This window comes from Canis lupus, chromosome 23, assembly GCF_048164855.1.
Source record: "Canis lupus baileyi chromosome 23, mCanLup2.hap1, whole genome shotgun sequence".
In the NCBI taxonomy this organism is placed as follows: domain Eukaryota; kingdom Metazoa; phylum Chordata; class Mammalia; order Carnivora; family Canidae; genus Canis; species Canis lupus.
The window spans coordinates 21174006-21284185 of NC_132860.1; the positions used below are offsets into that span (position 1 = coordinate 21174006).

Below are 110180 nucleotides of genomic sequence, written 5' to 3' on the forward strand. Positions count from 1 at the left end.
AATGTATTTTTATCTTAAGAATGGGAAGCTACTGTGAGGTTTTAAGCATCAGTTTTCTGACCTATGTTTGGAGAATAGATTGGAGAGACACAGAAGTGGATGTGAGGTAAAGTAGCAATTGCAGTGACCCTGTTGGAAGATTACAAAAATGGGGAGAAGCAGACCGAATTAAGGGGGATATTTAGAAATGTAAAATGTAAACAGATGGAATTTGGCAACTGAGTGAGGTTTCTACCTTCTGCAACTGGAAAAGTACTAGGTATTGGAGGAAAGCTGATGAGGAAAACCTTTGAGTTGGGGATGTTTTTGAGATATCTAAGTGGGAATGTCAATCAAGTTGCTCAGAGGAGAGATCTGGGAGGCATGAATAACTGAAGCTGAGTGGGGAGGACACTGTCCTAGAAAAATGTCTAACAGGCCCTAGAGAAACCTTTAGATGTAAAGGCTGGAAGCAGGTGATCCTCAAAGGAGGCTATGAAGCTGTGGTGAAAGTAGTAGAACCATGAGTGGAATCAGACACCAGTGAAAGACTGACAATGGAACTAGTCCATTTTACCAGATGCTACTGAGAAATGAAGTAAGTGAGGACTGGGAAATCATCACTGAATTCAGGGATATGAAAGTCATTTGGTGGGCCAGGGTGACCTCATCAAGAACAATTTCAATAGAATAAAGATTGATGTCAAAATAGACTGGGTGGAGGAACGGGAATGGGAAGAGCCACAGTATCCAACTGTTTTAAGAAGTTAAGCTGTAAGGTGGAAAATAATAGTACCTAGAAAGGAATAAAGGAAGTGGTTTGTTTGTTGTAACAGGGGAGTTTCTAGCATGTTTGAACGATGGTGAGAATAGAGTGAAATAGGAAAAAGTCAGAGATTCCCAAAGAAGGACTAGAATTCAGAGCAGGAATAGGCATTGGCATGTTTGCCCTGCTTAGATGGAGGGAATGAGAGAAAGATGCAGATACAGGTGGGTGACCAAGTTTTGTTGTGAGATTTTGTGGTAGCTCCCAACTGTCAGCTTTTTTTTTTTTTTTTTTTTTTACCTATGAATTAAAAAATAAAGTTACCTGCACAAAATTGAAGAGAATAGTTAGGGTAATAACAGGCTTAAGAATATTGATTCAAAAAAGTCATTGCAGGGAGCATCGGAGACTGGAAAAATCTAGTGGGATTATAGGGGTTGAGACTCCATTTGATGCTGGTAACCACAAATTCAGTGATATAAATCTGCTCTGTAGTGATTTCCTTCAGCTTTTAGCTGTCCAAATGCAGGCAGACAAATACCTCATTTTATCTGAGTCCAACAAAGAGATGACAAAAAACAGGAGTACCCTGTTCCAAGAGAATGACTGGAATTTAAGCTGGATAGGAATCTAAAGACAGAGGTGTTAATGGAATGAAGGTAGAATCAATGGTTTGAATGCTCCAGCAAAACCAAAGAATAATAGTAAAGGAATAAATCAATAAACAAAGTGGAAGGAATAGTCAGTAAATAGTGTATTAAAGATGGAGCAGTTTGGGGGAAATGACAATGGCTAGGACATAGCTAAGGGAGTGGGTGGATAAGACAGAGTGGAAATTATTGAAGAATGAGAAAAGGGACTGAGAAACCAAAATACTGAATGGACTATCCAGTAACATTAAAGTACCAAGGGGTTGATAGGAAAACCAAGGGCTAGCCATTTCGAGGAAAGTAGGAGAGCAGTGGTTCCTAAGGACCAGTAATGAGGAAGGGTAGTATAGTTCAATAGGCCCAAAGGAATCTGATTTTGCAAAGGAATAGGCAGTTAAGTTCTGAAGTCACAATGGCAAGAACATCAACTCTGTCTCCAAAATGATGTGATAAGGGATAAAGCTTTGTTAACATTCTTGTGTCGTGGGCAACCCAGGTGGCTCAGCAGTTTAGCGCTGCCTTCAGCCCAGGGCCTGATCCTGGAGACCCGAGATCAAGTCCCATGTCGGGCTCCCTGCATGGAGTCTGTTTCTCCCTCTGCCTGTGTCTCTGCCTCTCCCTCTCTGTGTCTCTCATAATAAATAAATAAAATCTAAAAAAAAAAAAAAATTCGTGTCGTGCTTGAAACATCACACTGCTTTCATTACGCCAATGGACGTCACTTTATGATGAGACCTGAGGAAGATGTCAGTGACTACAGGAGATAGGTAGCAACAGTAGAGTTCTTCTACGTACTGAACGTATTTATAAACAGAGAGGGAAGAAGAGGTTAAAAACTTAAGGGATTAATTGATGGATACTTGTTTTTTCATCCCTAGGGACAGGCTGGGTGCACATGAGCAAACAAATATAAATTCTGGAAATTCAAAGAACATAGCCTCTAGAGTCAAGACAGATCTTTCTCAGCCCTTCTCCAGCAAGTAGTAATTATGTGACATGGAAACAGATGATTCGCAATGGAAATTTACTGCAAGGATACACGCAAATGTCCACGGAAGAGTCCTCCCACCAGCAGCACAGTATTCAAGGTCTCCATTCCTGTCTTGGAACTGGTTAAGTTCACAAGCTGCTTTAGCTGAAGTTTTACGTTCCAAGGAGAAAATTTTAATGAGTAGACACAAACCCATTCAGTAGGGAATTTCCTGGTCAGCAGCTTGTACATTCCTAGCAACCATCTGTTGAAGATATAGGAACTAAAGAGATGAAAAGCTATTTGGAGCAACTTTTCTCAAGAGGTAACTACGTAAACATGGGGCTCTGATACATTCTGGATTCTTGCTTCCTCATCCATTAAGTGGGGAATAATATCTCTTACTTGTAGTTTTGCTATAGATTAAAATAGGGATGCCTGGGTGACTCAGTGGTTGAGCATTTGCCTTCAGCTCAGGGTGTGACCCCAGGGTCCTGGGATCGAGTCCTGCAGCAGCCTAGGGAGCCTGCTTCTCTTCTGTCTCTACATCTCTCATGAATAAATAAAATCTAAAAAAAAAAAAAAAAAAAAAGGCTGAGATAAAGCAGGACATATACCAGCACTGGAACCCATACAAATCAGATGGCTCAATGGATATTTTGAGAGGCAGCCTGGTGTAATAAAAAGTACATGGATTTTATTTTTTAAAAAAAGATTATTTATTTATTTATTTATTTATTCATGAGAGACAAAGAGAGAGAGAGGCAGAGACACAGGCAGAGGGAGAAGCAGGCTCCACGCAGGGAGCCTGACGCAGGACTCGATCCTCAGTCTCCAGGATCACGCCCTGGACTGAAGGTGGCACTAAACCACTGAGCCCCTGGGGCTGCCCAAAAGTGCATGGATTTTAAAGCCAGATCTGTATCTGTATCTTAATAAGATATTAATATCTTAATATTAAGATACAGATTAATATCTTAATCTGTATCTTAATAAAGTCTGCTACTAGAGAATTTCAACTTCCTGATCCACATAGGGGAAAAAATGTCTGCTTTGTGGGTAGTTGTAAGGAGTTTTATGGGAGCCAATGTCTAAGAGCTTCCATTTCCTCCGTAAAAAATGAAACATGGTCCCCTGATGGAGGATAGCTGAACGTGAAATGGGGGATAAGAGCAGTGAAGGTGTAAACTAACTGCCTTGGTGATTAGGAGACAAAAATATACCAGGAAGCCACAAAGGGTTGCTTGTTGGTTGACGCTGGAGACCTTGAATGGTTAGTGCCACTCATTACACAGCTGTGTTTTTGTCTAGCAGTCTGAACAGAAGAACAGTAAAGGTAAAACAGCTGGAATGATACAAAAAGGACACAAGGGAGGCAAGAAAATGCGGTGATGGGGTGATAGGCCATTTAGAATGGTGGCACAAGTAAATTTTATGAGGGCAATAAATGAGAGAAAGATAGAGAGGCTCAGCATGGAAATAACAAAACCGGGACAATGAAAACAATGATGGGTAGAGGACAGAAGAGCTGGAATTAGATTATAGACTTGGAGGTAACGATAAAGAGGTCCCAAGGATTTGTTTTATCTTTTTCCCCATAACCATCATCATCTATTTCTCCCCTGAGCTTTTGTTCCTTGGGTCTGGCTATATTGTAGAATATGGTCCTCCAAGTTCCCCCTTTCTGACTGCTCCTGAAGACAAGCACACAGACCTTCTTTGTGTAAAAGCTTTACTGCTCATCCTGGGGAAGACAGAAAATAATAAGAAAATAACAACTTGGGAAAATGGCTGAAGTTCCAGAACACCCCGAAATCTTACAGGTTTCATTTCAGTTACGGGGCTACTGACTTTCCAGAAGGCACTGCATACAAAAACCCTGTGATTTCTTGATCTGTTATTCTTAGGTATCTCCTCCTTCCCCTAAATTTAGGAGAATTCTTTAGAGCCCATGAAAAGAGTTATAAATGAATGCACACCCAGCTCACAAATAAACCATTAAGTCAGATTTAAGTGAAGGACAACAAGAAGAGCTCTTATTTTCTCTGCCATCTGGGCAGGAACCAACTTCCTATTGCTATTACTAACATTAAAATCGTACCACAGGGGTGCCTGGGTGCAGTTGGTTAAGTGTCTGTCTTTGGCTCAAGTCATAATCCCAGGGCCCTGGGATCAAGCCCCGCATCTGGCTCCCTGCTAGGCCCGGAGTCTGCTTCTCTCTCTGCCCCTCCCCCTGCTCATTCTCTCTCTCTCTCTCTCACATAAATAAATAAACAAAATCTTTAAAAAAAAGAAAGAATTAAGTAAGATGCACCTGGGTGGCTCAGCCATTGAGCGTCTGCTTTTGGCTCAGGGTAGGATCCTGGGGTTCTGGGATCAAGTCCGGCATCGGGCTCCCCACAGGGAGCCTCTGCTTCTCCCTCTGCCTATGTCTCTGCCGCTCTCTGTGTGTCTCGTGAATAAATAAACTCTTTACAAAAGAAAAAATTGTACCCACAGGCCTTGTTTTAACCAGGTGCCAGGAAATGTTGAGGTTTTCCTTCTACACATAGAAGCCAATTTCTCCACTGCCAGGGCTGAAGCCAACAGATATGCGCTGACAGGATAAAGGATGGGGCCAATAAAGCGGGCAAAGCTTCCCTGCCCAGAACATAAATCAAACAGTGCAAAAGTGGGTTTATTGGCTCCAAGAAAAGGAGCAATACTACCCAGCTGTCAGACAACCCCTCACTCTATATATGGGCTGCATCCAGCCCAAGGTCCACTGGCTCCTTCAGTCTGAGGGTCCATCCAGCGCCTCCCTTCCTAGCTGCCTGATGGTGAGGTTCCGGGCTGTTCTGCAGCAACACCTGGCCCAGCTGAGGCAGCCTCGTAGTCTGCGATGCGGCGCTGTACCAGAGCCGGCATGAGCTGCACGTAAGCGGCCATGAGGCGGTGGTTGGAATGGATCAGCTTCCCAGCACAGCTGTGCAGACAGGCCTCCTGGAAGGAAGACAGGGTGAAGCATTGGTGTCCACTGGTGTCCGTCCCATCCCTGGCCCAGGGGCAAGGGTCATGGAAAGGCCCGGGCCAGAGGTAGGGGCGGTGGAGGTTGGGGACAGTCTACGGCGAACCCCACCTAACCTCTTCAGCGTCCAGAGCTCGGTGGTGCAAGCTGGGCACGCAGCGCTGGAAGCAGAGTTCCGTCATCCGATTGTAGACCAACAGGAAGTCCCGCAACTAGGAGAGAAGGGGACAAAGAGCCCAGCGATAAGGGGGCACCTCGAGGCCGCGCCCTCGAGGTTTCCCAGGACGGCGCGCCAGAGCGCGACGTTCCCAACCCTCCGCCCTCCAGCCAAACGGACGAAGATGCCAGCTGAACTGATGGCCCCGTCGCGACTTAGCACCCACTCACGTTCCTCAGCTGCTGCTGCTGCTGCTGCGGCTCCATCGCGCCACCGGCGCACGCACGTCACTTCCGCACAGCCTCTTGGTAACGCCCCGGAAGTGACCTCTCCTGGCTCCCCGGGGACTGAGGGGTTGCCTCAAGGATCGCCCCGCCCCTGGCTTTAACGTCATCTCCGCCCTTATAGTCTGCGACGTGGCCGGCTTCTTCTGCCCGGGAGGGGACGTCACTTCCGCCGAGTCCCTGACCTGCTGCTAGGATCGCGACGGGAACTGGAGCCCGAGGTCCCCGCGCGGCCCGGGCCTGGCGCCCTGAGGGGAAGAGCGGCCCGGCCCGAGGTGAGAAGGACATACTTGGGCAAGGGGAAGTTGAATGCACGAGCCTGCCCCGAGGGAAAGATGCTACAGAGCCCTGGGGAAGGATGAGGACACACCTGATGCCCAGGTGTGGGGTGGGGGGGGGCGGGGACTAACACACCTGGGGGACATAACTGACTTTGGAAGGGATCACTATGTGCTGGGAAAATGTGGCTTTTCCCAGAGGCCAAGAACGGACACCAACTGATTCAACTAGGGCCTGCAGGGGGAGGGCTGCAGGAGGAGGGGGTGCATGGGATGGAGGAGGGAGAGACCACCTGAAGGAAAGGGGAAGCAACCCTAAGGGAGTGTGAGAGGCCAAGCAATGGAGAACATACCAGAGCGGGAGGAGTAGGCTCCTGAGCCCTGGAAATGGGTTAATCTGATGGGAGGAAACAGCTGCATGGGGGTAAGTTCCAAAACAGCACAGACTTTCTCTCCCTTGGCCACTGCTGTGACCTCAAATAATAGTCTGTTGAATGGTTGAACGCATGAGTGATCACCTGAGTCCTGGTGGGGTTGGGGGTCCGTGAGAAGATACTGGGGACCTGGGTGTGCATGTGGAAAGATACACACCCTGGAGGGGAGAAATACATATCTACGAGAAGAAAGGAGTGGTGGCCGAACCCCAGGATACTCAAGTCTTGGGACAACCTCTAAAATCTCTGAAATGGTGGGGGAGACTTTTCTTTCGGGAGTACTGGCTAGTTTCCAGAACTGTCTGTGTTGGGCTTTGCAGGGCGCTGGGGTGGAGACTTTGACTCCAATCCCTTCCCTAGCCATGACGGACGGGATCCTAGGGAAGGCAGCCACAATGGAGATCCCCATCCACGGGAACGGTGAAGCCGGGCAGCTTCCTGAGGATGATGGGCTGGAGCAGGTGCTTCTGTTTGATTCTTCTCCATATTGTTTCAATTTAGGAGTCCAAAATCATAAGCCCTGGGCTCTCACCCCATTCCAGGAGTTTTCCCCTAACTTATCTAACTCCCTCCAATCTTTACATATCTTCATTCTGATTCTATGCAGACTTCCCTTGTGTGCTCTCTCTGTGATGCTTCAATCCAAGCTTGTTCTCACCCCCCAAATGCTTCAGCTGCCCCAATGTTCCTGAAGCCCCCCTCTTCTCTGGCCTATAGGACCTCCAGCAGGTGATGGTGTCAGGACCCAACCTCAATGAAACCAGCATTGTGTCTGGTGGCTATGGGGGCTCTGGTGATGGACTCATCCCCACAGGTATGAATGATCAGAACAGGACAGGAAGCTTGAATGGACAGAGGGAGTGGAATGGTTCTGGGGAGTATAGGATATGCCTAAGATAGCTTGAACTATGTCTGGAGATTTTGGGAACTCTTGCTAGTACAAGCCCAATGGACTCTACTCAGCCCAAGGCTAGAGCCTAGGGCTGTCCAACTGCTCCCGCTTGCCATTTAGCCCTGAGATGTGTCCATTTGTCCTTTCTTTGCTGCCACCACCTGAATCACATTACGAACTGTTTTGCAGAAGTTCTCCTGCTTTGGAGCTTGAGACTTATTTGGAACTCTGAAGCTTCTCAAAGTTTTGCTTCAGATTCTCAAGTTTAGAGAAGCAAATAGCCCTGAATTTCACACTGACTAGGATTCCACATGAGAACGTCAATGAGATTTCCTATTGTCAGGAACCCACCATCCTTGACCTGCCACCCAATACTCAGCATATTTTCTTCTGTTTTCTCTGCCCCTGTACATCAGCAACTCCCTCCCTCCCCCCACTCCAGCCCCCATCACCATCTCAGGAGGAGGCCAGATATATATTGGGATTTGGGTTTCAGGGCACAAGGTATGAGTTCTTCCTAGTGAGTAGGAGAATTTCTAGTTTCTGCTACTTCAGAGAAGTCATTTTCATGGTGGGAAGTCGGTGGAAAGTCATTTCATGGTGGGGTCGGTGGGAAGTATGGGTGGAGCCACAGAGATGTCTGGTTATATCAGAGAGGCTGGTGTCAAAGAACTTGGTTCTTTAGGGTCTGGCCGCCATCCATCTCACAGTACCACTCCTGCTGGCCCGGGAGATGAGGTGGCTCGGGGCATCGCTGGAGAAAAGTTTGACATCGTCAAGAAATGGGGCATCAACACATATAAGGTGGGATTTAAGCACCTTTCCCTTTCCCCTTCCCCAGACTTCCCCTGGGTACCTTTTCCCCATCTTCCAGATTCCACTCTCCCATCCTTGTCTGAGACGAGGAGCCTTGGGATGCTAGGGTAGATACCTGTTGGGGGGGCAGGGTGCTAGGGTCTCTGACCTATTCCCCCACTTCCCAATCAGTGCACAAAGCAGCTGTTATCAGAGCGATTTGGCCGAGGCTCCCGGACTGTGGACCTGGAGCTAGAGCTGCAGATTGAGTTGCTGCGTGAGACGAAGCGCAAGTATGAGAGTGTCCTGCAGCTGGGCCGGGCACTGACAGCCCACCTCTACAGCCTGCTGCAGACCCAGCATGCACTAGGTGACGCCTTTGCTGACCTCAGCCAGAAGTCCCCAGAGCTTCAGGTGCCTTGGTCAGGCCAAAGAGGGTGGGGGGACTGGGCCCGGGCCCTCCCAGGCAGTCAGCCCTCAGCCTCCCTCCCTCCCTCCTGCAGCCCAGAGGGAGAACCCCTCCAGGGTAGGCCCAGCCCTACCCCCAGCAGCACTCACCTGTGGAGGCAGCCTAAGGGTTTGTACAGAGGTTCAGAAGTTGGAGGGGTGGGGGAGGCGGCACACTAGATGCCTCACAAGTAACCCTTCTCTGCATCGGTGCTCGGCCTAATCAGAGCCCCCCTCCCCGCCCCTTGCCTGCTGCACTAGCTTTCCCTGTTCTCGTCCTGTGAACTTATCTGAGAACCCACTCCCATACTCCTACCCCAGCCATCCCTGGGGTGGCCCCAATAACTTTCTGGCTAAGAGAGCCTTGCTGGAGCAGTCCTTGGTTGTTCCAGTTTTGATGGCTCTTTCCTTCTGGGGGAGGAGGGGAATGAGGGCCCTATAGCTTTAGTTAGGTAGGAATTGTTGCTCAAGGCCTATCCTCCCCTTCTGCCCTCAGGAGGAATTTGGCTACAATGCAGAGACACAGAAGCTGCTGTGCAAGAATGGAGAGACACTGCTAGGGGCTGTGAACTTCTTTGTCTCTAGCATCAACACTTTGGTCACCAAGACCATGGAAGACACTCTCATGACTGTCAAACAGTATGAGGCTGCCAGGTGTGGGCACCAGCAGGGCCCAGGGTTTTGGGAGTTGGCTGGCATGGGTGGAAGTTTGAGGTCATAAAAATTGTGGAAGGAAAGGAGAGTATGTGTGGAGGACACAGGGGTGGAGACCAGCCTGTATCACCCCTTCCCCAGGCTGGAATATGATGCCTACCGAACAGACTTAGAGGAGCTGAGCCTAGGCCCCCGGGATGCAGGGACGCGTGGTCGACTCGAGAGTGCCCAGGCCACTTTCCAGGCCCATCGGGACAAATATGAGAAGCTGCGGGGAGATGTGGCCATCAAGCTCAAGTTCCTGGAAGAAAACAAGGTGCCAACCCCACCCCTTTGACCCTAGCCCGCCTTCCCATTTGTAACACTGACCTACCCCTAAGACCCTCCCCATCACTGGATGGGGAAATGCAGCCTGGCTTACGGGTGGGATCTTCCCCCAACCCCTTTAATTCCTGGACCTTTCTAGTTACCCACCCTCTAGTCCCTGGCCCTTTTCTGTTGGAGGATTTGACTGCTGGTCCCAGGAACATAACTGGGGAAAAATCGTCCCTTGAGCTGAGGTACCAGAACCCCAGGCCTGGGCAAATCAAATCAGGTTTCTCCCATCAGATTTACCCTTATCCTTTGACTCCCTTAGTGGAGGTCAGCCCCCACCCTTAAAGCACCATCAGAGCAGAGTCCATTTACCCCTGGTCTGGGCTCAGGCTCAAGAAGGGCATCTGAGTTCAGTCTCAGCTGACCCTGCTGGACCCCCAGATCAAGGTGATGCACAAGCAGCTGCTGCTCTTCCACAATGCCGTGTCAGCCTACTTTGCTGGGAATCAGAAACAACTGGAGCAGACCCTGCAGCAGTTCAACATCAAGCTGCGGCCTCCAGGAGCTGAGAAGCCCTCCTGGCTAGAGGAGCAGTGAGCTGCTTCTAACCAACCCTGGCTATCAAGAAGGACATTGGGAGAGGCAGTCCCAGGGTGGGGGAGATTGGACATGGGACCTCCCTTGCCACCTGCCCTCTGGCTTGGGTTCCGTTTCCCTGGCTGGGGCCTGACACCCAGTTTTGCCCACACTGCTGTGGGTAGGGAGGGGGCTTGCAGGGCCAGCAGCTGTTGCCCTGTCCTTTATCTTCCTGGCCTCTGGGCTTCATTCCCAGATCTTTTCCTTCCACTCCACAGCCAAAGGCTATGACAAAACCACTCCTTGGCCAATGGCATCACTCCTCAGGCCTGTCCCCAGCTCCTGGGGTGTGCCCCCTGACCAATGGCAGAGCCTCAAAGGCCCTGTCAGCCAATGGCAGCTCTTCTCGGGCTCCCCTGGGCCAATGACGTTGCCTCCAGTACCCTTTGTCCCTCCTCTATGCGTCCCCATTGCAGAGAAGGGGGGACTGGGACCAAAGGGGTGGGGAGAATGGGGAGCCCCATTTCTGGCCCTGCATCTGAATGGGCTTCCCCTCTCCTACCCACCCAGTTTAATTGTGCTTAGAGCCCTGGAAGATTGGGACCTAGCACTAGGAATAAACCTTTCATAAAAGCAGGCCCAGTGAGGTCAATTTGTGGGGGGCTCTAGGAGGGTGGGCTGGGTGGAGAAATGCTCAGTCTAATCATACACCCAAATCCTATCAAGCCAGAAAAGCAGAGGCCAGATAACCAAAGTTACAGGTTTCAGGAGCAGTCTGAGAGCCTGCTCCTCCCCCAGCCCCAGCTGGAGCCAAAGCTTATTTGCTCTTTAGGCCAGCACCGAGATAGCTATGATCTTAAGAGCCCAGGACCTGGAGGGGGTTGGGCCCCCTGACCTTCATCATCCATTCATTCATACAGCAAATATTTACTGAGTGCTTTTATTTGCCAGGCACTGCTCTAGACCCTGGGGATACATCCGTGAATAAAACACAGTCCCTTCCCACATTGCTTATGGCCTAGTGGGGGATAGAGACAAGTAACCAGGCAACTACAATGCAGTGATGAGTACTAGGATACAGAAGTTCAGGGAGCTATGGGAATCCAGAGGAGGGGCATCTAGCCCAGACTGGAGTGGAGATGGGCTATCACCCTGAAAACCAAGACAGGAATGGCAAGTAGACACAGGCAGGCAAAGAATAGGGAGAAGAGCTAGCTAGGCAGAGAGGCCAGCATTTGTGAAAGCCCTGAGAGGACTTGTGAGGAATTCAGTTTGGAATGAAAAGTGGAAGGGGAGTGGCTTAGAGAAGGACTACAGAGCTGAGGCAGCCCTGGGTCACACTGGGCTGTTCAGGCTTATGATGAAGGACTTCTGCCCTTAGGAGAAAGGGAGCTGTAAAGCTTTTTCAAGCATGAGTTTGGTAGCGTGGGAGAAATCTGAAGTTGAGGAAAGTCATCCTCAGGCTTGAAATAGTGTTACACAGACCTGAGCTCCCTCACATTGGCCAGTAGTCTGATAAGTAACCCTGGCCCCAAACCCCAAAGCGAGCTTATTCACAAGCATTGGAGCACCTGTACTGGGTCCCAGAGCTCCTCAGGTGCATGAGAGCTTGAGGGTACACCTAGATGTTGAGCCCATATCAACCTTGTTTGAGGCAAGAAAGCTCCCTAACAGCACTTTGGTTCAGTCCACGCCCAGGTACCGTCACTTCTGTGCTCCCTGGCAGAGGAGAGTTCCAGAATTTTTCAAAATTCTCTGCTACCTCTCTGGAGGACTGGAGTAAGAGGACAACCCAGCCAGCAGGTTCTCCTAGCACTGAGATCCCTGCAGCCTGATTTTGCTCTTTGTCACAGATACTGCAGCTCCCAGGCAGGCTTTCTGGGTTTCGGTCAGCCTGCAGCCGTCTGACTGGAGCTTGATTATTAGATTGGGTGGTTCACATACAGATAGATTCCCCCCACCCAGGGGACTTTCAACCAGAAAGGTACTGAATCTCCAGGTGACTGGAGGCAGGCTCTGAAGCAGAGCTCAAACCCTGGTTACACCACTTCCTAGCCGAGTTAGCTGATCAGGGCTCATGTCTGGGAAGCCAGGGGCCCTCAGTGCTTCCCCTGTAAAACAGCTAATAAAAGAAGATACCTATTAAGATCATGAGTATTAAAGGAGACAATATATGTAAAGTGATTCGTTATGTTTCTGGCACATAATAAGCACTCAGTCCCCGTTAACTGTTATTATAATTTTCCACTGGGGCTGCTTTTCCACAATGTGATGATCCTGAATTGCTCTGGTTTTGGAAGTGTGGAAGGGAATTGCTGGAGGGTCCGAGCCATAATCTCCTCGCGAGGGGGCTCCTGAGGGAGAGTCGGGCGCACAGAGCCCAATCAAGTCCTCCCCCCTTCGCCCCGCCCGCCCCCTCTAGCGCTCGGGTACTGCCCTTCCACCTGGGGGGCCGCTGGCCGCGAGGGCCCGTGCCCCCGCCGCCCCGCGCAGCTGGGAGCACACTGCAGATTCCGAAGGAGCCCCCCGGGAAGGCCGGGAAGTGCGCCCCCGGGAGGGCCCGCACCGGCTCCCCGAGTCCCAATCTCTGCCGCCGAGCCTCAGCCCAGCCCCGAGACCTACTACGCCGCCCTGGCCCGGAGCGGCCGGGAACGAGGAGCCGCTGGCCGGGGATCCGGGGCCGGGGATCCGGGATCCGGCTCTCGCGCTCCCCAGCCGGCCGGCCGCGGCAGCTCCCGCAGGCGCCCCGGGGCGGGGGGGGGGACGGGGGGGCCGGGGCGGGCGGGGCCTCGGCGGCGGCGGGCGGGGCGTGGGTGGGGCCTCGGCGCGCGAGCCGCCCCCTCCCCCGGCGGGTCCGCAGCCCCGCCCCGGCCCCTCCCTCCGGCCTGTGCGGCGGGTCCGGCGGCGGCGCCGGCGCGGGGACAGGCGGAGGCGCGGGGCGTGGGGCGGCGCCGCGGGCAGGGCCGGGCGGTCGGGCGCTGGCAGCGGGGGCAGCGCCGCGGGCCGCTCCGAGTGGCCGCAGCCTGGGCCTCGGTCCTCCCTTCCTGCTCCGCCGCGGTGAGTGCGACGGGCGGCCCCCGGGGGTGCATTTGTGTCCCTGTCTGCCCGGCCCCGGGTCCGAGCCCGAGCGGCGGTGTGTCTGTCCGAGCGTCTGCGGGTGGGGGCACAGATGCTTTTCAAAAGCTGTGTCTGTCTCGGTCCACGTGAGGCGTGTCCGTGTCCGTGCGAGCAGTGGGGGGATTCCTCGGGCTGTGGCTGCTCACGTGAGGTCCGTGCTAGGGGGGAGGCGCGGGTGGATGGGTGATGGTTGCTTGGGGCGCGGGGTCTGGGAGCTTGTGTGTGCTGGCGGAGGTGTCGGAGGCTGCGGCCGAGGGTGGCGGCGGGGTGGCGGGTGGGGTTGCTGAATGGGACTCTGGAATCTTGTGGCCCAGCTCGTCGGAAGGGTTCCTTTCTCCCTGGTGCAGACACCTCCGCCCCTGGCTCCCCGCTCCATCCTCCTCGGCACCAAGAAGCCCACCAGCCGGGGTGGAGGACCCTCTTCCTCCTCTAGCACTGGTCCCTGGACGGGAAGCCTCATCCGGAGGCTGCTTGTTGTAGGAAAGGACCCCTCTGGTTCCCCTTCAGCCTGGGCCCCGCTTGGAGGACCCCAGGCCCCTCCCTGGTCCTAGCCTCCTCCCTTCTGGACTTGGCTTCAGATCTTGGGCTGCAAACCTGCAGGGACAGATGGTTGCAGGTTGGAGGGGCAGGCTACACCCCAGGGAGGTCGGTCTGACTGCGGGCAGGTCCTGGGCTTGTTCCTGGTGTGGGGGTCTCTGATGTGGACAGCATAAACCCAGGACTAGCACCAGCAGGAAGGTGAGATCTGGGAGGCTGGAGTGGGTGCAGAGGTCTTTTTCACAGGTCTTTCCCTGCTTGTCTGTCCAGCTCGCCACGGCCCATTCATCCCCTAAGTAGGGCTCTGGTTTGCTGCAGAATTGGAGTCAGAGCTGCAGGCCTGACAGGTGCCCTGCCTCTCTTGGCTTGCATGCCTCCAGTGACAGAGCACTTAACTACCTTCTGCTGTGGAAGAGCTTTTTTATGTTAAGTAGAGGTCTTTTTCCCTGGAACTTTGTTTACTTGTCTTGTTATTGCCTGTGCTTTTGCCTCTCTGTCTGGTGAGAGGGAACTGCAGTGATTTAAACATGGCTCTCCTGTCACCAACATATACTGAGCACCCTCTGTGTGCCAGGTGCTGCCTCAGCCACTTAGGGGACAATGACATTCTTGCTGAGAGAAGAGCTTGAGTAAAGGCCCATAGTTGTGAACACAGCCTGGGTTCAGAAAAACAGAGCAAAACCATATGGCTAGGGTATAGGGTGCCCAGGGGGAGTGTTATGGGTGCCCTCAACTTAGCAAACATTTGTTTTGGAAGGGAGGTGGGGGCAACTGCAATCACCCTCCAACACAGCTAACCGTACTGTAGGAATCAGCAATCAAATCCTGAAGATGGGATTTAATCATGGCACATATTATAGTCTGTAGGGACCTTTGGCTAGAAAGAGAACCTTGGGAATCGCAAATTTGGGAAACAAAAAGACATCGCCCCCCCCCCCATCCCAATTTACAAGTAAGGAGATGGAATAGAAACTTGCCCAGAGTCTAACCTTGCATTAGTGACATTAGTAACAGAGTCAAGACTAGCTCCTAAATCTCCTGACCTTTTAACTGAGATACATTTTAGAGGCAGAATCAAGGATATAGTCATAGCTGGTATCTGAAAGGTAAAAGAATGGGGAGAATGGAGAAGATTCCCATCTATGTAGAGATGTCCAAGCTATCTATGGTTGATACATGGGCCTGGTGTTCAAGACAGTTTTCTCCACAGGAGATAAAGTTTTGGGAGTCAAGAGGATAGTAGCTGAAACCATGGGAGGTGATATTTCCCAGGCAGAGTATGAAACTAAGAGAAGAGGTCCTGGATCAAAGCCCTGAGGAGTTAGACATTTAAGGAATGGGCAGTGAAGGCACAGCCGGAGAGGCAGTTGGAGAACCTGTATCAAGTGGATCATGAAAACATCTAGTATAACCTCTGCCCTTTTGAGTCTTGCTATCTTGCCCCAACTGGTCCATGTTTCTTAATTTTTCATGTTTCTGTACCTTTACTCACTGTTTTCCCAGTGTACCTATCAAGCTGCTACAAGAGTCTGTTCATATATCCCTTCCTCTGGAAGCCTTTTTTATTCTCCTTCACCACTTTCAGAGTTAGATACTTCCTCCTTTTTCTGGCCATAACAGTTTGAATATGTCAGTATCATGACACCACATTATAGTCATGTATTTCCGTGTCTCTTTCCCACACCAGTCTGAGACTTGTGAGGGACAAGGAGTGCATCTGTTTCAGTTTTGTGTCTCCAGTTTCCTGTTTAGGAGCCTGGTCCAGAGTATGCCCAGGGCAGTCTGATTCTTTGATAGGTTGATCAGCTGATTGGACCGTTCACCCACCTGCTGAGTCTGGCAGTTGCGGGGGTGATGGCACTGTGGATTTCATCACTTTCCATCCCTGCCAATCTTACTGAAAGGATTCCTTGGTTTTCAGGACTTTACTTCCTCCAGAGCTTTATCTGTTCCTGAGAAACCCCCAAAACTGTAACCTGCAGTCATTGTCATTTTGTTGAGGTCTCAAATGATCAAATACACTTGGGGGCTAGTGAACAGGAGTGAGTCATTTTAAGAACAAAGTGAGCCTCGCTGACCTCTTGCATCATTTTTTTTTTTAACAATGCCTTGGTCACCTACCTCTAGCCACAGCTGTGTAAATCATGTGTACCGGGACTCTCGTGAGGTTGTAGGAGAAAGTCATCGGGAAAATGGGATGCTGTTTGAGAATTTGGAGAAACTGAAAAGCCTTGAAACGTATCCTTTGCAGATGCCGAGGATCTGATGGAGTCAGCAATGGCTTTCTTCATTTACTCACAGTTAACTTCCTTCTCAGCCCTCTGGATCTGGCTTCCTCTCCTCCAGCCTCTGGAAACCATACTCCTTAAAGCTAATGACAGTTTCTTTTTGGCTTTAGATCCTAGGGCCTCTCTGCAGCATTTCACTGTTGCCTTATCCATGAAGCTTCTTCTCCTTTGATCTTCATGATATCTCTCCTTCCTGTTTCTCCTAGTTTCTCTGGCCACACCTTTTCAGTTTCTTTACAAACAAGCTTTGTTTTCTGGGCCTATCCCTTAAATGTTGAGGTTCCTCGGGGCACGGTCCCAGGCTCTCCTTTCTCTCCTTATACTCTGAGTGATGTCAGCCAATTCCATGGCTTTAGGCACCATCTCTACACCAATGACTCCAGAATCTCTATCCCCGGGCCGATCTCTTTCCTAGGCTTTCCCACCTCCAACTGGACTTCTCCATTCAAATGTCCCATAGGCACCTCAGATTTGTCTTAGGGAAACACTGAACTTATCATCCTTTCATTCAGCGGCTCCTCTTCCAGATTTTCCAAGCCAGAAAACAAGGAATCATCTCTAATTCTTTCTTGTCCGTCTACTCTTCACATGACACCAATCAGTCATCAAGTTCTGTTGATTCTTCCCTATGAAATCAACTTCTCTGCATCTCCCCTTGGCTACTCCCCTAGTCAAGGCCACCATCAGCTCTCCTGTGGAATATCATGCAGTCTCACCTTTGTCCTGGTGACGCCCCTAAACTAATTTTCACACAGAAGTAAAAAAAAGTGACTCTTGTGCCTCTATCACTTTATATGTAAACCCTCTCTACCCATCTTTCCCAACCCACGTAACCCAACGTTTCCTTTGCTCTTTGGATAAAACCTTAATTCCCAAGCAGGGAAGAATAAAGTCTAAACTCCTTAGTAAGGCCAACCAAGCATTGTGTGATCTAGCCCCTGCCTACCACTCCACCTCATTTCTTTTTTTTTTTTTTTTAAGATTTCATTTATTAATTTGAGAGAGAGGGAGAGCACAAGCAGGGGGAACAGCAGGCAGAGGAAGAGGGAGAAGTAGGCTCTACACCAAAGAGGGAGCCTAATGTGGGACTCGATCCCAGGACCCCAGGATCATGACCTGAGCTGAAGGTAGATGCTTAACTGACTGACCCACCCAGGTGCCCTCTACCTCATTTGTTAGCCCTCCTCTGTTACAGTATGTGACTCAGTCTCCTGATGTAGAAGGCACCATCCTCTGTAAGTTACTCATCCTGGAGCTCTCAGTGTGAGTGTCACTTTCTTTAGGAGAACTCTCTTGACCCCCAACCTCCAGAAACCCCCTTCCCCTGCCCCAGCTCTAGATTAGGTGAGTTCTGTGCTCCTGTAGCAAACTGCTTTCCCACATAGTCTTCTATGTTGCATTGCAGTAATCTATTTATTAGATTGCAGAATCCATGAAGGCTGCACTGTGACTATTTATCTTTGTATTCCCAGTCCTAGCAGAGTTGTTGAGTGAATGCTGAATGAGGAAATGAGGTGCCTTTAGAACTGAGCCATAAAAGATGGGTGGGGTAAGGGATGCAGGGATGGCAGTGGGCAGCCCGAGGAAGGAGTGTGAACCCTCAGCTCTGAGTTCAAGATCTTCCAACTTTCCACTGTGGAAAACAGTCCACCTAAACCATTACATGAAGGACCTTGGGGGCAGATCTCTAAGACATGGTGGGATGGGAGAGGTGGGAGTGGGAACCCAAGACAAGAAGGGAATCTTAGTGATTCAGGCTGGGGTATGGCCTTAGCGGTTGCATGCCCAGCAAGTCTGGGTGGGGAACTGAAGCAGGAAGGGGAAGGGAGGGAGGAGCTGCCTGTCCTTGGATGTAGCCCAGTCCCCGCCCCTGTGTGACAGGCTGAGAGAGCCCTTTGGGATTGGAGAGAGGTGGAGCCTGATGTCCAGCTGCCCCAGCAGTACCCAGTAGGCTACTCCTACTCTTCCTCCCAGCCACTCCTACTTTTTCTCCTAGCCCTCCCCTTCACCAGACAGAAGCTTCAGCTTGGCTCCCACCTCCTAACCTTCCACCAACCCTCAGCCTGTCCTCCTCCTGCTCTGTTGTCCTGGTGTTAGGTCTCTCTGGAGAGAGAACCTCAGAATCCCAGTGAGCATCAGGAGAGGATGCTCTCAGAGATGCCCTTCCTATCCCAATCCTACTCATGCCCACCCTTATACAAATATAAGACATATGCAGTTCAGCCCTTCTTCTGCTCCTCCCCAAACCTGAAGAGGGTTCTGGACTGGCCCCCACAGCAGACAGACATGCATTCATTCATTCATTCATTCACTCACTCACTTGTCCTTACAGAAGCCCATGATGCATCTAGCTGGGCACAGATAGTTGTTACGATCGTAGCCACTGCGTGTTTTGAAGTAGTCCAGTTCTGCCTCCCTTCATGGCCACATTTCTCTCGAGAATTGTCTACAGCCACTATTGTTCAAGTCTTCATCTTTACTCATCACTCAGCTACTCTAATGCCATTGCTTCCCCTACTGTGCCACGTAGCCAAACTGGTGGGCATCCCAGTCTTCATCTGCCTTCATCATCCCTTCATTCTTGAATCACTCTCTTCCTTGGATTTATTTGGTTCCACAGTCTCTTGGTTTTCTTCCACCCCTTTGGGTTCTTCACTCTCCACTCTACTCTCTGTCCCTAGGTGGCCTCATCCATTCTCATCGTTTTAAGTGTCATTAATATGCCAATCCTTCTCAAATGGTAACCAGCCAGATTCTATTCTACTCAGCTTATATTCTATTCCTTTCTTGACATCTCTACCTGGACATCATATAGAAAGTCAAACTTCACATGCTGAAAGGAGAGTGCTCCACAGCAGTTCCTCAGCTTTCACTGTCTCTGAGCATGGCCTATCATTTGCTCAAGGGAGTCATTATTGGCATTCTCTTTTCCCTCTCACACCCAATCCATTGTGATGTCTTTTTTAAAAAATATTTTATTTATTTATTCATGAGAGAGAGAGAGGCAGAGACATAGGCAGAGGGAGAAGCAGGCTCCTGGTGGGGAGCCCAATGCAGGACTCTATCCCAGTACCCTGGGGTCATGCCCTGAGCCAAAGGCAGATACTCAACAACTGAGCCGCCCAGGCGCCCCTTCATGATGTCTTTTTGATTCAGCCTCATGAGTATTTCTCAAATTAGTCTACCTTTTTGCCTATATCTCTGCTAATACCAAACATCATCTGACAGGAAGAACTGAGGTAGCTTCCTCACTAGTCTCCCTGCTTCCACTCTGGCTCCTCCTCAATCCTCTTAGCTACCAGAGGAGCTTTTAAATTTATTTTTATTTTTTTTTGTAAATTACAACATCCCCCTTCCTCCCCTAGGGTAAAGTCCAAAATTTTAAAGTCAAGGTTCTTGGTGCACTCATTTTATCCTACCTTCCCTAATTCACCTCTTGCCTTTTATTCACTTTGCACTGACCACATAGTCCTTTTGGGTTCCCAGTGAACCTTCTACCTAAGAACTTTCATTCCTGCCATTCCTTCAGCCCAGAATGATTCCCCTCCATCAATCTTTGATGCCCCATCCTCATCCCTACCATTTTCCTTCCATTCTTCAGAGCTCAGCTTAAAAGTTACCTTGCTGGGAGAGGCCCTCTCTGATCACCCAAACAAAAAAAATATTCTTCCTCATAGGATCCTTTCTTCTTTATAGCACTCTCCTCCCCTACAATTTGTAAATATGTAGTTTTAAATTTTACTTTTAAAATATATGTCAGGGCATCTATGTGTTGCATTCAGTTAAACATCCAACAGTTGGTTTCAGCTCAGATTGTGGTCTCATAGTGGTGAGATCAAGCCCCATGTTGGGCTTCTTGCTCAGCATGGAGTCTGCTTGGGATTTTCTCTTTCCCTCTCCCTCTGTCTCTCCTGCTAGTGCATGCTGTCGCTCTCTCTCTAAGATAAATAAACGTTTAACAAATAAATAAACAATAAAATAAATGTCACCACCTCCCCACCGCAAGGACAGTGACCATATCTATTTTGTTTATCACTCTTTCCCCAGCGCCTGCACAAAGTAGGCACTTAACAAATATTTGTTGAATTATGGAATTAATTCAGTAAATATTGATCAATCCTTATGTTGGGCTCTGTACTAAGTGTTAAGAATAAAATAATAAGATATACTGTCTGCCTTCAAGAACTCTGCATGTAGTGGAGGAAACAGAGAAGTAACAAGGAAATTGCAGTAGAGCATATCCAGGCTAGAATGGAGGAGTACAGGGTGCGGAGGGACCTAAAGGTAGGATAGCTAACCCAGACTTCAGGAAATCAGGGAGGGCCTTCTGGAGGAAGTGACATTTATGTGGAGACCTGAAAGGTAAGTGGGAGCCAGCTAGGCAAAGGGGAGCTTGGAAGAGGATCTCAGGCAAAGAGAACAGAAGGTGTGACTGCCCAGAAGCAAAAGAGAACAAGGAGTTTTCCGGGAACTGAAGAGACACCAGTGTGACTGATTATAGAATCATGAGACATGAGGTAGTAGAGGGAGGTATGGGCCAGACACAGCTAAGCCTTGTTGGCCGCTCCAACGAGTTTGGACATTGTCCCCTGGACAATAGAAAGAACCATTGAAGGATCTTAATAGGGAGGAGGTGACAAGGTGGAACCTGTGTCTTAGGAGCCTCAGTTTAGTTGCGAGGGAGATGGATATTAGATGGATAAGAGGCACAAGTGAAGAAACAAGGGTACCAGTTAGAAGGCTGTCACTATATCACAGGACAGATTTGGTGGCAACCTGAACTGAGGGCAGTAGATGTGTGGTTGGAAAAAAGGGCATAAGATATTCGGGAGGCAGAGTCCACAAGACCTGATACTGACTGGATGTGGATACTGATATTGAATGTGATCCCAGGCAGTCGTGCTGAGGGCTGGGTCAGAGCTTAGGAAGAAGAGCTGCGGGAGAGACCCTCCATGAAGAAAGCCCCCTGGAGGAAGATTTGGGGAAGGCAGAGGAAGTGAAGGGTGGGTGTCCTTGAAAGTGGGCATCCCTGTACTGTGCAGTCAGCGTGCACTATTGCAAATTCTCAAAACATCCGTTTGAGGTATGCACTATTCCCACAATTGCAAATTAGGAAACTGAGGCTCAGAGAGGTTATATGAATTGTCTGAGGTTACATACCTGGTAAGAGGCTTTGAAACCCAATCTAACCCTAAGTCTGGTTTTAACCAGAGCGCCATGCTCGGAGGTCACTGGGCCCACCTACTTCACCCTGTTCCCTCCTGATCTCTGCCTGTCCTGCCTCTGGCAGGGAAGAAACGGGGTTAGTTCTCTGCAGGGGAATTTGAGTGGTGGGGATTGGGTGGGGAGAGGGAGCGTGGGCTTCCCTGGGGCTGACCGTTTCTCTGTACGCAGGCTGGTGTGAGTGGCAGGAACCCTCCGTGGGCACCATGGCGAAGAGGGAGGACAGCCCTGGCCCAGAGGTCCAGCCGATGGACAAGCAGTTCCTGGTGTGCAGCATCTGTCTGGATCGGTACCGGTGCCCCAAGGTTCTGCCTTGCCTGCATACCTTTTGTGAGAGGTGAGGGGGTGTGTGTACCAGGGAGGGATGAGGACCTTGCAGGCCCCCCTAAGAGGGGTGGCATGTGTAAACCTATAGGAGATAAGGGAAGTGCATACACATGGAGGGGAGCAGATGGACCCTAACCTGCAAGAGATGAGGTTTTGGTGCAAGAACGTGTGAGAGGCCAGAAGCTGCTGACCCTGGGTCATAGTACCTGCCCTTTGCCAGACCTCAAGGCAGCTTTCAACACTGCCAGAGAAATCAGACAGAGCGGAGACTCTCCACGAGCTGCAGCACCCGTGGGAGGACAGATGAGGGTCTTTCCTTCCCCGCTTGTCTTCATGGTTGTTCTGAGGCCCTGAATGAAAGGCATCACTCCCCACCTTTAGGCTTTTATCCGTTATTTATTCATTCTACAGCTATTTATTTATTGAGCATCTACTATGTCCCAGACTGTCCCAGGCATTGGGTATGTTAAGCAAACTGATGTAATACTTGCTCTTAGACAGCTTACAGTGTAGTTAAGGAGAAAGAGAGTCATCAAACTGTCCTACAGCCAGACTGCAGATAAATATTGCCCCTTCATAAGGCTGCAAATAAAGTGGTAAGCTACGAGAGTTTATGGTTTAGAGAATGAGGGAAGGCTTCCCTGTGCGACCTGGAGGATGCACTAAGTGATGTTAGCAAGTTAACAAGTGGTACAAGCATTTGAGGCAGAAATGGGAAAAGGCATGTGGAATGAGGGAGTGTGTCAGGTAAGAGGGCCTGGAGGAAGTCTGCTGAGGCTGGAGCAGAGCTATGTGATTGAGGTGGTAGGGGTGAAGCTAGAGAGGCAGGTGGGACTCTCACCACAGGAGGCTTGGTAGACATGTTAGAGAATTTTGCCTTTACCCTGAGGTCCCCATGAAGCCTTTGGCCCCTGGGTCTTCTTGCCATTGCCTCCACCCAAGCCTTCCCACTGCCTCCTGCCTTCACTGAAAGCTGCCTCTGTCACAGGGACACGCTTTTCTTCCAACCTCACCGCTCTTTAAGATTTCAGCTCTACTCTCTCACCCCATCATCAACTGGAAACAGTCTCAGCCTTCTGGTCTATTCCAAGCTCTTCCATCAACCTGATGACTTCACTACTCACTTGGGCCTCTTGGTTCTCAACTGTTTCTCCAGGGACATCCTCCAGACCACCTCAGTCTACTCTCTCCCAACTGTGTCTGGAACTTGCCATTACCCAGAATAATATCACCTCTGTGGTCATAAACTCTGGTATCCCCTTCCTGCTCCCATTACCCCATTCCCACTCTAGCAGCTTTGACTGGGTATAGACGCCCAGCCCCCTCAACTGCTCCCTCTCCCAGCCACCAGCTCCATCCTTTCTTACCCATGCCAGGCCCTGTGGCTGACCACCTGACTGGCTGCCATAATTTCCTCAGGTCTTTGTTCTTTTCTGAACCCACGCAGCCGCAGCCGATGCTCAACCCTGGATCAGAACTGTAATTGGACATCTCTGTACCTCCTCCTAGGCCCAGTTCACTGAGCTCTCATGGAGAAAATAAGTGCCTGAGAAATTATCACAGTAACTACAATATATCAATTGCTTAGTATCTGCCAGGGACTGGCTAAGTGAAATACATGTATTGAACTGCTTAATCCTCACAATAGATACTTTGTTATCCTCATTTTAGAGGGGAATAAACTAGGGTTAAGAGTCACTGAGTAATTAAGAAATGTTTCTGAGGTTCCACAGTAAGTAAATAGCTGAGGTCTGAATGTCTGAATCCAGGTTTGACTTCAGGGCCTTCACTCTTAACTACTACTCATTCATTTATCCCTCAGTCCCTGCTGTCAAAGAGCTTTACTCTAGTGGGTGGTGACTGACAGTAAGCAAGCAAATAATCAAACAGGAGAGGTGCAGCAAAGTTCTTTGCAGGAAATAAAGAGGGATTGAGTGGGGATGGTTGGGCCAGGGGCTACTCTACATAGAATCATCAGGGAAGGCTTCCCTGAGGAGGTGACATTTGACCTGAGGCCTGAGGATGAGGAGATTCACTTGCAGATTGGCCCATGTAGTGGGAAAAGCCAGTGCCAAGGCCTTTGGGAAGGGGTAGAGATCTGGGCTATACTCAAAAGAAGTGAGTATAGCTAAATGAGGAGGATGAAGTGAGGTCCAAAAGCATCAGGATAGTTTGTGGAGGAACTTGGTGGTTTTAGGAGAGTGTTTAGATTTTATTCTAAACACAACGGGAAACCATTGGAGGAGGGTTTTTGTTTTTGTTTTTTGTTTAGGCAAGGAAATAACGTGACATAAATTAGATTTTAAAGCTCCCTCTGGCTGCTGTGTGGAGAATGGATTACAGAGGTGCAAGAATGGAAAGAGGAAACCGGTTAGGAAGGTAGTATAAGCCAGGTATGCTCAACACATAGGAAGGAGATCTCGATGAGTTTGCAAATATTTTGCTGAGGAAACCCCAGATTCAGTGAGCTGGGCAGAGAGCTGCAGGGAAACAGATTTTAATGGCTGAAATTCAGATAGTAGGGTTGATGCAGAGATTGGCAATGAGAAACGGGAGGTAGGGGTAGCATGGGAGAGGACAACTGAGGTGAAGTGGAAGAAAAGATCACTGGTTGTGCGAAGGTCAAAGAATTGAGATTCTGATGGTGGAGGGGTCACCTTGCGGATGTCAGAGCCCTTGAGAGTGACGACAGGAGTTTGTGTGTATGTGTGTGTGTGTGCACGTGGGCGCACGCATAGGGGGTGGGGTGGGGTGGGGTAGTGCTGGTGGGGGCAGTCTTGGGGGTGGCAGTAACAGAAGAAGAGAGTGAGCCAGAAGAGTCATTGGGCAAGCCACCATGAGGCCACTGGAGATAATAACAGGAGGGTGGTATAGACAGAACACATGAGCTTCCAAGGAGCTGTAGAAGAACAGAAATGTTCCAGCTGCGAGCAAGGAGAGTTCAACCCCACCTTCTGGCCCTAAGGAATGTGGAGTGTGAGACAAAACCACTCTCTACTTGACACGACTGCTGGCAAAACTAGGTCACAAATTAGTTAATATTTGTGAAGCACTTAGAATCGTGCCTGGCACACAGTGTTTATTGAATAAATAAAAATTAATTAATGCAGATCCAGAGGTGTAGAGAACATTAAGAGAAGAAATTGAGGATATGGGAAAGTATACACCATGCAGATAGATCTCCCCTCTATAGATTCATGGTCTTCAAACACAGCCAGGGGCTGTGTTTCTAGAAAGCTTCATCTCCTCCTCCCTTCAGTGACTAATCCCAGCCTTTACCAGTCTCCGGAACCCCTCCTTTGCTCTTGGCAGCCCATCTTGCCTGAGGGAAGCGAGGCATCCTCTCTAACTTTACCCCTGCGCTCAGGTACATCCATCTCTCTTTCCCCCTTCCCCCACGCAGAGAATGGGGTCCACTCCTCCTCCTCAGGCCACCTGGAGCCATTACCCCCTCCCAGAGTCCTGTCCGTGTTTCTTCTTGTCTCTGCTGGCTCCTCAATTTATAAACATGTTCAGGCTCCCATTACAAACAGATAGGAACTCTCCTGTGTCCCTTCATCTCCTGCAAGCTGCCATGCAGTCCCTCATGCCAAGCCCCTTCTTCCTCAAACCCCCAACCTCCATTCACTCTTAACCAGCAGCAGTCAAGCTTTCTTTCCTCTGGCACCGCCCCCCCCCCCCCCACAATTTTCTTTACAGACAAAACTACTCTCACACTGGGCAAGTTCAGGGGGCCTTTCCCCAGTCCTTACCTCCCCTGACTCCTCAGGCACTTTCACACTGATCAGGATCCTTCACCTCCTTCTGGAAATGCACTACTTACTTTGATGCCTTATCAGTGCCTCTCCTCCTACTTCTCTGCTGGTTCCTCTTTGCTCTCCTCATTCAGTATTTGTTCTGCCCTGCTCTTGTCACTGACTATGCCTTTTGGGTTGATCTCATCCTCCCCTGTGGCTACAGAGGCTACCTCAATGTTGATGGTACCCCATCTCTCTCTGCCTTTTCCCCACCTGTCCTACTACCCAGATGTCCTGCTGTTCCAGTAAACTCAGCCAGGTCAAAGCTGAACTCCTTTATAAACCACTCCTCTGTCTGTGTTTCTCATCTTAGTGACTGTCACCACCATCCAGTCCATCTTCTAAGCTAGGAATCTGGGAGTCAACCAAGACTCATCTCTCACTCCCCATATCTACTCAGACCTAACACCTCCCACTGCTGTACTTCTTAAATGCTTCTCAAATTTGTTTTCCAGCTCCTAGTCTACATTGCTACTGCCTAATTCCAGGTTCTTCTCATCCACTGCAAGATCTCTTACAAGACTATTGTGAGAGCATCTTGGCTAAGCACATGTTTTGCCTTGGATTTGAGTCCAGGCTCCAGTGCTCACTAGCCTGTTACCTTGGATGACTTACCCTTTCTGAGTCCATTAACATAAACATAAGGCACAGAGCAAGGCACCTGGCACATAGTACTTAATAAACAGTAGCTGGATGCTGCTGCTGCTGCTATCTGCTGTCTCATCACATTCAAATTCATGTTCCACACAGAGGCAATGAAGAGGATAAAATGTAAAAGTGGCTATACCATGCTCCCGGTGTTCCCTGTTGCTATCGGGATAATTTCTTTCTTTTTCTTTCTTTCTCTTTCTTTCTTTCTTCTTTTCTTTCTTTCTTTCTTTCTTTCTTTCTTTCTTTCTTTCTTTCTTTCTTTTTTCTTTCTTTTTTCTTTCTTTCTTTCTTTCTTTCTTTCTTTCTTTCTTTCTTTCTTTCTTTCTTTCTTCATTCTTTCTCTTTCTTCTTTCTTTCTTTTTTAGATTTTCATTAATTTATTTGGGAAAGAAAGAGCAAGTAAGAGAAAGAGCAAGCAGAAGTGGGGGAGGGGCAGAGGTAGAAGGAGAAGCAGACTTCCTGCTGAGCAGGGAGCCTGAAGCAGGGGCCAATCCTAGGGCCCTGAGACCATGACCTGAGCTCAAGGTAGACGCTTAACCAACTGAGCCACCCAGGCACCCCTGGGATCATTTCAAAGCTCCTAGTATGGGCTATGTTACCTTGCATAACTGGCGCCTGTCTCTCTCTTAGACTTCTCTTACCATTTCTTGCCTTGGACTTGATTTCCACCCACCCCAAACTGCTTCCCTGCTTACATGATGCTGTTTCTGGCTACCTTCTATGTCTGGAACACCCTTCCTCTTCTCCCTGCACTTTTCTTTGGTTAGGCTAACAATGATTTATCCAGGAAGATTTAGCCTACACCCTCTGAAGCTTTTCCTGGCTTTTCTCTCCACTTGTACCTGGGGCCAGATGCCCTTTCTATGCATTTCCTTATCACTGTATGTATAGTAGTCTTTTGCTAGTAATAAATAATACTAATACCCTACAATATATAATGCTTGCTCTGAGTTGGCATGTAAGCTCTTTATTTTTTTTTTTAAGATTTTATTTATTTATTCATGAGAGGCAGAGAGAGAGAGAGAGAGAGAGGCAGAGGCACAGGCAGAGGAAGAAGCAGGCTCAATGCAGGGAGCCGGATGTGGGACTTGATCCCAGAACTCCAGGGTAATGCCCTGGGCCAAAGGCAGGCGCTAAACTGCTGAACCACCCAGGGCTCCCCATAGCACTTTACATTTAATCCTCCCTCCAAAACCCTGTGAAGTCTGTGCTGTCTCCATTTTACACAGGAAGGATACTTGGCTCATAAAAGTTAAGTAACTTATCAGGGGTCACATAGTATAATAGATGACTGACCTAGAAATTGAACCCAGGCAGCCTAACTCCAGACCCATGCCCTTATCATTATACTATTTACTTCTATAAACTCTGACTTTTTTCCTCTGTAGACTTGGAAGTATTTTAGTGATGGGTACTGCGCTTTATCTGTTTATCCCAAGAGCTTGGCACAAATTTGGCAAGAGTAGGCAGTCGGTAAATGTTTAATGAGTTAATGGGGCTATTTGCACGTTTTCTATGAGAACGGTTTGTAAACACCTTGAAAGGTGAGCCTGTTTGTACACACTGTGAAGAATGCAGATCTGTCTGCTTTTCTGAGAGATCAGGGATGTGTTTTACTCACTTGTGAAAGGTGAGGCCTTTTACACCTGCTGGCAGGACAAGATTTGTGTGCCAACCAGAGAGATTTCAAAATGAAGTGTACACCTGTGAGGAGAAGGATTGGCATCCCTGGAAGGCGTGAGGAGGGGTGCACTGATTTTGCCCACCCCTCATCCTTTTGACTCCCCCTCCTCCCTGGCCAGATGCCTCCAGAACTACATCCCTGCCCAGAGCCTGACGCTGTCATGTCCAGTATGTCGGCAGACGTCCATCCTCCCGGAGCAGGGCGTCTCTGCACTGCAGAACAACTTCTTCATCAGCAGCCTCATGGAGGCGATGCAGCAGGCACCTGATGGGGCCCACGACCCCGAGGACCCCCACCCCCTCAGCGCAGTGGCTGGCCGCCCCCTCTCCTGCCCCAACCATGAAGGCAAGGTGGGCCCAAGCAGGCCCAGTGAGGCCAGGACTTGGGGTGGAGGGCAAGGAGAGGCTGGGAGAGGGGCTGAGGGGCTGAGGGTGAGAGGGCGTTTTGTTGGATAAGTGGTCCAGGTAGGGGGATGCACTTGGAAGGTGAGGGGCGAGGAGGGCAGAGCGGGCGGGGAGGAGACAAAGAAGCCTGGTGTCTAGCCATTGCCTGACTGGAGTGCTTATGCCGCCAGACGATGGAGTTTTACTGTGAGGCCTGTGAGACGGCCATGTGCGGCGAGTGCCGCGCCGGGGAGCACCGCGAGCACGGCACCGTGCTGCTGCGCGACGTGGTGGAGCAGCACAAGGCGGCCCTGCAGCGCCAGCTCGAGGCGGTGCGCGGCCGGTAGGAGCCTGGTGGGAACCGGGGCTGGCGGGGCCTGGGCTGGTGGGGCAGGGGAGGGACCCCGGGGAGGCTTAGAAATAAAACTCTTAGGGAGGGCGGGGAGGTCTCAGGTAGGGGATCTCCTCGAGGGCACAGTGGAGACCCCCTGAGAAGGAATGGTTTGGTGAAAGCATCCTCAAGCAACCGCGGTATGAGATGTTTCCCCTCCCTAGACTGCCACAGCTGTCTGCAGCTATCGCCTTAGTGGGGGGCATCAGCCAGCAGCTGCAGGAGCGCAAAGCAGAGGCCCTGGCCCAGATCAGCGCAGTCTTCGAGGACCTGGAGCAAGCGCTGCAGCAGCGCAAGCAGGCTCTGGTCAGCGACCTGGAGGCCATTTGTGGGGCCAAGCAGAAGGTGCGTCTGTTCACCCTTCCCTACCACTGCCCCTTGTGAGATGGCCTTGTTACCACCGTGCCTTCCCTGCTTTCCACGTCTGGGCACCCCGTTCTGCCTTCTGACCTGGCCCCGTAGGGAGGGCAATACCCGTGTCCCTTGTCCATACCCAGCCTCTTGCATTTCTTTCGTGCTGTAGTACTCTAAGTTCGTAAGGAATCACACAGACCCCTTCCGTGCCGGTCTGCGCACCCAACCCTCCCCTCACCCCTCCTCAGGTGTTGCAGACCCAGTTAGACACACTGCGCCAGGGTCAGGAGCACATCGGCAGCAGCTGCAGCTTCGCGGAGCAGGCGCTGCGCCTGGGCTCGGCCCCGGAGGTGCTGTTGGTGCGCAAGCACATGCGAGAGCGGCTGGCGGCGTTGGCGGCGCAGGCCTTCCCCGAGCGGCCGCACGAGAACGCACAGCTGGAACTGGTCCTCGAGGTCGACGGGCTGCGGCGCTCGGTGCTCAATCTCGGCGCGCTGCTCACCACGAGCGCCACGGCCCACGAGACCGTGGCCACGGGCGAGGGCCTGCGCCAGGCTCTTGTGGGCCAGCCCGCCTCGCTCACCGTCACTACCAAAGACAAGGACGGGAGGCTGGTGCGCACGGGCAGCGCCGAGCTGCGCGCCGAGATCACGGGCCCCGACGGCGCGCGCCTCCCGGTGCCGGTGGTGGACCACAAGAACGGCACGTACGAGCTCGTGTATACGGCACGCGCGGAGGGCGAGCTGCTCCTCTCGGTGCTGCTCTACGGACAGCCGGTGCGCGGCAGCCCCTTCCGCGTGCGGGCCCTGCGCCCCGGGGACCTGCCCCCTTCCCCCGACGACGTCAAGCGCCGCGTCAAGTCCCCCGGCGGCCCCGGCAGCCACGTGCGCCAGAAGGCGGTGCGGAGGCCCAGCTCCATGTACAGCACCGGAGGCAAACGGAAGGACAACCCCATCGAGGACGAGCTTGTCTTCCGCGTTGGTACGCGGGGGTGGAGGGCGGAGGGCCCAGCCGGGCGGGGGCGGGGGCGGCTCGGGCAGTGGGCCGGCGGTTCTCGAGCACCACTCAAGATGACCTCAGCCAATTGTTCTGTTTTCCTCCCCTGCCCTCCCCACAGGCAGTCGAGGAAGGGAGAAGGGCGAATTCACCAATTTACAGGGAGTGTCGGCAGCTAGCAGCGGCCGCATAGTGGTAGCAGACAGCAACAACCAATGTATCCAGGTAAGCGCCTTGCCAGTTCTCCCCTGACACCGGTGAAGGTTCTCAAACTAGACCTCCTGAAAAAAACAGAGCGTACCAGTCACCTCTTGAAAGATGAACCAATCCTTGAAGATAGTACCAGTCCTTAAAGAGCAATGAATCGCAGCACCATCCCTCACCCACCCACTTGCCATCCACTTCCAGTGGCCACAACCCTATCCAGCACCTTCGCAGTTAGGTGCCAGCGTTTTCCTGTGCTTGCAGCCTCTACCTCCCAGGCTGAGCCTCTGTCCACGTGAGCACCTGGACTCCAAAGATCTGGTTGATTCTGCATACCCCTCTGTCTCCATTGGAGCATCCACCTGACTGGCTTACTTTCTCCCCTGTCCCCACGTGGTCGGGATGCAGGCATTGCCCTCTCCTGCTTTCTTTCATCATACCAGCCTGGTCCTAGAGTGTCTCTTGTCCATGCTGGTCTCTGCAAACATCTGGTTGGCTAGTCAAGTGGGAGCGACTGATGAAGAGAGGTGTCTTCCAGAGGCTAAACTGTAGTGCAGCCTCAAACGTGGTCCTGCACCCAGCGCTCCCAGCCCCTCACATGCCTGATGAAAACATCTGCTCCACCAATGGGCGTGGCCTCACTCTGCACTTTGAGCTCCTTAAAGCCAGGAAGCATGATTTTCTCTCTGTATTCCTTGTAGTGAGCCCAGAGCCTAGTGACAGGCACCAGCTTGATAGAGCAGATAGCAGTTAAAAGCTTAGGCTCTGAAACCAGACACCTGGGCTTGAATCCTAGTCTGCCACTTACTGACAAGTCATGTGACCTCTCTGAGCTTCAGTTAGCTCATGTTAAAATTGGGAAAAGAATACCTTGTGGAGTTGCTGGGAGCATTAAAATGACGTAATGCACGTTACCTGACACCTGGTGAACCTTCTAATGTTAGGTATTGTTAAAAATATCATTGTCCAGGTGGAGACTGTAAACAAAAGCCAGGAGGTAGGAAAGTGCCGGAGGGGGGTTGTTCAGGGAACTGGAAGAATCCTAGCCAGCTGGAGGTGGATTACTATTAGGAGCCGAGTAGCTGAGGTTATATTGTAAACAGTTTTGGAGAGGATGCTGTGGAATTTTTATTTTATCTTGTGCAGGATTGTTTCTAACTACCAGGCACTTCAGTTCTTGGAAACATTTTATCAGGTGGCTAAACCTTTCTTGAAGATCCTTGCTTCACAACATCTATAAACTTAAAGCTCTTCCTCACCCTGCCTGAATACCCGTGCCACAGGTCTGTCACCTCAGTGTCAGCTCCTCCCACTCCCTGCCTTCCAGGTTAGCAGGCTGAAGGTGCCAGGAACTCTTCAACAACCATTGTCCCAGTCCTGTCCAGCTTGCTTTTATTCCTGCCTTATTCCTGAGGGGAGAGGAATGGAGAGGTGCAGGGCAGCACATGGAAGCTTTCGGGTCCAGCCAAGATAGTGAGCGGATGGGGGGTGGAGGTGGTGCCAAGGCCCTACTCAGTCCCACCCTCCACCTTCCAACTCCTTTTCTCCTCCTTATGCCAGAGATGCCTTCTGGCCCCAAAAGCTGAAATTTGGGAAACTGTCCCTGGTGTGCACACACATGGACGTTCACATGCACACAAAGATGTTTGCTACTTTGTCTCCCTAATGAAGGACTGGGGAGTTGAGAGAGAGGGCCTGGGGCAGCCCCCTTTCCTCTCCAGACACCTGCTACTCCTACAGCAGGCCTCCTTGCTCCTACTCCACCTGTACCCCAATTTTATAACTGCTAGGACCTGGGCTCTCAGATTCCAGAGCTGAGTTACTGGGTTTTCCTTTATTTTGGGGTCCTCCAGCTTCATATGGGCCAGGCTCCCATATAGATGTTGCCTCCCCACCCTGTTCATGACGTTTGGTGACCTTGTGAACTTTTCCTCCTTTGGCTTGTCTATGGTGACAGCTGAGGCAAATCCCCTCGTAGTGCCTAATCAGCATCAGCTGACAAAAGAGAAAAAAACATTTTGTGATTTTTGAATGAAGAATTTGATTTGTATATATTATATTCCTGTGTAATAGTTTTAGTCCAGAAATTTTATCAGCTTTTCTGTGAAAACTTGCTCATTTCCTTCAGGCAGAAGATTAATCACATTCTTCTCTGAGTTCCCTCGGCCTTTGCTACAGCACTTTTCATTCTTTATTAGAATCATTGGTTTGTCCTGTTGTTTCTTTTTAGTCTCTCTGCCCCACCCGCACCTTGCCTCTAGACTCAGATCCTGAAGTTACTTAGTGCTACTATCGTGTAGGAGAGAGGTGTTAAGGACCAAACTAAGGCACCAGCAGATTCTAGAGACATTAAGAGGGCAAATATGGAGGCACCTGCATGGCTCAGTTGGTTAAGTGTCTGCTTTCAGCTCAGGTCATGATCCCAGGGTCCTAGGATCAAGCCCCATGTTGGGTTTCTTGCTCAGAGGGGACCTTACTTCTCTCTCTCTCCCTCTGCCTGCTGCTGCTCCTCCTCCTCATGCTTGTGCTCATTCTCTCTCTCTCTCTCAAATAAATAAAATCTTAAAAAAAAAGAAAGCAAATATGGCAGGTTTTGATGAGCCATCAGATGTCAAGGGAGAAGAAGAGATCAAGAATAGCAGGACTTGGTGCCCTATGTAGCTGGTGCTGCCATTCAGGAGCAGGCCTGGTATCAATTGGTGATTTCCCTTCTTCCCCCCCCCCCTTCTGTACATGTTGAGCGGCTGTGCAGCAGGACTGGAGATGCCCAGTTCTGTGTGAGGCTGAGCCAAGGAATTTGTACATTTGTTGACTGACTGCTGTGTGCCCGTTGCTGTGCCAGCAGTGCAAATGCAGCAGCAAGCCAGGCAGACGGTCTCTGTCCCACCTGACGCTTACCTCCTTGGGAGACAAGAGTATTTAGCAGTTAGTTTGCAGGAGTGACAGTTGTTAATAGAACTGTGAAGCATATGGCATAGGCCTACCTTTATGTGTGTATGTTGACTCAAGGGCTGGAGTTGGTCATGGGAAATTTCTCTGAAGAAGTGACCTGGAAATGTCTGAGAATCAAAAGATGAGTAGGAGTTGGCCAGGTGTCAGAGGTAGATAGGATAGGAAGGGAAGAGCTAGACACCACCACCTCCACCAAGCCTCAGTGTTGAGTTGGACCAAGCTGCCTAGACCAGAGGGGGAAGAATTGCAGCCTTGCTGCTGATCTAGCAGGACCTTTTAGCCCCTCTGACATCAGCTCTTCCACTCGAGGTGCCTCCCTGTCATGCTGGCTAATGCTGGCCTGCCACAAGAGACCAGGGCAGACCCCAGCCGCTGGGCTGGCCAGCCAGCTGAGGGCATGCTGGAAGTCCACGTCAGGAGGGATTGAGGTCTGCTGGTGGGTCCAGTTCAAACAGCCCTGCAGGCCTAAGAGATGGGGATGGGGCAGGGGCAGGGGGCCTAGGCCACTAAGGAAGGAGCAAAGCCAAGACCCAGAACTTGAGCTCCCCAAGGCTGCTCCTGGCTCATCTTCTGTCCCTAGAGCCTGTAACAAAGCCGAGTATGTGAGACTTGTATAGTGAGTGATGTTTTGGCTGTGAAGGAGAAATAAGAAGGCTTGGCTATAGAGGGAAGGAGCATTAAAGGAGGTGCTTTTAGGATGGGGAGACCTGAGCATGTTGGACACCTACTAAAGGAGGAGGTAGGAGAGGGGAAAAGTTTGGAAGGATTGCTCTGTCTGGGAAGAAGGCTCCTTGTCAGCCTCTTAGCCTGGACATACTCACCCTTGTCCACCACCCCACCTTTTCTTGTCTACTGCCAAGTATTATTGTCTTCCTCCTATGTCTCCTGAGTCTATCTTTGCACCAGCAACTACCCTGGAACAAGCCATCATCACTTCTCACCTGGACTAATACATCACCTCTAACTGCCCAGCTAGTGTCCAGTTTAGACTCCTCCCTGCAGCCCAAGTATTCTTTCCTAAAAGCTCCCATGTGTTTTTTCCAACAGTACCAAGCAATTATCAGTGGACACTAACCAGGTGCCCTGCAGATTTAACTGAATTTTGACACTGTCTACTAGAGATAGCATCACTTCCCATAAAACTGTCCCCGCCTCAGATGCCAGTCACAAGTCCAGGTTGTTCCTTGTGCTTCTGACTGACCAGCTATAAATTGGAGGGTCATACGACCCCCTCCTCAGGTTTGGTTAATTTGCTACAGTGACTCATAGAATTCAGAGGAACATTTAATTATGTTTACCAGTTTACTATAAAGGATACAGATGAACAGCCAGATGGAGAAGTACATAGGGTGAGGTCTAGAAGAATCTTTAATGTAGGAACTTGGTCCCTGTAGAACTGGGGCACACCGCCCTCCTAGCACCAACCTGGAAGCACATCAAATCTGTACCATTCCTCTCTTCTTCCCAGAGATGAGTGGGTGGGGCTGAAAGTTCCAACTCTTTAATGATTTGTTCTTTCTGGTGACCAGCCCCATCCTGAAGCTGTGTAGGAGCCCCATCCTGAGTCACCTCATTATCATGAGCTCAAAAGGGGCTCCTTGTGAATGGCAAAAGACACTCCTATTAATCAGGAAATTCCAAGGCTTTGAGGAGCTCTGTGTCAGGCACTGGGGACAAAGACCAAGTATATTTCTTGTTATACCACAAAAGCAGATCTCATCTTGTCACTCTCCTCTCACTTTCTCCAGAAATTTTCCGTGGATCCTCATTACACCCAGGAGAAAACCTTGTTCCTTCTGTTCATGGGAGTGCTCCCTGCAGTCCAGCCACCCTGGATGAGCAGTGCCCATACTGCACCCTGTGCCTTTTACCTACTGTTCACTCTGCTCAAATGCCTTTCCTCCTCCTTTACTGGCCAGTGTTGCTTTGTCTCTTGGCCTCCTTATTAGGCTGTTAACTCAGACATACCTCTCTTGGAACCTTCCCTGGCCATTCCCCCTCACCCCTGTCCTCTTCCTACAGTCTCTCTCCTTCATATCTGTGCTGCATGTGACCTCAGGTCTGCAGCCGTGTCTGATTCTTCCCTGTGCCCCCCAGCATGGTGTCAGTAAGTGCTCATTGAATGACTGAATGAATGGGGGGGGGTTTCCTCCCTCAGGATCTTGCTCCCTTCCCTCTGTGCCCACAGTCTCTCCCCTCCTTCCCGCTCCTTCCCTTGCTCCTCTGCTCCAGGTTTTCTCCAATGAAGGCCAGTTCAAATTCCGCTTTGGGGTCCGAGGGCGCTCACCAGGGCAGCTGCAGCGTCCCACAGGTGTGGCAGTGGACACCAATGGAGACATTATTGTGGCAGACTATGACAACCGTTGGGTCAGCATCTTCTCCCCTGAGGGCAAATTCAAGGTAAGAGGCCTACTGCTGTCACTGTGCTCTGCACTTCAGATGGCCTGCCGAGGTGACCATTTTAGCGCCTCCTGGTGGTCAGGGCCCAGAATGGTCCATCCCTAGCCCCATGTTCTCCTTTAGTGGCAGGCTGGGACTATTCTCCCCATAAGGCAGGAGAAAGCCCCTAATGATATCCTCTTCCTCCAGACCAAGATTGGAGCTGGCCGCCTCATGGGCCCCAAAGGAGTAGCCGTAGACCGGAACGGACATATCATTGTGGTAGACAACAAGTCTTGCTGCGTCTTTACCTTCCAGCCCAATGGCAAGCTGGTTGGCCGTTTTGGGGGCCGTGGGGCCACTGACCGCCACTTTGCAGGTATTGCGGAACAATTCAGAGATCTATTCTGACATCCCAGCCCCAGAGAACTACCTTGGACACCCCAGACTTAACCACCCCTCCTCCTAGGTCTGGGCCTTAAAGGACGCCCTGCCTTCACTATACCTTAGGACCATTATCCCAGAGATAACCTGTCAGCCTCTGAGACCCCACTTCTTTTCTAACACCCCAGCTCTGTCAATCCAGACACTCTTCTCCATCCCAGTCAGTGTCCCAGCTCACTGCCCTAGAGACCACTTTGTATTTTCAGGGCCTCATTTTGTGGCTGTGAACAACAAGAACGAGATTGTAGTGACGGATTTCCATAACCATTCAGTGAAGGTCAGTGTCTTCCTTTCCTCCATGACAGCTGTCCCAACATCCTTTCCTCTTTCACAAGACTCCTCTCTCTCTCACCTTTTTCCCCTCCTTGAGGTCATTCATTGGAATAATAAACATTTATGGCATGTCTACTTTGTCCTGGGCACTATGCTAGAAGCTGGGGATACAGTGATGAATAAGGCAAATACACTATCTTTTTGCTAATAGTCTAGTAGGGAAGAGGTAAAGCAGCATATTACAGTGTATTATTATGTTACAGTTATGTGGTAGGGAAGTGCAGGGAACTGTGTGAGGGCATAGCTGAAACATTTGATTCAGGTGAGAGGAGAACCACCTAAAGGAGCAGGGGAATTAACTAGGAGGGAGAGAAGGAAAGGATTTGAGGCAAGGGGGACCAGAGCAGCGAAGAACTGGAGGCAGAAACCCTTCAGCATGCTCAAGAAACCACAAGTAGTTCTGACTGTGTTTGAAGAGGGGAGTGGTTCCAGTACTGATGAGCCTTGGTGCCCTGTTAGGGGACTTGCTTTCTTCCTGAGAGCCGTGGGGAATCACCGAAGGGTTGCAAGGAGCAGGGCAGTGCAGTCCTGTGTCTTGGAAAGATCACTCTGGCTGGGGCGAGACTAGTGTCAGGAAGATCAGTCTTTTGTAGTAATCTAGATGAGAAATGTTGAGGACCACTACAGTGGCCATACATACAGGAGGGTGCAGATTTGAGATAGAATCAGCTGGTTGTGTGAATTTGCTGGTTGTCATGCAGAGGAGGAGGTGGAGTTGAGAATGCCTCCTGGGCCAAATGGGTGTTGCCATTCACCGAGAAAGAGAGCTTGGGGGAAGTAGAGCTGTTAGGCTTGATAAGCCCAGGGGACATCAGCTGGAGATGTTCTGTAGGCAGTGGGAAGCATGGATGTGAAGCCTGGGAAGAAGGGGGCTGGAGCTGCAGATCTGGGGGTCCTCAGCCCTGGGGCTTTACCCCGCCTCCTCTAAGGCCCTGCCCTGTGCCTGAGGCCGGGTCCCCAGCCCCCAGCCCTTTCCCCTGCCAGGTGTACAGTGCCGACGGAGAGTTCCTCTTCAAGTTTGGCTCCCACGGCGAGGGCAATGGGCAGTTCAACGCCCCCACGGGAGTAGCAGTGGACTCCAATGGGAACATCATCGTGGCTGACTGGGGCAACAGCCGCATCCAGGTGAGGCCCAGGGATGGCATGGGGGTGAGGCTGCTTGCTGTGCTCCATGCACCCTTCCCCTTCCCCCCTGAAAATGCCTGCCATCTGCCCGGTCTCACCTCTCCCTCCATTGTCCACTCATTCCCCAGGTATTCGACAGCTCTGGCTCCTTCCTGTCCTACATCAACACGTCTGCAGAGCCACTGTATGGCCCCCAGGGCCTGGCACTGACCTCAGATGGACACGTGGTGGTGGCCGATGCTGGCAACCACTGCTTTAAAGCTTATCGCTACCTCCAGTAGCTGCATAGGGGCCCTGCCTGGCTCATGGAGGGACAGACATGGGGGGATTGGACAAGAGGGTCTGGCCAGGAGGCAGGCCAGACCTGGCAGCACTGAATGTGGGCCGTGGGCATGGGTGTGCCCGGTGCCCTCCCTCTCCCCCTCTCCCAACCCCACGGTTGCACTTTATTTATTCGGTTCTTGCTTTGGTGACTGGGTGGGCCTGGACTGTGGTCCCAAGGATGTGTGCAGAGCTTCACCCTACCCCCCACCCCATACACACCTGCCCGGTCCCCTCAGTCTGCTCCCCACCCCCCATCCTGGGGCCAGAACAGCCTCTTACTCCAGGGCAGAAGTCCCTCTGGTTGTCTCCCTACCACCCTATACACAGTGACAGAGACAGCAATACCCCACCCCCCATATTAAGTAAATGTGTTCACCAAGATGGTTTTGTTGCTTTCTTGTGGGGAGGGGCTGTGAGGGTACCAGAGTTTGGGACTCATTCTGAACTAAAAGATGAGCAAGGAGGTAGGCAGAGAATCCAGATTCCCAAAGAGCCCTGATACGTTAAAGTTTCAGGAGTGGAGTGCAAAAAAGGGTGAACCCCTGGGACTCTTAGCCACCTGCCAGATCCCTGTCCCTAGGCCCTCATTTCCTGCAGAAATAGTAAGTCCTTTGGCAGATTGCCCTACAGCTAAGAAGGAGCCTGGGAAAAAATGACCCTTGCCCAGAATACAACCAGTAGCTGCAGGGAGAACAGTTTGAGGATATGATAGCAATCCTTGAAGCCCAGGTAAGGGACCTTGGGGCTAAGCCCAGATGGAAGCCACATGTGAGAGACTCTGTAGCCAATTTTAAAGCTCAGTGCTGAAGCTCTGGAGCCCCACTTAATCTTCCTGTTTTCCATTCTACAGTTGCCCATTCTCCACAGTGGAATGGGGGTCCTAGCATCCCTCCTGAGTTCTAGTGGGTCAGGGTTCGGCTGCCAATTCCAGAGATAACTACAACCAGCGCTCAGTGATTTGGAAGGCAGGGTCTATGACTTCTCCCTCTACAAAAGGCTGAGGCTCAGATGAATAGGGCATATGACTGATAAAAAGCAGAGCCTGGACTTGAATCTATAGCTGTCATACTCCTAATCTGAAAGTTGTTGCACCTTACTCATTATACCTCTTGCACCTGGCATGGTAACTGGCAGAGAAGGCACTCAACAAGATCTGGGGAATGATGGATCTGGCAAAGTTAGTTATGAGAGGTCATGGGAAAGCTCAAGACATTGTCCTCGTGTGGCATGATTCCCGGAGCTAGGATGGGAGGGCCTGTCCACAGACCTATGGAGGACCGTGCAGAAATCAAGGAGGCACCACGTGGACCCCTGGAAGTCTTGGTAATATTCACCTCCCTGATCCTCTGTTTCCACTGTTTGGGATCTGGTAGGCAGATGTAGGGACAGATGAATTCCCCGAAATTCTAGGGCAGGTGTTCTTATAGGGTCTGCACTTCTGGCTCCAATTATGAGTAGGATTGCCTAAACCCATGCCCTGGGCACCAGAGATGGGTATGCTCAATTATCCTTGGGAGCTCACAGGTGGATAGTCTATTCCTTCCCTGCACTCCCTTCTTTATATTTAGTTTTTTATTGAAGTATGGCTGACACATAATGTTAAATTAATTTAAGGGATATGTACTCCCTTTGTGACAGAGCACAAACAGTGGCTCTGAGGATGCAAGCTCAAAGTTCCCAGCCCTCAGCTTCTCACACACTCACGTTCTTGACATCTAAAAGTAGCAGGGGAATAAAATGGCAATAAAAATAAACTTCCTTGGGTGGGAAGCCCCAGATGGCTTTCCTACCAGATGGAGAACAGGTTGCTGGGCTGATTTCCATAGATACCAGTTTAGGTTGTCTGCCTAAGTCATGCAGAAGGTGTCTCAAGGTGGGGTTATTCACTTCCTCTTGACCTGATCACAGTGGGCCTTTTTCCTCCAATTCAGGCCTCAGGCCCAGAAGTAGTGGAAGTGGTACCTGACAGTAGAGGCTATGCCTTGACTTAGTTGGCATCAATCTTAACTAATCTTTATAGACTTGGAGATTACAGCAGGACCCCTGCTGGGGCAGGTTGGAAAGTTATTTTGTGGTCCCACAAGGGCTCACACCTGGTTTATATAGGGCATTCAGGTGATCAGAACAGCCCTGTGGCCATATATGGCCAGCTGGCTCATTTATTCATTCGACAAGTACTTCTGCACACTTTTGGTCAGAATGGTGGGCCCTGGGAATACAGACAGAAATGTTCTTTGCCCTTATGGAGCTTATAGTTTATTGTGGAAGGCAGGCAAACAAGTAAACACAAGGACGTAAGTGTGTAATGACAGTTTGTGTTAAAGCTGATGGAAATGAATAGAAAGCAATAAATAGAAGAATACAATGTTAAATAGGGTGGGCAAGGAAGGCCTCTTGAGCAGTGACCTGCAGGCTGGGATGGGGAAGCGAGTGGGGAACCATTTGTGTTAAGCAGAGGAGTTAGAGATTTCCAGACAAAGGAAGAGCAGGTACAAATGTCCTGAGGGGTCAAGATCTCAGTGTATTGGAAAACCTGAAAGAAGGCCTGGGTGATGGGGAGGAAGGAAGGCAGAGAGAGAGGAAAGAAACAAGTTTGGAAAGTCAGGCCTGCATTGGATCATTTAAATCAGAGTTTGGATTTGATCTGAACTCTCCTAGTAAACCACAGAAAGGTTGAAGTGCCAGAGAGGATGCTTTATGGGATGAACTGGCAGCTGGACAGTGATTCCGTAGGGTGAAAAGAAAAGTGAGAATAAAAAGAAAATCCAACATCTCTAAACTGCTCTCCTTGAAGACCATAGACATCTTAAAATCATCTAGTCTTTCAGTTCTAGGGATGTTTTCTAAGAAAAAACTGGGCAAAGGCACAAAGAGGTGTAAGCACCAATGTTTCTCACAGCTTTATTCATAATAGGAAAAAATCCTAGAAAACCCAAAGTATCCCTCAGCAGAGAATAGCTCTATAAAGTTTTGCTTAAATGTTTAATAGAATTATAGGCATCCTTTTAAAATGCCAATATCTGAGATACACTAAGGAAGGAAAAGTTTTTATAAAATTCCCTCTGTTTCAGAAGGGATGTTGGAAGAATAGAAAAAGGCTGGAATAGATAAAATGTTAATAGTGGTGCTCTCTGGTTAGTAGAATTAAAGTTGATTTTTGTCTTTCAAGGAAAAAAAAAACTTTTAAGCAGGAGCTTACAGTGGTTTCAGACACATTTTCGAAAACTGGACTTGCTATAAAGAATGTATTGCAGAGGGGCAGGAGAAGCAGGGAAGGAGAGCCTATTTCAGTGGCCAAAGGAGATGATGGGTTTGCATTTTGCAGGAGGCAGAGAAAAGTGGATAAATTTTAGGTCTAACTAGAAAGTAGGAACAAAAGAGGTCAATATTAACACACAACATTTCAGGCACTGCTTGAAGAACTGAAGAGATAGTGGTGAATAAAGCAGATGATATCCTTGTTCCATTCACTAAGGCAGTCTGGTGGGCAATGGGGTGCAGGAGCTGGTTCATACTGGCTCACAAGGGCTCACGGTTAAGTTTTCAGGATTTTTGATAGCTGGTTCTTGAAATTTAGCCTTTATTAAAAAATAAGTTATGTAAATTTGAAGTTAAGTACATTTTATTAAAATCAAATATAGTAAATACTCAAAACTCATCACTTCTTAATTCTTTTACTGCATTTTACTATTACCTGTGTTCTGCGTGGTAGAAATACCATATAGTAAGTAGTACATTACTGTATATTTCTTCCTGGTTCCACTTTGATGATGTGTTGTTTGTAGCTTGATAATGGTCATAGTAGAAGATTTACACCACAGAAATTAGCAAATGCTACAAATTGGGGCTTTTTCCCTTCTGGAGTGCTGGCTGTTAAAAATGTACCCTTTGATAGGGTAATGAGCACACCCCTAGAAGTCAGATAGCCAGAACTTAATCATAGTTCTACCCCTTGCTAACATGGGATTTGGTTACAATACCTAATATCAGTTTCCTCATTTGTAAAATGGGACTAATAATATAGATAATATATATATACACACATATACATATATACACACATAATATTTATTTATGAATTAGTAAGATAATCCATATTAAGCATAGTGCCAGGCATATACAAGTGCACAATAGATATGAGCAAATTATTAGTATATTTATTCATAGAGAAGCAAGCATGGACTATGCAGGAAGGCCCATTATAGGCAGAACAAAAGCAAATGTGAATGTTGGAGGAGTCAATTGGGAGCAGCTAGCTCTTTTTGGTGCCTGGAGCTTTACCCCAAGCCTTCTAAGTCACAGAAAAGGAACCCAGGCTCTGCTCCTGGAAGTTCATAGCTACAGGCTGCAAGCCCAGCACACCCAGCACTCAGTGGGCCCCAGGAGAAACGACTGAGATCAGAGAACTCAGACCAGGGATGGGGGGTGAGTGTCAGGGGAGCTGTACACAGCCATTCCAAGGGACAGTGGATCAGTGTCGTTTAAATGTAGCCCATAGCAATGCAAGAGGAAGCTCTGTCCATGAAGACATTCAGACCCCCTTGGGAGGAAGGTGGAAAGTTGCTGGATAGGATTGAGAGAAGACCACAGGAAAAGGGATAGTTGGCTTTTTCTGGGGTTGAATTCCTCAGGAAATCAGGCAAGAGACTGAGATCCCCAAACCTGCTCTGGACAGTAGAGGTTTGCAGAGGAAGGGGCACCACTAAAGCCCATAGCCAGGCTGAGAGGAGTGAGGAAAGGCTATGGAGAGCCAGTTTCCAGGAGGAAAATATCTGGCTTCTGGTTGAAAGGTGGGTGCGCACTGAGCCCTGTGGCCTCCAGGGGGCGCTCAGGATCAAGAATGGACAAGAACTTTCTCAGCCTAGGCCAGCGGGGTGGGAGGACTCTGGAGAAGCAGAAATGGCCACCTCAAGGAAGCAGAGAGGAAAGGCCAGCCTTATTGGGTCCCCTGAGAAGAGGTGCCTTGTGCTGTCACCAGCACCAGAATGGCCAACATATCCACAGCCTGGGTTGCCAAATGGACGTAGTCCTCTACCTCTTAGCTCTTGCTCAGAACTTGAGCTTCAACAGCACTACCATGCAGATGACTGCTAGTCTACTCCTTGGGAAAGTAGGGCAGGGGAGATGGGGGCGGGGGCGGGGGTAGGGATGGAGGGCCTGATGGGGAGGTTGGGGAGCAGGGAGGGAAGGGGAAGTCTCCTATCATGCTATTTAAGTTCCCTTAGGGTAGAAAAGAGAATTAGGAAACAATAGTGAAAACATGGCACAAATCACTCTTCTAGGATAGATAGACTCAGGGGTGCAGTGGAGGGAACCAGTGCTATGTGGAGAAAAAAGAGGCTAAGCTGAAAAATGACCACCAGTATATGTGCTTGGAGTCCTGCTAGGCCAGAGGAGGCTGCTTCCCTGGACCAGCAGAGCCATGCAGCCTCCTGATACTACAGCTGTCGAAGATGCTCACTGTGGATTTCTTGAGCGGTGTTTGTGACTCAGTGTGAAAATCTGCATCTCCCCCGGCAGGCTTAGTGCAGGTCTGGAGCTAGAGACAGTGGTTGAGGTAGTTACTATGTGCTCAATAGGAAGAACCCCAGGAAGGTTATATCAGGGTTTAGAGACTGAGAGGCAAAAAAGCAGGTGAGAGTGAGTCTGAGGGTGGTGCTCCTGGTGCCCAGAAACTGGAGTGGGGCAAGGTCAGTCAGGGATGCCCTGCGGTGGGAAGAAAGTGGGTGTCAGGTATCTGCCACAGGAGCCCTGGCATTTGCCCATGCTGCCAAGGGCTTAGGGAGTCCAGCTTTGCCCACTAACCAACTGGGAGGAAAGATATTAAAGAGGCACATTTTTATTTGGAAATCAAGGAAGAACATTGGTCTTGATGGCAGAGGCCCAGTGACATGTTGCAGAGGTCCCACAAATCTTTGTTTTCCTGTTGGAAGGAAACTTTGCAGAATAGAAAACAAATCTGAGACTCTTGCTAAGGTTGTATAGGGAATGCCAGGGCCATGGAGCCATCTGAGAGGGATCAGGGCCCTTTAGGGCTAGGCTGGGGATTAAGTGTCCTAGAATCTCAACCTGGCCCATTGCTGACTGCCCACATCTGTCTTCTGAGATGGAGATGAGGCAGATTTGGGGAGTACTGAAGATAGCAGATACTAGCGATAGCAGGTAAGATCCCAGGGCTGGAGGAAGAGAGGGATGTGCAGGTGGGACACTGGAGAGAAAAACAAGACCATCAGATGAAGGGCAGTGACAAGGGGACCAGTGACCCCTGGATCACAATATGTCTCCCATCATTGACACACCCCCAATTCCTAATATTCCCCTCACCCCAGAGGGAAAGAAGGTTGTAAGGAATTCAACTGCAACATTAGCAACACCAGTCAGTAGTTGAAATCCACTTTTTTTTCATTCAACAAACTGTTATTGAGCACCTGTTATGTGTGAGGTACTATTTTAGGTGGAGAGAATGTAATGGTAAACAAGATGGGCAAAACAAAGAAAAAAAGCAACAAATAAACAGATAGATGAAATGATTTCATGTTCTGATAAGTGACAGGAAGGAAATATGAAAGTGTCTGAAATGGCTAGATAAGGTGGTCAAGAAAGGCTTGATTGGGAAGTTAGCATTTAGGCAAGACTCAGCAGTAAATATTGTGAAACCCCAGTTACAGTTCTGTTTATCCTGTGATGGGTAAATAAAGCACTCTTCCCTTAAGGTGGAAAGTACCAAGAAAGATTAATAACTGGAAATGAAACCTGTGAGAGAGACACCTCTTTCTGCCCCATTCAGCCCTTCCCTCCCAGGTGATTTATCTAAGCACTTTGCCAGCAGGAGTCTTGTCACGGGTGGGACTTTGACGTTTGGTGACAGTGATATATTATTGACCCATCAAGGGCAAAGCTGAACGGGTTTGGGAATGCCCCAGGAAGACCCTTGAAGAAGCTTGGAAAGAGCTTTTCTCTGAGTAGTTCTAAGTGTGTTTGCTAAATAGATAGGAGTATTGGTGTCTTTAGCTGTCTTAGAGCAGGGCTTGAAAGTCAGTACACAAAAATGATAGTTTCCTCTACCTTTTTCCTCCCATTGTAGAGATAAATCCAACCACAAAAGGTGATCCTCAATCAATCTACATCCTTCCTTGACCTTATGGGCACCTGGATGCATCACCAAGTTGATGAACTGAGCATCAATGGCATTGGGCTAGTTACTGCTCAAAAGTCATCGAAGGGGGATGGGACCTCTTGCCGGGAAGAGTTAGTCTTGGACTCAGATTTCTGTCCAGACCCTGACCTTATTTGCAGTGATGTAATCAGCAAATATTGGCATAGTTCTGAGAGACAGGACTTGGAGGTTCAGCAGCCTCGTGGTGGGGGTGGTGCTGCTGCTGCCATCTCTATATAGGGAACTCAGCCAGGCATCCAGAGCTCTCCTGTGGCATCTCAGCATGGCTTGGGCACTGGGGTTGTTGGGCCTGTGCTGGTCTCTGGCTGTTGCCCACCCTCTTTCTCCGTGAGTAAAACTGGAGCTGGGGAAGGACTAGGGAGTGGGCTAGAGTGGGCTAGGGACATTTTTTAGGCCTGGGCAAGTTTGAAGATAGGAGCTAATGGAGAGGCAGTGGGCCCAGTGGATCCAGCAACTGTCTGTCTTCTCTCTAGGGACGGTACCCATGGGAATGGAACTGAAGGTGGGAGTGGGGCCAGAGTGAAGCCAGATGTGACCGGTGAGGCCCTGACTTCCTGAGTCTGTCTGTCTGGCTGTGTCTCTGCACTGTATTACCTGACTGGTCTTTTACTTGCATCCCCCACCTCCACCCCAGAACTCTGCTTGGATGGCTGGAGCTTTGATGCTACCACCCTGGATGAACATGGGGCCATGCTGTTTTTTAAAGGTAGGAGGTGCTGGTGTTGGGCCGTTTGGGACTTCAGACTTGGTCCCATTCTCCGAGGGTGTATCTATCTGTGGGGGATCTTAGGAATTATCTGAGGGCACCACCCACTGTTTCTCTGTAACTATCTCAGTAGGCCAAAAGTTTGTTCTGGGTCCCTCAGTGAGTGTGTGTTTTTCAGGGGAGTTTGTGTGGAAGAGTCACAGATGGGTCCGGGAGCTAATCTCAGAGAGGTGGAGGAATTTAACCAGCCCCGTGGATGCGGCCTTCCGCCGTGGTCACAACAGTGTCTTCCTGCTCAAGGTACTGCTTGGTCAAGGTCAGGGCTGGGCCAGGCAGTGCTGGAATGGGCACGTTAGACACTCCCTTGGGTGGCCTTAGCATGGTGGACCCCTTATAGTAGGTTCCAGGTTTCCTTCCCCTGTGCCTTCCTTTCCTGAAAAAGCTTATGCTAAGGGAGTGTATGTGCATGTGGGCCTAGCAGGCCCAGCATCCAGTGGCTATTCTTCAGGCCCAATCTTTGTCCAGACCTCTCTGCTACTTCTCATGCCATTGGCCATCCTTTCCTTCTTGGTAATCTCTTCCCTTGGTCTCCAAGACTCTGCATCATGTACTTTTCATGTGGTGGCCAGGCTGTTCATAACAATGGCACCTGGCTGAGGGGTGAGGGGAAGATGAAATCCAGCCTGCTGTGCTCACTGAGTCCCATGCTCTGGCCAAGGCTGTGTCCACTTGGAGGAAGGGAATCTTCTAACTTGCACAAGGCCATGTGTCCTGGGGGTGGCCCTCACTGCCAGCTTTATTTCCCTTTTTGCCTCTTTCCTGCTCGTTTCCAGCTTCCCATCCTCAGCCAGTCCCTGAATGTTCCTTGGAGAGCTGCTCCAGCCATTTCAATACACCTTCCCTGGGTGATCTTAACCAGTGGTTGGCTCTGAGGACTCTATTGTGGACACCAGATCTGGATCTCTCCCAGAGCTCCAGACATCTCTTTCCCATTTCCTGGCAGACATCTTTGGCTTAGATGTTTTGTGAGCACCTCAAATCCAGTATCCCTCAAACTGAGCTTAGTATCTTTCTCACAAACCCAACCCACCCTTCCTGTTGTGTCCCCTATTTCATTAAGTGGCACCACCCTGTCCCATTTCCTGCAAGACAGGTACACATGAATTTCAAGATTTGGCCTTTGGTGATCTTTCTGAGCTTATCTTCTCCCCCATCACACTCACTGTGTGTCAGTTACATGAGACCAAATATAGTACTCTGAGCATGCTCTGTATCTGTTGCTCCCTCTGCTGGTAACACCCTTTCCACAATTGTCCTACTGAATTCCTACTCAGTTTTCAACTCTTGGCCCCAATGCTTCCTCCTCTGTGAAGCCTTTCAGGAATTCTCTAGGTAGGCTTAAGCATTTCCCCTCTATTCCAATGCACTCCACGTGTTTCCACTTTGGTGGTTGCATGGCTAGGACTGTAGGATTTTCTGCTTTTCTACACTGAACTTCTTGAAGGCAGAGACACTCTTATCATCCCTTTATCCTCAGTGCTTTTCACAATATCTGGTATATAGTAGTCAGCAACTATTTCTCGAGTGAATAGATGAATCAATAAATAGATAGATGACCAAATGAATATATGAATGGATGGATGATTGCAGGATGACTATTTTATTTGTGGATATGTTTGCCAAGACTAATAGTGTTATAGATAAGTGTGTCATAAGAGTGTCTGGTTGTACATAGTCAGATGTGTGCATATGTTATAGTAACGGTGGTGGGATTTGCACAAACTAAGGTATGTACTTGTGCAAGGGGTAACACATTGCTGTCCAAAGGTAGATCAAAAGTGTGTAGGGCCACAGGGGGAATACTGTATACATGCAATAGATCAAAGATGTCGTGTGTGAATGCAGGTGGCAGTATGTGGGTAAACAGTTAAAAAAATTGAGTGATTTGTATGCAGGGAGACAAAGTCTGGGTGTATCCTCCTGAGAAGAAAGAACAAGGATATCCAAAGTTGCTCCAAGAAGAGTTTCCTGGGATCCCATCCCCTGTGGATGCAGCTGTAGAATGTCACCGTGGGGAATGCCAAGATGAAGGTGTCCTCTTCTTCAAAGGTCAGCCCAGGCTGGAATAAGAGAGCCTGGAGTCATGATGGGTTGGTGGTGATTGAGGTTGTGGCAAGGATGATGGTGGTGAGGGAACACCATGTGGCTTCCCAAGGAAGGGAAGAAATAGAGAAGTCAGTTATGGTCTAGAGGTCAAATAGGGTAAGGAGAGGAAGTCATCCTGGGTGAGGTAACTGGGTGTAATTCTGCTAAAAGTTCTTCACTGCTCCCCATGATCTTTAGGATAAATCTATGTCCCTTAGTCTTATATACAAAGTTTTCCATCACCAAATTCCTACTGACCCTCCAGCCTCAACATTCATCATGCCTTTACCTTGAATATGAAGCTCCTAAAACTCTATGATGTTCCTTGTACACCCCATTTGCTTCATGCTTCAGACTTTCCTTTCTTTTAAGTTCCATCTCCTCCTCTTTTCTGCCTTGAAATTCCTGCTTCAGGTATTAGTTTAAATATTACCTTCTTTGGAAACCTTTCCCTGTCTTTCCTCACTGCACTTGCTGAGCCAATCATGTGTGTTTTGCTGCTGAATTTTATTATATGATCACTCTCTTCACCTGTGTCCCTGCTGGGTGTGAGCTCCATGTGGCCAGGATCATACCTGGCCCATCCTGGGGGGGGGTCCAGTGCTAGCAAAAGAGAGGGCAAGCCTGGCCTCACTGAATGCTTGTTGATTGACTGGACAAAGGTAACCAAACATGGTTCTGGGACTTGACAACGGGAACCAAAAAGGAACGTTCCTGGCCAGCTGTTGGGCACTGCTCCTCTGCCTTACGATGGCTCAGCCGTTACTACTGCTTCCGGGGTAACCAATTCCTGCGGTTCAACCCTGTCACGGGAGAGGTGCTTCCAAAGTACCCTCTGGATGTTCGAGACTACTTCATACCTTGCCCTGGCAGAGGTGAGAAAGTCTGAGCCCCTGAAATCTACTAGAATTCATCTACCTTCCCTGAGTTTGCAGACCCCACATACCTCAGCTCCTACCTTAATTCTGTGGTATAGCACCTTGGCCCTTGCCCTAGCCCCATCTCCATTCTGGACCTTCCCAGTTGTCGTCCTAAGGGAGAAGTCCACATCCCCACTAACCATAGCCATCTCTTCCACCTCAGACTTCATTCCAATCAGACTTCATTCTGCTTCCCTCTGTGTTCCCCCTCACCTATTTCTCTCCCCAGGTCATGGACACAGGAATGGGACAGGCCATGGGAATGATACCCATCATGGCCGTGAGGATATGCGCTGTAGTGCATTTCTAGTCTTGTCTGCACTGCTGACTGACAACCATGGTGCCACATATGCCTTCAGTGGTGAGAGATGCCTCCCTGACTCCCCCATCTCTGCCCTTCATACCTCCCATCTCTTTCATGTGTCTCCCATCTCTGATATACTTCCTCTATTTTCATCACTGCATCCCTTCTTTTGTCCCCTTGGGCCCCATCCTTAGCATCGTTGGCATGTGGTTTTTTATCTCTCATCTCCTCTGATTCATATTGTTCAACCTTGTCTCTCATTCCCCAGGCCTCTAACTTCATTTATCTGTCTGCCCTATAATACCATCTACTCTCAGGTCTGTGCCCTCTTTGGATCTCTATGACTCCTCTTATTCCTTTTGCTCTTGCATGTCTTGCCAGGTCCTCTAGCTCCCCTTAAGCATATTCTCAGGAGCTCCATCTTTTTCCAAGTGCCTGGTTCTTATTTCAGGCTTTGGATACAGAATTACCTGGGAAGGGATACCTGGGTGGCTCGATGATTGAGTGTCTGCCTTAGGCTCAGGGCGTGATCCCAGAGTCCTGGGATTGAGTCCTACATCAGGCTCTTCACAGGGAGCCTGCTTCTCTCCCTCTGCCTGTGTCTCTGCCTCTCTCTGTGTGTCTCTCAACGAATAAAATTTTTAAAAATCTTAAAAAAAAAAAAGAATTACCTGGGGATAAGATGTTCCTATTGCTGAGAATAAGCCAATAAATTTTGGGTCCCTTAGAACTTTAGGAGATAGCTTTGCTGGTTTGAGGAGGTTTCTTCTTTTAGTGACCAGAGAGATACTTTTCTCCAGACCTGTGGCATTAATAGGTAAAAGTCATGTAATGATACCTCGGGATGTTCTGGCATTAGTCAGGCAGACAGTGATGAGTCTTGATCCACACTTGAGAATAACTCCAAGAGAAGGAGTAAACAATACTCAGTTTAAGACATACATATGATCAGATACAAATGTAAAATAGGAGTGAGAATGTAGAACAGTGAAAATCTTTTTTTGCTCCTAACCCCTGGACAAATCTGATCAGATATGACTATCAAACTATAATGAAAAAGACACAGTCATGAGGAGAGTATATTTACACAACAAGAATGCATGCTGTAAGGAGAACATTCATCCATGATGAAACACACACACTTGTAGTGCAAATATAGACTTGTACTGAGAATATATGTCATAGTAAGAACACATAATTACCAGAACATGCAGCTATGGTGAGTGCATGAGACCATCAGGAGGACAGACAGAAAAGGTGAGACAGAGATAGAGGTAGGTATGTAGATAGGTAGAGATATTGAGAAAACAGGGTCAAAGGGCCCACATAGAGATGTAGAGAGAATACCCAGCCATGGAGAGATCACAGAACTTGCAGGCAACATGGCCATGAATAGAATGCAACTGAACTCCTAAATAAAAAATGTTAGCTACGTTCCTTAGCTGATGAAAGAACACTCAGATATGGAGGAACACTGTTTTGTTAAAATTCTCCAGCTGAGGTGAGAGCTCAGTCTCTTGATGAAAACACTAGTGTGACCCAGGTCCTCAGCATAAGGCTGGTCCTCTACTCTTTCTGGTAGATCTTTCTTTTTTCTCTGCCTCCTAATTTCTTACCCATTCTTTCTGCTTTTTCACAATGTTGGCTTGCACAAGGCCCATCGTGCCCTGGCCCTTCTCCATATTCATGATCTTTCAGCCTCAGTTCCAACGGGAGACTGCCTCAGTTGCTCTCTTTTTCCAACTGGGGTTGCCAGAGAGGAAATCTGACGGACACAGCTCATATTTGTATTCTAGACCACATTATTTATTTATTTTTTTAATTTTTATTTATGATAGTCACAGAGAGAGAGAGAGGCAGAGACACAGGCAGAGGGAGAAGCAGGCTCCATGCACCGAGAGCCCGATGTGGGATTCGATCCCGGGTCTCCAGGATCAGGACCTGGGCCAAAGGCAGGCGCTAACCCGCTGCGCCACCCAGGGATCCCGTCTAGACCACATTAAAGTGCACTCTGCACTCTGTGCATTTCCTAGTGATGCATTAGGGACCCATCACTTATTTCCTCTGCACAAAGAGAACCACAGCTCATTCTTTTTTTTTTTTTTAAAGATTTTATTTATTTATTCACGATAGACATAGAGAGGGAGAGAGGCAGAGACACAGGCAGAGGGAGAAGCAGGCTCCATGCCAGGAGCCTGACGTGGGACTTGATCCCAGGACCCCAGGATCACGCCCTGGGCCAAAGGCAGGCGCCAAACCGCTGAGGCACCCAGGGATCCCCACCACAGCTCATTCTTAAAACAGGGGTCATAGCAGGGCAATTTCAGCAAGAGGTGAAGGTCTATATGTAGTCACTATGACATGCCCAGTGAACAACTATAGAATTTGTGGCTATAGTGAGAACATTGACTGTTTATGTAACACATATTTATTGAGCATCTGAGAAACAATGGACATAGTTCTAGGCACTGGGATACAGTAGCCAATGTGGCAGATGAGACACATGCCCTCATTAAGCCTGACAGAGGGAAAGAGGACTGTAATCAAGAGAAAGAAGAGAGTACTTTTAGGTCATTGTGAAGTGTTCTGGGAATATCAGAATGTTTCTTATCCTCAAACACCATTTGGAGGTAGTATAAATGGATTTAAAAATTATTCATGTTTTAAAATATAAAATAAAAATGTTAGCTGTCCAAAAAAGCTGTGACAAAGTTAAGACAGGATAATGAGATAGAGGTGAGGAAAATGAGCTGTGCGAGAGGTGATGGTGCCTGCTATCAGTATCCAGCTGTTGATAAGGTGCTGATTGATTATTCTCCAAAAGCAAACCCTGACAACTAATCTTTTACTTCTCTAAATACGAAGTATATTCTCTTTAGGGAAAAATTAATAAATATATTCTGTATTTTTGCTCACATGATTAATAAAAGATCTTCTGTTGCTCTAAAAAAAAAGCATCTTTGAAGAGATGCTTTTTGAGCTGAGATTTTAATAATAAAAAGGCATTAGGTAAAAAAATAAGATGAAATCAGAGAGGGAGACAAACCATAAGAGATTCCTAACTATAGGAAACACAATTGTGTAAGCAAGGAATCCAGCTAGTAGTTCTTGCAGTTGTCTGGATTAGAGACAATGATAGCTTAGACTAAGATAATAGCAGCAGAAGTGGTGAGGAGTCATCTTGATACATTTTGGAGGTCAAAGTGACAGCATTAACCAGTAGATTGAATACTGGTTGGAGTGGGGAAGGGAAAAGAAAGGTTTTTAAGAATGACTTAGCTTTTGGGGACTAGGCAACTGGGTGATTGGTGGTTCTTTTTTCTAAAATCAGGAAAGACTAGGGAAAGAGTAGGGGTGTGTTTGTGTGTGTCTGTGTATGGCAAGGGGCAGAAATCAGCTTGGACACTGTAAGCTTTGGTGCCTAATGGCCCCAAATGAACATGTTGGGTAGGCAATTAAGCCTCACCTTTGAGCCTGATACTCAAAGGAGAGGTCCATGAAAGCTGAAGAGAACAGATATAAAGTCATTAGCATGTAAATGATATTTAAAGCCCCAGACTAGGTGAAATCATCAAGAGAGTGAGTATAGGTAGTGAAGAGGTCCAAACTAGATGATTTTGATATAAGAAATCAGGCTGAAGAGAAGAGTAGTAAAAAAATAAATAAAAATTTAAAAATAAGAGGAACACTGGAAGAGGCTGGTATCACAGGAGCCAAGATCCAAAAAGCAGATATTTCAAGAAGAGAGTTGTGAGCAATCCAATGCAGCTGAGAGGTGGAGCAGGATGGAGAGAATTGATGATTAGATCTGGCAAGTTGGAGGACACTGATGACCTTGAAAAGGACAGTTTCAATGGGAGGGAAACAAGTATAAGTGGAATGGGTTGGGGAAGGAAAGGTAAGTGGGAACATAGACAATTCCTTTAATAAATTGTTATGAGAAGGGGAGAAGAAGGTCAGGGCTTGTCTGGCTACTCTCTCATTCTCCTGCCACTTCCAGGGATTAGAGAACACAGCTAGGTGAGAACACTTGGTGGGAGCATGCTGTGGTGCTTCCCTTTTAACTTCTGGTCACTATCTCTCATTATCTTTGGTATCTCTGCATATGGATGTCTGAGATGCATAGGGAGCCCCTGCCAAACCCCATGACATTAGCCTCCCTTGGCACGTTAGCCACTGTTCTCCATGCCTGCCCTTCTGTCAGGGCCCTGTAACTCCAGCTCTATAAGCAGGTTACCATGACCAGGTCACCACTGATCAAGTCCTGCCCTATCTCCTCTCACCTGGTCTCTTCCCTCTTGGCCTCTGGATGTATTCTCCTCTCCCTCTCAAGACCTATCCCTGCACATGTTCCTTTCCTCTTCATTGTCTGGCCTTTTCCACCAGCACTAGAGTTATCTCATATCCCACAGGGTCCCACTACTGGCGTCTGGACACCAGTCGGGATGGGTGGCACAGCTGGCCCATTGTCCATCAGTGGCCCCAGGGTCCTTCAACAGTGGATGCTGCCTTTTCCTGGGACAATAAAGTCTACCTAATCCAAGTATGTGTTGGAAGAGAGGCTTGAAATGGAAACTAGGAGAATATCCAACTCTATGCTGATTAATGTCTTTTGTTCTCCAGGGCACTCAGGTATATATCTTCCTGACAAAGGGAGGCTATACTCTAGTAGATGGTTATCCGAAGAGGCTGGAGAAGGAATTTGGGAGCCCTCATGGGATCAACCTTGAGACTGTGGATGCAGCCTTTACTTGTCCTGGGACTTCTCGTCTCCACATTGCAGCAGGTGAGGGGCATCTGGGTACTAAAGGGTGGCTTGTTCTGCTACTTCTCCATGGCATAGATTCCCATCAGGGTTTGAGAAGGGCAAGGCCAGGATCCCATGATGTAGAAGCCATGTTTTGTTTGGTACCTTCTTCCCAGGACGACATCTGTGGTGGCTGGACCTGAAGTTAGGAGCTCAAGCCACATGGACGGAGGTTCCTTGGCCACATGAGAAGGTTGACGGGGCCCTGTGTATAGAAAAGTCCCTCGGCCCCAACTCATGTTCTGCCAATGGTCCCGGCTTATATCTCATCCATGGCTCCGATTTGTACTGCTACAGTGATGTGGAGAAACTGAGCACAGCCAAGTCCCTTCCACAGCCCCAGAGAGTGAAGAGCCTCCTGGGCTGCAATCATTGAGAGGAGGGCTCTTGAGATTATTCTGGCCCGGCCCCTTCTCTCTGTTTTCCTCACAATAAAAACCACAGTGCTACTTTGCTGGACTTAAGGTGCCCTGGTTGTGGAAGAGTCTCATTTCTTTCTTTGAATTGAGAGCCTCTTTGGAGGGTGTCAAGTTCAGATGAGGCTGCAAGAAGCAAGGGAGGGGAGGGCTGAGGGAAAATTTCCCTGTAGACCCATACTCTGCACCATGGCCTCATCTAGTTTAAGGCCAACTCCTCCTGACGTGTTGGCACCTTGCTTTGTGGGAATTTGATGGGTAGAAGAGTAGACTGACAAGCTCCAACTGCTACACAGGGCTTTGTAATGGAAGGCCAGGCCATAGAGTGGTTCCTGACAGGCTCCCGGTTCCACTGGACCAGGAGAACTGCCTAAGATTCCTTCACCCATCTCACTGGCTGGGAAGGAGGGCAGGAGATGAATCTCGGCTTCTTAGATCAGGATGTACCCAGGGGTTGAGATTGGCTGGGGCTGGGAACAGAGGTTAGGGGTGAGGCACCAGAGCTGTGGCGTCTACTCTCAAGAAGTATCCTGAGCTTTCCCCTTCATTCTGGATGGTGTCTGGATGATTTTTTTTTTTTTAATGTGTCTGGATGATTCACATAGGGCTGGAAGCCTCTCCTTCAGTCTGAGAGGTGGGTATAAGGCCAGAGTCCCAGATCTGGGCCTTATATAGTTGATGTGCTACATCTGGAGCCATCAATGTATCATGCCAGAGAGCTTGAAGGTGTCTATACAGTAATCCAGCAACTCTGGCACTCAAGATTAATCTCTTCCTCTCTATCGAAGGAGGAAATTTGTCTTCTCTTCTCCCACCTGCTCTGACATAGAGTCTTCAAGGAACTCCCAGAAAAGGTCCCACTCATGCTTCTTTCATCCATTCACTTAGCACCTCATAATGTGTAGAACAATGTATCTATCACTCAGTGAATCACACAATCTCTGCCCTCAAGAATCTCCAACTCTATATTACAATCAAGAGGGAACCCTAGGGGCACTTGGGGTGTGTCTCTCATGAATAAATAAATAAATAAATAAATAAATAAATAAATAAATAAATAAATAAAATCTTAAAAAACAACAACAACAGGGGACCCCAGACAAGGCATTAGATAAATGCAGTAAAGTGAGATAGATATTAAGATGGAAGAGCCTATATACAAAGGAGAATGGAAGTTGGAGGGGTTAGGAAAGGCTTCATATGTAACACTTAATCTGAAATTTTTTCAATATTTTATTTATTTATTTATGAAAGACAGAGAGAGAGAGAGACATAGGCAGAGGGGGAAGCAGGCTCCATGCAGGAAGCCAGATGTGGGACTTGATTCCAGGACTCCGGGATCATGCGCTGAGCCAAAGGCAGACGCTCAGCCACTGAGCCACCCAGGTTTCCCTAATCTGAATTTTAATGGATGAGTAGAATGTATGGAAGTCCTTTATTCACACTACCTACTATGTACTATTATGCCAGGAACATTATAGGTAGAGGAGGCAACATGAGCAAAGAAAAGCCAGAGTAGAAGAAATAGCCAGGATTGGGAACCACAGCTACTCAGGAGGGCTGAATGAGGGGCTGGTGGGAGGTGAGGTTGGAGAAGGAGGCAGGGGCTTGTCAGCTCATGTCAGACTAAGAAACATGGATTTTGTCTGTCTTTGGGGCAATGAAGACCTACTAAGGGATTTTAGACATGGGCATGGCTTGCTGAGGTTTGCATTTTAGAGAGATCACTCTGTGAGAGAGAGGATACTGAGTAAAAGGAGGTCACAGTGGATGTGAGGAGACCACTGAGGAGGTTGATGCTGTGGCCTTGGTGGGAAACCACATCAGCCTGGAAACTGGATGGCAATGGAGATAAAGAGAAATAGGCAGATTAAAAATATATAGAAGACAGTCTATAAAACTTGCTGATAGATTGGATAGAGGGGTGGGGGAAAGTGAGATATCTCCTCCAAACTGCTCCATTGCCCCTTTTCCCTATTCATAATTGCACATTTGTTTGGAAATTTTGGGAATTTTCCATGGCACCCTCTTGTAATTCACTCCATGGTTAATACGTTTCTCTATATTCTTTACACACTCCATAGTTAGTACACATCTCTATCTCTTTATCTTCAGCTTTAACTAAAATCAGGCTCTACCCCTATGGTCCCTTCTCCTTTCCCTATAGCTGTCCCAATAGATGAGCAACAGTATTAGCATTAGGATGACTCCCATACACATCTGTACCATTTCTCTTCCTCTTTCTATGCAGATTAAATTTCTCCTTCTTTGGCATCATGCAAGTGAGCCATACCATTTTTTAAAAAAGATTATTTACCTATTTATTCATGAGAGACACACACAGAAAGAGAGGCAGAGACACAGGCAGAGGGAGAAGCAGGCCTCCCCGCAAGGAGCCTGATACTGGACTCAATCTCAGGACTCCGGGATCACGACCTGAGCCAAAGGCAGACATTCAACCACTGAGCCACCCAGGCATCCAGAGCCATACCATTCTTATGGCCATTGACTACCAACCTCCTGCCTATGTCCTCTCAATTGGTAAAGCCATCCAATTAGTATGGCTAAACTCTGACCCTAGCCATTATTCACAATTGCTCCATCTTTGAAAAATTTCCTTAAGTTCCACCATCCCATTTGTGACAACTTCTTATCCTTCTGCTTCTTGCACAACTTCAATCTTCTTTTGCTCCTTGGGTTTAGCAATGCCTGATCCCTATATTATCTCCCAGTCCTCCATTCCCTCAAAGCCATTCTCTTCCTATCCAAATTAAACATCAAGGTCAATCACCTGAACAACTTCCTTAACAATACTTTTATGTCTTTGTCTCCTTTAACTTCTATTTAATCAAGCCATAAAGAAAGAAAAGAAATACAGGGACGCCTGGGTGGCTCAATGGTTGAACATCTGCCTTCAGCTCAGGGTGTGATCCGAGTCCAGGGTAATGAGTTCCACATCCGGCTCTTTGCATGGAGCCTGCTTCTCCCTCTGCCTGTGTCTCTGCCTCTCTCTCTGTCGTGAATAAATAAAATCTTTAAAAAAAAAAGAAATACAAAAACCATTGTTAGGTAGAGAAAGAGTGGGAACTTTAGAATCAGACATGTTTGAATTCCAATCCCAGCTAGGTCACTTACTAATTTAGTATGTTTGAGAAATTTAGCCTCTCTGAGCCTTGTGGTGGTGTAGGTATGTGTACATTCATGCATGTAATCAAAATAGGAATGTGTATTGTATCAATGACTGTTCAGTAAGCATACAGAATTCACTCCAGATATTCCAAGCAGAGAAGAGTTTAATGCAAAGAATTTGCTACAAAGTTGTAATGGAGGGGAGTGTCTGGCTGGTTTAGTCGGTAGAGAATGCAACTCTTGATGTCAGCGTTGTGAGGTTAAGCCTCGTGTTGGGCACAGAGTTTACTTAAAAACAACAACAACAACAACAACAACAAAGTTGTAAGGGAAGCCTGGAGAAGCATAAAAACAAAAGCAGTTACCCAGAGACCAGGAAACTACCACCAATCTTGGTTTAGAGGAGCAAAACAGAGAAAAATTACTGCCCAAAGATCAAGGAGCTGGAATCTACAAATCTGCACTAGCTGTTGATGCACCTGGAGTTTATATTGCTGATGCTACTGGAACTACTTCCACTTTTGCTAGGCAGGAACCACTGCTGCTGATGTTGCCAGAAGCACTGACAAGAGCAGGAGGATGTCTGCCTTCTTCTCACCTTCCTCATGTGAGGGTTCCCACTGGTGGAACCTAACTGGAATTAAGTGACAAAGGCATCTGAGAAATGTGGTTTTCAGACTTCTAGTCCTGTTGGTATAGGGGAGATTATGGAAGAATGGGTGTGGGGATGAGTTCCAGCAGGCAATATCTCCAACACAGATTCATCATAACTCTTGGTTGCAAGTAATAAAACTCAACTCAAATTAGTGTTAAGCACAAAGGAAGTTTACTGACATATTTGACTTCAGGCAGAGGTAAATATACATGTTAAATTGATGTTACCAGGGATCAGTCTCTCTCCAACCCTGAGCTCTGCTTTCTTTGAGTTAGCTTTGTTCTCAGGCAGGCTCATTCTTCCCGGTGGCAAGATGTCCACCAGGTTTGCCTTCTATGAGCACCTCTTGCTCAACAGTTGCAGGAAAATTCCTGGATCGAATTTCAACATGTTCCCATTTCTGAATTTGTCACTTTGACCTGATTGTGGGTTAGGAACCCAGCACTGATGTGGGTATGGGACTAGGATGATTCCTGTCTGAAGCTCATAGATTTAGAATGGGGTGGGCTGGACCTTCAAAGAACACTGATGTGCTGTTACCAATAAGAAGGGGGTGGGTGCATGTTGTGCAGATAACAAAGGCAATTATATATTCATAACAGGATAATCCCTTGCATGTTTTTGTTGTTCTCCCTCCAAACTTCTTCTCTTCCTCAGCTAAAGATTGACGATGTTGCTATTACTAGGCATGAAATCCCACAAGCTCTTGCCCATTCCACTTTATTAATTACCCTACCTATATCCTTGCCCTCACCCCTATCCCTTCAGCCTATAAAGTTAAGGGGTCTGATTCTTCTCCATGAGTCCTTGGTCCTACTTCCACTTGTTGCCTCCCGGATCTCTCTCCATCTCTCATCACCTTTTTTCTTTACTTTTAAATTCATCTTCTCTACAGGTATCTTTTTGTAGTTTATACCTATGTTTAAGTCTCTATCACCTTTAAAAAGACAAAATTAGAATCTTTAACTTACTATCACTCTTCAGCTATAGTCTATTCCTCCCTCCAAATTTTTCAAAAGAGGGGGTCTGCACTTTTTCATTCTACTTCTTCATTTTCATTTGTTCAATTCACTGCATTGTGGCATCTGCCCTTGTTTTCTGCTGACACAGACCATATCATGGGGATCTAGGCATTCAATGTTGCCAAACTCAAAGGATACTTTTTTTTTGCCTTGAACTTATTGGAAATCTTTGCTGCATTTGGTGCTGTTGACCACTTCTTCCTCCTTGAAAGTCTTTCCTCCCCTGGATTTCTTCCATGACATTACTCTCTGCTGATTCTTCTCTTACTGTTTCTTCTCAATTTTCTTCTTAGCTGTCTTCCTCTTTGCTGGCATCCGAAATGCTGGTAGTAGATTCAGGCCTCGGTCTTTTTCTCTTCTCATCCTATATGCTCATCCTGGGAATGTATTAGAATAGCCCTGTTGAAGAAGGGTGTTGAGCAAGCCCTTGCCAGGTCTACCATGGGACTTAGGAATTCTACTCCATATAATATTTGGAAAGATTTTACTCCTTACAGATTTTCAAATGATAACACCCAGAAGGAAGGAGATTTGTTGGACTGACTACAAGAAAGACTGCAATATCAAGATAGTGGTAGAAAAGGCTGCTTTGCTTTACTGTCTTCGTTGCTAATAGAGATGAAAGATCTATTCTCCCATATATGGTGCCAACTGCCCGGTAATGCTAAATGGCCAATCTATTAATCTGAATAGTGTAAAGCCAGTACTCTTGGTAAATGATTCTGGATAGATTTGATTCCAATTCAGGTTTTTCCTAAATAGGTTCAAGGTAATAATTTTAAAAGATTGTTGCCTCAGAGGGACCTACATTGGTCAGAACCACACATTGAACATCTGAGGCAGTTCTTAGATTATTTGTTGCTCCTAGGCCATGGAGAACATCAGAAAGGGGAAAGAGATACACTAGAGAGAGGATGGATGAAGGGCACAGGTTGACTCCCCTTGATCAGGAAGCTTTGCAGACCTAGGAAGAGGTCAGGGATTCAAGAAGACTGCATGTGGGTCAAACTGCACCACATGTGAACTGCACAATTTCCTTCTTACATCTTAGCTAATTAGACTTCTTTCCTCACCCCCTCCCCCAATCTGTGTGCTTTTGATTATCAGAAGAGATTTCCCTGAATATTGAAGACACCCTACTCAATGGGGTTGAGAAGACAAGTATCTGCTTTGTAAATAGGTGATATTTCTGGATTTATTTTTCATTTGCTCCTGCAGAAATCTGGAAGTCATCTCTTTATTCATACTTCCACAGCCAATCAATCAAATGATCACTATTTTTTTTGTGAATTCTACCTATTGAATATTTATTAAACCTATGCAATTTTCTCCATTCCTACTCCTACCACTATAATCATCTGCTACCTAGACTACATCAATTACCTCCTAACTGGCCCCCACACTACCAATTTTGCTCTTCTCTTATCCATTCTCCATTAGCAGCTGGAAGTGATCTAAAACTCAAGGGGGAACATGCCACTCTTCTGCCTCAAACACTTTGGTGATTTTCCATTCCCCTTAAAATAATGTAATACATAAGGCCCTCTTTGTTTTGGTACTTACCCACCTTTCCAGCTCATCTAATATGATGAAAATACTTCAAATAAGAATAATTTGCCATAATCACATCCATACCGGCCTTCTTGTACTTCTCCTTGGAGTTGGAATAATCTCTTCTTCTGGCTGACCTCCACCTCCTGTACCCCTTCCCCTCACATAAGTGCCATTTCCTTATGAAAGCCTTTCCAAACCTCCCAGGTCAATTTTAGTCCACCCATAGCATCTCTCAAGATACTCACCACATTTCTAACCACATGTTTAATATCTCTCCCCTGTTATTCAAGTTTCATGAAGATAGGGACTGTATCTTGTTTCTTTACCTGTTCCTAGTACCAAGGACAGTGCCTCACACTTAGTAACAATTTGTTGAAAGAAAATAAATGGATGAATGAAGATACCTTTCCACTTTTGGGTAATTACTCATCTTTTAAGAATGAAGGTCAGATGTTATATCCTTCAGGTTGGGTTACAGTTAAATCTGATTTATCTTTGATTCCTTCGATTCTAGGTTGGGACCTCATACATGGTTCCCACATCATAGATGTTTGTCAAATCCTAATAAAATCTTGGCCGGGAGTTGATAATTATTGAAAATGAATGATGGGTATATGAAGGTTCATTATACTGTCAGTGTCCTTTTATATATATTTGAAGTTTTCCATAATAAATAAACTTAAAACATTTATATTCACCTCAAGTTAAGTGAAAGTGTAGTCAAAGATGAGCTTGAGGCTTCTGGCTTGGGTAATCCAGTAAGTGATAGTGCCATGGACAAAGTGGACTTGCATCCAGCGTAGTGTGTGTGTGTGTGTGTGTGTGTGTGTGTGTTGGGAGGATTCTTTTTCATCCCAGTGAAACTCCTTAGGAGGCCAAATAAAACAGATGAAATAAGGAATTTAGATTTGGACACCTTTAGTTTTGGGTACTTTGAGGGCTTCTCCAGTCAGTTGCTCCACGGTTAGCATTTACAATAAATTGAAACCTCTGTCTTAGAGGAGTGAACCACTCGAAGGTTTCTGGATGGGAACACATTTCCCGTCCTATCCTTGATGGCCTCTCATCCACTGAGCTGACCCCTGGGAATTAACACACCATCCGGGGAGTGGTCTGCGCAGCATGGCGCCCCTCCATTCCCTCCTTCACACTCTTCCTCCACACTTTCCCTTTTTCCTCCCGTCTTGTGGATTTCTACCAGGGGAGGATTTATTCTCCGCACGGACGAGAGGCCCTGGAGTCACACAGCTTTACCTCCAGCGGCAGGGGTGGAGGGTTACGGTCTGCTTTCACCACTTACTTGTGACTGCAGGCAAGTCGCTTTACCTTTCAGAATCTCAGCATCTGTCTCTGAAAAAAATAAGGGGAACGAAAAAATGAATGAATGAATGAATGAATGAATAAATAAATAAATAATAAATAAATAAATAAATAAATAAATAAATGAATGAATAAATAAATAAAGGGAACGGTGGTGTCTCCACACGGCTGATGCAGGACGGTGCCTGCAAACGGTCTAACACGGAGCCGGGCACAGCTCTACTATTACCAGCCTCGCTGCGTCCTCGCCTCTCCAGCAGGCCCCCGGGGACTGCGGCCGCCCGGCCGGAGCAGGCCGCCGCCTCAGAGCCCCTCCTCACGCGGCCGCGGCCCGGCCACCGCCACAGCCGCTCGCGCTCCATCCAGCCCCGCCGCTGCGGCGCGCGCCGGGGTGCGGGCCCAGGGCCCTGCGGGGCGCGCTCGCTGAGTCCGCGGCCTCGCGGCGGAGGGCGGGGCCGGGCCGGGCGGCGGCAGCGCTCTGGGCCCCGGGGGCTGAGGGCCGGGGTCCCGCAGGGTGGGGCCCTCGGGGGAGCCGCGGCGAGCGCCCTCTGCGACGGGCTCGCGCGCTCGCGCCCGCGCGCGGCCCAAGATGGCGGCCCCCCGCCCCCTCCCCCCTCCCCCCCACGCCGCCCGGCGCGCGCCTCCGCTGCTCGGGGCGCGGCCCCGCGGCCCGCGCGCTCCAGGGCGGGGGATGTTGTGATGGAGAAGGCGCCGCGGAGCCGGAGCCCCGCAGCCTGAGCCACCTCCGCCACCTGGGCCTGGGGCCTCCCCGCGCAGGTAGGAGCTGCCCCAGCCCCGGGCCTAGCCCCGGACGCCGGATCCCGACCCCCCTCTGCGGGCAGCGGACCCCGCAGCCCCTTCCCCGCGGCGGCCTGGGGGGCCCTGGTCAGGCCACATCCCCGCGGGCGGTACCCCCGCCGCGCGCGTTCGGACCGTCGTCCAGTCCCCCACCCCCACCTTGCAGGCGCCACCTCGGTCCTCACAAGACCCCCTCCCCGACCTTTATTTACCTCTTGCCCCTCGGGGCTGGAGGGGGTCGAGTCTGGGGGCCACGCAGCGAGGGGCGATGGGGGAGGGGAAGGGGCTGGCGTGGGACGTGGGGCGAGGAAGGCAGGGCCCTCGCGGATTTCTGCAGGGTCCCGGGCCTGGAGTCTGTCAAGCCGCATTCAGTTGCCCTCGGCGACCGAGGGGTGTGCCCTGGGGCCCACCGCGTCCCCGGCTTAGCCAGGAGGCCTCGCGCCAGCAGAAGCACTCATGGAGAGCAGTTTTCCAACCGCCAATTCAGAGGTTATTCCGAATCCCGTTTTGCCTCTGCCTGTGCATTTCTCGCATTCCCAGCCTCTCCAGCATAGTCCCATCTCCCTCTACTCTTTCAAAGCCCAAACCTTGCCTGCACTTGCTGTCATGTCCTCACTTCCCATTCATTCTTAAAACCACTTCATTTGGTCTCTGTCCCTGACACCCACTGACACTGCTGGAGCCAAGGTCACCGGAGACCTCCATGTGTCCGACTCCAATGGACACCTTCCTGTTATCCCCCTTTCCTTTCAGTAGTATTCAGTGGTGTGTGTTGACGCTCCTGGAAGCATTTTTTCTGGTTTCTCTTGTCCGGCATTGGCATTGTCTGCTCCTTCGTGGTCTCATTTGCTACCTCCTTCCCCTCCCTTTAGATGTTGGTAAAGCTCTTGTTTCCATCCTGAGCTGTGCTCTTTCGTTCTGTACTTTCTCCTCTGGTATTTTATTCACTCCCAAGCCTTCAAATTTCATATATATCTGTTAGTGATTCTCAGAGATATATATATATATATATATATATATATATATATGTATATATATATATACACATACATATATATATATGTATATATATGTATATATCTGGCTCAGACCTCTTTTCTGAACTCCAGATTCAGCTGCCCTCATGACATCTCCATTGAAGTTCGACAGAAATTCCATACCTACAGATCCCAAGCTGAATTACCTTCCCTGCGTTCCCTCTCCACCCTTCTTCCAAATCTGTTCTTCCTTCAGCTCTCGGAAATGGCTACTTTCCAATCAGTTATCCAAGCTGGAATCCTGGGCAACATTTTAGATTAACCTCTCTCCCTCACACTCTCCATCTCATGTCACCAAATTTTGTCACATCCGCTACCTAAATATTTTTCAAATCCATTCGTTGTGCTCCATCCTGACTGCTACCAAATTTAACCTAAGCCAAAACTCTTTTTTTCCCTCATTGCTCTAACATCATACTCTCTTGTCTACCTCCCCTTAAATACTCTCAACACAATGTGATCTTTTTTTTTTCAATGCATCTATCTGATCATTTATTCATTCAACAAATATACTTTGAGCACCTTTCATATATTAGATACTGTGTTAGGCACTGAAGATATAACTATGAACAAAATAGACTGAGATCTTGTCTCATAATCCAGGAGGGAATCAGATAAGAATAAAATGACAAGTGTAATAAATACCATGAAGCGGATGGTGGATAGTGCCTTGAGACTACATAAGAGCACAAGCTAAATTGGTCTGGGAGGTGTAGAGAGAGAGGGCCAAGGAAGGCTTCTCTGAGAACCTGACATTTGAACGAAGATGTAAAGGGTAAGTTCGAGTTATTTAGGCTGCAGGTTAGCAGAAGGGAAAAGAATCACCTGCAAAACGCCTTGTGGAAGGAGAGAGCATGATGTCTTCTAGGAATCGAGAAGGCCAGTAAGGCTGGAGAGCAGAGTGCTGAAGCTGGCAGAGGCCACACTGAGCATGACAGTTTAGGCCATGTTAATAATTTTGATCTTAAGATCTTTGTCCTTGGTGAAGATTGTGATGGTAGTGGATGTGGAGAATAGATGAAGTTCAGACGTTTTCCTCAGAGAGGAAATTTTCAGTATCTGGGGTTAAATGTGGGGAGTGAGGGAGGCAGGGAGGCAGTAGCGTTAAGGATGCTACCCCCTGCTTCTGTTTTGCACAACGGGATGGGTGGTTATATTACTCCATAAACCAGGATCCTGAAAGAGGACCAGTAAATGTATGGCAGAGAGAAACATAAGCAGGCATGTTTGTTTGAGAGTCCTTTGAGACATCCAGGTGGAGATGCTGAATAGGAAGTTGAATGTACACGTCTGGAGCTTGGACGAGGGGTCTGAAATGGAGATGTAAATTTTGAAATATGCACCGGAAGCTGTGGGCACAAATAAATATTTATCTTGAATATTCAATGAGAAAGAGAAAAGGGCCTAAGAACAAGCCATGAGAAATATCAGCATGTAACAGCTGATAGAGGAAGGTGAGCCAGCATAAGGGTCTAAGAAGACACTGGACTGGAACTAGAGTATGTAGGAAGAAAACCGGGAGATGTAGTACAGGGAAGCCACGAGTGAAAGTTGGATGGGAGGCAGGGTTCAAGTAGTGCTGAGAGTAGAACCAAGATGATGTGCGGGTTGGATTAGATGACACAGGGTCCTGCTAACCTTGGCAAGAGCTGTTGCTGAGACATTCTGGGAGTGAAAGCAGGATTGATTGGAGAGGTTGAGCATTGAGCGCGAGGTGAGGAAATGATAACAGTGAGTAGAGACAGCTCTTTCAAGAGGTTTGCTTGAGCTGGATGGGGAGAGAGAAAGAGCAGCTAGTGGCACTGGAGGACCATTGGTCAAGACACATTCTGCTTTTAAGTTGGTAGATAGTAGATCCCATTGAGAAGGAGAGGTTGATTATTTAGAAGAGAAAATGGGTGAACAGTGGTATAAAATTCCTGGAAAGGCATGAAAGGAAGGAACCAATTAAGAGATGAAGCAGTTGGTCTTAGGAAGAAGGATAAAAGGATAGGTGCCGAGGTCAGCAAATTAGTGTTTGTGGACATTCCCCAATCCATTCCATTTCCTCTGGGAAGGAGGAGGGGGAGGTCTTCCTCTGGGAGGGAGGGGTGGTGCACCAGGTGGTCCAAGGAGAGTTGTGCTCTTGTCTCAACTTAAAAGTCTTTCCTTGAGCAGCTCCTTGCTGATGTCTGGGCTAGAGTACAACTCAGACTCCTGTAGTGCCCCCTGTTCCTCCCCCCATCATACTCCATCATTTATTCAACAAATAGGGAGTGCTTATCGGTGCCAGGGACCGTCCAGACCCTGGCACTACACTGCATTGTAAGGGGTGGTTTCCCTGCTATACTGTGTACTCCACTGGGGAGGGACCATTTCTTTTTTTTTTTCTCAAGATTTAGAGATTTTATTTATTTATTTATTTATTTATTTATTTATTTATTTATTTTTAATAAAATAATTTTTATTGGTGTTCAGTTTACCAACATACAGAAAAACACCCAGTGCTCATCCCGTCAAGTGCCCCCCTCAGTGCCCATCACCCACTCACCCCCACCCCCTGCCCTCCTCCCCTTCCACCACCCCCAGTTCGTTTCCCAGAGTTAGGAGTCTTTATGTTCTGTCTCCCTTTCTGATATTTCCCACACATTTCTTCTCCCTTCCCCTATATTCCCTTTCACTATTATTTATATTCTGGGAGGGACCATTTCTTCATAATTCATCACTCTTCCCCATGCCTAGCACAGTGCCTTGCAAATAGTAAGCTGTCAGGTTAGAGGACTCTTGATCTTGAGTAGGATGTACCCCCATCCCTGCAGTCAATCTGAGCCCCTTCACACTTAGTGGCCACTCTTAGCTCCTTGCCTTGAGCCAGAATCCATGTGGCTCTTTCCGTCCTTTGAGAGGCTTCAGGTACACCTAACCCCAAAATGAGTGCCCCTTCTTGAGGATCCTGGGCCGCTGGTTATCCTTTGACCTCAAAAAGTTAGGTGATGGTGCCATACAATGCCTTGAACCAGGAACTTAGGTTTCAGTGCTTGTTCACAACAGAGCTTCTGCATTTCTCCCCCAGTACTTTCTGCCCTGGTGACCAGAGGGACAGGGCTGCCTTGGAGTTGATCTGGCTCTTCACTGTCCCAGCCTCACAGTGTATGTGCCTTTCCCAGATCACACCTCCAAGTGCTAAGGAGGTCAATACCATCCTGACCTCTTAAAAACCTGGCTCCATACACTGCTGTTTCAGAGAAGGACTCATCGTCTCTGTGATCCTCTCAGCTTGCCATAGTCACAGGGTCTTCACATCCTGAAACTCAATGGGGATGCCACTGTGGAACAGCCTTCAAGTCAAGACGTCAGTGTACACTAATTCCCTCCCTCCCTTTGTCCCAGATCTTGGTCCTTACTGCTCTGGGACCTCCTGCCTTCTCAGGTACCCTTCATCATTCTCCAGCAGCCTCTCTAATACTCTTATTGCCCACTTGCAGCCCATGGGGCCGCACAGGTTTGTCTCAGTGTCTGCTCCCACTAGTCTCAGCCTCCAAATCCCTCTTACCCCCTGAGAGCACCTCAGGGTAGCTCTCAGCTCTGGGCACACGTTGTCTGTTCCCTCCATCCTTCCCTTCTGTCCACATCGAGGCTCCACTGTGTGGCACACACACCACGCACACTCCTTGGTAATGGGAATGTGAAGTCGAATAAGACAGTCTCGGGTGTTTGGAGGGAATGGGGCATTGGGTATCATGAGACATGGAGGAGGGAATGGTCCCCTGAGCAAAAAAGAGAGAGAACGGAACAGGAAAGCCTCACTGCTCAGAAGCTGTGCCTGCCGAGCCAAGTTTTGAAACATGAGCAGAGGTTCTCACTCAGGGAGACAGGATTCCAAGCGGGGGGAGCACTGTAAACAAAGAGCCAGGGCTGTCAGGGTGTGACATGTTCTAGAATCTGCCATATTTTGTGAAGCTGGAATGTAAAGTGTGAAAGAGGCAGGGAAGGGGGAGGAGGTCTGAGAGGTCATAGGGATTGGCTCAAGGAGGCTCTCGGTGTCCTGCTAGTGAGCACAGATCTTATTCTGAAGGTAGCAGTGAGCCATCTAAATTTTCCAACTGGGGAGTGACACAATCTGGTTTCCATTTTTGGAAGATTACTGTGGTTCTAGGTAGTGGCAGAGCTGTTTATTTTTCTTGTTTATGCCAGTGACCATGAGTTTGCTTATTACCCAGGTGGAGCCACACCAGGCAGATCTGCAGTTCCACATGAGGCAGACACACAGGAACATTTTTTCATCCAGGTCACGGAAGTGTGCACAGTGTTGTGCTAGGGTTTGAGGAGCTAGGCATGATGGAAAAGCAAACTATGGCTCCTGCCCCAGGACCATGTGCTGTACCTGAGGCACAGCAGAGCCTTGGTCAGACAGCCTAAAGCACCTCACTGGCAATGTGTGCTCAGAGCTGAGAGCTACCCCGAGGTGCAGGGAGAACCAGGACAGGGGGTCAGGGGAAATGGAACTCTTCAGTGGGGGCTAGGGGGGAGAGAGAACGCTCAGGTGAGAAATGGGGGAGAAAGAACCACACGGTGGGAGTCAGAGAGAGATGTATGCAGTGAGGGCAGCCAGTGAGACAGAGTGGTGTGCTGAAGAGAAGGGTTGAGGAGGAAGAGAGGACTCAGAGAGGGGATGGGACAAGTGGAAGGCGACACGGAGCTAAGAGGGCCAGGATGAGAAAGACTTGGTCAGGGAGGATGGCCTGTGAGGTGGTGACAGTGAGGGTCCAGGGAGTAAGCACTTTACAGTGACAGTCAGGGAAGGAGGACACTAGAGCAGTAGAAGGTGAGGATGGAAGGAGGCCTTGATGGGATCACTGGGTAAGGATATTTAGGCAGTGAAGGTGTTCCACAAAGGGGTTGTAATGAGAGAGGGGCCAAGGGGCAGGAAGTTGGGGAGGGCTGTCACTGTGGAACAGGAGATCCCCTCACCTGCGGCAGATGGGATTTGTTTGGGCCACCACGAGTAGTGGTTGAGACACAGTGACATGACCAAAATGTGTTTCCTGCAACTGGCAGAGGAGATGCTAAAATCGGGCCTGGAGGAGATAGGAGAGCAGACTTACACATTCATTCAACAAATATTTATTGAATTCCTGTTCTGTGCCAGGGTTTGTTACGGTCTAGGCATATTGTATTGAAAAGAAAAAAAAAAAAAGACAAAATCTTCCACCATGGAACTGAAATTGCAGTCATGGGGAGACAATGATTAAACAAATAGTGGTAATAATATTGATAAATAGCTTGACAGATGGTGCTAGGCACTAGGGAAGGTTTGCGTGTTGCTGAGAGAGGGCATGGTGGCTTGCAGTTTTAAAAGGGTGTCAGGGAAAGCCTCACTGAGAAGATGACATTTGGATCAAGACATAAAGGGCTGGAGAGTACAGGTCAAAAGCTCCTGTTGATTGAGGCATGAGGCATTATAGGGCCTGGCAGGTGGAGTGGTGTCCAAAGTAAGATACTTTATAGTAACAGTCATCAAGATGTAGCTTCAACTGGCCAATTCAATTCATGAATTGAGGCTGAAGGTCTTTCCTTTGTGACCTTCCTTCCCAGGTCCACGCCCTTGATGGTCTACAGCTCATTCTCTCCTATTCTCACAGTCCCTAGTAGGCCTGGGCTTCGGGGCTGGTTGATGATAGGAACACTGCCTAGGGAGCTCACAGTAGGAAGTTGTGGATAGCAACGTGGCAAGAGGAAGAGGGCAGTCAGTGTCCAGTCCCAGAACACATGAGCCAGTCCCACACCAGCTGGGTCCCTGGCACAGTAAGCCCCGGTCAGATAAGTGGGGGTGGGGATGCACAGAGAGCCATTGTGTGGAAGCTCTGCTGTTGGGATTGAGGGCAAAGCAGGGGCTGGCTGTGCTGTCTCAGAAAGCTCAGGGCTGGGGATTTGGGGCTGGGGTGGATTGTAGGCCTGGCCCTAGCCTTTGGTGGAGATGGTGGTTGAGTGGGTGGTGGTGTGGGGGGACAGGAGTTGAGCCTAGTCATTGTCATGGGAAAATAGCTCTCAGGACACAGCAGTGGGTGCTAGTCTGCTGAGCATAAGGGAGATGACGAGGTACGGAGCACAGCCCCAGGCAGAAGCAGGGGTGCTGCTGTCTTGACCTGGAGGCTCAACCACAGTCTCCTATCCTCACCCCACAGGATCTGCCAAGGCCATGTCTGTTCCATCGTCACTGAGCCAGTCGGCCATTAATGCCAACAGCCACGGAGGCCCTGCCCTGAGCCTACCCCTGCCCCTGCACACTGCCCACAACCAGCTGCTCAACTCCAAGCTGCAGGCTACGGCTGTGGGACCCAAGGACCTGCGCAGTGCCATGGGGGAGGGTGGTGGGCCTGAGCCAGGCCCTGCCAATGCCAAATGGCTAAAAGAGGGCCAGAACCAGCTCCGGCGGGCTGCCACAGCCCATCGTGACCAGAACCGCAACGTGACCTTGACCCTGGCAGAGGAGGCCAGTCAGGAGCCTGAGATGGCACCCTTGGGCCCCAAAGGCCTGATGCACCTGTACTCTGAGCTGGAGCTCTCCGCCCACAATGCAGCCAACAGAGGGCTCCGAGGATCTGGCCTGATCATCAGCACCCAAGAGCACGGGCCAGATGAAGGAGAGGAGAAGGCGGCAGGGGAGGCTGAGGAGGATGATGAGGAAGAGGACGAAGAGGAGGAGGAGGAGGACTTGTCTTCTCCCCAAGGGCTGCCTGAGCCCCCGGAGAGTGTGGAGGTGCCCCCCAGACCCCAGGCCCTTGCAGACGGTCCCCGAGAACACAGCAAGAGTGCCAGCCTCCTGTTTGGCATGCGGAACAGTGCAGCCAGTGATGAGGACTCCAGCTGGGCTACCTTATCCCAGGGCAGCCCCTCCTACGGCTCCCCAGAGGACACAGGTACTTTATGGAGCTTGACATGGGGGATCCGGGAGGGCAAGTGGACAGGGGTCAGGCCTCTCCAAATCAATGTCAGGGCCAGCCCAGACATGAGCCACAGAGCTGGTGTCCTAATAGTCCTCAGCAGGCCATATCCAGGTTTTCCTGGATGAAACCATTCCTGATATTCAGAGTGTTTGCACAAGTTGCTAGGTTCATCCATCATGCACACACTGATGGACGGTGGACTTAGGTGCATTTATGGAGCACTTACCAGGTACTGCCCTATGCTTATTATTAATTGTATTCCATCCTCACAGTCATACTGTGAGTTAGATGCTATTATGATGCCCATACATCATACATAGTAGGCCTGGAGAGGTTAAGTAGCTTTTCCAAGCCACAGACAGTCTGGGATCATAGTAGAACTGAGTCTAGACCTGAGCTCTTGTCCTTGCTTATCCTGCCACTGATGCACACAGCACGATGAGCCAGATGAGCTGACTTAAGTCAGCTTTTAACAGGCCAGATCTGGAGGCAACAGCAGCACCTCCCCACAGATGTCTACTTGGAAAGACTGAGGTCGGTTGTGTGCAGAGCACTACTCTGGGCTTTGTAAGGATACCGTTTTGTATTCTTTGTATCAGGAATAGAATACTAACTAAAAGTTAGGAAATAAAAGAAGAAAGAATGAATATATCCATCTTTGTGGGGTGGGCAAGAGGGGACAATAGGTATTGGACTCCAAGGACTGATCATTAAATGTGTCCCATTTAAATAAATTGAATTTCCGTATTTCCTGATGTCACATAGAGATGCAGACAGAGCTGAGCAACAGAGGACAGAGATAATGGGTTGTAGCTACAAGCCCAGAGTTTTCTGGATTGGAAGACAAGTAAAGATTAGGAAAGACTCGGGTGGGCACCTGGCAGCAGGCACCATACCAGACCCCAAACTGTGGAGCCTTTGCAGGGGAGCATGTAGTTCATGCAGGTGAGCCAAAGGCAGTACAGCATCCCCTTTCCAAAAACTTAACATGGATATTTTCAAACATCTAGAAAAGTAGAGAGAATAGAATAATGAGCCCAATTTATCCATGACTCCGTTTTAATAGTGACCAACACATGACTAATTTTGCTGCATCTATACCCTGACCTACTCTTGGGTCCTAGCCTATTTCAAAGCAGACACTCAAATCCATAAGTGTTTGTTTACTCATGCATTTCTAAACAACAAAATTCTTCTAAAAATTTTCACAAAACCATTATCATTAGTACAAAAATTCAGCAATAACTTCTTAATATTATCAAATATCCGGTCAATGTTTATAATTTCCTAATTGTTTAATAAATGACCGCCCCCCCCCCCCACACACACACATCCTGCTATTTAAAGTTTTGATTATTTGGATCAATAACCAGTTAGTTGGAGACCTTTCCATGGTGGATGTGTATCTTAAAGTTTCTTTGGGTCTGTATGTCATGCTTCCATTCCTCCGTCTGTCTCTCTTTATTTTTGCTTGCAGAGTGTTGTTTTAAATTAGAGACACAGTGTTATTTATCTTGGGTTTTCCAGAGTCTGGATTTGTAGACTCTCCCTGTGGTGGCATTGAGCAGGTTTCTCTTCCCCTAGATTTCCTGCAGATTTGGTAGTGAGTTCTAGAGCCTTGATCAGATTTGGATTTGAGAGGTTTTTGTGTGTGTGTGTGTGTGTGTGTGTGTGTGTTGCTTTTGCAAGAACGTTTCATAGGTGGTATTGAGTACTTTTATCAAAGGCAAAGTCTGGTTGCTTCTCTTTTCTGTGATGTTAGTAGCCTTCGATGGTCATTGTTTGGACCTCCTTTTAAAGGAGCAGCTGCTACTTCATTCCAGCTGGTTATCTATAGGGTTGCATGGGGGGGAAATGTCATCCAGTCAGTTCATGCCACTTTTCAAGGAAAACCAAAAACTGGACATTGATGTGAAATAGCCCAATTTCTAAATGTTAGCAGCCAGTTCTGTTTTTTTACAAAGTACCATGCAGGCCACACAAAATCTGAGTCTTGTATTTGTCTGTAGGTTGCTAGTTTGGAACTTTTGCCCTAGCTGTGGGGTATGAGACAGAGGCCAGATACTGGAGAGCCTGATTGGTCCAGGGGCTGCTGGGGTGGTCGCTGTAGTAGCTGCACATGTGAGCCGTCTGGGAGAAGGAGACCAGAACTGCCAAAGAAGTGGGAAGGGCCTGCTGGGCACAGGCATCAACCTCAGCGAGAGAGGACAGCCAAGGATCAAGCTCTGGTGGAGGCTATGGAAAGTGGAGGGAGTGGGGTGGGGCCAGCCTCGGAAAGGGTTGAGTCACTGCTTACTCTTTTGTAATTGTGGTGCTGTGATCATGAAGGCCATGGAGGAGGTCTGGGTTCCTGTAGGAATGGAGTAGCATTGGGCAAAAGTTATTTTGTCCTTCCCAGCCTAGTATCTCCACAGAGTTGTTGATTGAATAAATGAATGAATGGAAGAGTGAATGAACTTTACTACCTGTGTTGAGTTCATACTCAGTGCCAGACCTTGTCCTAAATGCTGAGAAGGCATAGCACAAGGGACAGAGGTTCCTGTCCTCATGGCGCTCACAGTCTAGGGGGTACAGAGAGAGACGGGCAGCTCTGATCCGCATGGTGAGCACTGGGATGGAAGATGTGCAGGAGGGCACTCAGCCTGTGTGCATGGGCGTGAGGGGGTGGGTCAGTTTTGATATGTGACCTTTACATGCAGGCCTGAAGAAGGAGTGGGTGATAGTTAGGTGAAACCTGAGGGAAGGAGGCTGGGCTTGTAGAGGATGAGGGGCATGAAGAGCAGGGAGAGAGAGACAAGGGGCGTGGGGGCTGGTGATCAGAAATAAGGCTCGAAGGCAGAAGGTTAGAGGCTCATAACAGCACACACACCCCGGGAGGAGTTTGAGTTCTATCCTGAGGGCAAGAGAAAATAATTAAGATTACTAAGGTAGAGAATAGTTCAGCATTTTGAAACAATCATGTGGGCTGTAGCGTGCAGTCCACATTGGAGGAGACTAGGCTGGAGGAGGGAGCCCACCTGTGAGGCTGTTGCTGTGATCCAGGTAAGAATTCCAGGTAAAAGGGAGAAGCTTGAACTACTGTAGTGACATGGGGATGGAGAAGAGGAAAGAGCATTATGTGACTCACTGACTCCCGAGCAAATGGCTATACCTGTTTCACCATGACGGCATGCACAGATGAATGAATGATGCACAAACCTTTGAATTCGTGCGTCAGTGCCTGAATGAGTCGATGCAGGAGTGAAGATGTACATTCCTGAATAAATGTGTGCATGTGGCGTGGCAAAGGCCTTAGTGGGGCTGTGCTTGGAGGGAGATGTGCCAGGCTCCAGAAGGGCCTCCCAGATGGTCAGAGGGGGAGAGCAGCCCGCCCCTCCAGGACAGATCGGAAGGATGAAGCTCTTTGAAGCAGGAAGGTACAGGCTAACAGGGATGGCAGATGGATTGGTGTGTGACTCAGTCAGAAGATGGTGAATTGGTCCCCAGATTCAAGAGGTGTGTGACCCTTCATGAAGAAGGGTATGTCTGTGGAGGGCACGGTTGCTCTTGCTGTTGGTGCTCCTGAAAGGTTCCACAGGAGAGCCCGGAAGGCACTGGAGGGTCCCTGGGGAAGAGCAGGCATTTTAATTCCCTGGGGTCTGAGATGAAGGCAGGGTGGAGAGAGAAGAGGTGATAATGGCTACCTAGAAGGCTGAACAGGCAAGAGCCCCTCCTCCATGGGCCTACCTCATTTACAAACAGGGTGGTGAGAAATCTTGCTTGCATCAGGTGTGCGTCCACCTTGGGTGACCACACCTGCTCCCAGCCCCTCTGTGTGCCTGGTTGCCCAGCAGCCTGGGTCTGGGGACTGCCTGTATCCTCAGTGCTGCCTCTTGGACCAGTCAGGATTCCTGGTTTCCCTGGTAACGGGAAGCACGTCAGCAGTCTGGGCGCTCCCAACCGTCCTGGTGCTGCGGTTGCCGAGGAGACGCTGCAGCCTAGCTGGGCCCTGGCAGGTGAGGGGGGCTGTGCAGGGAAGCCCCAAGCCCAGCCTCAAGCTTGCTGGGGCCCAGCCTTCAAGGCCCACTTTTGGGCTCAAACTGCAGGGCAGGTTCTGGGCAGGGGAGGGATCCCCGGGAGCTCTGAAGCCACACCCTTTTTGTGCTGAGAGCTAGTCTTTGCAGGGCCCCAGGTGGCTGAGGTATTCCTGAGGGGCTGAGTTTCCTGGTGTCCTCCAGACTAGGTTTGACTGTGGCACTCTGATGCCCATTACGGGGTGGGATGGAGATTCAGAATTGGGGGAGGGGAGTCAGGATTAGAAAGAAGAAATGTGGGCAGGAAGGGCTAGGGTCTTATGAGGACCCTCTATTTCCCGCCCCCCCCCCACGGAGGTCCCATGGTGGTCCTGGCCCCTCCTTAGTGAGCGCCAGGCGGGGGAGGATCTTGCCTGGCAGGCGCTCTGCCCTGGTGAGAAGGGGGCGGGATGAGCTTTCTCTGCAGCCCAGCACCAGGCTGTGAGCCCAGCTGGCTGGGCTGGAGGGGCTGTGAGGAGGGAGGGTGGAGGCAGGAGGGGCTGGGAACCAGCGCCATGTTCTCCCAGGACTTTTTCCTGGCCATCATCCTTCAGGACAGCAGCCCAGGTGAGGGGTAGCATGAGGCTGGGCAGAATATGAGGTGGGGCTGGGTAGGGAGGAGAGGCAGAGGAGGCATAAACTGGGTTACAGGGCTGGAGTGGTGTGGCTCTGCTGGAAGAAGAGGGGTGTATGTCACAGGTATACGTGCATGTGCATAAGACGTTTGCCTGCATCTGTGTGTGGCAGGGGTCAAGGTGTGAGTGTGTGTGGTATCTGCACACACGAGGCAGAGGTTGACTGAGTGTGCATTCACTATCTGTGTGGTACCCACACATGTGTTGGGGGTTGTTGTGGGTGTGGTCTCTGCACACATGTGGTAGGAGCTGATACATATAACCGTGTGTGTGCATACCTCTGTATGGTGACTTCGTTAAGGTATGGCTGGAGTTGGGTTGTATGTGTGTTTGCCCCTGCACATGTGTGTGCACCTGTGATACCCACCGTCTCTGCTGGTATTTTCTGTGTGTGTACACCCTTGTGTTTGTGGTGGCTGCACAGGTGTGTAGTAGGGCTTATATGTGTTGTGTGTTTGAGTGCACGTGTGTGTGCAAGAGCTGACAAGTGTGTGTGTGCCTGAGATATGGGCATATATGATAGGAGGTCAGTTAGGGTCACCCAGCCTCCTTCTCCTCTCTCTGTCTTCCTCCTTCCCTCTATGTGGGCACATTAGCCAGGAGCAGGGTCCAGGAGGAGACCTGAGTCATGTCCCCTGCTGGTGGTCCCCCATGTTGTGGCTCCCGACTGCAAGCTCTCGGAAGAAGCAGGAACTTTGTGCTGGAACCCTTCCCCCATCCCTTCCTGTCCACCATGGGATCTCCACGAGGGGATTGGCATAAGTACCTACTGTATGCTTGTTGGGTGGGTAGACCCTCATCAGTCCCCCCCAACCCACCCAGCAGATTCCTTCTGGAACCCCAACGCCTTCGAGACGGATTCCGACCTGCCAGCTGGATGGATGAGGGTCCAGGATACCTCAGGGACCTACTACTGGCATATCCCAACAGGGACCACCCAGTGGGAGCCCCCAGGCCGGGCCTCTCCCTCACAGGGGAGCAGCCCCCAAGAAGAGTCTCAGGTAAGCTCACAGGCCTGTTGTTTTTTGTACAGGGGTGGAGGGGTGTTGCTGCCAGAACAAGATAAGCTACCCACTTATTGCTCCTCCCTCTTCATAGCTCACTTGGACAGGCTTTGCCCATAGAGAAGGCTTTGAGGATGGAGAATTTTGGAAGGTGAGGGGACCTGCTCTACAATGGGGGAGCTGGAGAAGGGGCATCATTTTGGTCCTGACTCCTCTCTCCCCTTTCCAAGGATGAACCCAGTGAGGAGGCTCCTATGGATTTGGGACTGAAGGACACTGAGGAGGGGGCATTGCCCTTCCCAGCTCAGAGCCTCAGGTGAGTGGGAAGGCATGATACAGTGGGCTGGCAGGGGGATAGACCTCTCTGGGAGGGGCATTAGGACAGCTCCACGTTTGAGCATCTGTACCAAATGTTACCATATTCCTCCAGCCCAGAGCCATTACCCCAAGAGGAGGAGAAGCTGCCCCCACGGAATGCCAACCCAGGGATCAAGGTTTGTTTAAGACCAATGCCTATTCCTCAGGCTGGGGCTCCTCTATGTGCAGGAGACCCCCTGTGTCATGTTCTGGGGGGCATCTCTGGTCTCAGTAAGCTCTCCAGGTCCTGAGTTAGGAGTTTTTCCAGTCTTAGCATAGATCCCTGTTTCTGAGCCAGAGGCACATCAGTGTTTCACTCAAGCAGCCCAGTGGCTTGGCAGGGGCTCCATCCAGGCTTGACTCAGATGCTTCCTTGTGCTGGCAGGGGTCTCCTCTGAGACCATCCCCCTCCCGCCAACTATATCCTGTTGGAGAGCTTTTCAGTCTTAGCTCAGAGCATCCTCCCAGCTGCCATGTTCTGAGTCAGGAACTCCTCTGCTCTTAGCAGAGAGTGTCCTATGGGTCCTCTGGTTCTAGCTCAGACCGTATACCTCCCACCCCCTCTTCTATATCTGGCAGTGTTTCGCCGTGCGCTCCCTAGGCTGGGTGGAGATGACCGAGGAGGAGCTGGCCCCTGGACGCAGCAGTGTGGCAGTCAACAACTGCATCCGTCAGCTTTCCTACCACAAAAACAATCTGCACGACCCCATGTCTGGGGGTTGGGGGGAGGTGAGGGCTGAGCTGGTGGGTATGGTTCAGTGGAGAAGGGAAGGGAGCTGTGAGAGAGAGGAGAGCTGGGCTGCCTGAGCAGTGTCTGGGGGAGGGAGGTGTCAACCCCTTGCAAGTGACAGCCTAGTGAGATTGTTGTGTGATCCCAGGTTGGGGCCTTGGGAGATGGTTTCTAGCAATGACCAGATGATAAAGGGAGTCACGTAAGGGATGACAGATGTGACCTCTACTAGAGTGAAGCCTGCAAGGTGGGTGATCCACCACCAAGGCCAGGACCCCACATCTGTGGCTGACCTCCCCTGAGCTGGAGGTGGCAGAGATGAGTCACCTCCCCAGCTGGGGCTCCACTGAGTGCCTGCTTCCTGGGCCCACAGGGAAAGGACTTGCTGCTACAACTGGAGGACGAGACACTAAAGCTGGTGGAGCCGCAGAGTCAGGCCCTACTGCATGCCCAGCCCATCGTCAGCATTCGAGTTTGGGGCGTCGGGCGGGACAGTGGAAGGTGGGAGCTGTGCCTGGGACCCTAGGGTGGGGGCTCATCTGGCAGTCAGAGTGGGGGCCCTCCTTCCTGACTCTACTCTTTGCCTCTCTTATGCTGCTGGAACCAGAGAGAGGTACTTATACCTAATTTACCCTGACCATTCCTCCTCCCACACTAGGACCAGATACCTCAAAGCACCCAAGTTCCCTTATTCCGCCCTGCCCCTTCTTGCCCGCTGTGCTCGCCCATTTTCCCCTACCTCGGCATGCTTGCCTGTCTACCCACCAGCCAGAAGGCAGCACCCACAGGACACCATCCTGAGGGCAGAAGCCCTGAAGGAGCTGTGAGGGACAGGGAGGGCATGGGTGGGGTAGGGATGATGCCTCGCACTGGATGGCACTGGGAGACACTGAGGTACCCCTCCCCCAACAGGGACTTTGCCTACGTAGCTCGCGATAAGCTGACCCAGATGCTCAAGTGCCACGTGTTTCGCTGTGAGGCACCTGCCAAGAACATCGCCACCAGCCTGCATGAGATCTGCTCTAAGGCACGGCCCCCTCCGCTCCCTGGACTAGCTGGCACCTTTGCTCTACAAGGATGTGGGTGGGGTCATTGAATGGGGGTGGGGGACTCTGGGGCAATGAAGCCCTAATGGACTCTCTCTCGCTCCTCCCCTCCTCTCTTCAGATCATGGCCGAAAGGCGTAATGCCCGCTGCTTGGTAAACGGACTCTCCCTGGACCACTCTAAACTGGTGGATGTCCCTTTCCAAGGTCAGTGCCACAACCCTGCCAGATCCAGCTCAGCTTTGTTAGAAAGGTGAGGTGACCCAAGAAGAGGCATAAGCTACTACATGGACATGATAAAAAATGGGCACATAGAGACTAAATTCTTTGGATCAAATAAGTGGAGGGACTTTGGTTAAAGGGAGGTGGGGAAGGGCTGGAGGTAGGGCCTTGGATGGGTGCATATCCAGCTTATGCCCTGGTGGTGGGGCCTGGGAGTGAGCAAGGTCTGCCACCATGGCTGATCCTCCTTTTCTTTTCCACAGTGGAATTTCCAGCGCCTAAGAATGAGTTGGTACAAAAGTTCCAAGTCTATTACCTGGGGAATGTGCCTGTTGCTAAACCTGTTGGTATGTATGTTCTTCTTCACCCAGGGACCACCATCCTGATCCCAAAGCTATGCCCCCACCCTCTGCCTTCTAAAACCTTTTTTTACCAGACCTTCCTCATGCTTCATGTCCCCCTGCTCTTTAAAATGCATCCCACCTCCTGTACCTCTGTCCTATCTGCATTCTGTGTCCTGCCTTATACCAGCAGTTGGCCTGCCTTCACTGAGTTTGAACCATTGAACTAGGCACATAGGAGACCCACTCTTGCATCTCACAGAGAAGCTTTGATTGGGTTAGGAGGTGGGTCTTAGATGACTAGAAATACCAGGTAGCAGCTGGGAGCTGGGTTGGGTATTACAGCACTAACCATGAGCTGTGAGCATCCAAAGAGGAAGCAGTGAGCATAATTGTGACATGCTTTATTGCTTATGAAGTACTTCCTTATATGTCGTGTAAGTTTTGATGTTCCTATGAGGTTGGGATTATGTTAATATCCATTTTGTAGATAAGGAAACTGAGAGTAGAGACTATCTGATACTGTCTTATATTTCTAGTGCTTTCACAGTACTTGTTATTTATTTTTCATTCATTTAACAAATACCTATGAAGCTTACCATGTGCTGGGTCCTGGGAGAACAATGATCATAGCTTTCATGGAGGTTACAGAAGGTTGCAGCAGAGAAAAACAAAACAAAACAGAAAGTAGTCAAATAATCATATTAATAATAAATGTGTAATTACAAATTGAGTCATTCGTTGAAAGAAAGTAGCAAGGTGCTATAAAACTATGTGAGAGAGGAACTTCATTTAGTCAGAAAAGACTTCCTTGAGAAAATGACACTTAAACTGAGATCAAAAAAATGAATTGAGGCTAATGTGGTAAAGTGGGATGGAGCTAGGAATAAAGCAGGGGAATATCATTCCAGGCAGGTTAAGCAGTGTAGAAGGGGATCCACAGTGGAGGGCACTTTGGTACTTCAAAGGCATTGAGAGAAGGCCATTGGTGCCAGATGAGGCTTGGGAGTTGGGTCGCAAGTCAGACATTATGGACCACATTAATGATTTGTTCTTCATCCTAAAATCAGTATGGAGCTATAGTTGAATTTTCAGGAAAATACTTTGCATAATCAAATTTGAATTCTGTAAAAGTTGGCTTTGGTTATACCATGGAATAAAATGTTTAGCAGGTGGAGGTGGATGTGAGGAATCAATTAGGAGGATCTTGGAGTAGTTATGGCTGGTAAGAAGAGTATCATGGGCTATGGTGGAACTGAAGAAGAGTATGCAGATTGAAGAGACGTTTAAACAATTAGAATCAACAGATCTTGGTGATTGACAATGTAGGACAAGGGACAGAGGCATTCAGGCTGACTCCTGGCTTCCTGGCTTTGGAAACTAATGCCATTCTGTAAAGGTAGTAGACATTGGAAGAGGCCAGTTTTGGTATGGAGATTGGAGTTCGGTTTCAGATATGCCAAATTTGATGGGAAAGCTGAGTGACAAACTCAGGTTGGCAGTTGGATTCACAGAGGAGAGGTCTGGGTTGCAGATTCAAATGTGGCATTATTGGGTTATAGAGGTAATCAAAGCCATGAGTGTAGAGGAGACTGATCCCTGAAAATAAGCAGCCCACAGTGAAAAGAGAAATGAGGCTAGGCCTAGCTTTTAGACCCTTAGCATTTAATGGACAGAGGAGGAGGAAATTGACAAGGATTGTGGGAGCAGAAGAAGAGAAGTGGGAGGCAAAAAGACTGCTTCAAGAGGCGGTCAAGTGTCACATCAAAAGATACTTAGGAAGAACTCAACTGTTTGATGAATGGATAAATGAACACATGAAACAATGAATGAGACTTACCTCAAATGACATGGCCAGGAGGTGGGAGGCCTAGGGCTCAAACCTGGTCATCTTCAATTTTCTGCTCTTTCCCTCAAACCATACTGACTTTAATGACGAGCACCTTAGATCCAATAAGGAAACCCTTCTTAGAAAGAATGGAAATTGAGCTAGGGTTTGAAAGGGGGCCTGTCTTTACAGAGGGTAGTTGGTATTCCACTTGGATTCAGTGGCAGTGCCACAGACAGGGAGCCAGAGGTGAGAAAATAATGTGTGGGGAGCAGGAAGGAAGCTTGGCTGACTCCTACATCTTTGCTTTCATTTCTTTCTGTTTTTCACCCTCAACTTCCAAACCCTTGTTGCTTCTTCCAGTTACAGTTCCTACCCCCCACCCTCTCTATCCACCTTACTTAGGTTCTCACGATGATGAAGCAACTGTCTACGATCCTTGACTGCCCCTCTGCTGCCCGTCACTTCAATGGTCAGCTCCCTAAACTCTCTTAAACTCACTTCCTGCTTTGTCTTATGCTCCCTTTTTAACCTCCAGGAGTTTAACATTGGCTCCTCCTAAAGCTGCAGCATTCATTCATAAATCATTCATTTATTTAACAAGTATCTGTAGGTTGCCTATCTGTGTGAGGCACTATTCTCAGTTTTTGGTTCACATTAATGAACCAAACTGACAGATTCTTGCCTTCAGGTAGCTGACAATTTAGTCAGGAGAGACAGACAATAATGAAATTATGTAATATGTTGGAAGGCAACATGATACGGGGAAAAATGCACAGTAGGATAAAGGGGATTGAGAGTGCAGGGCTGGGGGTCAGGGAATAGGTTTTAATCCTGAGTTGTTACCAAATATGGCAGACTGTTTGTAGGCCACATTGCTCCACAATTTTCCCTACCTCCACACCAATTCTCCCCACATTCCAAGGTCAGGCCCCATCCCCATGGCCCCATGAGCTTTGATATCTTGTCCACACTCATGGTGTTCGAGATTTTTCCATAGACTGGAATAAACGTCAAAAACACCACAGCCCTTGTCAATTGACCTGACCCACTCAGGAACTGCCTGTGTTTTCACCCTTCTGTGGGCTCCTAGGTTACTTGGTTATACCAGTTTGGTTGCATTTACCCATGTTGCCTTGAGGGTGATTTGCTCAAGCATCTGGAATTCCTTAAGTAGATAATAGATAAGCCCTGTGCTAGGATTGGGGACACAGAGATGAATTAAACTTGCCTTCCCTCCTTGAGATGGCCAAAGCCCAGGGTGGAAAAAGGTTTTCCAGGAGTTACAAGATGTGCTAGTAGTTGTCCCAGCAGCATCCTCACTCTGCCCTGCAGCAGGGAAGGCTTCCAGGATGGGTCTTGGGTGAACCTTGAAGGATGAGAATCAGGAGTTTCTCATACAAACAATCAAGAGGGAAAGGGCACTCTAGACAGAGGCTTTTCCACAGTTACATCCTGTGTCCCTTGAGGGCATCCTCTTCTCTTACTTTGTATTCCCAATCTGCCTAGCAGGGCATTTGCCAAGATTAGATGTTAATAAATGCTACATAAATCATTTGAAGCTCAGGGAGTAGTAAAATATGAGGCTTGACAGCTAAGATGAGGCCAGTTTTTGGAGGACTTACATAATTAGGAGAGGAATTAGGCCTTGATCCAGCCAAAGGTAAGATGAACAAGGCCAAGATGAGGGAAGACTTTCAAGGAAGACATTTGTCCTCTTCCTTGTCTGCCCACAAAGGGTCCATGTGGTCTGCTCCTGTGGGAACCCAGAGGCACTGAAAGGGGCAAGAGGGCCCTGGAGTGGGCCGCAGAGCTGCGTGCTTTCATGTTGGCACTGTTTAACCTCTTAGTTGTGAAGGTGAAGACATGGTAGATCAGAGCCCATTCATGAGAAGCGTGGGACTGGAACCCATGCCTCCACTGTGCCGTGTGCTTCCTCTGCCTTGCATCTCTGCTGAGTGCAAGCAAAAGTGGGATGCAAGAGTGAACTGTTTAATAGCAGTTTGAGTGGAGGGAACCACTGTGTTACAGGGGGATATTGATTGATTGATCTAAAAGCTAGGAACCTTCTGTTCCTTGTCCTCTTAATACATTATAGAAATTACCAAAATTACTGAACCCAACTAAGATTTGACAGTCCTTCTAGTTCTGAAAACTAGAAATATAGAGAAGAAGCAGAGGAACTGTAAGCTTCGGTTTCCTTATCTAAAATGGTGGTTAAAGAATCAGTTGGGAGATTGTTGTAAGGTGTAAATGAAATTGTGCACTGTAATGACTGGCATGCACAGTGGGATACAAAAGTCAACATACCTTAAGTGGATAGAAAACAAAACAAAGATTGGGTCGTGGGAGAGGTGTGGCTTATAGGGGCTGATTTGGGAGTCCTTGTTGTATGATGCAGGATAATGTCTGAATGTGGGCAAACACTGAGAGCCAGGACGTGGAGAGGTCAGAGCTTTGGGGAATCAGTTCATTTTGGAGGCTGAAGGAAGAGGCAGAGTCAAATAAGGAAAACCGAGCCTAGGATTCAATATGGAAGAAACCAGGAAAGTGCTAAATCACTGAAGCCAAGGAGGAGGGCACCCAGGAAGGGGTATCTGTGCAGCATCATCCAGGGCTGTTGACTGGTGAGGTGGGCATGGAGCAAAGGCCCTGGGGCATCCTCTCCCCATCCCTAGTGGTGTCATGTTTGTGTCCATATCTTCCAGGGGTAGATGTGATAAACGGGGCCCTGGAGTCAGTCCTGTCCTCCAGTAGCCGTGAGCAGTGGACCCCAAGTCACGTCAGCGTGGCTCCTGCTACTCTTACCATCTTGCATCAGCAGGTAAAGACCAGGGTGGGAGAAGGCTTAGCTATGCCTTGCCATGGAGGGGAGCCTGGGGTGGTTGAGGAAGAGCTGCCAGTAAGTGGATATGCCAGTAGAAGAGAGGGTTGGGCTGTTCCTTCCTAACTGGGTTCTGTCCCTCTAGACGGAAGCAGTGCTGGGGGAATGTCGGGTGCGTTTCCTCTCCTTTCTGGCTGTGGGCAGAGATGTCCACACATTTGCATTCATCATGGCTGCCGGCCCAGCCTCCTTCTGCTGCCACATGTTCTGGTGCGAGCCCAATGCTGCCAGCCTTTCAGAGGCTGTGCAGGCTGCGTGCATGGTAAGCATGTAGGGTGGTGGAGTGATGATGCCCACTCCACATGGGGCAGGCTGGAGAGTGACTGCCCCACCTGCCTCTTTGCAGCTCCGCTATCAGAAGTGTCTGGATGCACGTTCCCAGGCCTCCACCTCCTGCCTCCCAGCACCCCCTGCTGAGTCCGTTGCCCGGCGTGTAGGGTGGACTGTCCGCAGGGGCGTTCAGTCGCTGTGGGGTTCGCTCAAGCCCAAACGCCTGGGGGCCCATACCCCTTGAAGCCCTCAGTCCTCCCTCCACCTGCTTGCATTGAGCCCCAGGGAACTCAAGGGTGTGGAGCAGGGAGGGGCCCTAGAGGCTAGCGTTAGGCCTCAGGTTCCCCCCAAAGTTTCCCCACTCCAGTAGCTGGGGTTCCCTGCCTAGGGGCTGGGGAGAGAGATACCTCATCCCTGCAATGAAGTGACAATACTGGATTGATAAGAGGAGCAAGAAGCAAGGCCAGCCCCGGGCTCTCCACCCCCATGTTTCAGGTGGAGCAGGAGGAACTGGTCTAGGCCAGGCCCCATCTTGGTAGGGTCCGGCAGGGGCAGTAGGAGGGGACTGGTTCAGGCATGGGTCCCCTCCCCCCGTTCCATGGGCACCTCTGCTGTACTGATATCACTAATAAAGTCTGTCTGCCCTGCTAAGCTGTGTGCCTTCCTGTGCCTGCATCACACCATCACCTGTAGTACCCCGATCTCTCGTTCAGATCATATTCCCAAAGCCACCTTGTCCTCCCTGATTTGTTTATTATTATTTTAAAAATATTTTATTAATTTATTTGAGAGATAAAGAGCGAGAGCGAGAGAGAGCAGGGGCAGGCAGAAAGAGAATCTCAAGCAGACTCTGAGCTGAGCACAGAGCCCCACCCGAGGCTTGATCCCAGGACCCTGAGATCAGTGACTCCAGCTGAAATCAAGAGTCAGAGGCTTAACCAACTGAGCCACCCAGGCATCTCACCCTCCCAGCTTAATAAAGTGGGACAGTCACAGAGGGGTCTGGAGTCCAAGTCTCTTATCTTTATTCTAACAGCCTGGCAACCAGGCAACAGCAGCAGTACAGGGTTCCTGGCTGGCCAGCACAGGCCTGAAGTGACAGCTTCTGTCTGGTCTGCTGGGGCATACCAACTTAGACCTTTGCTCCACAGCCATGAAAGACAGTAGTCCTAGAGCAGCTTAGATGCTGGGCAGAGGCAGAGCCCCGGACAGAGCTCCATGAAAGAAGGTCCTATTTCCCTGGTGTTCTTGGGGCCCAGAGGTGGGGTCTTCCACCACTCTTCTTACCACAGCTATCCTCTGGGGTTTTTGCTCCTTTCTGAAGATTTGTACTTTGCCAACTGTGGGCTCTGGGGCTCCTAGCAGAGAGGTGGCCTTGGCTGCAGGCTCTGGTCATCAGGGAAGCTTCCATCCGGCACCAGATGGCGACATAGAGCAGGGCTGTCGGAGCGAGCTGAGAGCTGGGCGCATAGAATAGTCAGGCGACAGGGCATGCCACAGGGCTCTGAGGGCGGGTGGCCCTTATGGTAGAGAAACCAGAAGGTCTGGAATAGTTGTGTGTCACCCCGCATGCGGTACACTAGGTCATGCCAGGCGGCAGGCAGTGCATTGGGCAGTCCGTAGGTTTCTCGAGCCCTGTAGAGACGCTGCCAACGTGGCACGGCTCCTGGTTCATTAGCCTGTGTCAGGTTCAGGATGTAGGTCTCATGATCCAGGACCACATGAGAGCTCTCCGGGTAATTGCCATCTATCTCGTAGACACGGTAGCCTGCAAGAAAGGAGGGCTGACTGGAGAGGGAAGGAGCCAAGGCAACTCCAGGGAGGGGTCACATGCCCTACCTGCCCCTTGCCAGCCTTGGCTCTGACTCTGTTTCTGCTTCCTCTATCCCACCAGCTTCCTCTATCCCAATGACTCCTTCCCACCTCACTCACCAGGATTAAGGCCGATGTAGGTGGTGGCACTGGGCGCCAGGAAGGCTACAGATAGCGGCCGGCTCAGGGTCTCCTCGTCATAGAAGACCTCAAACTCATCCACGTGGGTGTGGCCAAAGAACTGACCAGCCAAGGTGTTCTCATACCTGGTTGGAGGACACTAATTTTATTCAGAAGGTTCTAGGAAGGGAGAGGCAACCTGGAGAGATGGGATGCTTTCCTTCTCTACATGTTGAAGTAAATGCCTCTCTACCCCAATGGGGTGGCAGCAATGATAAGATGCTCAAAGGAATTTCCAACCTTCAGACTTTTCATCTACCCCTCTCCCCACCTCCCTCCTACCTGGCTACAATCCGGTAATAATTCCAGCTCCAGCTCTTCAGGCAGTGCCCTGGGGGGATGTGGCCAATTATATGTACCTGCAGGGAGAGTTAAGGAAGGTTATCAGGGAGAATAGAATGCCTTCTATTTGCTAGATGGGAAGCTGCCTGATTCATGAATTTTTCAATAAAGCCAATTAGAGCTTCAAATTTTAAAAAGAAATAAGAGGAAGGGTATCAGGACAAGGAGGGGTCCAGACAGCCTGGCCAGGAAGAGGTGGAACTCATCTCCTACAATGGCCAGCATTGCTGGCCAGAGAAGGGGGAGTGAATGAAAGGGCTTCAAAGGGGGACCAGGAGCCGAACAACCAGGGAACACTGTTGTTGGAAACTCCAAAAGACCAAGTTTCTCTGGCTCCAGATAGGAGTCTGGTCGTGAAGGGCCTGCTTCTCCTCCAACCTCTGTCAGTGCATACTCCATCATGTTCTCACTGCCTTCCCTCACCTTGTCTCCTCGATCCTCAGCAGCCTGAAGCTCCCCCACTAGCCACTGGAGCTGTCCAGCGGGATCTGTAGAGTTGATCAAGAGCCAGAAGTTCTCACGAGAACAAAAATTCATATTGAGAGAGATGAGACGGAGGCCAGGGCGTGGGGAGAGGGCATAGAACCCCCCAATTCTGAAACAAAGTGAACATGAAGGGTCATCACTCATTCATAATCTGGTCCTGCATGCCCAGTCCTGGGCTAAGCATTTGGGTGGAGGCAGAGGCATACAGGACATCCTCCTATCAAGGAGCTCACATTCTAGCTGAAGACCAAACAGCACTAATTATAGGGCCGGTGTGACTGAGGTGAATGGCTCAGAAGACTAAGGGCTCTAGGAGTTCAGGGGAAAGATAGAAGTGAGCCAGAACAGGAAGCAAAGGCCCTTCACAAAGAATATGATCTGGGTCTGGGAAAGCTGGGATGTTAGAGTGGGGGGTGCATTTTAGAGAGGGCCAACATGAGCAAAGACACAGACCAGCATGGAGAAGACATGCTGTCAGCCCTGTGAGAGAGAGTGGCTGGCTATAAGGGTAGAGGTGGAAGTTAGGGTCCATCAGGAAGGGCCAGTGAGGAGAGCTGACTCATACTAACACAGTCACAGGTAATGCCCAGGTCCCCTGCTCCCTTCACTATCATACACCTTTTCTCTTCCTGAGTTTCCAGGGACCTCAACTACCTGAGGGTGTGAAGGGCTTCATCAGGCAGCCAGGACTCCCATGCCTTGGCCATTGCTTCATAGAGCCATCTGGAAGAGAAATTGCCCTCTATGAAGGGAGGAGGGAAGCCATTGACAGGGGTGGTCTCGTGGTTGCCCACAGCAGGGTACACAGGCACTGGCCCCAAGAACTTCTTCACAAGGGCTGTGACGGTGGTCAGGGCCCGAAGCTGGTCCTGACGTGACTGATGCCAGACGTTGTGGGCTGGGATGTCTCCTGTCCAGTACACCATATCAAAGGGGCCAGCAGGGCCCAGCCCACTCAACAGGCTCTCCAGCGTCCGCAGGGGCAGGTCACACTTGCTGTACTCTCCCCAGTATCCAGCACCTGGGCGGGAGGCAGGTGGCAGGCCAGAATCCCGGCGGCAACACAGTGGGTTCTCACAGTTAGGGTCTGTGCCCTCCAGGTAGTCATGATCCCAGTGCAGGTCAGTGAGGAAGAGGATGCGACTAACGGGGGCACCTGGGGCTGGGGGCTTGGGTGGCTGTGGGGAAGGTTTTGGTACAGCTGGCAAAGAGATGTTCCAAGATGAGAAGATGTCCCAGTGCCCACAGGTGGAGCCCAGGAGCAGACCACAGGCCTCAGATGGCCTCAGCACCGAGCGTGTCCACACTTCCACCATGTCACCTTCAAAGAGCTGGACAGCTGACTGGCACACAGTGGGCGGTGCTATTTTCAGCACATTGCAGATCTTGGTGGCCATAGAGCCCACCCAGGCCACACTAGGCTCCTTCTGTGGTGAGAAGAACCAGTGATGAGAGAGGTCGGAGATAGCCACAGAGACCAAGTCAACCCCTGGCTACCACCCTTTGTGCCTCTATCTCCAAACTGGGGGGCCAGGCTGGACTCAGTGCCACCCTGGTGAAGAGACCTCACTGCACTCCCTGCCTCCCACAGAGATTGCCCAGCGACTCAGGCAGCAGCGGGCCAGTACTTCTTCAGCTCAGTAGGCAGTGGCATTTCAGGTCTTTTGCTTGTCTAGCTGGCTTCTGCACAGTGCCCTGAAACTTGGGCTGGGAAGTTTGGCTGTCCATAGTTTGGGGACACACACAGGGGCAGGCCCTGGAGAGCACTGCAAATCTCACCTACCAACTAGCACTCATCATAATCCATCAGGGTCAAGGCACCCCTATCGAGTCCCATACCCTTGGATGCTTCTGAATTCAAGTCCCTGGTACAAGGCCTGGTGCTCTGGACTAGAGATGCCAAGTTTAAGGCAAAGGGGGGTTCAGAGTCAGATATACAAGGAAAGGAGACCCAGCCCTTCCCCTAGCCGCCAGCTGTCTGCCCTTGGGCAAGCGACTTCACCTCTCCCAGCCTCTAGTCATTCGTAAAGTGGAGAGAACAACCATAATGAAAACACCTCACGGGGTTGATTTAACCAGCATAAAATGGCTAGCACAGTGCCCGGCAAACAATCTGAACTCTCCTTTCTTCACAAGGTCACGATGGAGGTAGAGGTGGAGTTGTAGTCATGGGTGTCCCTACAGGTAGGACAGCAAACCCAGTGAAGGCTAGCGGGTGCCAGCCTCCCGGTCAGGTTTGCTCTCCCAGACTCCAGGCCCAGCCCCTCTCTCGCCCCTGCCCCCGCCAGCGCTCCCCTTGGCTTCTCCAAGGCAGCCCCCGTAAGCGCTCACCTTCAGCCCGAAGTCGATGGCGGTGAACAAGCCTTTGCAGACTGGGCAGGTGAGGTTCCACCACCCAAAGGTGTTGCGGAGCTGGGGCACTAAGCGCCCGAACCTGGCCAGATGGCTTTGCGGGGGGAGCGGGTGTGCCCCGGCGGGGGCCCAGAGAACCAGGGCGTGCGGCAGGGCCAGCGCCAGGCCTACCCACAGGAGCCTCAGTCTGGGGGACCCCCGGGACCGGTCCGATTCCGGCTCCCGTCCGGACCTGGGGTGGCCCTGGCCGGGCGATACTGCGTGGCGGGGCATTGCGCGAGCTCCTAGACAGGCTGCTTGGCTGCCCGGACCCCGCCGTCTCGGAGCTGGCTCTCAGGGACCGGACAGCGCCGGGGACAGCCGGCCAGCCCCCGCGGCAGTCGCCTGACTGCTCCGCCCCTTCCTCTTCCTCCGTTCCCCAGCAGCTGATCGCCGCGGCTGCTGTCAGGAGTCCTCCTGTCTGGGCGGGGGAGGTGGAGTGGGAGGGGCGCCCCGGCCCCGCCCCGGCCCCGGCCCCCGCCCGGGCCCCGCCCCCGCCCCGGCCCCGCCCCCCGACTGCGACTGCGCCTGCGCCTGCGCCGCCCGCCCGGCGGGGAGAAGTTGCCTGCAGGGCGAGCCTGGGGCGCGTGCTGCCGCCGCCCTCTCTCCGTCGTGGTGCAGCCCTGGTGCGGCTGGCGAGAGGCCCGCCGAGGCTCCCAGGCGCCCCCTCTCTCCACACCTGGATGCAATTCCTGGAAGAGCTAAACTGCCAAGCCCACCTGGCCCTCCACTTGGCTGGGGGCGGGCACGGCCCCGCAGGTCTCTGCGTGCGTTACCTGGGCCCCTACGTCTCCCGCGCTCTGCCACTGGCACTGGCACCCTCGAGTCGCCCTGACTGAGAGTCTTTGGGTCCCATTTGGTGCGGACTCTTCCTAATGGAAGGGACCCTGAACTTGCGCGGACAGTCACACATTCACTCTACGGATAAGGACACTGGCTCAGAGATGGTGAAGTGACTAAGGAGGGGTAGAGTCAAACAGCCAGGAAGGCCGGGAACATGGACTAGAACTTGGGTGTCTCATCTCCGTGGATCCATGATGCTGGAAACTAACATTTATTGAGCTCTGTTCATGTTCCCACACGGATCCAGACACTGTATTACTATCTTCAGTTGGAACAACCCTAAGAAGTATGTAATACTAACAGTCCATTTTGTAGATGGGGAAAATGAAGCATGGGGAAATTAAGTGGCAGAATAGCAATTAAAACCAGGTCCTTGGGGATCCCTGGGTGGACCAGCGGTTTAGCGCCACCTTCAGCCCAGGGCCTGATCCTGGAGACCCGGAATCGAGTCCCGCATCGGGCTCCCTGCATGGAGCCTGCTTCTCCCTCTGCCTGTGTCTCTGCCTCTGTGTCTCTCATGAATAAAACAACAACAACAACAACAACAACAAAAACCCAGGTCCCTTGGGGCAGCCTGGGTGGCCCAGCGGTTGAGCGTCTGCCTTTGACTCAGGGCCTGATCCCAGGGTCCAGGGATCGAACCCCACGTCCGGCTCCCTATGAGGAGCCTGCTTCTCCCTCTGCCTGTGTCTCTGCCTCTCTCTCTGTGTCTCTCATGAATAAATAAATAAAATCTTAAAAACATACACACACACACACAAAACCTGAGCTCTTTAATTCCTAGAGTGCTTCTCCGGGGGGGGGGGGGGGGCAGAACTACTAAGTCTTGTCAGTTCTTTTTTTTTTTTTTTTTTTCCAGTTGTATACCTTTATTTGACAATCAGCGATTAGTTCTCATCCACATTAACAGTCTAGATTTTTGAAAGTGGTGACAGGTACGTAGGTAACCAGCGTGTAGAGCTTGTTTGGTGAATCTTCATCCTCTTTATGTTTTCTGGACAACCGCACACGGATACGGTATGGAACATTCCTTATTCTTTTGGCCCAGACAGCTTTGTTGAGCCTGGTGTCAATGCGCACATCTGGAGTTCCCATCTCCTTCATGGCAAATTTCCGGATCTCTTTGAGTGCCCGAGGGGCACGCTTCTTGAAACCCACTCCATGGATACGTTTGTGAATGTTGATGGTGTATTCTCTGGTCACTACCTCGTTGATGGCCGAACGGCCCTTCTTCTTCTCGTCACCCTTCTTTGCGGGAGCCATTCTGCCGGGCACTAGTTGGAAGTCTTGTCAGTTCTTTAAGAATTTCAAGTGACTCTTTTTCCTTGGTTCTGTGGTCATTACCTCAAGAGTAATTGTGGTATAATAAGAAATATATTTGTCCTTTGTATCCAGTTTCTTTTTTTTTTTAAAGATTTATTTATTTATGATAGACATAGAGAGAGAGAGAGAGAGAGGCAGAGACACAGGAGGAGGGAGAGGCAGGCTCCTTGCCGGGAGCCCGATGCAGGACTTGATCCCAGGACTCCAGGATGGCGCCCTGGGCCAAAGGCAGGCGCTAAACCGCTGAGCCACCCAGGGATCCCCTGTCTCCAGTTTCTATTCCCAGCACAAAGCTCCTAAAATCTTTTAAATTTTCTTGTTATTTATACAAGCCCTTTTCAATCACACCTAAATTTATGCTAATGAGGGATGGTATCTGCTGGGCCCCCAAGATAGCCTCTGGATGGGGCTGGTGACTTAAATGATTACAGGGTGAGAAATTTCAGCTCCACCCTCAATCTACAAGGAAGGGAGGAAGACTAGAGATTGAACTCTCTATCTCTTTGAGAGTTTCCTGTTGGTGAGTTTGTTGAGTTGCTAATAGGTGGCACACCTGGAGAGCACATGGCAGCTCCATGACATCACTCCCCTTTATGCCTTGTCCCATGTACTTCCTCCATTTGGCTATTCTTGTCTTGTACCTTTTTTTTTTTTTTTAAAGATTTTATTTATCCATTCATGAGATACACAGAGAGAGGGAGAGAGAGGCAGAGACACAGGCAGAGGGAGAAGCAGGCTCCATGCAGGGAGCCCGACATGGGACTTGATCCCGGGACTGCAGGATCACGCCCTGGGCCAAAGGCAGGCACTAAACCTCTGAGCCACCCAAGGATCCCTGATTTGTACCTTTTATGATAAACTGGTAAATGTAAGCAAGGTATTTTCTAAGTTCTGTGTTCTAATATCAAACCTGAGGAGAGTGTCATGGAACCCCAGAATTTGTAGCTGGTTGATCAGAAGCACAGAAAGCAACCTGGAGCTTTCAAATGGCATCTGAAGCTGGGCAATCTTGTGGGACTGAGTCCTTTAATTTGTGGGATCTGATGCTAACTCCGGGTAGTGTCAGAATTTATTTTATTTTTTAAAAAGATTTTTTCATTTATTTATTCATGAGAGACACAGAGAGGCAGAGGCATAGGCAGAGGAAGAAGCTCCCCACAGGGAGCCGGATGCGTGTGTTTGTGTGGGGGGGTGGAGGTGGGGTGAGGGGTGGGATCCCAGGACCGCGGGATCAAGACCTGAGCCAATGGCAGATGCTCAACCACTGAGCTACCCAGGCGCCCCTAGTGTCAGAATTTAAATGAGTTGTTGTATAGCCAGTTTGTTTTGGAGAATTGGAGAATTGCCTGAAGTCACCAGAAGTCATGTCAGAAATAGGATTTGCTTAAAAAAAAAAAAAAGAATTAGGGTTTGCTAGCCAGGCCCTAACTCATGGAAACATGTAGTTTGGGAAAAGAGAGGATGAAAGGGCAGAGGAGAGGATGAGGAACCTTTGCTTCCAGGGTGGCCATGGCCACAGAGTCACTCAAAGTATGGAATAGTAGTTGTGCCATAATCAATTACTAAAGGTAACATTTACCAATGGAATTTAGAGGTGGATCCAACTCTTGGGGAATTGATTCACTGGATGCTTAAGGCAATGGAAACTAATATGAAAAAAGCAAACTATATAACCTTTTAGTTATTGTTATTTGTAATAGCTAAAACGAAAGGGGGGGAGAGTGATGGGGGAGACCTTGATTCTGGACCAAGCTCAGATTTTGGTTGGTCTTAGTTTTTGCCACTAGTCTCAAATCTACCCCTGTGGGGAAAACTGAGAGTATTTCTAAGACTCTGGTCACAAGAAGATAGGACACATGGAGGAGAGGACAAAACCAAGAGACTCCTGAAATCAGGAGATATAATGCGAGGGAATTGTTTTATTTTGTAGATCAGTATCATCAACTTCCTGAAGAACTATTACTGAAATGGACTGTGAGCATGACTAATTTAGGGGCAGTGTCTTTGTTTTTACCTGCTTCAGCGTGGGTTGTTACAGGACCCATAGCTTACTATGGAACAACCACAGATGGCTATACATGATCCAGAGAGACAGAGGATTATTCCTGAGAAAATGGCCAGCTTGCTGGATTGGATAAAAGCCACTGTGAGATCTGTTTACCCTGACAAGGGAGACTATATACAATCCCTAAAAATGCCAAGTGAAATGCCCTATATCAGGCAGCTGATCCGCTTCGTATGCAAGCCAGGTGGGGCTGGTTTTATGATGACCCTGGCTTTATATTCACCCACTGACTATGCCCATTACCCAAGTCATGGTAAGCACTATGGTCAAGCAGACCACTTTTACATGACCCCCCACCCCCATGCACTTTTTCTGCTGCAAAATCAAGCAACAGTCCAAGAAGCTTTATCAAATTTGTTGTCTTAGCTTCCCCTCATGGGCCTTATAGATGCTAATAAAAACATTAGATTAATAAGAGAATGGGGAGACACAAAGGGGAGAGTCAAGATCCATCTTGATGGACAGCAGGACGGATATCTTTAGATGGTTATTAAGAAGGGCATTTCAAATAGCCCCATTTCTCCCTGTTACTGTTCTCTGTCTCTGTCCTTCCTATATAATAGGACATTGATGATCCTCAGGGCCCAAATTCTATCTGTTCTCCAAGACCTTATCCCAGGAGGTTCTTTCCTTTGCTTGCATCCCATCTCCTTCACAACATCTTTCTTGCCATTCCCTCCTTGCTCATTTGCCCAGTTCTCTTTCTCACAGTGTTCCATATAGTTGCTTTTGGTGGCACCATTGATGCTGCATATCACACGCACGTATCCTTCTGGGTGGGTGATCCAAAGCCCCTCTTTCCCTTATGTGGATGATGTTGTTCTCCAGGAATTAGATTCTGAGATAGAGATGAACATGCAAGAGATTTCTTAGGAAGTGATCTTAGAATCTACAGCTGTGGAAGGAAGGGAAAGGTAGCAGGATTGGGCAGAGGGACAAGCTGAGCTTTGATGCTGTCTCAGTGGAGGCCTCAGTGGACCCTCGGGGAGTTCTGAAGCTGGGATGACCTTTAGAGTTGTCCTGAAATGGCATGAGGGGACCTGCTTCATTTGGAAAATCACTGTAGGGGGCTGATAGCTGAGGGCTTTCTGTTGAGAGCACTCCTAACAATGGGAAAATGAGTCCTTCATTCCTGAAGGGAGACCAGGTGGCAAGGACAGCATCCACCACAGTCCATCTATCTCATGTGCCACTTGGATCCATTTCTTCATATAAGGTCTGGGAGCAGCCCCTTCAGCATTCTGGTGAGTCTCCCTTCATGGTGGAAACTTAGGAAAGGAAAGCTAGTGGGAAGAGTTACAGTTACTGTAGCTGATATCAGGACAGTATCAGCAACAGATACCCATCACTTTCCTTTTATACTACACATTCTAGATTTCTTTCATGCTCAGCTAGCACCTGTGCTGATTTCAGTGGTTTACCTCATGGTGTGACCCAGACTTTTACTCTAGAGGTACCTGGGGCACCTGGTATCCATGCCTTCCTCAAGCCATTGCTACTGCATTTTTTATTTTACCATCAGAATAGAGGAGGAGGGTATCAAGAGGCTCTCAAGTGGATGAGCTGGTGCCAGACTATTTCCCCTTCATCTCTTTTGTGTGGTAGCTGCCCTGCCTCCTCTGCTCTTGTAATCAGGATCCACTTTGTGGCCAACCAAGATGCCTCTTCTTGCCAAGTTGTCCTTTCACACAAGGAGCCCAAAGTTCCTGGGCAGGAGCCATACTCTGTCCTCTATTGGACACATTTTCCTTTAAGGAATCAGGACCTCTAAACCTGGGGAGCCCAGAGTTGTAGGGGCAGAAAGCACAGATTTTCCAGGTATATCATAGAAGTAATGGTAAGAAGACCATTCCTGCTTCCTCCTTTGTTTCTGGACTCATGAGTTCTATCTGTTGGGCACATAGCACCATATAAAGGTTGATATTTTAAAGTGGACATTGCATGATGGAAGAAGGCACCTTGTGTTCTCTAGGTGTCACTTTCAAGTTTATGCTTTAGTGGTGCCTTTACCAGCCCATTCCATCACTGTATCAGGCTGGCAGTTTCTGGGTGATGTGATATGTAATGTGACCAGTGGCTAGACCAGTGACTAGTCATGTGCTCACTTTACACCTCCTTTGCTAAGGACTGGATCCTTGGTCTGATGTGATGGGATCCCAAGCCTGTTGTTCAAACACTGTAAGTAAGCTCTTGGAGGGTGGTGGTGGTTGAGTCCCAGTGCGCAGGAAAGGCAAAACCATGCCTGAAGTATGTGTTTATTCCTGACAAAACAAATTGCTTCATTTTTAGGAGTGGAAGGAATCCAGTGTAGTCAACTTGCCATCAAGAGGCTAGTTGGTCTCATCAAGGTGTGGTGCCATATTGGAGATTTGGCTTCTGTTTTTGCTGCTAGTAGGTTAGACATTTGATATTTGACAGAAATCTATACAAGCTTTGGTAGATGGAGCCCACACTATTGGCCCCCTAGCCTCTATTTGGGGAGGAAAGTCCTATTATTTCTATTACTATCAGTAAGCCCAGCTCAGCAGTAGTGTTTCCTACCATCACCTTGGCATGTAAAGGAGAGCCATTATGGAATTTCTTGGTGTTGCTGGTGCTCCTCTTACTAAACATTCCTTATTGCTTTGGAAAATTGTGTATCCCAGGGAACACAGTTATTTCATGAGTTTTCTAGCCTTATATAATATATCCATTCTTGATACCTACTTTCTGAGCCTTTTTATCCTTCCTGCCAGTTATGGCTTTTCTGCCTCACTTGGTGCAGGCCATCACTTTTTCCATGCTTCTCATTTCTGATTATTTAAAGATTTTCATTACTTTTTTCTAGAGCATCAGTTGAACTTCATATAATCACTCAATTCCCTTATTCTTATAGTTACAATTTCTGTCATGTTTCTCAAAAGCCTTATGCAATGACCCAGCTGGGGCATTTCTTTCCACCAGCATACCATCTCGGTTCACCAGGGACTCCTCAACTCTACCTCACTGGTGCTGGTGTCCTTGTCGACTGGGTGGCACAGGATCCAGCTCTAAAACCCTATCTTCCATCTGCTTTCTTAGAGCAGCCTGGCACCAACTTCTGCAGTTTGCATTACCCAAAAGCAGACCTTCAGATGGAGATGAACTTGTCTGAGGTCTATTAGGGAGTACTCTCAGGATCGCTATCTGTGAAGGAAAAGAAGCATGTAGAATTGGGCAAAGGCAGAGGATGAACTTTAATGCAGTCTCCACAGAGGCCTCAGCTGACCCTACAGTGAGTTCTGAAGCTGAGATGACCTTTCAGAAGTGTTCAAGGCTGAATCAAGGGGACTGGGCCTTTGTTAACTCCCAAACTGATCAGTCACAGGAGGCCTGAGAAGGAGGGTATGGTCCTGGGGGAGGTGGCTTTCTTAGGCAGAGGCTCCTATGTGGGCTCATCATTAAGGGCTATTTTCCAGAAGCACCCCTAGTAGCTGTGGGACCAAGTCTTTTATTCCTAAAGGGAACCTGGGTGACCCAGAGCAGTGTCCACTGTACTCCTATTCCTAGGGTCCTTAAGAAAGGGCATAGACACAACTTGGGTATGCTCTGACCTAAGAGTTATGATGAGCAGAGCTCTGTGGGGCTAGGAGGGAGAGTGGTAAAGACAACTTTATTCTTTATTTTCTCTGGATATTAGAATATCTGAAACCTATTTTGGAGGCTCCTAGGCTACTAGACAATGGGTAAAACTTAGAGAAGGGGAGAGGAGCCTGGGGTTTAAAGATCTAAGGCTCACATAGCTCCTGTGTCAATAGCAATATTGAGTGCCACGCTTGGAGAGTGATCGACAGAGCCCATGATATGGGCTGCCTGGTTGGGACATAGAACTTCCTAGTTAATTTGAGCTGATTGGATCAGGCACCCACTTAGGGTACCTATGCTCCATCGTTGTCAGGAAACTTGTTCAAATTCTATACAGGTAATGAGCCAACTCCCCAGCTGCCTGTGGAACCACAAACTAAATACATAATTCCCCCGCAGCAGCCTAGAACTGATAGGAAGAGGTCCCCCTCTTGTGGATTTTTTTGGGAGTACCAGAGCTAGGAATCTGAATTTAAGGGCATGGACCCTGAAAAAATTGAATCTTCTGAGAAGCAATTCCAACAGTGTGTCCCAAACCCTCAGTGGTAGGGACAGTGGCTAAGGGGTTGGGCATTAGATTCAGCCTCCTGTATTAGAATCCTGGCTCTGCCACTTACTAGTTGCATGACCTAGACAAGACATCACTTTCTGAGCTTCATTTTCTTCCTAGATGACATGGAGATAACAATGGCACAAGGTTATCGTGAGGATTCAGTGAGATCCAGAATGTTTAGGGCAGTATGTAGTGCGGAGGAAGTGTTTAGTATCTGATGCCATCCTTTTAAGATGTATCACCCATCTATATTGGCCATCATTGATTTAATGAGGTCCAGCTCCCAGGGCTCCCAGCTCCGCAGGCCCCATTCATAGCGTCCATTGCCAGGGAAGAGAAACTCACTGTAGTGAGGTGAGGGCCAAAGGAGAGAATGTGGGGAAACTGAAAAATTTTTTCCCTGACCCACCTCCCTTAATCACCCATGGAAGATGTGGAGAATTGACTTAGTAGACAGCGACTTGGCTCCTTTTATTGCCAAGTACTCATACATTCATTTGCTCAACACATACACACACACACACACACACACACACACTGACTTGTCTAAACAAAACCCTCACAGAATTCAGTGTCCCTAGAAAAGCCTTATAGTCATCTACTGTTATTCATGCAGCCTCATCTCCCTACACAAAATTCCCTATGAAAGGATTCTTTCAATAACAACAATTCCCTTTAGAGGGGAAAGAGTGAAATTTTACATCTAAGAGAAATATAATTTAGAAATTTCCCTATTTTGTTATACTAGTACCTGAGCAGTTCTAATCAGTCCAGTAGGAACTTCCACGGGGGATGTGTGGGCAGTTGTGGGAGCAGAGAGAAGTCATGTCACTTGTTGCTGAGGGCCTTAGCACAGGTTCCCCAGGAAGTGAGTTATGTCTGTACCAGGCTTGAAGAATGCCCAGGTGGGGTGAGATTAATGCCTCCACAGAGGGCACTACACACATAATCCTGTGGCAGGGAAGGGCTGGCAAGTTTGAGGACTGAGGGAGAAGATGATATGACCCCTGAAGCCCTGGGAGGGAGTTGGATGGTGTATGAGGCTGAGACTGGAGACTGGCACTGGCCAGAGTAGGAGGATTATATCAGTGTTTAGTCTTAATCTCCAAAGGAATGGATGCATTTAATATTAATTTTATTCATTTATCCATCCATCCACCCACCCATTCAGATGGCACACACTGAGAAGTCTATTCTGTGCCAAGTGTTGTGCTAGGGACCCTGATGCACAGAGATGACTGTGCGCCAGCACCTCCCTAAGACAACTCATGGACCTGCGGGAAAAAACAGACATGAAACATAGACCTACAGGAAAGGGCTTTCGGTGACATGTTTATTTGGTACTGTAGGGGTCAAAGAAGAAGTGGTTGATTCCTACTGGCCTGAGAGTAGAGGTTGGTAGCGATAAGAAAAATTTTCCCAGGGGGCCAGTCTTGAAATATGAGTTAGTATTTGCCTGGAAGACAAGATTGGGAAGGGGTTTCTCCATTTTCAATGCTTGAGATGCACTAACATTCTTTTAGAGCCTATACAACATGCTCCTGGCTTTCTCAGGGCCTATGCACCTGCTGTTCTTTCTGCCTAAAAAGATCTTCCCTCTCCTTGCACTTAATTAACTGCTACTCATTCTTTAGCTCAGTTGTGATTTCCTTGGAGACATTTTCCCTGATCTATTTTTTCTTTTTCTTCCTCTTTCCCCTCCTTCTCCACCTCCTCATCTTTCTTCCCTCCTCTCCTCCCCATCCTCTTCCTCCTCCTTCTTCTTCATCTCCCACCATAGTTTTTCATTGCAGTTATAATTTTGTATTTGTTTCTGTCTTTATTTAATTAATGCTTGCCTTGTCCAGTAGACTGTATACTTCATGAGGGTGGGGACCATGTCTGGTTTTGTTCCCATCATGTCCCCAGTACTCTCTACAATGTCTGCCAGTGCCTCCATAAGATGGGCTACTTGAATAAATTAGAAGTGAGAGTATAAGCAAAGGGCCAAAGGCATGAAACACTATGCAAAAGGGGGAATTTCCAAAAGTTTAAATGAAGGCTTGTTGTGGGGAGAGATGCAGGGAGGTAGGCAGGGCTCAGATCTTGAAGAATTTGGTTGCAAATCTGGCTAACTGAGTCATTAAAGGATTTTATTGGAGTTTGTCCTGACTCAGCTATGGAGTTTCAGTGAGGAGAGCCAGAGATGTCAGCTTGTAATAGGTGAGGTTAGAGATGAATTCTGAAAAGTGGGATTGATGATGGGTCTCCAGCAGTGGAAATATATCGAAGAGATACAAGAAAACCAGCGTCCACAGAACCACCCTGATACCTGCCAAGTGGCCATCTCACATCTCTAAGTAAATAGAGGAACAAAAGGAACACTTGAATTAAAGACACCAAGGTCTCTGGTTTAGTTGACAGGAAGTGGAGCATACGTGTTAAAAGCTGGACTGGCACAGGAAAAGGGATATAGCTTCCCCTGAGGCTGAAGGTTGGGGTAGGAGGAGGATAAAAGACCACAGGTTTTCAAAGACAGTTGATCTTTCAGGAATCGAGGTCATGTGGGCCCTCATGACCTGCTTCCTCTTCCATCTGGCTAACTTCTTGTCCATCAGGTTTCAGCTCAGCCACTCTAGCACACACAGGGCGCCCTCCCCATGCTCCACCCCCAGCACACTCATCTGGCATTTAACACTACACAATTACTCAGTGATTTCCCCACCAGATTATGAGTGATAGGGCTGGGGGCTAGGGGACAAGACCTTCAGTGTCTCCATTCATCCCCAGTCCTTGGCACAGTATCTGGGGCATAGTAAAGGCACACTGTCACTGTTTATTTGTTCAAAGAGAAAGGAGTGGTGTTCTTGTATCTAATCTAATAATTTTATATATACAACCCCTTCTCCCCCCTTAAAACTTCTTTCCCCCAAAGAAATTTTTTCTTGGAAGCTTAGCTTCCTTGCGGGGAAGTTTGAAATAAAACTTTAACCCTTGTTTGAAATCAACTTGTCTAAGTTGCTTTAACAAAGCCCTTACTTTGCTTCTTTGTGAGTAATAACACCCACACTTTTTTATTACATCAGTGTGAGAACCACACCCCAGTAAGGTATTTCATCTTAAAAGCCTATTTTCTGGGGCACCTGCGTGGCTCAGTGGTTGAGCATCTGCCTTTGCCCCAGTGTGTGTTCCCAGGGTCCTGGGATCGAGTCCTGAATCGGGTTCCGTGCAAAAGCCTGCTTCTCCCTCTGCCCATGTCTCTGCCTCTCTCTGTGTCTCTCATGAATAAATAAAAAAAAAAAAAAGCCAGTTTTCTTAAAACCAGAAGAGTACTATATGCACATGTTAAAATTTTTTTTCAAGTACTTAAAGGGTATGCTTAAAAAGTATGTATTTTATTTATTTATTTGTGAGAGAGAAAGGAAAGGCACAAGCAGGGGGAGGGGTGGAGGAAAAGGGAGAAGCAGGCTCCCTGCTTAGCAGGCAGCCAAATGTGGGTTGGATCCAAGGACCCAGACAGAGATCATGGCCTGAGGCGAAGTCAGCAGAAGTCAGATGCCCAACTGACAGAGCCACTCAGATGCCCCTAAAAGGTATGCTTTAAATAGAGAATGCTTCTTCCTACTACAAACTCCTGAGCCTTTCTCTGGAGAAACATAGCTTCTTTATTTGTGTGTTTTTAGAATATTTCTAGAATGTTTCTAGTATAGTAAGTGTGTGTGTGTGTGTGTGTGTGTGTGTATAATAGAACATGGAATGGGACTTCTGATGCCTTAATATTTTGACCAAAGCTCTAAGGTTAGACAATATATATACCCAAAAGATTACTTAAAAGTTGGCTGAACAGGAGTGCCTGGGTGGCTCAGTCATTTACGTGTCTGACTTAATAATCTTAGCTCAGGGCTTGAACTCGTGGTTGTGGTTGTGAGTTCAAGCCCCACACTGGACTCCATGGTAGGTGTGGAGCCTACTTAAAAAAAAAAAGGGTTGGCTGAACGGATCCTTTGACCCTCATCCTAACATCCACCTTTGGTCTGTATAAAAAAAGTCTAAAAATTCTATGACATTTATTTATTTGTTTGTTTGTTTATTTTTAAATATTTTATTTATTTATTCATGAGAGACACATAGAAAGAGAGGCAGAGACACAGGCAGAGGGAGAAGCAGGCTCCATGTGGGGAGCCCGATGCAGGACTGGATCCCGGGACTCCAGGATCATGCCCTGGGTCAAAGGCAGGGGCTAAACTGCTGAGCCACCCAGGGATCCCCTTCTATGGCATTTAAAGAATAGGGGCAAGTGCTATGATTTTTCTATGTATGTGTATGTTTGTGTACATGTTTGGGGGGGACAGGGGGTAAGCTGCTAAGAAAACCACTAAGAGTGATTGGGAATCTGGTATCTTTCCTGGGGAGAAAGGCTTGGGGAGTTGCAGATACATGTACCCAACACAATCCCAGGATAGCTACCAGAGCAAAGTATGATAGAGAGAGTTCTTGAGAAAAGCTTCATATGGAACATGGAACCTGCTGCCTCCTTTCTACCTATATAAGTTTCAGGTGGAGGCTGGCTGGAGTAGCTTCAGTGTTAGAGCAAGGAGAGAAGTCTGTGTGCTCAGAGTATGATGTGTCTAAGTCAAGTGAGTACCAAGGAAGAGAGCTGAACCTGAAGGAAACTTGTCCAAGGGGGGGTACTTGGTAGTGGCAAAAAGAGAGTATAGAGTGTACTTCAGTGGGGAGGTGGGGACTCAGGAGATTAGCTGGAGGCAATCTGCACATGCCCCCAGGAGAGAGCCAAATTTAGACACCTCTATACAGAATACCTTCTGTATAGAGCTCAGTTACAACAGGCTAGCACCACTCCTATAAACTCACACCCAGACGCCCCATGTGGACTCCAGAGGAGCCAATTACCAGAGGTGAAGGAGGATGGATGGAAAATGGAAGCACTGTTCACACCTCCTTTCATTATTAAAAGTTCCCAAGCCACAGTGCTGGCCTGAGCTGCATATGCAAGGCTCAGGGGGAAATTTTGAATTGGAAATGTTTTTCTGTTTGATTTAGGCAAGACTGAATCATCTTAATACACGGAAGTGAGCTTAGTTGTAATGATCAATTCAAAAGTGTTTTTCTATCTGAAAGTACACTGTCAGTCTGTGGGATTAGCTCAAGATATCATGGGAGGGGTGGTGTGAGAAGCGGTTTTAGTACAGCATGTGTGAAGGCTGTGTTCAGAAAGAAAGCTGAGGCATATTTGTGCTCCACTGAATTCAGTTCATTAGGTAAATCATCCATTACTTCTGTATTTATAGGCTATAGTGCAAAATTCACAAAGGAGAAAACAGTACATTGTTTCTTTTGCTTAGTAAGGTATCTTTTCATATCAACAGGCAGAGAGCTAACTTCTGGAGAGTTCCAGGGAGCCAGTGAGTCACATGGGCTTCTCACTGTATTCTGAATGGAGGGTAAATGCCCAGAAGCAGATGAGGGTTGAGGTGCTCCATCTGCTTCAACTTGGTACTGTACTGAGAAGGATGCTTGGGCCTGAGGCCACAGCAAGACTTCCTATGCATCTTCTCCCCTGGCCATCCTTCAGTTAGATTTAGACTCTGGGATGGGTCCTCATCCAGGATCACATCCTGGCATGAGGCCCATCTACACATTTTCATTACTGTCTCTAAAATCATAATACCCAAGCTTTTTATTTAGAAATCCCTATGAATAAATGATTTTTGATTACTCATCCTCAAATGTTCCTTCATTTACAAATTACATATAACTTACAGTCAGTTTTTCTTTAACAACTTAAGATATAAATCTGAGAATGAAATAAAAATAAATAACAGTTCTAATATCTTATTCTTCTATCTCAATAGATTGGCTTACGTAGTATTGCCTGTGATGTGTATACTCCGCTACCCTAGAAGAAGAATCTAGGTCTGACTTGAAAACAGAAGTGGAGAAAGAGTGTGCTCCATGTGGGCCTGCAAGTCCTAGGAGAGAAGAGACTGGACTGTGGTTTGGCAGACACTTCACCACATCTCACCAACTGAGTTATGAGTTCGGTGAGGGGAGAAAGAGACCAGAAGTATTCTTCTGGTAGAGTTTTATCTTGGAGAATGGAGCAGAATCCTTCCTCTCCATGAAAACTTAAAGAATGAAGTAATAAGCAACTTTTGAAACTTAAAGTTAGTGTAGTATCCACTATCGTGACCGATCTTGGAATATTTTTGTGTATGTGTTTTTTTCTTTTCTGTGTGTTCCAGCTTTAGACTGGGGTGGGCAAATCTGACTTGTTGCCTTTTATTGGGACAGACTATGAGATAAGAATGATTTTTTACATTTTTAAATGATTAAAGAAAAACCAACAGAAGAGTGGTATATTAGGACATATGAAAATTATAGGAAATTCAAATTTCAATATCCATAAAGTTTCATTGGGAAACAGCTACCCTTACTTATTTATCTATTGTCTGTGGCTGATGTTACAACAGAATGGTAGAGCTGAGTCATCACAACAGAAACCCTATGACCCTCAAACCCAAAGTATTTGCCATCTTGCCTTTTACAGGAAATGTTTGCTGAGCCCTGTGCTAGACAGTGAGAATAGCCATATTATTTCAAGGAAAATTAGGGTTGTTGTAATAGTAGGAATGCAAATGGAAGTAAAGGGCTGCTGTTAAGAGTGGTATGTTTGTATCTGGTATATATGTTTATTTTCAATTAAGTTTTTGAGAATAAAATGGAAAAGGAAATCAAGGCATAGACTTTATGTCATTACAGTCATAGAGAACAGAACAAGGCAGGTAATTTAATTCCCCCCTTCTTGCTCTGGAGAAACAAGAAAAGGACCTTTGGGACTTCTGATAGTGAGCAGTTGGTGGTAAAAGATGGACTGGGAGTCTGGAGGAGAAAGACTGGGGGGGAACTGTTATGTCAGGGTCAGCATCAAGTGGCTGAGCAGCCTCTCCTACTATCCTCAGGAGGCCATTTACCTAGTTGAAATTCATAGATTCAACTAGCACGGAAAATGGGAGAAAGGCTATTTGAGGACATTAACAATCTTAGTGTTCTCTCCCTCTCTGGCATCTTCAACCTCTCCTGTTCAACTTGAAAGTCCAATTGACACTCCTTCTTTAAAAGTGAAGCAAATATAAGCAAGAGAAAACAAATGCAATCCCCTGTCTGGACCTAAACTGATGTCCAATTATCCCCATTTCTCTGCTCTCTTAAACAGGGAGCATCTCAAAAGAGCTCTCCACATGTGCTGTCTCCACTTCCTCACCTATTTGTACTTCAAAACATTCCTAGCTCGTCTTGACCCCACCAATCTACCAGAACAACTAAGGCACTTATGACTTCCACATTAATAGATCTAGTGGACACTTTTCTGTCTTTCTTTTCTCGATCTGGACTTATGTGATTACTCTGTCTTCATGCATTCCCTTCTCTTTGCTTCTTTGACACTTCAGTTTTAGCTGGTCTTTCCCACCCCTCCCTCTTTCTGTTCCTTCTCAGTCCCTTGCAATGTTGACTTCCTCTAGGTGCTGCAAACATGAGGTGATGTGGTGACATATGCTTTTCACCCATTATCTGATATTACTGAGAGATAGAAGAAGCTTGGTTGTAGAAGCCACCTGGTAACCCAGTCTACAATCAGTAGAGGAAAGATGCAAGGAAAGTAATCTGGGCTGAAAAGCAAAATCATGGTTCTGCTCTTAGCTTCAAATAGCATCAAAAACTCTAGATCCTATCTGAACACTCAGTTCCTAGTATTGCCCTTTGTTGGGATGGCCTTCCTGGCTTTATGCTCTTTCCCCTTAGAACACATAAGCAACCTGTAATATACTCACATTTTGCCCTTAGTGGGGGTGCAAGAGGGAGCTTCCTCTTAACTAAGGCAGCTAATTTCAGCCTCTATCACCTAAAAGTATGTGAAGTCATTGTCTAACATAAGGATATATACCATAACTGGGCCTCCTGCCTGCCTGGCTCAGACCCTTATTTCCCCTATTTTCTTGTCTTGCTTAAATCTACACCAAGAGGCAATACAAGTATATTATTTTCTGCAACAGTTTTCTTCTTTTTTAAAAGAAGGTGTTTTTTTTTTTTTAATACCTCTTATCTATTCCTTCCTTGTGACACTGTATGCAATGTTAACAGTAGCCAGTAATGGACTTTCTTTTGCTTTTTATCTGCTGCAGAGCTCCAGCTAAAGGCAAGCCTCCTGCTTTAACTTTCCTGCTTTAACTTTTGTGTGCTAAAGTAGATACTTCAACTACTCAAAGACTCATGGAAATCACTGGAGCTGAGGTCAGTATGTCCCGCCTCACTGGAAAGTTGGTTGCTTTCCAAGTCCTGCACAGCTGTGCAGTATGGGCAGGGCAGGTGACTGTCTAGAATTTGCCAGGCCTGTCATATCCTTTATGTTGAAATCTTCTTTGTCCCTTATGCCATTTCTTTGGATTGAAAATATTCAAATTCTTATTTTCACTTACTGCAGTCAGAATTTAATGCACACAGTTTGGAGGGAGTGGGGAATAAAATCAGATTCTGGAGCTGAGCTCTAGTTATCTTAGCAACTAAGAATGGAAGGAAGACGCCTTGAAGTAGAGAATTTATTTATTTATTTTAAAGATTTTATTTATTTATGAGAGAGAGAGAGAGAGAGAGAGAGAGGCAAAGACACAAGCAGGTTCCATGCAGGGAGCCTGATGTGGGACTCGATCCTGGGACTCCAGGATCACACCGTGGGCCAAAGGTAGGCACTAAACCACCGAGCCACCCAGGGATCCCCCAAAGTAGAGAATTTAATCAAATTATCACAACACGACCCTGAGGCAGGTAGTGTTATCATCCCCAGTTTCCAGGAAACTTAGGCTTGGAGAGATTTAAACTGACCAGTAGAATCAAAACTTGGGACTTGCTTCCAGGTTGTCCAAACTCTGGCCATGCTCTCAAAGTTCTAATGCATGCCTCTCTGTGTCCATATTCCATTGTGAAAATCTTGCCAGCTAGAGACAGGCCATAAAATGTCAAGCTTTCCTCCCATTTAGAAAATAGTTGTAGATATCAGGATGCCACGTAAACCTCTGAGAGAGTGTGCCCTGGGACTGGACATCATTGAAAAGATGGGAAATGTATGTGGTATTCCAATGTCTACCAAGAACAAAATGAGTAACATTAATACAAGCAAGCAAAAAAGGTCTTTTTTCTACTCCTTGGCTGGGTAAGAAGATAGCTGGAGTTGTAATAAATGACTAAGGAGGTAGTCTGAAAACTTAGCTTAAAAATGGAACTTTAGTTTCAGTTTTTCAGACAGATCCCTATCACTGTAGTATGAAGACATACATGAAGAGTGTGGTTGGCAGTTGGTGATTTGAGGAAAATGAGAACGTTGTGCTATGGACAGCACAAAAGCCGATTAGAGAAATATAGTTAATAATGTGGGACAATTTGGGATTTATAGGACTATTATTCTATTTCCATACTTATATATTAGGATAAGTAACATTAGCTGCTTTAAGAAACAGTCTTAAAATACCAGCGACTTAACCCAATATGGATTTACTTTTGGCTTTTGTCACTGTCCAGTGTGGATCTGCAGTGAAAGAGAGGTGAGGGGGATATAGGTAGACAGAGTTTCTATCACTTTCAGCTCATGACTCCTAGAATTGCCTGGATGTTGAAATCCAGGCAGCAGCTGGGGATGTGGGTAGTAGGAGTAGGAAGAGAAAGAGAGAGATGATCATGCAGATGATCTAGGCTTGGAAGCAGTTTTCATGAGGCACCAGCCTGGAAGAGTGCCTGCTGCTACTGCTTAGATTCCCTTGGCAGAAAGTGGGGCAAAGAGGAGGCCCAGGGAGTCTGTGGACCAAAGAAGGAGAGGAAAACAGGGATCTTGCAGAGTATTATAGCCTCTGTTACAATATGTAAACCTTCAGTGCCAGGGCTGCTTAATTTTTTTTTTTTTAAATTTTATTTATTAGAGACAGAAAGACAGACACAGGCAGAGGGAGAAGTAGGCTCCATGCAGGGAGCCCGACCTGGGACTCGATCCAGGGTCTCCAGGATCACACTCTGGGCTGGAGGCAGCGCTAAACTGCTCAGCCACCAGGGCTGCCCAGGCTGCTTAAACTTATCTTGACATTCCCTCCTTGCTTTCACCTGTTCAGTGTCTTCCCCATAGAAGCTCAGAGACTATGTGGAATTGTTGAATGACTTAGTGCTAGAGCTTAGATAAGAATTCAAAGATTCTAATTTTTAGTTTGGTGTTATTTACCACCTGTATTTACTTGACTCAGATTATAGAAGGTGACTGTTCAGGGAAGGGAGAGGTCAATGTGGGCTAAAGTGATCAAGAAAGCCTCCAGAGGAAAGTAGTACCTGAACTGGGCCATACAGTTTATATAGGATTTGGATGGGCTGAGTAGAGGGGCAGTACATTCTAAGCAAGTTTGAAGACAAAGATCTGGGCTCAGGCAATAAGCATATTCGTTTATTTCAATTTATATCCTTTTATTGTTTAAAATAATTTTTATTAAATTTTTAAAAAGGTAACACATTTGCATGGTACAAAATTGAAAAAGTTCAAAAGGACATTAAAATGAAAACAAATCTGTGTCCCATCACTATTTCCTGTCCCTATCAGCTCTCCTTCCCAGAGGCAAGCATTATTACCAGTTTCTTTGGTGTCTCTCCAGAGATCTTTTGTGCATATAAAAATAAATACTTGGATTGCCTGTCTCCCAACAATATTACCATAGCAAAGCATTATATTTTCTAATAGGATCAGATAAAAAATGATATTTCGGAGTTGTTTTAGTTTGTGTTTTTTCTTTTTATAAAGTTGATCATTTCATATTTAGGGCCATCCATATATACTTTTATTGGAACCCTTTCCCTTGCCCATTTTTCTGTTGGATTATTATTCTGTTGGTATTATTATGATAGATTTCTAGGAGTTTTTTAACATATTAGAGAAATTAGGCATTTGTCATTAATATGAGTATGTTTTTTTCCCCCCAGTTTGTCTTTTCTTTCCTGGTAGTTTTTTTAAAATGCAGAATCTCAATTTTCTGTTGTTAAAATTTTGATCTTTTCTTTTATGGGTTATGAATTTTGGTACCTACCTAGAAAGATCTTCCATCCTCCAAGATCCTTTTTGCAAAAATTCTGTGCTTTCTTTTTCTGAAGGGAGGAAGTAGGAACCATGGCCACGTGGATCTGGACACAGACCCACTGGCAGCACTGCTGGCCCCAGCCAGTCCCAGGCACCAGAGGACACAGAAAACTTTGATCCCCTGAATCGTTGGGTCAGAGCAGGGACCTTGCTTATAGAAGTCTGAAGGCCTTACTGGAATGTGGAGATTCACTTCTCGCCAAGGAGGAAAAAAATAAGATAAGGGAAATCTAGCTGTCTACAAAGTGATAAGGAAGATCTGCTGGCTATTCTGGGAATTTTGGGAGTCAGCTTGACCCAGAACCAGGCATCTCTGCCTCTCCTGAGAGGCAGGTGATCTTGTCTATGCCCACAGCCTCACATACTTCTTATGTGTGGATGAGTTCCAGATTTATATCTCCAGTTCTCACCTCCAAGCACAGGTATCTCTGACTTAACTGTCTCTAAAATGGAATTTGAGATCTTTCTTCCTGAATTTGGTACTGTTCCAGTCTTCCCAACTTGGGATTAGGTGCCCCAATCTATGTAATTATTTGTACCAGAGATTTGGAGTCATCTTTGACATTCATCTCTCTTATCTCTAAATTTTATCTGTCACCAAGTCACATCTATTTCTCTTCCAAAATCTATCCTAAATCCTGCTGTGCTGCTAATCATCTCTGCAGTTACTGTTTTAGCCAAAGCTGTATCATCTGTTGTGTAGATGACTTTAAGTTTTCCTAACTGGTTTCCCTTCATCCACCCTTGCCTCCAACCCCGTAGTCTACTTTCTGTAGCCAACTCTGTCCAAGTCTATTTTCTCCCTCTCTGCCTACTGTTCGTGTTGTGCCCCACCAGATGGGTATGGAGTTCTCTCAATAGCCTGGCCCTCTGTGCATTGTATACATCAGTTCCTTTTTCAAATACCTTCCTATCCTTTGACCTTCTGGAAGACTCCTACTTATCCTTCACACCTCAGCCCAAATGCCCCTTCTGTGCTGCTGTCTCCTGCATGCAAACTCCCAACCCCTCCTTTAGGTGATTCCCAACACATGTAGAGGCTCATTTAATGCTTGTTTGAATGAAGAGATGAACTTGAGTTGGGATAAAGACCAAGGAGGGAAGGGCCTGACTCGTGTTGGAGAATGGAAGAAAGGGAGGATGGAAGAGTCAGTGCTAGAGCCTGGGGTAGGTGTCAGGCCTGGTGGGATGCTGGCCTCTCTATGGCAGAACCATGAGGTGACAGAGGTGACGGGGGCCTTGTCTATGATGGGTCTGTGTGTGTGTGTGTGTGTGTGTGTGTGTGTGTGAAGCAACACATATATATGTGGCCTGGTGTTGAGGGGCCAGTAGAAGTGAGCTTCAGGTGGTAAGGGATAGGCTGCCCTGCTATGGAATCTAGTCTTCTCAGGCCTGAGTGTCTGGGATGGGATTCATTACCCCTGCAG

General features: G+C 48.6%; 6 protein-coding genes, 2 long non-coding RNA genes and 1 pseudogene across 18 annotated transcripts; 4 read left to right on the top strand and 5 right to left on the bottom strand.

The window, feature by feature from the left end:
- Positions 1-4080: 4080 nt before the first annotated feature.
- TIMM10B (translocase of inner mitochondrial membrane 10B) lies at positions 4081-5898 on the bottom strand. The gene is made up of 3 exons (XM_072794265.1): positions 5760-5898; positions 5489-5584; positions 4081-5347 (listed from the first exon to the last, which is right to left on the bottom strand). Exons 1-3 carry the CDS (start codon positions 5793-5795, stop codon positions 5171-5173), a joined length of 309 nt encoding a protein of 102 aa, XP_072650366.1. The 5' UTR covers positions 5796-5898; the 3' UTR covers positions 4081-5170.
- Positions 5899-5929: 31 nt separating this feature from the next.
- Positions 5930-10840, top strand: ARFIP2 (ARF interacting protein 2). 2 transcript variants are annotated; one of them, XM_072794260.1, is made up of 8 exons: positions 5930-6088; positions 6846-6986; positions 7243-7339; positions 8103-8221; positions 8405-8626; positions 9156-9313; positions 9455-9629; positions 10070-10840. In XM_072794260.1, the coding sequence occupies exons 2-8, from the start codon at positions 6888-6890 to the stop codon at positions 10223-10225; spliced, it is 1026 nt and encodes a 341-aa protein (XP_072650361.1). In that variant the 5' UTR covers positions 5930-6088; positions 6846-6887; the 3' UTR covers positions 10226-10840. The 2 variants fall into 2 exon arrangements, with proteins under 2 accessions (XP_072650361.1, XP_072650362.1); XM_072794261.1 differs by lacking the exon at positions 8405-8626.
- Positions 10841-13147: 2307 nt separating this feature from the next.
- On the top strand, positions 13148-38094 carry TRIM3 (tripartite motif containing 3). Of its 2 annotated transcripts, none has more exons than XM_072794266.1 (12): positions 13148-13261; positions 21541-21706; positions 27947-28178; positions 28403-28554; positions 28767-28947; positions 29205-29937; positions 30074-30177; positions 35341-35508; positions 35698-35866; positions 36138-36208; positions 37249-37389; positions 37518-38094. In XM_072794266.1, exons 2-12 carry the CDS (start codon positions 21576-21578, stop codon positions 37668-37670), a joined length of 2235 nt encoding a protein of 744 aa, XP_072650367.1. In that variant the 5' UTR covers positions 13148-13261; positions 21541-21575; the 3' UTR covers positions 37671-38094. The 2 variants fall into 2 exon arrangements, with proteins under 2 accessions (XP_072650367.1, XP_072650368.1); XM_072794267.1 differs by lacking the exon at positions 13148-13261 and adding an exon at positions 13354-13472.
- Positions 38095-45062: 6968 nt separating this feature from the next.
- Positions 45063-54236, top strand: HPX (hemopexin). The gene is made up of 10 exons (XM_072794277.1): positions 45063-45217; positions 45364-45428; positions 45525-45596; positions 45775-45896; positions 47552-47705; positions 48404-48616; positions 48891-49022; positions 53378-53508; positions 53589-53751; positions 53889-54236. The coding sequence occupies exons 1-10, from the start codon at positions 45153-45155 to the stop codon at positions 54146-54148; spliced, it is 1377 nt and encodes a 458-aa protein (XP_072650378.1). The 5' UTR covers positions 45063-45152; the 3' UTR covers positions 54149-54236.
- Positions 54237-58120: 3884 nt separating this feature from the next.
- On the bottom strand, positions 58121-62253 carry LOC140614885 (uncharacterized). The gene is made up of 3 exons (XR_012015612.1): positions 62098-62253; positions 61849-61898; positions 58121-59371 (listed from the first exon to the last, which is right to left on the bottom strand). It is a non-coding gene; the product is annotated as an uncharacterized lncRNA (long non-coding RNA).
- A 240-nt stretch (positions 62254-62493) lies between these two features.
- APBB1 (amyloid beta precursor protein binding family B member 1) lies at positions 62494-84648 on the top strand. Of its 7 annotated transcripts, none has more exons than XM_072794268.1 (14): positions 62494-62645; positions 69868-70602; positions 76139-76317; positions 76415-76471; positions 76551-76636; positions 76751-76814; positions 77257-77406; positions 77781-77908; positions 78320-78434; positions 78575-78659; positions 78938-79021; positions 83552-83667; positions 83813-83989; positions 84074-84648. In XM_072794268.1, the coding sequence occupies exons 2-14, from the start codon at positions 69882-69884 to the stop codon at positions 84239-84241; spliced, it is 2130 nt and encodes a 709-aa protein (XP_072650369.1). In that variant the 5' UTR covers positions 62494-62645; positions 69868-69881; the 3' UTR covers positions 84242-84648. The 7 variants fall into 7 exon arrangements, with proteins under 7 accessions (XP_072650369.1, XP_072650371.1, XP_072650373.1 ...); XM_072794270.1 differs by having other exon boundaries at positions 76142-76317; XM_072794272.1 differs by lacking the exon at positions 76415-76471.
- LOC140614886 (uncharacterized) lies at positions 72286-74555 on the bottom strand. 3 transcript variants are annotated; one of them, XR_012015615.1, is made up of 4 exons: positions 74356-74555; positions 73828-74233; positions 73647-73707; positions 72286-72460 (listed from the first exon to the last, which is right to left on the bottom strand). It is a non-coding gene; the product is annotated as an uncharacterized lncRNA (long non-coding RNA). The 3 variants fall into 3 exon arrangements; XR_012015614.1 differs by lacking the exon at positions 73647-73707 and adding an exon at positions 72926-72979 and having other exon boundaries at positions 74356-74552; XR_012015613.1 differs by lacking the exon at positions 73647-73707 and having other exon boundaries at positions 74356-74541.
- Positions 84649-85000: 352 nt separating the features above from the next.
- Positions 85001-89629, bottom strand: SMPD1 (sphingomyelin phosphodiesterase 1). Its single transcript, XM_072794276.1, has 6 exons — positions 89149-89629; positions 87472-88244; positions 86755-86926; positions 86272-86348; positions 85930-86075; positions 85001-85765 (listed from the first exon to the last, which is right to left on the bottom strand). Exons 1-6 carry the CDS (start codon positions 89440-89442, stop codon positions 85356-85358), a joined length of 1872 nt encoding a protein of 623 aa, XP_072650377.1. The 5' UTR covers positions 89443-89629; the 3' UTR covers positions 85001-85355.
- Positions 89630-90938: 1309 nt separating this feature from the next.
- LOC140614887 (large ribosomal subunit protein eL31-like) lies at positions 90939-91339 on the bottom strand (annotated as a pseudogene).
- Positions 91340-110180: the final 18841 nt, after the last annotated feature.

Coding starts and splice junctions, on each gene's coding strand:
- APBB1 (XM_072794268.1), top strand. CDS start 69,882: ATGTCTGTTCCATCGTCACTGAGCCAGTCGGCCATTAATGCCAACAGC. Junction 76,472..76,550: donor AGGATGGAGAATTTTGGAAG/GTGAGGGGACCT, acceptor CCCCTTTCCAAG/GATGAACCCAGTGAGGAGGC. Junction 76,637..76,750: donor TTCCCAGCTCAGAGCCTCAG/GTGAGTGGGAAG, acceptor ATATTCCTCCAG/CCCAGAGCCATTACCCCAAG.
- TRIM3 (XM_072794266.1), top strand. CDS start 21,576: ATGGCGAAGAGGGAGGACAGCCCTGGCCCAGAGGTCCAGCCGATGGAC. Junction 35,867..36,137: donor CACTGACCGCCACTTTGCAG/GTATTGCGGAAC, acceptor TTGTATTTTCAG/GGCCTCATTTTGTGGCTGTG. Junction 36,209..37,248: donor TCCATAACCATTCAGTGAAG/GTCAGTGTCTTC, acceptor TTCCCCTGCCAG/GTGTACAGTGCCGACGGAGA.
- HPX (XM_072794277.1), top strand. CDS start 45,153: ATGGCTTGGGCACTGGGGTTGTTGGGCCTGTGCTGGTCTCTGGCTGTT. Junction 45,897..47,551: donor ACAGTGTCTTCCTGCTCAAG/GTACTGCTTGGT, acceptor ATTTGTATGCAG/GGAGACAAAGTCTGGGTGTA. Junction 53,752..53,888: donor TCGTCTCCACATTGCAGCAG/GTGAGGGGCATC, acceptor CCTTCTTCCCAG/GACGACATCTGTGGTGGCTG.
- SMPD1 (XM_072794276.1), bottom strand. CDS start 89,442: ATGCCCCGCCACGCAGTATCGCCCGGCCAGGGCCACCCCAGGTCCGGA. Junction 88,245..89,148: donor CCATCGACTTCGGGCTGAAG/GTGAGCGCTTAC, acceptor TTCTCACCACAG/AAGGAGCCTAGTGTGGCCTG. Junction 86,349..86,754: donor CTGAGGATCGAGGAGACAAG/GTGAGGGAAGGC, acceptor CTCTCCCTGCAG/GTACATATAATTGGCCACAT.
- TIMM10B (XM_072794265.1), bottom strand. CDS start 5,795: ATGGAGCCGCAGCAGCAGCAGCAGCAGCTGAGGAAC. Junction 5,585..5,759: donor AGCAGCAGCAGCTGAGGAAC/GTGAGTGGGTGC, acceptor CTTCTCTCCTAG/TTGCGGGACTTCCTGTTGGT. Junction 5,348..5,488: donor GAGCTCTGGACGCTGAAGAG/GTTAGGTGGGGT, acceptor TCTTCCTTCCAG/GAGGCCTGTCTGCACAGCTG.
- ARFIP2 (XM_072794260.1), top strand. CDS start 6,888: ATGACGGACGGGATCCTAGGGAAGGCAGCCACAATGGAGATCCCCATC. Junction 8,222..8,404: donor GGGGCATCAACACATATAAG/GTGGGATTTAAG, acceptor CTTCCCAATCAG/TGCACAAAGCAGCTGTTATC. Junction 9,630..10,069: donor AGTTCCTGGAAGAAAACAAG/GTGCCAACCCCA, acceptor CTGGACCCCCAG/ATCAAGGTGATGCACAAGCA.